The sequence below is a fragment of the Ailuropoda melanoleuca genome, chromosome 7 (genome assembly GCF_002007445.2).
Source record: "Ailuropoda melanoleuca isolate Jingjing chromosome 7, ASM200744v2, whole genome shotgun sequence".
Taxonomy (NCBI): Eukaryota; Metazoa; Chordata; class Mammalia; order Carnivora; family Ursidae; genus Ailuropoda; species Ailuropoda melanoleuca.
The window spans coordinates 7,085,068-7,190,210 of record NC_048224.1 but is presented as its reverse complement, the minus strand read 5'-3'; the positions used below and the strand labels follow the sequence as shown (position 1 = coordinate 7,190,210).

At 39.4% G+C, this 105,143-nt stretch overlaps 1 long non-coding RNA gene, 1 other non-coding gene and 1 pseudogene across 2 annotated transcripts; 2 read left to right on the top strand and 1 right to left on the bottom strand.

The window, feature by feature from the left end:
• Window positions 1–15,438: 15,438 nt before the first annotated feature.
• Window positions 15,439–15,545, top strand: LOC117803231. The gene has a single exon (XR_004626920.1). It is a non-coding gene; the product is annotated as a U6 spliceosomal RNA (small nuclear RNA).
• A 15,326-nt stretch (window positions 15,546–30,871) lies between these two features.
• Window positions 30,872–31,477, top strand: LOC109489092 (annotated as a pseudogene).
• Window positions 31,478–43,046: 11,569 nt separating this feature from the next.
• LOC117802966 lies at window positions 43,047–86,514 on the bottom strand. Its single transcript, XR_004626450.1, has 3 exons — window positions 86,392–86,514; window positions 46,010–46,078; window positions 43,047–43,301 (listed from the first exon to the last, which is right to left on the bottom strand). It is a non-coding gene; the product is annotated as an uncharacterized LOC117802966 (long non-coding RNA).
• Window positions 86,515–105,143: the final 18,629 nt, after the last annotated feature.

Genomic DNA, 105,143 nt, shown 5'->3' with positions numbered 1-105,143 from the left:
CACAACTGTGATAGAGGGACAGCAAACCCTGACAAGAGGAAACAGCAGGCAATCTGTGCTTGGTTGAAAATACACTGTGGGTTTTTGTTTTGTTTTGGTTTGGTTTGGTTTGGTTTGGTTTTTCCCCCCAATGGACATTACGGCAAATGGAGAAATATAAAGTATGTCAGTTTGTTTTTACAGACTTTAAAAAAAAAATAGAAATAGCAAGTTCATCTACAAGCCAGATGCCCTACCCGAACTAGAAAGAGCTCAATCTATTAAAACTGTGACGCTGCGACATTGGGGTCAGCAATTTTAATTACCGTTTAAGATGGACAAGTATCGTGATTGCTGGGGAATGGTAGCGAGAATTGGGTTTGTTACATGACCTTACACTCGGGGAGTTTATATTCAATCTCCGTTGCTTCTACCACCAAGTGCTACTGTCTCTTCCACTATAGGTTTGCTTATAATCAGCTTTTAAAATCAAGAAGGAAGTTTAACACCTTAAATCAGAAACATAAATGGGGTCATATGCCAAAGAGTCAGTATGAAAAGGAACTTAGTTCACAAAGCAAGTAGAGTCTGGACTCTAATCTGAATGAAATATTAAGTTGGGACAACAAGAGACTGCAAAGTTTCGAGAAGTCAGAGAGAAGTGAAATTCTCTAATAGGAAGAGAAAACAAAAAACAAAAAAAATTGGCTAAGCGTAGGAAGAGGCACTCCAAGAAAAGAAGCAGCGATAGCTAATAACATAAAACAAGTTTCAAGCTCAGGACTAAAAAAGCAGCATTTAAAAGAAAAAGCATGTTCAACTACAAAATGTGCAGATTAAAAAATATATATTCTCAGTATCCCTGAGGGTGTGAGAGGAATGAGCTCAAATCTTGAAGGGAAATTGAAAAATGTGTATCAAAACCTTTTTCACTCAACAGAAATTTATGTTGCTCAAATGTTGGGAGATGTAATATATTTATGTATAAAAGAGTTCATTGTGGCAATATTTAAATAGTTAAAAATAAAAATATGCTAATTACCAAATATAAGAGATTTACTAAGAAAATTATGGTATATACATATATTAGGTTTTCAAAAAATATTCTCTGACATGGGAAACTCCTTGCATATATTTTCTTAGAACAACAACAACAAAAAAAGAGGTTGTAAAATAGTATATATAGGATGATCGTAATTATGTATGAAGCAGCTATTCCAAAATGTTAACAGTAGTTATTCTGAATTTCAGGATCACAGGTGATTTGTTTTCTTAATTTTTCCCTATATTCCTCATGTTTTTCAAAAATTGCAAAGTGAAAGTTTACAAATTTTGTACTTTGTGTTGAAGAATATTCTATATATAGAAAAATGCACAAATAAGAACACAGCTTAATGAGTTGTGAGAAATGGGAGATATCCACATCACGAGCACTCTCATCAAGAAAACAACATTACTAGCCCCGGTTTTCTCCCACAAGAATAAACTCTACCCAACCTGTAACACTGTAGATGGGGTTTGCCTTTCGTATATTTTAAATAAAGGGAGCCTGTGGTATTTGATCATTTCTGTCCAGATTTTTTCATTCAAAACTGAAAAGATGCTGTTTTAGCCAAGAGGTGCTAATAGGAAGTTAAGACCATTCGTGCAGGGCAGTTTGCTGAATCAGAGCTTTTTTGGTGGACCCATTCCTACCCACCTCCCCAGTGTGTGCTCCGAATCTAGTACTGGGCTACACCTGTCAGATCTCTCAATTGCGGATGTTCTTTCCCTTCTCGAACTCTTCTACCATGTGTATATTTTATTAGGAAATTCATTAGGCCATATTATTTATTGTTGCACCAAACTTTTAATTATTTCCTCCATGTTTGCTTTGTCATGACTTGTTTATACTTAACCACCAGTCATTGGATGCCTACGACGTGCCAGATATGCTAGACCTATAAGATAATATCATCCCCATGATATAGAGAAAGTAAGTGATTTCCCCTAGGTCATAAAGCTAAAAGGTGACAAAAACCTGTCTGGACCCACGTCCTTGGTTGCTGTACCAAATGGTCTCTCTGCTGCACCCTATTCTCTCATCTGCTCATATTTTATCCCCTTACTGGATTAGAAGGTCCTGGAGAATAATAATAAATAATAATGATAATAATAATAATAATAATAATAAAACATGTATTTACCTTTCTTTGGATTTTTCCTCTTAGAGTAGTGCTTGGCATGTATTAAGCATAGTGTTTGGTTACTGAGTGTAATAAGTATGATGATTTTTTTATTTTATTTTTCTAGCACCATGGCACTTTTTATAAAAATATTTTTGTTTGATGAAACTGTCATAATGTTTTATAGTGTTAAGCACCAATATGGCCTGAGATTCTGATTCTAATCATTCCGTGGAGAAAATGGGCTTGAAAACTGGCATGGCCAATGAATTTAAGTAGAAAAGTAGACAAGGTGGGGCGCCTGGGTGGCTCAGTCAGTTAAGCGTCTGACTCTTGATTTCAACTCAAGTCATGATCTCAGGGTTGTGTGATCGAGCCCTGTGTCAGGCTCCGCACTAGGTGAGGAGTCTGCTTGGGAATTCTCTCTCTCCCTCAGTCTCTGCACCTTCCTATCCTCTAAAAAAATGAATATGTATGGTGGTTAACATATCATAATAAAAATAAATAAATAAATAAAAATAAAAAATGAATAAAAGAAGATAAAAGAAGAAAAGTGGACAAGGTGAAGCAGATGTAATGGTATAACTAGTATCTGACATGAAGAATGGTCAGAACATACTTGTAGGAAGAAAAAGAAAAAGAAAATAGATATTTTAATACAAAATAAAAAGTAATAGGGGCTCCTGGGTGGCTCAGTCATTAAGCTTCTGCCTTCAGCTCAGGGCGTGATCCCAGCATTCTGGGATGGAGCCCCACATCAGGCTCCTCTGCTGGGAGCCTGCTTCTTCCTCTCCCACTCCCCCTGCTTGTGTTCCCTCTCTCGCTGGCTGTCTCTCTCTCTCTGTCAAATAAATAAATAAAATTTAAAAAAAACAAAAATCAAAATAAAAAGTAATAATTTGAATCTCGTAACATTCACAAATGTTTTTTAAAAAATTATAAAAACTTATACATGAGTCTATTGTAGGAATGAATCATAATATTACAGCCTTTTCCTTAAACTTTAAATAGTGCTAATTCATCAATGACTTTGTCAAAATTCATTTTCACATCTTCATGTTCAATATACAGAATAGACAAACTTGTCCATCTATTTTTATGTGTAGTTAATCCAAGAATACATTTTATTAAATTTTAATTTCAAAAAGTCTCTTTCACATAAAGTAACATGAGGTAACACATCAAATTCCAGATATTACAATACTGTTCATGTCTTTGGTTTCAATTCTAGCAGCTTTCAAATATCTGAAGTCAAATAATTTTAAATACATGTTCTTATCCTTTGGTTTAAGAATTTTCCTAACCACTAGTTAGAAAGTAACTTAAGATTTATAACTTCATGTTCATGATCACTGGACTTTCATTCTTTATTTCACATCTGCTCTGTAAATGCCAGGAAATATGGTACCACAGGGGCTGGAGAAATGAACTTTGCAAAAACAAGTTCTAAGAATTTCAAACTACTACTAACTTGAGTCAGCCTGGACCATGGCCCAGTGTATAACTGGGACTCAAATACTTTCTGTGTAGAATACAACATTGATAAAGGAATAATTAAAGAGTAAGTGCTTATTTAAAGCTTATATACTGGGGCACCTGGGTAGCTCAGTCAGTTAAGTGTCCGACTTCTCGTTTCTGCTCAGGTCATGATCTCAAGGTCATGAGATCGAGCCCTGCGATGGGCTGTGTGCTTGGAGCGGGGAGTCTGCTCTAGATTCTCTCTCTTCCTTTGCCTCTGCCCCTCCTCCCTGTGCTTTCTCTCTCTTTAAAAAAATAAATAAATCCTAAAAAAAAGTTTATATACATTATTAAAACTCAACAGTTACCTCTAAAATCTGTATGTCGAAGTCCTAACCCTCATTACCTCAGAATATGACTGTAGTTGGGTCTTTAAAGAGATAATTAAATTACACTAAAATGAGGTTAGCAGTGTGAACCCTCATCCAATATGACTGAGGTCTTTATAAGAGGAGATAGACACAGATGGAAGACCATGAGAACACATGTATGTTTGAACATATGGGTGCAGGTCTAGGAAGACTGGAAAAATGCTCACCACTCTAATAGTAATCATTCGCAAGTGGAGAATAGTGATTTCCACTTTTTACATTCATATCCTTTCATATTGTTGTGATAATTTTTATGACAAGCATGAGTTACTTACATAATTTCAAAAGGTAATAAATAAAAGTGGGGTCAATAAGTGAGAGTTTTTATATAACATAATATGAGCTCATTTTTGAATCGCAGTTGGAAGATCTGAATATACAAGACATATGAGAGTCCTGTGTGGATTTACAAGTGAGATAGAAACAATGTGTGGCCATTGTATGGAGGCAAATTTTAGAAAAGTATAAGACAAGTTTTTTGCTACCCAATGATCAAATAGACCAACAACATTTTTTTTTTAAAAAGATTTTATTTATTTATTCGACAGAGATAGAGACAGCCAGCGAGAGAGGGAACACAGCAGGGGGAGTGGGAGAGGAAGAAGCAGGCTCATAGCAGAGGAGCCTGATGTGGGGCTCGATCCCATAATGCTGGGATCACGCCCTGAGCCGAAGGCAGACGCTTAACCGCTGTGCCACCCAGGCGCCCCAACAACAGTGTTTATATAGGAAACAGAAGGAGGAAGAAAGAAAGAAAGAAAGAAAGAAAGAAAGAAAGAAAGAAAGAAAGAAAGAAAGAAAGTTAGTTAGTTGAAATCAACCTAAGTGCCTTACAACAGAGAACTGAGTAAGTCAAGTGTGATCTATCAGTACAAATACAACTGTGATATGAGTGACCGAGAGCTGGCTTTACCCACAGTGCTAAGTCTAACAAATACATTGCTGAGCAATAAGAATAAGTTGCAAAAGTATATACATATGATACCATTTATGTGAAATTAAGAAGCACGGAACCCAATACTCTGCACTGTTTATGGGTATGTATTTATTTAACACAATTACCAAGCGATGTGTAGGAATGGGGAACACCAAATCTGGGATAGACGTCAGCTTTCAGAAAAAAGAAAAATTAGAGAAAGATACCCAGAGACTTGAATTTTATTATATTAGTTATGCTTTGTTTCTTATTCTAGATGGTGGGTAAATGTGTCACACGATTCTTTATGCCTTTACGAATGAAATATTTCCTAGTAAGAATCCTAATAATATCAATATTAATAGTCACTTAGCACTTACTCTGGGCAGCCAATATGCTAAAGATTTAGCGTGTGTTAACTTATTGCCTCCTCACAAAAGCCCCCTCAGATGGACACTGTTATTAACCTAATTTTACAAAGAAGTCAACCATCAAAGTCCAAGAAAGTTCGATGACAAGTCTGAGACCACATCTAGTAAAGTCAGGAGCAGAGCTGGGAGTTGAGGCCAAGCAGACGTCTATACGGTTGTTTCGTAACTACTTGCAGACATACATACGAAAAGGCTTTTCTTGTGAGGTAATGTCTTGTCTTGTCTTTTTTTTCCCTTTTTTAACTTAATGGGTTACCTGGTGAAGTAATGAGCTCCTCCGCTTTGCAAATGTAAACAGAGGACCAAGTGTAAGGTTGCTTGGGCGGCATTACACTGCGGTTTGTGGGGGGGTTGGGCTTTGTAAACTGAACTTCCCTTCTAGCGCCAAGTCTCTGACTTTTTAACGTCAGGAAGAGTTTCTTTGGAGGAAAACACAAGGAGCTCTACTTTAGGCATGTGGAGCTGGAGGTAAAAACGTGGCTAGCAAATAGAGATGATGGAATTCAGTTTGTGTTACAGCTAGGAATTTGTTAGCATAATAGTCCAAATATAGAGACGGATGGGATTATCCAAGAAATATGGAGAAAGGAAAAAATGAAAGGCCCACACCTGGAACAGGAGACTATTTCTATCTGTCTCCTTCTCTCTCTCTCTCCACATGCACACACACACCTCACATACCACACGCGCGCACACTCACACGCATTTTGTTTTTAAAGTTCATATCAACAGTTCTGTTTCTCCTTTTCATATGCGGGGACACAATTCTCAAATATGTATCAAGAAATGAAGAAATCACACCTTTAAGGTAGCTGCTGAACGCAGTTGCTTTCCAGTCCAGCATCCCTATCCACCCCCTCCATTGCATCTGAATTAAAATCTAAAGAATTTTTTTAAAAAGACATACACACACACACACACACACACATACATGCACACAAATTTTGACCACTTTTCTCATTTTTTGACAACTTTTCCTTATAATTACATTTGTACTCTTAAAGAAGTAACTAGACCCCAGTAGCAAATACTACCTATTTCAGCCTCTATGCTTGTCACTTAAGAGAGAGCATACCCAACACCATAGCAGTTTTTAGAACTAAAAGCCCCTTGGACAATTTATGAAAGTATGCTCTTTTTATTAAACTTAAGATGATTTCATTTTACACAGTGAAGCTCATTTTAAGGAAATAGAGCAGAGTGCCTTTACAATGCTCACTTTTGTATATTCACAGATTGGCCCACTAGATACAAAGAGGAATTTCTTTTCCTGAGCTGAAGCAGGTCAGATCAGCCCATGTGCAAATTGATTATTTCCCAACGAATGGATTGTAACAATTGTCCTAAAGTATGAATATCATCTTATGTGAGAGGAAGTGTTATCTTGATCCAATCCTAATGGGATTTTGCTATAGTTCCTCTTTTGTAAGGAAGCAGCTGTTCCATCCTCTCTGAGGTATTGCAGAAGTGGGGTGATTGAAAAGGAGAAGAGATACAGAAAGAAAGGGAGAGGGAGAAGGGAAGCTAATATTTATTGACGCTACCAGGTACTTTGCACCATATGAAGCTATATGTATTTAATACTTGCAATGATTTTTTTCCTATTATGATTATCCCAATTTTCAGATTGTTTAACTGAGTTTCAGAGACATTAAGTAAATTTCCTCCAAGTCCTACAGGATACAGACTCGGGTAGTCTTGGCTTCCAAGTCCATGCTCTCGTTTATAATCACTATGTACAAATAAAGAGTATTCGAGTGTTTATCCAGAAGTATCATCTGTGTTTCCACCCCTTACTTAGTATCTGCAATCAAATGGAAATTGTTCTCTAGTTATCAGTAGATTTTTTAATACCTGTTTCATACCTGTTCAGAAAAGAGAAATGTTTGGCCACAGTTTCTTCCGGTACTTTTTGCATATGTTTCTTTTTGTAATGCTTAACACACGACTTGGAGTCACTGTACTTTACATTTCCAAAATGTAAATTTATTTTATTCCTTGGTAAATATGATTCTAATTTGGTTTTACGTAAGTCATTTTCTATTTGTGCCAAATATATTGCATTCTATTTGACTTTCCCTGAATTATTGGTTTGTAAGAATCGTATGAAAAGTTTTATTTTTAGTGGTAAACTTCTTTAAATGAGGACTCAAAATCAACTGGAGGCTAGGTCTTATTTCGGGCTGTCCCTCTGCACCTCCAGCAGTGCCCAGCACAGAGTAGATAATCAATAAATTATCACTCCAGTCCGCCACCCCTCAGCACACCCTCATTCTTGTTTTTTCCACTAGTAACCAGTAATGAGAAAAGGCACACATGACATAACACAAGTTTGATAACACACAAAAGATAGAATCAATTTTGTTAGCTAGCATCTGCTGTATTGAGCCTCCTATGTGTATTATTATATTCAATTTCTGCAACATTTCTGTGAGGTTGATACTGTTATTATGATCATTTATAATTTTCACTTAACAACTGGAAAAAACAAGGCTTGAGAGAGTCAGCAAGAATTTTCATTATTTTTTTTGAGCAGTCTCCATGCTCAGCATGGAGCCTAATTTGGGGCTTGAACGCAAGACCCTGAGATCAAAACCTGAGCTGAGATTATGACCTGAGCTGAGGTCAAGAATAGGACGCTTAACTGACTGAACCACCCAGGGGCTCCGGCAAGAATTTTTTATTTGAATTCAGAATTCTGGGACTCAGGAGCCTGGCATATAACCATAGCAATAAAATGTTTCCCTTTAAGGAAATTACATAACTGGAACGTTAATGAAGCCATAGGTGTTGAGCAGGACAACTGAGTAAGTGCGGGTAATGAAACAATGGAAAGAAAAACAAAGAATTCCCTTGCAGATAAACCCCCATTAGAATAAATGCTGGAACTCTAGTTCTTTTAGCATCTTCTGTTCTCTGGTCTAATTTGGTGGAAGTTTGACAAGGGCAGAAGATCAGGTTGGGATGAGCCTGGAGGTACTCACAAACTTTCATCGCTCTATCCATTAACCTGGTTAACAACCAGTCTCTCCTCATCACAATAATACCTCTGTTGCTGCACTGTTGCCTTGGCAACCCCTCTAGCCTCGGCTGACTGTTGGTGCCACTCACATGATGTCTTTGGCTCCAAGCAGTAATGATGCCTTTTGCCATATTGTTGCTCATAGTTCTGCCAGCTTTTGGCCTGGCCTTTCAAATGTTGCCTCACCCATTGACGTTCATTCAATAAAGAGAATCAGTGTTAGGCGTTATACCATTAAAACTATCCCTGCTACTGTGTCTGATAGAGGTATGTACCTCCTTCACTAAATGGGGCAAGAGTGCTTTACAGCAAAATTATGGATTTCTGCCCTGGGATGGATTTTCCTTCAGTGTCGTGTGTCAGTTTGGACTGAGGACAATTCACCATTTCTCCTGTTTTCCAGGAGCACGGGAGTTCTATTCCCCAAGGTGCAGGGTCTATGTCTTCTCCCCACATGTCATGTCTCAGAGCTATTCCCCTTTTTGTGCTATGCTTCTCCCCCCCAACACCACCAAACTTGTAGTCCCTGAAAAACCCTGGCTTGCCCTGCTCACTGGGGATACTAAAGTTGAGTCAAGTACAGTGGTAGGTAGAGAAAGAAGAGGTTCTCATTCTCCTCCTCCTTTTCCCTCCTCTCTGGCCAGCCCACGTTTGAGAATTAGCTGTGGACCAGACACCACCTGGCCCTGGAGCAAAGGACAGAGTGAGGAGGAATGGCTGAGGCAGCCACAAGGTCTACAGAAGTGAATGCAACAGATGGTGTGCCTGGGTGGCTCGGTCAGTGAAGCGTCTGCCTTGGGCTCCGGTCACCCTCTCTTCTCCCTCTCCCTCTAACCACCCCCTTTCCAACTTGTGCTCTCTATCTTAAATAAATAAATCTTAAAAAAAAAAAATAAGCAAGTGCAAAAGAATCCGCAAACAATCATAAAAGGGACATCAAATAAAGAAAGGAAGGACCTGCCACTTGTGGTTTGACTTTTTCCCTTTGCACATAGTGTTTACACTCAGAATCAGAGTTGAATCACAAATTCCCACCAAGACTTTTATTTGGAACCATTCCATGGCTCTTCCAACTTCATGGTGCCTTGGATAGAACATCAGCCACCCTAAATACTAAGTAGCCCAATGACTAGTTTCCAGCAAAGCCTACCCAGTGTCCCTACAAAGCAAATCAAATGTCAAGGGTCTTGAAGAATTTAAAGTGAAGGAGATTGGCCTTACCCATCTGGGGTGTAAGTATCATGTATAGATAAAAATTACTGTTGAATTACCAACTTGCTTAATATTACTTAAGAAAAATACAATTCAGAGCAAGACTGGAAGAAATTCAAATACCTAGCTACACACTACATACACTTGCAAAAAAAAAAAAGCATTGCTATTTATTCTTGCTTAATCTACTCCACAAGGTGGGTTCACTTCTCAGAGCTAAAGAGAATCCGGTATGACCACCTTCCTCGCATCAAAGATTGTCTGGACTGTTCACATGGGTGGTACCTCAAGCTTGAGGACAGCAGAACCATTTCAGCCTGTTTTCTGCACTTAGGGACCAAGAAGCCTTTAATTAGCTACTTATTCTAATTACTCGAAATAGAAACTTATCTGTTTCTGTGACCTCCTAGACCAAAGGACTCCAAGTCCTCGTATCACACCCTTCGAGAGAGCCTTCTCTTTAAGGCTGTGTTGCTTCTGTGGCTGGAACAGAAAAATAAGGAAAATATAAAAAGCCACAAGTCTGGCTGATGCATCACCCCGTCATCAGTGCTCCATTTATACAGAAATAATTTGTTCAACAATCAAAACCAGACTCTGCTCTTTACAATTTGAATTGGGTCAACTTTCTTTTTTCTCTCTCTCTTTCTTTAAAGGGTCAAAAACACTTTTAAAAGCCAATTTGAACCAGGAGGGGAAGTTTTTTAAAACCATTGCACAATGCCTTTCTTCAGACTGGTGTATGCGGCATCGCATGTAAGAAAATTAGAAAAATTTCTAAGGAAGCTTGAAGAAAGTAGGGAGGAGTGGGGTGAAAAATAAACCAATAAACAAAAGGAGACAAGAGTCAGCTGCCTAGGGCAGATCTGTGTCCTCTTCCTCCTGGTTGTCATCTGTATGCCAAGTACAGCAGAGCGATGCCACCCCTTTGGGGACAAGCTGGTAGGAAATAATATGTCCTAGTACTCAGCACTTGAAAAAGATCTAAAATTAGGTATAGTTCATGCGATTTGGAGTACGATTTAAAACACATAAGCAACAAGAAGTCTAAAACATGAATAAGATTAACCTCTGAAAGACATGTAAAATGTACTATTAATAGTAATATGGCGTTCATGGGACGCCTGGGTGGCTCGGTCAGTTAAGTGTCTTCCGCTCAGCTCATATTCCCAAGGTCCTGGGGTCGAATCCCGCATCCTGCTCCTTGCTCAGTGGGGAGCCTGCTTCTCCCTCTGCCTACTGCTCCCCCGCTTGTGCTCTCTCTTTCTCTGATAAATAAATAAAATTAAAAAAATAATAATACACAATTCACGCATGTGCTATAAATTGAACTGATGAGCAAAAACAGTGATAGGTCAGCAAAAGTACGTTTTCAAACTCATTGGTTCAGGCGAGTCTTATGAAATGAAATTGTAGATGATGGGACTTAGATCATCAGTCTTTTAATTTTGTATGTTTTGAACATCATCCAAAAACCTGAATCTGCCATTGAAATTCTATGAAAGGGAGAGAGAAGAGAAACACTCCTCCTCTTGCCATCTCACACCCCAAAGCCCTCACAACCTGCCTCAAATGTAACAGGACTACATCATACCCCTTGTCAAGTGTGTCCCCCTCTTTTGTTTGGGTTTTGCTTTGAAATCCCTTTACAGAAGATGAATATTTAGCAAGAGCGTGTCATTTTTACAGTTCTTTTTCCACTTCAATCTCTGACTTTACACAGGCGATACCGAAATGAAGATGAACATAGAAAAAGTCAAGCATGTATTCAATTTGGAGCAACAAGATTTGGCTTTTTAAAAAATTCTCTTTTATGTGTTTGGGGTGATGTTGGTAAGTTACAGGAAGAATTTTGCCCGTTGAGGAGAAACAAGGAAAATAGATTAAAATTAATTATTCATGCAGTCGTATTTATCATCTGCCCTGTGCAGACTTTTAGAAAAAAGGGGGGTAATGGAACCACAGTCTTTTATATATGAAAGTGTGCCTACGTTTCCTAGTCCTTGGATTTTTAATTTCATGTCACCCTTGGCTAATTATTATAATTTCTATGGTAGATGGGCTCATTAAATCATCTTTCTCCATGTAATGCAGGTTCTTTCTTAAAAGCTAAACAAATCTCCAAACTTCCACATTCTTCTGCAAAGCAGTAAGAACCAGAAGCGTGGGTCTTCCCACAGGACAAAAAGCCTGGAAGCTTCTCCAGTGATGATCTGCCCATGGCCTCCACTGAGGTGGAAAGCATTTCTGTCCCCTATTTGTTGGGAAAGACAATCAGTTTCTTTTGTATCATTGCACATTCTGCAAATCGCAGCTAGTATTTGTATCAGCACACAATTTGTCCGCACTAGTTTTGATCACATATGATAATATTCAGTACTGCATTTTTACTCCACAAGCTCCTTTGACCATACCCTTTAAAGACCTATACCTTAGGGACGCCTGGGTGGCTCAGTTAAGCATCTGCCTTCAGCTCAGGGCGTGATCCCGGCGTTATGGGATCCAGTCCCACATCTGGCTCCTCCGCTGGGAGCCTGGTTCTTCCTCTCCCACTCCCCCTGCTTGTGTTCCCCCTCTCGCTGGCTGTCTCTCTCTCTGTCAAATAAATAAATAAAATCTTAAAAAAAAAAAAAACGCTATACCTTAATTTCTAATAGCAAAGCCTTTTAATTTCAGCAAAGGCTGAGTTTGTTAAAAGTTTTAAACTTTCTCTTGTCACTGGAGTTGATTTCTCAGACATAAAGACACCAAGCCTCTCTCCTGCCTGTAAGGCTTCCATTTAAAAATAAGTCTGGCTGGGCAGTGCCTGGGTGGGTCAGTGAAGTGCCCAACTCTTGATTTCAGCTCAGGTCACGGTCTCAGGGTTGTGAGATCAAGACCCACACCTGGCTCCACACTGGGTATGGAACTTGCTTAAGATTCTTTTTCTCCCTCTCCTTCTGCCCCACTCCTTCTCTCTCTACATCTCTCTCCCTCCCTCTCCCCGCGAATAAATAAATAAATAAATATTCTGAACTAGTTTTTAGTAACTATTCTTTTCTCTGTTCAAATTAATAGTTGATTATGTTACCATTAAAAAGGCTTCCTCCAAAGAATATCAGTTAAAAAAAAAAAAAGAAATATATTGGCTGTGGCATTGATTGAACTTTTAAATAGGTAAGCTGTAATTACATTAAAAAAACAACAACAACAAGGAAGAGTGTAGGTGTGGAAGGGGATATTGTATAAGAAACTAGAAAACCTGCTCAGAATATGAGAGAATACAAACAGGATGTGTAAATTGCGAAGCCAACACCAGAGTTCTCTGCTAGCCAAGAGACATAGAATTCAAATTCTCCTTTCATCTGGTAAGACACCAAAAGGAAATAAATAATGGTATTCAGAATTATTTTTTAATGCAAGAAGGAGCTGAAATCAAAGTCAGAAGGTTAGATAACTCTTTGCTAAACGTATACAACTGCCTTAGACTAGCTTGCCCACAAATACAGAAAATTTTTATTTACGTACCACGATTATAAACTAAATTTCTCTTGAACAGTGCCCTAAGGATGCTCCTCCAATTCCCAATAACTGTTAATGCGGTAAAACAGGATAGTGGATAAAAAGAACATGCCATAAATATTTGAAAATCACAGACGGTGCTCGATTATCCCTTTAGCTTCTATATACTTTCCTGTACTATCAACTGCCTGGCTCCTTCATTGTCAGAATCACAAATCATCCTTCAAGATTTCAATTCATCTAATTTCAGGCATGTCAGAAAGTAGAAATATCGTGCAATAGATAAAATACAATTGGAAACGTTTTTAAATGGAATATCCGTCTGAGTGCCCTGGGTCCCTGTTTCCTCATCTTTAAAAGGAGGAGGGAAAGAATATAACCTAAGGTCCTTTTCAGGTGAGAAATCCCATAATGCACACTTTTGCATGACTGTCCTTGATATTAGAGAAAATGTGAGGGTAGTAACACGTAGCTACTTTCAGAAATGTCTTTAAAATTGAGTCCCAGGGAGTTGAGTGTGGACAATAACCAAACCTTCAAGTCCTCTGCCTAAGCTTGTGGACTCGGTGAGAATTTAGTGGGAACGGTAAGTTCATCTGACCGTGGAATAATAAGACCGCGAGGGGATGACATTTATTAACTGCTTCCTATGAAGCCGGAGCCATGGGGCTCATATAGCACGGTGCAGGAGATAAAGGAGCGAACACAAATCTCCGTGCGGTTCTAATAAACACTCTGGCAAATGCTATGAGAGAGAGAAGAGCAGAGTGCAATGGAATTATATGGAGGGAAACCTGCAGGCTGAGAAGGATCCATGCAGTAGAATATGTACCAACAGAATCTTACTGTAGGTGACACCAGGGAGGAGCAATTCATCCTCTAAATGTAAATCTCCAAATTCATTGGAGAAAACTGCCCCTTCTCAATCTTTGAAGTTGTCTTGGATCCTTCTGGTCCTTTCGTTTTCCATATGAGTTTTAACATCAACATCAGTGTACTATGAAAGTGCTACCAGAATAAGGAAACTGAATTTATCTTTAACATGATGTCTTTCTATTCATAAAAACAGTGTATCTATTATTTTAGTTTTATTTTAGATCCTCCCACAAAATTTTAAATTTTCCATACAGAAGGACTTGTACATGTTTTACTCATTACTCTTTTGAATGGAATATTTAGTTAGAAATGATTTTTTAAAATTATTTAATTATTTAATTATGATTATTTTAATTATTAATGGTCTATTGAATGTTACTTATCTTTTATATAAATCTTTTCTTCCAGGAACTATGACGAATTTTTTATTGGGTCTAATAGTTTGTCAGTAGACTTGGATTTTCAATGAAAATAATCATACGAACTTTAGATAATGACACTTTGGCTTATTATTCCTTTTTAATTTTGTGAATATTTACTTGTTTTGATTTTTCTTCCACTGATTCACCCAGGACTTTTGAAACAATGCTAAATACAAATAATTGTGATGGGCATAATTGTCTGACTTACTTAAAAGAGAATGCCACAAGTTTTTAAAGGTTTATTTATTCATTTATTTGAGAGAGAGGGATAGAGAACATGAGCAGGGGGAGGGGCAGAGGGAGAAGCAGACTCCCCGCCGATCAGAGAGCCCGCTGCAGGGCTCAACCTCAGGACCCTGGGATCGTGACCTGAGCCAAAGGCAGACGCTTAACTGACTGAGACACCCAGGTTCCCCACCCCCCCACTGCCACAAATTTTTTTTCAAGTATGATATCTGAAGTAATTTTATTTTTGCTACACCATGAATGGGTGTCAGTGCTTGACCAGACTCTTTCCTTCCTAATTTTTTATTATAAAATATGCCGATGTACACAAATATGTAGTTTTTAAAAGAATAATTGAACAAAAACCCTTGTAAATACTACCCAGGTTAGATACTAGAACCATGACAGTATTTTTAAAGACCTTGAATCCTCTTCTACAATCACATTCTCTTCACTGTCCAAAAAATAAGCACTATGTACCATTGTGATAGTTACTGACTTGATTTTCTTTTTGTATGTATCATATGTATGTATCCTAAACAATAGAGTGTTTAGTTCTGCTTATTGCAAAGCTTCATACAAATGGAATCTCACAAACAGTATTCTTGGTAATTTTTTTTTTCTCAGTATTACGATTTTGAGATTCATAGCATGTTGCTATGCAGGACTATCGTTATTCACTTTCACTTTTGTATATTCTATTGTTTGTATGTACAATAATTCATTTATATTTGCTTACCTACTATTGATGGACATTCAAGTTGTTCCTAATTTTCTGCTGTTACAAGTAATACTTTTATGTGCTTGCTTAGGCAGCACATATACTAAAATTGGAACAATACAGAGAAGATTAGCATGGCCCCTGCTCAAGGATGACACGCAAATTCGTGAAGCGTTCCATATTTTTAGGATGGATACTTACCATTTACATCAGCGTGGATGAAAACAGGGGGTATTATGCTGAGCAAAATAAGTCAATCAGAGAAAGACAAGTTATCATATGGTTTCACTCATATGTGGAATATAAGAAACAGTGCAGAGTAGCATAGGGGAATAGAGGGAAAACTGAATGGGAAGTCATCAGAGAGCGAGACAAACCATAAGAGATTCTTAATTACAGGAAACAATCAGGATTGCTGGAGGGGAGGTGGGAGGGGAATGGGGTAACTGGGTGATGGGGCATTAAGGAGGGCACGTGATGTGAGGAGTACTGGGTGTTAAACGCAACTGATAAATTATTGAACACTATATCTGAAACTAAATATGTACTCTATGTTGGCTAACTGAATTTAAATAACACAAAAATAAAAGTAAAAAGACAAATAATACTTTTATAAATTATGTATTCTGACACACATTTACAAGAATTCTTTAAGGTATGTGAGTGGGACTAGAATGCTCAATCTCAATTTTACCAGAAAATGCCACACTATTTTCCAAAGTGACTGTGCCAGTGCTCACCAGTAAAGCATGAGAACTCAACACTGAGCCACATCTTCACCAATGATTAGCCACGCCAGCGTTTCTAAGTGTTGCCCTACTAGTGGGTATGTAAGGATGACACATTGTGGTTTTAATTACTCTTCCCTGAGGTTGAGCAACTTTTCCCAGGATTATTGGATATTCATAGTTTCTGTGAAATGCATGTATAAGTGGTTTGCCCATTATTCTCCTGAGAGTTGGTATTTATTTAAGGGTTCAGGACATGAGTATTTTGTTAGTTATATGTGCTGTAATATCTTATCCAAGTTTGTGTTTGTATTTTAAGTCTCCTTATATTTTCACTTGGCAAACAGTTCTTAATCTTGGTGTCATCAAAATTATCTATCGTTTTCTTTGGTTTATGCATTTTTTCCAACATGTTTAAGAAAAATTTCCCAGCCTCAAAGTTGTAAAGTTACTCTGCATAATAGCAGTTTAATATTTTGCATTTGCTTAAAATCTTTAATCAACCTGCAGCCAATTTTATATCTGGTGTGAAGAGGGGTCTGAATTCATTTTTATGTATAGTAGCCAATTGTCCTAACTTTTTTATGAAAAGTCCATCTTTTCCCCAATAATCTATAATGCCATCTGTCATATTAACTGTTAATGTTTGAGTCTATTTCTGGGAATTTCTATCTACTCTGTTCATTAGTCTATTTGTTTCTCCCTGTGTGAGTGATATAGCTTATTAATTGCCATACCCTTATAATAATTTTGATAAATGGAGGGCAAGTCCCTAACATTTTCTTCTTCCTCAGTTGTCTTGACTATTTTTGACCTTTTAATTTCATATAAAAATTTTAGAAACAATTTATCATACTTCAAAAAATGAAAGATCTTGAGGCCCCTGTGTGGCTCAGTCTGTTAAGCATCTGCCTTTGGCTCAGGTCATGATCACAGGGTTCTGGGATCAAGCCCCGTGTCGGGCTCCCTGTTGTGGGAAACCTCCTTCTCCCTCTCCTCCCCATTCATGTGCTCTCTCTCGCTATCTCTCTCTTTCTCAAATAAATAAATAAAATCTTTTTAAAAAAGCAAAAACGAAAGATGAAAAATCAGTAAAAGGCAAATGTTATTGGCATTTTACTAGCCATAAAACTAATGTGGAAAAAAATGACAATCTTTGCAGTATGAATTTTTTCAATTCATGAATCAGTTATAGGTCTCTATTTTACATCATATTTAATGTCACTCTACAGGATTTCAAGATTTATTATATAATTACAGAAATAAATACAGCGCTGTATTGAAAAAAGGTAGATAAAAAGATCGATAGAATCCACAATTAGCTATGGACAACTGATTTTGTCCAAATGGGCAAATGTAATTCAATAGAGAAAGTGAAGCCTTAAAAACAAAACAAGCAAAAAAAAAAAAAAAAACAAAAGTGTTGAAACCATTAGAATACTCAGATGCAAAATATATACACATATATATAAACCTTGGTCCATACCTCATATCTATGCAAAAAAATGAACTGAAAATAAATGATAGGTTTTTGTCTGATATCTGAAGCTGTAAAATGTCTAGAAAAAACAAGGAAATAATTTTTGCTATTTAGGGCTGACAACAATTTCTTAAACACAGCAACAAAAGCATGGTCTATAAAAAATGAATACATTTGATTAATACTTTAAGAGATGGAAAAATCTGAGCCTCACCCTGGAAAGAAATATTATAAATCACGTATCTGATTAAGAATTTGTATCTAGAGTACAGAAAGAACCCCAACACTTAATAACGAGAAGGAAAAAAACCTTAAGCAACAGGCAAAACATTTGAACAGACATATGACCAAAATGGAAAATAAGCACATGAAAAGATTAGGGAAGTTAGTCATTAGGAAAATGAAAATTAGAGCCACAGTGAAATACCACTACACACCTATTTGAATGGATAAAATGTTTTAAAATACTTACCCTGACAATTGTTGACATGGATGCAGGGAAACTGGAACTTTCACACATTGCTGGTGGGAAAGCAACATGGCCCAGACACTTTAGAAAACAATTTGGCAGTTTCTTATAAAGTTAAAAATACATTTATCATACAACCCTGCAATCCCACTCCTAGCTATTTACTCAAGTGAACTGAAACCTTATGTTCACACAAAAACTTATATGTGAATGTTTATAGTGACTTTATTTGTAATTGCACAAAACTGGAAACCATCCAAATGTTTGAACTAGGGACTGGTTAAACAAATTCTGGTACAGCTATATAACAAAATACTACCAGAAAAAGAAATGAACAAGTAATACACACAACAGTGTGGACAGATCTTAAATGCTTTCTGTTAAGTGAAAGAAGTCACTCTCAAAGTTTATGTCCTATATTGTTCTATTTATATTACATCATGGAAAAGGCAAAATTATATGGTCATAAAACAGATCAGTGATTTCCATGAGCTACTGGAAAAGAGATGATTGTAAAGGCGTAGGCCAGTGGCGTATTTAGGAAGGGAGGTGGGGATGGAACTGTTTGTTATCTTGATGATGGTGGTAATTAGAAACTATATGTATTTGTCGAAACCCACAGACTAGTACAGTAAAAAAAAAAAAGTGAACTTTAATATATGTGTTTTATAGCTTAATAAAATAAAAAGAAAAGTATCCTATTTCGTCTGATTTTAATATAATCACACCAACTTAATTTTGGTTAGTGCTGGTATGTCTTTTTCTGTCCATCTTTCTGTGACCCTAAATTTCAAAGAGCACTTAATTTAAATTAAATTAAATAGGACATAATTACTTTTCTATTTAAAACAGTCTTACACTCTTTTTTTTAAAGATTTTATTTATTTTTATTTGAGAGAGAGAGAATGTGGACATGAGCAGGGGGAGGGGCAGAGGGACAAGTAGACTGGGAGCCTGACGTGGAGCTTAATCCCAGGACCCTGAGATCATGACCTGAGCCAAAGGCAGACACTTGACTGACTGAGCCATCCAGGTGCCCCTTACAATCTTTATCTTTTAACTTAACTCCTTTATACTTAATGAAATTAGTGATCTAGTTTGGTTTGAATTTACCTTTTTGTTCATCGTTTTGCTTTTGGTCTATGCATTTATTTTTTATATCTTCTTTTTTATATTTCTTTGGATTAATTATCTTTTCCTTAAATTTTCTCCATTTTCCATCTTTACTCCTCTGTTCTGCTGCATCTCCTGCTCCTTTGTGTTACTTGACTATTAGGCCCATATCCATGTCCACTATCCCAGGCTTCAGGAAGTTAACAATTCTGACATCAAATTCTTCTTAGGTTCTGGGACCTGCAAATTTTGTCTTGGTTTTTTAAAGCCCAACATTTATTAAAAATGCTTTTAGTTATATTTTATCCAGTATTTGTATGTGTTTGTAGTGAAAGGGGCTCTTGTGAGCTCAGTTTTCCATTATGCAAAATCCAGAAGTGAAAAGGGCTTTAAAGCTAAGATTTGGAGAATATGAAGTACTTCTCTGTGGCCAGAACACAAAGTTCTTAGTGGAGGGAGAATGGTGGGAAATAGCCATTTGGGCAAGACTCAGATCATGAAGAGCCTCATATGTTGTGCTCAGGTTAGAGATGCTTTTGCAAAAGCAATGGAATACAATAGAGAGAGAGTTTACGCAGGAGAATGGCATGACCCGACTTGTATTTTAGATGGATGATGTTGGCTGCTCTAGGTGATTGAAGTAAATTATAATTGATTTTTGCGTGAAGCCTCATCCTCTGTTACTTCCCTTTAGGAAATTCTGATTTGGGAGCACCTGGGTGGCTCAGTCAGTTAAGCATGGACTCTTGATTTCAGCTCAGGGTCTTGAGATCAAGCCCTGCATCAGGCTCTGCACTGGGTATAGAGCCTGCTTAAGATTCTCTCTCTACCTCTCCCTCTGCCCCTTCCCCTCTCTAAAAAAGAAAAGAAAAGAAAGAAAGAAAGAAAGAAAGAAAGAAAGAAAGAAAGAAAGAAAGAAAGAAAAAGAAGAAGAAGAAGAAGAAGAAGAAGAAGAAGAAAAAGAAAGAAAGAAAGAAAGAAAGAAAGAAAGAAAGAAAGAAAGAAAGAAAGAAAGAAATTAATTTTGATTCATGGCGGAAATTTCCAAAGATTTTTACATGTTCCTCAGATGTTCTCTGTTGACTGATTTAATTACCATGAGCATGTGCCACTTATATCATCAGGGGGGAAAAAAAAAGAACTACTTTAGTTTGGGAGAAAAAAATAAATCCAAGATCTCTGGCTCCTAATTGAAGATCTATTTATATATTTAGTTGGGAAAAAAAAAACAAAAAAAAACAAAAACAAAATCAAGGAACCAAGTGTGAACTACATAACTAAAGCAGATGAAACTGAAGAAACAAAGGAATGCCTTTGCAGAGGTAACATTCACAAAAGCAATCCTTCTTGCTTTGTTGCCCTTTGCCAAGGGAACACAGAGACCACCAGTAGGGTTCACATCAGTCCTGCCCTGAATATGCGTGCCTCCTTTTAGATTTTTCAGTGAACTAATTCCTAACACCTTCCATCTCAGTGGGTACAGGGCAGCTGGTCACAAGGGGCTATGAGAGTAGATGGAGAGGCTGAATTCCATTAGACTCCCCCAGAGTTATATGACAATAATTCAGAATTGCACCTTCTAGATGAAGCCTTCCCTTTTGACTCCCACCCACACTGGTCTGCCCTTTTTCTGAACTCATATTGCACCATGTACCTTGGCATTTGTTTGCTCATTATTAAAACATAGTATTTCTAATGAATGTAATTTATTAGGTTTTTACGGTATACTGGGGATACCTTATGTCCCATGTACATAAGCATATTAATTTTTTGTGGTTAATTTTTAAAAACTCTATGAAGTTCAGCACTATTTTTCCCATTTTATAGATGAAGCAACACAAGTTTCTAAATAAATTGCCCAAGATAACCCAGCTTATTCATTCACCGCCAAATATTTGTCTGGTATCTCTATCCATACTCCAGGCTCTAAATTTAAGTGGATGGCATATATACTTTATTTAATCCTCATAACATCTCTGGAAATAGGTATTATGATCACTATTTTACGATGAGGAATCTGAGTGGCAGAGATAATTAAGTAACTTGCGTGCAGTCACCAGGCTGGTAAGCATGGGTTTATAATCCAGATCCAGCCGTCTCCAGAACCCACGCTCGAAACGATTTCTTCCTCATCTGACTTGTCCATCTGTTCCTAAATTACTCAATATCTGGACCTATGTTTCTACACCGCGGGCCCCCACACTGCCCAACATGTATTGAATATAAAGAGAAAACATGTTGATATAAGAGGAGTGCCAAAAATATCTTTATTAATAATTAACAGAGAAATTTAAGGAAAGATAATACAATGTATCTCATTATCTAACATCACCTGGGATTAAAAGTTTGATATGAATGGTCTTTTCAGATACCTCAAACGAAAGTATTTACACATAAAGTACTGTGGGTTTTTTTGTTGTTGTTGTTTAGTTTTTAAGATTTTAGTATTTGAGAGTGGGAGAGAGATCACAAACAGGGGGTGGGGGTGGGAGGGAAAAGCAGGCTCCCCACTGAGCCGGGAGAAGGAGGAGGGGCTCCATTCCAGAACCCCGGGATCCTGACCTGAGCCTAAGACAGACTTAAGGGAATGAGCCACCCAGGTGGCCACGTATAAACTATTGTTAATGGAAACCCTTCTAGCCGAACTATGTCTTGCCTTCTTACACAAGGTGGTCAATATAATTTAATCTACTCTTGAGAAGTCAAGATCATTGTCAGGAAATTTACTATAATCTAATGATGCTAATGTAATATGTTTATAATATCTCTGAATGAAAGATTGTCTTTAACTCTTACCAGCTTTAAGTTATTTATTCTGACAAGATGTGCCCCATTGGTAACATTTTAAAATTTGTTGCTTCTAATTCCTTTGGGTTGAGGGAGAAAAAAAAAAAAAGATTCCAGCCCCAAAGAATTATGTGTGCACTAAATATAGTGAGAGGCTAAAGTTACCAAATAGGCCTAGGGGATAAATGCATGGCATTATTTTTGCTACGCAAGGGCCTTTTAATCTGACTTTCAAGTGTTTTGTTTTTCTGGGTTTTTTGCAGGGGGAAAGTAGAACCGGGTTAGAACTATCAGAAGTCTGCTTCCTTACCTGAATTTATATTTATGATCTTGGTCTTAATGATAAAAACAGTGTTTCCCATCAGGCATTATCCTCCTCCTTTGTTCATCTCTAGGTCTTTCCTAACTCCTTAAACTTGAACTACTAATAGAATGGGGGTTACTGGGATGGGGTGGGCAACATGGAGTTAGTGTCAAGAAAAGCTAGATGTCGAAGTTAAATATCATTGGTTTTCATTTAGAAATAATTTCATATTTCAACTGAAGACATTGGAACTCCGAGGTCAAGAGATTCGATCAGTTTACATGGTTAATTGGAAGCAGGACACAGAACTGGATCTCAAAAAATCCATTCCCATGTTCCTTCACGGTTACTATTATCTGCGCAATGGAGTCATTGCAGATTTCATTTCCCCTTGGAATGGCAGTGCAGTAATGATCTATAATTTATTTCATTACTTTGTGTCTTTAGGTCAGCCTAATTTTTAGATGTCAAAAGGAAAAAAAGACAAAATCCTGAGTATTGTCGAGCAGAGATAACAATTATAGTGTGTACAAACTAGTCAGTTATAAAATATTTTGTGCTTGCCTCTTTTGTGTGTTAGGAACACACAAGGTTTATGAGCTGTGAAATGCAGGCTCAAAGTTGGTATTGGTCTCTTTAATGAATCATTCCCTCACTCAAGACATAGTTCTTGAACACTACTGTGCTTCTAAGCATTCTTTGACAGACAGAAGATCCACGAAGAACCAAGAGGCAAAAACCCCCTCTTTGTGGAGTGTGCGTTCTTGTAGGAGAAAACAATAAGAGACAATGAACCCAATATGTAGGCAATTTTTATAGTATGTTAGAAGTGTTATGGAGGAGGGTGGGGCGGGGCGGGGGGAGAAAAAGCTGAGTAGGGAAAGGTGAATGGGAGTTCTGAGGGGGAGGGACAGCGTGGGGGGGAGGTGCTTGCTAGGCAGGTTGTGTGGCCAGAGCTCGTTCTGTTCATCTCAATATTAAATTGACTCTAATTTTTCCATAGATGTAAGTAGTATCCTCTTAGCTATATGTTAAACTCCAATGGCTAACACTTCTTATAGTGTCCATATTATCACAGTGCTGACCTTATAGTAGGAATTCAATAAATACTTGATGATTTACCATATGCTTGTTCTATTTTCTAGATACCCTTCACGTAAAACTATTTTTTGGATTAAAATTGCACTTTGGAAGTGACATACTAAGTGAACTGTAAATGTTCATTTAAAAACTTAGATTTTCTTCTTAATTAGCTAAGACATTTAGGGAGCAAGGTGTACCAAAAAAAGTTTTTTTTAAAAGATTTTATTTATTTATTTGACAGAGATAGAGACAGCCAGCGAGAGAGGGAACAAGCAGGGGGAGTGGGAGAGGAAGAAGCAGGCTCATAGCGGAGGAGCCTGATGTGGGGCTCGATCCCAGAACCCCGGGATCATGCCCTGGGCCGAAGGCAGACGCTTAACGGCTGCGTCACCCAGGCACCCCTGTACCAAAAATTTTTTAAAAATCATATTATTTCCATTAAGCCACAGTCAGCCATTGGATAGGTTTCCCCACCCTTGACTTCGATATTGGCTCTAGTGCCAAGAGTTCTTCATCACATTAGCCAGGAGTCAGAGGAAATGGACAGCTAGTGGATAACTTAGAGTCCATAAGAGATGTGGGGCCCAAAGAACGATGACAATCTCTGTTTCTTGGAAGTCTATGGCTAAATCACCAATCCATGAAAGATATCCTGGGGGTTTGAGTCAACGGTAAAAAGGAGCACATGTTCTCCTGCATTGTGGGATTGTCAGGTTTGGGAGAATACTATTAGCTTACATGGCTAATTGGAGGCAGGACTAAAAACTAGGTCTCCAGAAATCCATTCCCCTGTTCCTTCAACATTACTATTATTTGCATAATGGAGTCATTGCAGATTTCATTTCCTTTGGAATTTAGCAAAACCTAAAAATGACTTTAGGCCACAACTGGAGTTCTATCTGGCAGTGAGCAGGAGAAACTCTAAGGCATCCTTGCTCGGTTTCAGATAAACACAATCTGATTACATCAGCGAAGACAGAAATCTGAAAAAGTCAAAGCACTCTGTATTTCACAACTTTTTAGTTTTATAATAACGACAGCAATAATCAAAGCTGACATTTATTGACTATTTATTATGTGTCAGGCTCTCTCCTGCATGCTCTATGTCCATTAATTCACTGAATCCTCCAAACATTCTGACAAGGCAAAACTCTATTTCCAATTTACAAATGAGAAAATATGGGGCAAAGAAAAGATAAGGAACTGGTTCCATGATCACACAGAAAGTGACAGAGCCACAAGATAAATCCATTCTGGATTCTGAGATTTGGAAAATACCTTAGAATCTTGAGACTCAAAGCGTTCTAATGGGCCAGCAGTATTGGCTTCACGGGAGAGCTTTGCTAGACATGGTAGAAACTCAAGTCACAACTACATATCCAGAGGCAGAATATGCATTTGAACAAGATCCGCACATGATACATATGCCCATTGAAGTTTGAGAAGCACTGTCTTACAACGTCCTAGATGATTATTCAAATAGCCTCTTGCTTCCAAGATGACAACTCACTAAACCACAGTCATTCCTACCTCTTCATAGAATGGCTTTTGTTGATTTTTTTTTCTTTTAAGAAAATATGTCCATATTTCAGTTTTCCTATTTTACCTTTTGGTCTTCAGGTTTTATTTTCAAACCATGTGTACGGTTAATCCCTTTTCTTATGCTATCTCTTTAAGCATTTGAGCATAGTTACCAGTTTGGATCTAACTTTACCATTTTCATCCCCCTGCCTGTGTCCTCAACCCTCACCTATACTGGGACCAAAGCTTATCCTTATCAGACAAAGCATCCATATTTTAAAATTGTTCACATAAGCTCTGCTTTCTCTCTTGGAGGCATTGGAATATATTCATTCCTTCTTGGTGTGAAGTGAATTCTAGGTGTGGCCAATCGCCCCTCCTATGTTGGGAACACTTCCATCCCCCACCTTCTTATTGGGGCTTTGCCTTTGTTTTTTATATTTGAGAAGTAATGTTATGATTTTTCATGTTACACTTAATTCTAAAATGTTTGCAGATATATACATCTTCCACACGCTCCTGCTGCTCATGGTAAAGAAGTAAAAAGTTGTGCTCTATATACTGTTGTCTTTTCTCCCTGACCTCTCCAGTGGAGAACTGACTCAAAAACTTTTCCTTGTTCACTTACTATGAAACTTACCAATGAAAAAATGAATAGTTAAAAAGCCCCAGATCCTCCTCAAAAGCCAGATATTTGGCTTTGAGAGTAGTTTAATTTTCTGCTGGGTTTTTAAGAATTTTACAGGCATAGCTTAAGACTTTATGTACTCAGCATTATTTTGACCACTTAAATAAAGAATTCAGAATCTAATATTGAAAATCATCTTCTCTGTAGATTTCCTTTCTACTGGTCTAGACGAAAATGCACATGTACGTAATTAGAAATATTCTTTTAAGAATCCAAGATTTAATGGTTAGTGGTTGTCAAACTTTGTAGTACAGCAGTATCACCAGAAAAACTGTTAAAAATGAAAATTCCTATACTCAGAGGTTCTAAATCACAGGGTCTTAGGTATGAGCTAGGTATTTTCATTTTTACCAAGAATCCTACAAGACAAGACTGCATTTGGAAGATCTAGATCTTTCACAGAATTACACAGTCTCTTTATCAATTTATCAGCATCTTCACCATGCAGAATGTTTAATTCTATTTGGCAGGAAGTGATCATCATTAAGCAATATTCATTCAATGCTTTCTGTGCACGAGTCCCCACACTAGATACCTAATCAAGTGTGAAAGCTTTCAAAAATGGGAATGTCATATTTATTGTCATTGCCACTCAGCTTTACCAAGAAACAGCTACAAGAAAAATGACATCAACAGTAGGGAAAGGTCACGGAGTTCTTAGTGTTCCAGGAACTGCTGAGGATATATGTCTCCTTGACACTTTACATGCATGTACAGTGTCATTGTCAGTAGCTGTGTTTTTTAATACAAATAAAGAGTTATAATGGTAAAATGGGAGGCTGAAAATCTTATGTACTATCTCCATGCCCATAATTTTCCATTTCCTTTCTAAGACATTTCCCCTGATAAGAAGCTTTATGAAAGAGCTTTACTGTATATATGAATAGTCCAAGTACATACACTGGACTCAAATTTATTACATATCTTTCCAGATTTAAACGGGTTGAGAAATGGGTCAACCAGTCATAAATACTGTTCTGTGTTTTACTATTACCTGTTTGTAGAGATTGTACGTAAGTAACCACTGCTTTACATCAAGTCAGTAACACTCTTGATTAAACTAAAATGAGAAACCTCTCACTGGTAAATTAGTTCCAAGAATCGGTATACTCTGGGGCTCTGAATTTATTCAGGTGTTATCCATTTATTTAATGTTGAGTGAGCACAACAAAATGCACATGTGAAAGTTATGGTTTAATTGAAAAGCATAGAGCATAACTTAACTAGACCCTGCTGCATCGTGCTAAAAGTAGCAGCATGTGGGGCTAAGTTTAAAAAAATCTAATTATAAAAAGAAAAATGGTAAAGTTCAGCCAATGCCTCCAAGCCAATATTTAGTCTTTTCAATAGGTTATGACTATATATTTGGTAATTTACAAAACCTGGCACTGTACGGCATTGATACACACAAGTGAAACACAAAACACGCACATACACACATCCAGAACCTCCTTGCAAATCAGCAGCCACTTGATTTACAAATTCTTCTGAGTACATATAATCTAGTTCATGTGTCTTTTGGCTCTCGTTCAGGATTTTTTACCCTCGGCCTAGGATAGATAAATAAGATTTTCACCTGGTAGAAATCACCCGCTATTCATCATTGGAAGTCTAGGTCAAAATGTAAACTCTCTGATATGGAGAGATGGGCTCAAGTGTTACAAGTCAGTAGACATAGGGAGTAAGAGACACCCATCCTAGTGAGCTGTAGTGACATATGCTGGTGGATTTCCATGATTGAATGGATGCTCCGTCCTGTTTCCTGTAGACCTGTAAGTTAGTGTTAGCTTAGCTAAACGTGGCAATTAGAATAAGGAGTCAACTTCCATGAGCCTTCCCAAATGGCCACTTCTCTTTGCTCAAGCTACACTAGACAGGGAATTGGACTAGCGTGTTAGAACACAAAACTGGGAAGTCTTATCTTGAGCTTGCTTTCTTGTTTTCTGGAAGGTTTACTGATCTTTACTTGGCCCAGAAAGGAGCTTCAAGAGGTACAAAGCAGATCAATTCCTTTAGAAACCAAGGGTTCCTCAAACCAGAGCATGGGCCTTTGTGGCCCCTGGAAGCTGAAGGGACACTTGATTTGTAAATCGAGTAACTGCTGATTTGTAAGGAGGTTCTCTTGAGGTGTGTGTGTGTGTGTGTGTGTGTGTGTGTTTAATTTGTTTGTATCAATGCTACACAGTGTCCCGTTTAACTTTGGTAGTCTTTAAGGTCATTCCCTTTACTTTGCATGGATGTTCCTTTCCTTTCATAATGAACTCTTTCATTTAGCAAATATGCTAAAGGTTTGTGTCAGTAAGAAATTTCTAAATTTTGATTGTGGAAATCCAGTCTTGCGACTGACAAGTCTAGCCCTTGGATTTTCAAAAGTATTTACTAAAGCTTCGCTTCTTGAATGAAAAATCTCCAAATTGAGCAAATTTTAGTTTGGTTGATATCTTTTCCATTTAGTTGTCAAGTATCTTTTGCTTCATACTGGGACCAAATCCAGCCCTAAATGGACTACTGGAGTTTTAGATTTAAATATAAAATATACATATCATCATGCAACACACCAGACAATCAGTCTTGCTACCATAGTTAAGGAAGATCATTCCTAAACTCGACATGACTGTGTTCAAATATGAAAGTTGAATTCAAACATACAGGGGTTGGGGAGTAGGATGTGAACCACACATTTTACTTCAATCATTTCCAATATACCTGGCTTGGGGGAAAAGATAGATTAACCAGTCAATTGCTAAAATCTCTCTTTTGTCTATGTATATTTCCTTACAGTATGTCAGATGAATCATGACTATTTGTAAACTAGCCCTCAGGGAAAGCTCCTGTTTAATATATTGAAGATGGTTTTAATAACAAATGAAGTCATTTATCATTTCTTAGAAATAAGACAACAAGAAAAATCTCTAACTAACAGGTCATGTTGATATAGCCAAAACAGTTATTCAAAACAATGCCTTGTATAAATGGGTTAAGAATTTCACCCAGATTGTGTTGCTATAGCTGTTCCTTTGGTGAGTCTTTGCAGAGTTTTTAGGAGTGTATTTAACTAATCATTATAATTAGATGAGGAAAAGAAATTAGAGAGAAGAAAAATGGGAAGGAGAAGGTAGAATTATCACTATTTGCAAGTAATATGAATATACATTCGAAAAGTTCAAGAGAACCAAATGGAAAACTATTCAACATCAGAAGGTTATCAATTCTCCTTAAGTTAATGGACAAATTTAGCACAATACCAACATTTTTCAATTAGACAATCTGATTTTATGAAAGATTTACCTTAAAAATGTTGAAAATAGCCAGAAAACCCCTGAAAGAGAACAATGAGGGGAAACCAGACCGATCAATTTTGAGGCAGAGAGTCAAAGTAACTAAATCATGGGGGCATATACATAGACAAACCAATGTAATGGAATAGAAAGGTCAAGAATACTGAGGGAATTTTACATGTGAACAAGGGAACACGTCCTGTCAATAGGGAAATGTTAGTCTCTTTGTAAATAATGCTGAGACAACTGTGATAACTATAGTTTCCCATAATATGAACCATAGTAAATTACAAATGGATCAAGTATTTAATTGCAAAAAGTTGTATAAGTGATAAAATGACAACAGGTAAAGGCTTTCATAGGTATGACCCCAAATCCAAAAGAAATGACAGAAAGTTTGATGTAGGGATGAGTGAATATAAAAAACTTTTCATGGCCCCAGGAGCCACCAACAGAGATTCTAAGGGAAGGAATACAGTGAAAGTATGTCTTCAGCCCCATCTTCCACTCATCTAGCTATCACACCCTCCCTTCCCCCTCAGGAAACCACTTGTATTACTTTCCTATGTGTCCTACCTGAGTCTTCCTTGATTGAAAATACAGGAAAATACAAAGATGGACTTTTATATATATATTCCCAATTTTATATAAAAATATATTCTATATTCACTATTTTGTACCTTGCTCTTTCGATTCCAGAGTATACCTTGGTAATCTGTCTGAATCAGTACATAGCATTTCCTCATTTGTTTTGTAAATACCTGACAGTCTATTACAGGGATATGCCATTATTAATTTAATAAGTACCTCCTTGTTGGAATTTCAGGTTGTTTTCAATAATTTTTCTCATAAATATATTAGAAATGCAACTGACTATTTAAAACAGTATCTTGACACAGCTCTTAGACATATAACATTCTCATTCAGAAATCAGGCTTTACAAGAGGTGTTATAAAAATCCTGAAGGCATATCATAATTAAGCCACTAAAGACATTGTTGATAAGATATAATAGTTTCTCCCCAAAAGAATCTTACAAGCAAATTTACTAAGATGTGACAGGCAGTGTTAAGAGACTATCTCATATAAAGTGAATATGAAATTATAATCATTATAATGATCAAATTACTGTAATTAGTACATAGAGCAGAGAATTTATCTGTGCCAATTCCACATACGAAAATAGTTTAGGCAATAGTTATCTTATCAGTCACAATCCTTCCCAGAGAAGAATAATGACAACTCTATAACATTCTATTTTCAACTTCAGGGCACAGAACTTGTTAAATGTTATTTTTATTTTAAAATGATGGTAGCAGAGATAGGATTGTGACATAATGTATTGTAATGGATTCATTTACTCATTTTGGCAAATCTACCTATTAATTATCTCAACCTCATTCTACCAATAGGGTTAACCTGATTACTCACCAGAAATAAGAATCAATATTTCATGTGTATATTTCCTTGATTTTTGTCCAAATATTCTCTAATATGTAAAAGGATTGCATAGTATGCTAAAAAAATAGATGAGCTTTTGGTCACCTCTGGCTCAGAAATCCAGCAGTTACAAGAAATGTTATCATTCTAAAGGATTCTTGACGGAAGATCATGGTGGTAATAATTAATTGTAATTTGTTCTGTCTCTGACTTTTGATTTTGAGGCTATAGAGAGATACCAGTCCTGAAAGGCATCTGGGAAATAGGAGAGCTGTCTGGTTGGTGTCTTGTTTTAACTTTTCACAGCTAATAAGAAAGCCATTGTCCTATATTTTCATATGCATCTCGCACAGGTGTATGCTGTTCTTTACAGTGATTACTCATCCTTTGGAAGTTTAATGCTCTGTCCCTGTGGATTTGCTTGCAGCATGAGATACCAGAGCCTATTTTGTATGTTTAATTGATTCAACATTAATGCTGCTATGACAATTTCACAATTCCTTGACATTGATAAATTAAATTATGAAAGGCTCTGTAACATCTAGATAATGTGTTTCCAAAAACATACTTGGTAATAATCAGACTTGAACAATGATGACAGTACATTTATGGTCAGAGAAGAATGGTTCATTGGCTCTCCAAAAAAAGTATTTCAGTAAGTGTTCGGCTGTCACGCTCATGCGTGGAATTGCTAGGAAGTTACATGGAGAACAACGCTTCCCAGGCCCGCGCTGATGCCCACATGTGTATTGTACAAGCATTGAAATATTTAAGTGTATTTCTTTTTGACCATCTTGTCCCTTTAAAACCAGTCAAATTTTTGGAGGGCAAACTTATTCATGATCTTTTAAACATTTTTGTGAGTGGTAAATGGCATCATATGTCAAGTTTTATCAGAATAATAAAGACTTCATTGATTCGCTTGGTCTATTACATGAAAAGAATATGGCAACAATGAGACTGCTTACTTTTATGGGAATGGCAGTGAAAAATAAAGAAATTTCTTTTGACGCAGTGCAGCAAGAACTTCAGATTGGAGCCAAAGGTGTTGATGCATGTGTTATTGGTGCAGGAAGAACTAAAACGGTCTTGTCGTCATAGTACAGAGCGGACATTTGGAAAACAGCAATGGCAACAACTGTATGACACACTTAATGCCTGGAAACAAAATTTGGAGAAAGTGAAAAACAGCCTTGTGAGTCTTTCTGAATTTTTATGTTATGTATAAAATTTTGTTCTTTTTGGAGAAAATCTAAATCATAGCAAAACATTATAAACTGAAAAAAAAAAAGAGAGCTGAGCAGGAAGATTCAGGGGGTCACAACTCAGTGGGAAGAAACTGAGCCTTGCTTTGGGCAAAATGAAAAAGCATATTCTTTATTTTAAATAATACGTATACATGCAGAACGGAGATGCCATCTTGAAACTGGTGAGTTGTTCAATATTCAGTGCTAAAATTATTTCAAAATGGTAACTAACATATAATATGGAATTGCACAGATAGTGGTGATCCAAATCCTGTGTAATTCCCCTAGAACAAGAAGGAATGAACTGAATGACAAAACACAAATAAACAAGAGATCAAGGTGGAAAGAACAAAGAGCTCAGCTAAAATCCTGGCGGTGGGACTCTGGACCAGTTACTTTCCACCTCCTATGGTTCCCCATCTGTAAAAGGAGGATACCAGCAACTCCTTCAGGGAAGTTGGTATGAGGACTAAGTGAGGGCATTGCCAAGCAAAAGACTGGCATTTAGTAGGCACTTCCCTTTTTTTGTTTCATCTTTCCTTTCCCTTTCTATCATTTTCCATAAACACAGAAAATCAGCAGCAGCATCCATTTGTTCCTGGCCTATATTGCTTATTTTGATATCTGATAATAAGCGACCCAATTAAATTTCTCCCTCTAACCTTACTGAGAGCCAAATCACTTCTAAATCATTCCTCATAATTTTATATGCGTTTTTTATTATCATGATACAAAAGATGTCTGGGAAAGCAAATTCCACAATAATTATCAGCTGGACCCAGTATTTTATTTCCTCCCATCATTAATATTTTCAATATTGTAATACAGAAATCCTTTTGCCTTCACTTAATCACATTTTTCCTCCTGTCATCAATATAGATGTTGGTCAATCGATCCTCAAACCACATAATCTTTCTCTATTTCTTCTGCAACAACGTTCAAATGGGAACGATACAGGTGACCTCATTCATTCATACAGAGGGCATGAGAGTAATTGTGGAAGATTTCAGGTACTTACTTGATAGGTATCCAGTTTAAGAAGTATGTGGACTCAATTCAACTTCGTTTCAATAAGAAATTAATCTGATATTCTAGCTATAGGAATAGTAGTTTTAGTATTTTTGTGAATTCAAATGTGTAAGACTATTTTCAACTATATGAAAACCATATATTTTCAACTCTATTAGCTACTGTGGAAAAGCATTGGAAACAGACAAAAAAAATCTGCTTGATTCAAAACTAGAAAAGTATACTGGGGTCAAGGAGCTCATGAAGATTCTTTAGCATGGGGGACAAATTACCAGGACCTTGTTCTCAGAAGATGATTCTGGAAAAGGGTCTAAAATTCCTTAGGTCAGGCCGAACCTGATGGATTGCAAACTGTAGCCAAAATATCAGAGATTAGAATCAATCTAAAATTAATTTTTTAAGATTTTATTTATGTATTTGTTTGTTTTAGAGAGAGAGAGAGCATACGAGCTGGGGGAGGGGCAGGGGCAGAGAGGAGAGAATCTGAAGCGGGCTCTGCACTGCAGAGCCCCACTTAGAACTGGATCTCAGCACCCTGAGATCATGACCTAAGCCAAAACCAAGAGTAGGACGCTTAACTGACTGAGCCACCCAGGCACCCCTAAAATTAATTTTTTAACGTTGAAATTGTAGTTTGATCAAAAAGTGGATTGATATATCCTAAAAAGGCAAAATTCTCATACGTGTGATGGAAGAAGTGTGGAAAGGAGTCCGTTCTTCTCTGGGTTCCTTCCCTGATAGTTTAGCTTCCTCTCTTCTCCTCTCTTCTCTTTGTCCCTCTCCTGACTTCCTCTCTTTCTCATAAAACTGTTTGTTTAAGATGTCATTTGAGGCACACCAGGATTGCTCAGTTGGTTAACCGTCCACCTTCTGCTCAGGTCATGATCCTGGAGTCTGGGATCAAGCCCAGCATGAGGCTCCCAGCTGAGCGGGACCCTGCTTCTCCCTCTCCTTCTGCCCCTCCCTACCCCCACTTGTGCTCTCTCACTCTCTCTCTCATTCTCTCAAATAAATAAAATCACTAAAAATTAATAAATAAAATGTCATTCCAATTGCTGTTGCAGAGATACAGAAAATTTGGAGAAATCAAATGTCATGGGCTGCTGTTTGATGGGTGCCTGTGATTGTTGGTCCAACTCCCAGGTCCACCAAACTTAGCAACAATCAGAGGCATTGCAGCCTCGCTAGGGGAGATAGTACTTTTGCGGGGGTGCTGGAATGCAGACAACAGCTGATGTCTGGGAAGGGAAAATAAACAGAGGTAAATGACCACGTTGATGTTGGCAGGACGTGCAAAAACACAGCCTAAATGCCCAGCCAATCTGATAGGGTTGAAAGTCCTACACACTTACACAGTAACCAAAAAGGAAGTAGGAACCTGACATGTAGGAAGCAGGAAAGCAAAGGAAGGGCAGGAGACCCAGCACAACATGTGATACTCAGCAGTGCCGAAACATTGCTGTATGGGTACGTGCAGGCCTCAGCTCGAATTAGTCACTGACAAAAAGCTCCAGTCAGAAAGCTAACCCTTTCACGTGACACTTTGGTGGTAGTTCTATCCTACTGAAAGAAGCCACAAACCATTCACAGGGTGGGTAGGCAAAATTTCATTTTCAACAATTATTGTTTTCAGAGACAAATGCTGAGCATCAGACTCAGGGAAGAACTCTGAAAGCTAATCAGTTCAATCCATTTTACAGATGAGAACATCAAAGCTCAGAGAAGGGAAATGATTTTCCCCACTCCTGCTTTGCTGGCTGGAGAGGAACGAGGCAGAGAATCCAGGAGCCCTGGTTCCTGAATTAGGATATAATCCCCTTCACACACCTTCTACTCATGCTCTACACACAGTCCCCTCTTGTCCCCTCTCAACCATTCTCCTCCTCACTTTGTCCTCCCCTCCCCTCACCTCTTTGCTGAAGCAGGAATTGAAGAGCGTTAGCCAGGAACCTCCAATTAGTAATTGTGGAAGTTGCTCGCCGTCCTCTATATTCTATCATTCCTGACAAGTGAAGCCAACTGAAGTGGAAGACACACAAATGGTGTTGACTCACACTTTGCAGTCATCTCCCATCTTGTGCTCCATTACCTGTGGTAAGGCGAAGCTGCACGGGAGTGGATTGCAACATTGTGTGCGTATGTGCTACTCCGGCTGCCCGGTTCACCCCTGCAATGGGAGAAAAATAGTATCACGATCACAGCAACAGATAATCTGCCTATGACTCTTCCTCAACTCACAGTTTTAAGACTCCGGTCCTTTTTTAAACATCTTTCCGGAGTCCAGGTATTTCTGGAATTCTCCAAAGAGCACATGTATGCTGATGTATAGAGCTGACATTTCCCACATTCCCTCACAGATCTCATGCTGGAGAAGTTGTCACTTAGCCATTCTGGGTCCATCTCAAAGCCTCCAACTTCTGCAGCTGGTCTGTAATGAAGCTTCTTGGGCTGCTGGATCAAACTGGCCGAGCTGCCCTATAGTCACCACACCCCCCCGCTGTGGCCTAGCTCTGAGACAGACACCATGCTGCCTTTGCATCCTCTCAGACTATTCTCCTCTGACGTGTTGCCCTTGGATTAAACTTGTCTGCTTCTAATTTCTCTTCCTTGAAGATGATTTTTTTACCAGAAAGGTTTTTGTGGGCCCTTATAAAACTAAGATTTCTGACAGACGTATCGCACAACTCCATTAAGATATCATGCTCCGTATCCATAAGATATGATAGAATTCAAAGCACACAAAGATGTATGGGTCAAAAATATAAATGTAGCCCACACTCCACTCGAAAACTGTGCAACCAGGACTATGTCTGGGAGAGAGTATCTTTTTCTCATTTACAGATGGGCTGTGGCCCTGCCTGAATCCTCATATTGAGGCTTCCAACAAGAACCCCTGCTATATGGAGAACAGAGACCATAACTCATACTTCTTCTGTGTAGACCTCATCAGATGGCCTGGCAGTGGGCATAGAAACTGTAAGCACTTGCTAGATAAGATCTGTGAGGTGCAGGTAGTTCATACCCAGGGAAAATCTCTGGCCTTGGCAGTCTTGAAAAAATAATATGAAGGCAAGAAATGTTAAAGACTTTCTAAGGGCCCAATGCTGGCTTTCTCTCAACTTCTAAAGTTAAACTCAGTTAAACCCCATGACATTTCTTTCCTGTTCATCTATTGAATCACCGAAATGGTGTTGGCTCAGGACCGTATTCTGGTCTCGGACAACCTTCCTACTCTAGGCATTGAATGTTCCTGGTCCAGTACCATACAATGCCATACTCTTCCTTTCTTGGCATGTAATAGTTTCACAAAATAAGGAATGTTTTACAGAATTTGATGTGTAACTTTAGTATCACTGCAATAGTTGCTATGAAGACTTTGAGATGTGAAGTGGTCTAATGACACCGCCGCCCCCCAGAGAAGGCCGGATTTCAGAACACTGAGTGGCCTGGCTTCTATTTCCCTTCCTCCCGTGGGGTTATGCTAGCTAACCAGAGAGGACTGCTAGAATTGTATCTTCAGTCGTTGTTTGATTACAAACAGTATCTTACTGTGTGTAGTCAGCTAAACTTCACTTTCATCTTCTTGCTGTTTGCAAATCTATACTTCCCCAAAAGTTTCTCAGTGTATCGTTAAAGTTCACCGATTCAGCACTTGCCCTTTACAAAAGTCTTGGAACCCACATACAAAGATTAAAACCTGCTGCATAAAAAGTCAGACAATCCAGCCAAGGAGCTGAAGTGGTTCCCACCCTTCACACTCGCCACACCCCGTCAGCCAACAATAAATCTCCTCCCGACATAAAAGTCCCTCTCCCCCACTCACCCGAGAGTAAATCCCCTATTGGCAGGAAGCCAGAATGAACAGATGTGTCTGCCACCACTTCCTGGGGTGGGGTCAGGCTGCATCAGCTTTGATCAACCAAAAGGAGGAATTTCCAGTGTCACGGGCCCTGTGCAGAGAATGCCCCAGGGCCTACTCCAAGAAGTAAAGGGACCAGGGATTAAAAAACAAGTAGGAGCATCCCAACTGGGCAGAGTAGAACAAAAGACTTGGGCATCCAGAGAAGTGAGGGCGTGGTCATTCCCATTTCTTGCACAGTAGTGCCAACTCAAGAAAATCCACCTTTCGTGGCTAGAAACTCTCTGAGGAAAGGAAAAGCCTCAGTGGTGTTGAGTTTAGTCTTCCCTATTATTCAATCATTCTTGCCAGTCAAATACACACATAAGGAAGAATCTTAACCCTTATGCAATTTAAAGATGTGTTACAGTAACGTTAACTAATGTTTCTTTGGACAGGACCTGAAGCGGCTCCATGCACCACCAGTCTGACTCCTAGAAGGCACCACCACTGTGTTCACTTGTGAATTCCCAGGAGAATCACGTATTGCAGTCTCCAGAAAAGCCATTGAAGTTGGACATATCTGAGAGCCTTGTTTGGAACTGCACTTATAAAATGAGAGCCTTAAAGAGTATTGCAACATCACTCACTGAAATTGAAGGAAATTTCCGTGGTGAAGTGAGAGAAAGTGTCTTGCTCAGTCAGCTGACACTTACTGTACAGTCACTCAGGAAAACTGTACATCAGTGAATATTGTTTGTGATCTGGTCTTAGTAGGAACCCATAGGACACTATGTTTGGAGGTTTTGTTAGTCAGAGGAGGCTACGCATCATCACTAATAATACTAAATCTCGACCACTAAGGTCCATTGCTCCCATACTTCCCAGTCCTGTGCAGGTTGGGAAGGGAGAGGATGGGTGGGGAGACAGAGGGCTCTGTTCCAAGTAGGAACAAGGTTCTTGCCCCCCAGTGGCTCTGCCACCAGTCTTTGGAGTTCTGTACTGCAGCTGTACATCTGGCCAGCATGTGAGGGAAGACAGAGAACAGGGCTCATGCACCAAGACTTTCATGATCTCATCTTGGAGGTAGTCTGTGTGCCTCCCTCTCCTCACCCATACGCCTTAGGAGCTGCAAGGCAGGCTGGGAAATGTAGTCAAGTTCTACGTTTGCTCAGCAAAGAACAAAAAATTGTATGTTAGCAGTCGCTACAGAGTTAAAGCATGTCTTCGGTCAAAGTGTTGGGGAAGAGTTTGTGCAATGAAAGAGGGGATGTTTTTGTTCTCAAGAAAAGGGTCTGCCTATTCCAGCTAAGAAAACACAATGTATAGCCTTTTCTGGATAAAATAGTTTCCTAACATTGATCTTTCCAAAGCTTTCAGATGGTGGAAGATGCAGATAGAACAAAGACAAAGTGATCGTGGACACACGCACACATGTCCTGTGACTTCGTCTCAAGTGTGAACAAGAAAGCTTGCATTTCACTTCATACACTTATGTCACCCTGGCAGCTGAAGAGCTTTGCAGGCAAAGGCAACTTTTTCTAGGGTCACATTATTTTTTATATGTATAATTTTTTAAACGAAGTCTGGTGGCACCTGGGTGGTTCAGTCAGTTAAGTGTCCAGCTCTTGATCTCAGCTCAGGTCTTGATCTTGGGGTGGTGAGTTCAAGCCCCATGATGGCTCCATGCTGGGTGTGGAGCTTACTTTAAAAAAGTGAAGTTTTGCTCTGTTGTTTATAACTGTTATATTTTATTTAAAATGCAAGAGATTCAGGGCATTGTGGAGGATGGGGATAGGTCCATAGAGGGATTAAGATCTTTTTATTTTAATTTTGAAAATTCCTGCTGTCTTGAATGATTAAAAGTTTGCATAATATGCAGGAAAATTCATATTAATGAACTCCAGTGTGCTCTGGGTCAGGTTGGGATGTCACTAGTACAGGGCAGGTACAGTGTGTGAGACAAGAAATGAGGAAAAGAGATTAAAAAGTGTTGCTCTCCCTTCCTCCTCCATTTTCCTTCCCCTTCCTTCTCTTTTCCAAGGCACAGGCCAGGAGGCCAGTCCGGAACAGACTGTGGCAGAGACGAGCAGAGATGGCAGCTAAAGAAAGGGCCATCAGGGCTGGAAGACTGGTTACGTGGAACAAATGAGCAAATTTAGGAAAGAGTTCAATATACTGAGGATAACAGGTACCAAATTTCTCACTTCCAGAGAAAATTTTACACACGGAGAAAGAAAGAATGGAAAGAAGCCCGAGGTGTTGGGCTGAAAGTGGAGGTAGCAGTGTCAACTCATGGTAAATGAGTATATGACGTGAGATCTACTTATTAAAACCAGCAAGGACATGAAAAATAAGGCAACCCAGGAGGTGTACCAGACTGAAGATATCAGAAAGTGTGTGATAATTAAATGCAAAAGTATTCTGGATAAGATCCCGGAACAGAAAGGAAAATGAGCTATTATGAGGTCAGCTGCTGAAATCTGAATGGGTCCATGGGCGGAAAGCAGTGCTGTATCAGTGTCGATTTCCTAATTTGGAGTGTCATATGCTGGGATTTAGAAGGGTGTTCTTGTTTGCAGAACACGTTCTAGAGCGTTTCAGGGCAACATCCTACAGTGTGCTTTCCCACAAAAGAACAAAGCTAATGATAATGGGCACGTAAGTGAGTGAGTGTGGAAATGTGATTGCAAGTTGGCATTTGGGGAATATGGGTGAAGAGATTACAGAAGTTTTCTGTACTATTCTTGCAAATTTTTGTAAGTCTGAAATCTTTTCAAAAAGAAATAACTAACAACAACAAAAAAAAGAACCTTCACTTAAAATAAAAGTGTCTCTGGATTTCATGTTGGATACACTTTATATTTTTTAGTAACTACAATTAAAATTTAAATTGCTTTTAATTATTTCTGTGGCCAAACCACGTTTTCTTATGAAATCTCATCTCAAGAGTGGAATTGGGGAGTCCAAAGTTTCATTCAGGTCATAATATCTAACTTTTATTAAGTGCAAACTAAGTTTTAATTTAGTGAAAATATCCAAATTTTATTAAGCACATAAAAATTCACGTGTGTTATTTCATTATATAACCTAACAATAACTCTAGGGTTTAGGTATTGCTATTGTCCTCCTTTCCTAGACAAATTATCAGGATTAGGTTTGGCTGCATATTATAGGAATGGTCAAAATGACAGTTACTTACACAAATTTGAAGTTTATTTGTTTCCTAGCTAGACGACATCTGAAGTGATGATGTCCAGGACTTTTCATAGGCTTCTTTCTTTCTGCTTTCTGTTTTCTGCTTTGCAATCTTCCATAAGTGACTTTTGTTCCAAAAATCTGCTTAAGTGGCTGCCCAAGCTTTGGCCTCACATTAGAATTTCCAGGCAGCTGGAAGGAAATAAAGCAGAAATCAAGGGCACTCACCTCTTTCCCTTCAGTTAGACTTGCCCCAAAGTCCCAAACATGATTTCTATCATGGCTCACATTGCCCAATGCCCACACTCAGCTGAATAGGAGGTTGGTGAATGCCGTGTTTTTGCTGGGCATATTGCTCTGAATTCTGCCAGTGAAAAGTTCTGTCAATAGTGGGAGGCAGCCAGTAAAGTCTACCAAACAGAATAAGTATTTATCCAAGGTCACCCAGCTAGTAAACTGAGGAGCCTTGGTTATCTAAGTCCAGACCTTGGGCAGTCAACATGATGAGACACCGTTCAGTGCTGCAGGAGCTAGCTCCCTTGGTGCCAGCAGCAGTGGTCTCTGCATGGTCACCAGTATTTGCTGACTTGACACTGGCACTCAGCATGGCCTCAAGGTCACCGAAGTCATCAAAACCAAACATCACGACAGGAGCCAAAATTAGGAAAAAATTACGAACACCATGCAGTAGTCGAGAAGACTACGTACCTGAGTACACATGGGATGTTCTCAGGAGTCATCAGTCAAGAGAGCCCCCAGTAGGAAGTGGGGAGCGGGATGGTGGGGCTGTTGTGGCCTCTGCTCTTCCCTTGTGTCCTGGGGAGTGATCTGCGATACACGGGAAATCTGTAGATGTAGTGGAAACCCTCAGAATATTTTCTCAAGGTCTGGGGCTGAAGGGGGCTCTAGACGAGGGTGGAAATGATTCAGACTCATTCTTCCTGTGCGTACCTACAAGCTTTTCCCATAGCTACAATATTCTCACTTCCCGTGGAATAAGTAAAAAACATCTGTACCTACTCCTGGCCTTCTCCAGGAAGTAAAGGTCTTTACATCTCTTTCAAAATCCTCCAGAAGTGTTTGAGGACATCTCTATGGGAGGCCACCAGATGCTAGCTGCCTACAACTCGTCACCAAGCCTCGTCCTAACAAATTGTCTGGAGGACAGTGAAGGGCCTGCTGCAGCTCCACTCTGCACATCTCCAGGCCTCCAAGGAGACAGGAGAGATCTGACAAGTTGCCAGTAATGGCAATGGATGGTTTTTACCACTCAAGCCTGCGGGGCAAGCAGTTTTGACACACGCTTTATTCACCGTCTGTATAAGTTCACTTTCGTAATGAAATCTTCTTAAGCCAGAAGAGGAAAAAATAAAGTCTCCCCAAATAGTCCAAAGTAAAATTGCTTTTGGCTATTTCCAAATCTACAAAGAATCAGCCAAACCCATTTCAATCAAATCTTTTTGAAAGCACAACAACAGCAACAACAACAAATTTCCCCTGAGTGTAGTGTTGCGAAGGTCAAGGTCTAACCTGATGTAAACAAAAATGTCTCAGTAGAGCAGAGTTAGAGGTTAAATAAATGTTTCTAACAACAGGGATTTAAAACGGAACCATTAAAAATAGATTTTGCTGCCTGTGTAAAAAGAAAAGAAGGTAATGACTATCTTTAATCTTTTTCTGAGTTCTGAGTGAGAAATATGGGCTCATGAACACCTTCTGGAAACAAAAGAACTAGATTTAGGCCTAGAAATATGCATGCAAACATCACGGTAACAAGGAAGGAAAATACTCCATCTAAAGTGCATTATAGCCGAGTAATTTTGATAGGGTAATAAAGTCTTTAAATTTTATTTTTAAAATATATTCATCTTTTTCCAAGTCCTATATGGCCCGTGACAAAAAACAGCATAACCAAAAAACAAAAATTACTGCTAAATCTCAATACCCATTAAAAGTTCATTGTTATTAATAGTTTGGAGTGTTTTTTCTTCTCTGTGTGTATTCACACCTATATTTGTAACTTCCTCCAATTAGCATCGCACTGTAGCAAGTCAAAGTCAGGATTATCCTGTATCACTAAATATTGTTCTAAAGCCTGGCTTTAAATTGTTTCAGACCGTCCCTCCTTGCGTACATACATCATTTCCTTCACAACTCCATTCCTTTCATCTGAACACTATTATTTTGAAATTTTCCCCATTATAATTAGGTCTGCAAGTTACATTTTCCTACCTGAATCTTTGTGTGAATCCCAGATTCTTTTCTCCCAGTAGTTTTTTGTTGTTATTGTTGTTCTTTGTTTTTTTGTTTGTTTGTTTGTTTGTTTGTTTTTTACAGTGAATTACTGGACCAAGTGGCAAGAACATATTTAGCAATTTGGGAACATTTTCAACTGGCATCCAGAAAAGTTGTACCCATATCATTCTCCCTGGTGGGGTGAGTGCCCTGTTTCTCCATCCTCACAGATATAAATGTGGATACATAAATTGATGTCTATTTAAATAAGTGAGATGTTTTTATTTCCCTAATTTCTGATAGAGTAAGACATTTGTCACATATTCAGTGTATTAGAGTTTCTTTTTTTGGTCCCCTGCCTCTTCATGTTCTTTGACTACATTCTCACAGCCCATTTGTATTTTTCTCATTAATTAATTAGAACTCATCTATTCAAAGTGGCAAATTTTTTGTCAGTTTTTCATTTGCCTTATTATTTTGTTGATGATTATACTGTTGTCACCACTGTCACACAGGAAGCTGAAGTGTTTATTCATCGAACCTATGAATTTGTTTGGCCATTTGTGAAGACCTACCCTCTTCCCGACTAAGTAAATGTCCAGTTTCGTTCAGTTGTGTCTCTTAAATTTAACTTACGTTAAAGCTGAAAGAATTATGACACAGACTGGCTTAGGGAGTTTTATGCGCTCGTACAGTGCACTCAGCGGGTTCATGGCCACGCAGAAGACCCAGCACGTTCCAGGCTTCTGTAAACAAAGGGGGTTTCTGACGCTATGACACAGGAACTAGAATGGAGGAAAAGATTTATGGACAGTGAGGGAAACTGTCCCTGTCAGCTGAAAGTCAGAGTGGTCTTTACGACTGTTAGCCTAGCCAGCCCATGAGATCTGAGAAACAAAGCATTTCACATAGCAAGCAACTGCTGTAAGCATTAGAAGAAAGTGAGCCTCGCGCGTATGTGCAAAGCCCAGTAAGACACAATTAGAACTGTGCAAAAAAGTTCTTGAGGCGACTGTATTTCAAAGCTGAGCTTTGATTAATTGCTTTTAAGCAGGCCGAGGATTGGCTTCTAGAAGTCTTGACGGAAGAACATGGCATTTGGATTGGAGTGATTGTCACACAACAAGATAAGCAGAAAACAAAGAAGGACACAGACACCAGAGGAAGATTTTTTTTTTTTAATGTAAGTCCAAAGAGAGAGAGTGCTTTTCAGCCACATTTTTGCTAACAATTTTACCAACTCCCTGTATATTATATTCATTTTGCCATTTCAGCCTGATTTGTGAAAATATTGCTCAAGTTCCGTAGCATGGGATCTCATTCAAGTGTTCAAGGCAGGATTGCAAGGTGCGTGGTCTCGTGTGGTCATTGGGATCTGGGAGCCCCGAGCGGAAGATCTTTCAGGGAGGTTCCAAGGCAAAGCTATCACCATCTGGGAGTGCCTCACCTGCTTAACAGCAGCTCAGGGAGTCGGCTGGGCTGTGTGCTAAGGCGAATCCCTTGTTCTGTGAAGAGAATACGGTCAGAGGAAGTTATCGAGATAGAGTGAAGTTATGCACCATACAGTGTTATTAAATGTGTAAACCTAGGTAGCAGAACGGGCTTCACCTAAAGCCCTTCCACCTTCCAGCTGCTAAAACCTATGCAAGCTATTTAATTTCTCTGAGCCTCCGATTCCCAAATGGTAAAATAAAGTTAATGTTCTCAACACCATCCAGTAGAAGTGAGGATTAAATGAGATAGTGTATATTAGGCACTGAATCTTCCAGCTACATAGCCACAATTATTTATTGGCTCAATAAATGGGGACTATTCCTGTCATTATAAATAACAAGTGAGGAAAATTAATCATGTGTTCCCAGAAGAGTCCCTACATAAAAATTCAAGTGAAATGATCATAACCTAATATCTGCCTATGAATATAATTGATTAGGACCCCATCAAATAGTATTGTTATTGAAATTCATGTAAAAGTTGAAGCTCTAATACAACATGGCATTACCAAATTAGGGAGAAAATGAAAATACAGTCAATATTGCAAGTCCTTAGCAACCTCCCTTAAAGTTGGGTTGTTCATAAGGTTGGTAACAACCTATCATGATACATCCAAACCAATTATAGAATCACTGTTCAATATTTTCGACTCCTTATCACATCCTGGGCAGCATGCTAACTGTTCTCACTTAAATGATCTCACTTAACCTTAATATAACCATGGGATGAGCACTAATAGTCAAATTTTATAGAAAAGAAAACCAAATCTACTAAGGATTTAAGAAAAGTATGTGAAATCAAATAGCAAGTAAATAGTTAAAGTGCAATTTTCACCCAGGTCTTCTCATTTCAAGCTTGATACTCTGTCCATACACCGTGGAACAAACAGAAATTAATCTGTTGTAAACTGTCCAAACTCACCGATGGCTTCCCTTGCAAATGTAACCAGAAAAAGGAAAACATATAACCATACCCATCCAATCAGAAACTAGGAAAGTAATGTCAAAGCTTTGGCTGAGGCTTTATACAGCCAGAGAAGGAGCCATTAAGAAGTGTTTGGGATTTTTAGTTTGTTGTTTTGTTTTGTGTTTGCAGGAGACTTGGAGAGTTGGGAGGAATCGAAAGAAAGGAATGAGTTATAGTAATATGGTGACGTGCAGGTTAGAGGACAAGTAAAAAAATTCTGAGGATTAAGACTGAAACATCTGAAAATTCCTGTTGGTCTTTGGGGAAAATGAGAGTTTGACCCAAAAGTTCCTGTTGGACACTTAGAAAAATAAAAGACAGATCGCGAACTTTCACTGTTGGAAAGCTACCTCAGAGACTTGGTCTTGGGGGTTGGGGCACAGCTACTTTGGCCTACTCCTTAGGACCTTGGGACGGCAAAGCCCACTGGGTGCCTAATGCAGATGCAGAAAAATGTGCCATGCAAGGAATGGGCCTGATGGCGGCCTAGACCTAGACTGTGTGTGGAGGTGGGAGCTTCCTTAAGCTAGATAAGGAAGTCAGAGACAGAAAGATTTTGATGCACCCAGGAGAAGATGCCAATAGACTGCAAAGGCTTTAACTGTATAAATTCTGGTTCTTGAACTATGATGATAATCATATGTCATGTATAGTTTTAAATACCATCACTCATGTTATACTGTCTAAAATAATTTTGTGGAGTTGTGAGAGAAAGCAGGGATGTGGCTGGAAGGGTGAAGAGATCTACCCACCCACATTGACACACTTTTCCTGAGGTGTCCTATAGCTAGCAGCAATGCTCCCCTGGAAGGCCTGTCCCAGTGCCCATCAACTGAGGCAGGACACAGGGAGACCATTGAATAGTCTACCAGAAACAAGGCAAACTCCTTTCCCCCGATATTTTTCCGAGACAGGTCACCATTTTGGGGGAAGCGTAAATTGAGAACTGATTTAAAACTGACTACGACTGACCACAAATAATTCTACCTCCTTCTAAACACGCAAAATGCCATCCACCAATCCAGCAGCCTTGCGTTTTTGAAGCAATTACTGTCAGTGAGAAATAAAGTTCAGTTTCCAAACTGCAAACCGAAAGGAGCAGTTTAAAGTTGAATTCTGGTTTTCCTGAACTGTAGTGTTTTTCTCCATCATAAAAGACAACAAATTTGACCTTCTGGTTACTCCCACTGAACCTAAAGGGCCATCTAAGGGCAAACAGGATGTGGCTAAGAACAAGGACACCTCTGCAAACCACAAACAGAGCCAGGAGATGAATAAAGCCCTGGTGTTTTTCAGAAAAGCCTGAAGAAAAGCATGGATTCAAAAGGAGAACAATGATTGTGAAAATACTATTGTTGATTTTGCCCGCAAACCAAAATTTCCACCTTCCTTCTCTTGCTAGTCTGTTGTTATGTGAAAATAATGCCTAGAAATGATCTGTGTATCCACTGGCCTCTTGAAGCCCACTATGTGGTTTTTAATGCCCATTGTCATTATTGAGATCTTTTAAATAACAAGTTTGCTCAATTATTCTCAACAGGAATCCCTAGTTGTATGAAACACAGAACATATATTTGATATATATATATATATATATATATATATATATATACACATATATATATTCTTTCAACTGAAGCATTTAAATTCCATAAGCTACGAAGAATACTTGGGAGGCAAAGGAATTATTGTCAGCTCTCCAAAAATCATTCATATTTGGTCTAAAACACTTTATAGCAAGACTGAAGATTACCTTTAAAACAGAGGTCTGTGCACAGGAGATATTTTGCAGTTTTTACAATTGCTGTCCCAATGGGAACACCTATGAAAATGAGCAAGAGAAAAGATCCACTCCAATCAATAAAGCAATAACAATGCATTAAGATATTACTCCCTATGACACTCAGCCCGTTCCTCCTGCTACATTTCCTTTCAATGTCCTTAATCTCGGTACAAAGATTTTTAGAATTTGAGGCCGTTGTAAAGGAAGACATAATCATTTCAACCTAACTAATTTAGAAGAACATTAGCTCAAGAGCAAAATATTAAGCACAATCTATTAAATTTACTATTTCTGCTGTTCATCAATGTAACTGATCGTTACAAATAAGTACGACATAAAGGCAATAGCCAAGGCACTTAAATTAAATGAAAGAGCAAAGTGAAACTATGTCATTTTTCAGGAGTTGATTTTAAAAATTCTTTTCCTTTCTCACCACCCCCCACCTTTGTATCACTTGTAAAAAATAATTAGAAACGGTAAAAGTCAATATAAAGGCCCAGATCCTTGTGTGTGAATAGGCTATTCATGAAGAAGTTGGCTTGCCCGTTTAAGGGTCACCCAGTGCAACTCAGACGCTCCAGTTCCATCTGTGAGGAAAATGGGGGCAGGACTAGTTCTGAGATCCTGCAGACAGGTAGCCTGGTGGTCCCATAGTTTCCTAATGACATAATCTACACCCTCGTCTGCATTTTGCACTTTGAAAAAGTTGTTTTCCTGTTTCTAATCACAAAGCTACTAAGTTATAAGCTCCTTGAGGGCAGGACCTAAGTTTAAATCATCTTGTTTTTCTCCCTCATGATTCACAAAGTGTTTGGCCCCAATCTTTTTAACAGCTTAATAGCTGACTGATGAAAGATACGACATTTGCTCAAAATCGTACTTTTAAAAATCTGATCCTTGGTTTTAAACTTGGCACCTTTTCCTTTATATTTCCAGCTTAACCAGCCTTCATTTAGGTAATAACAGGCAGTTTATTAAGCCAGAATGGCATCTCCCAATAAGTAGTCTGATTATTCACGAACACCCCTTATTTGAAATCTGTTTTGCTATTTACCTTATTTTATTTTATTTTTCCATCTTGGCACTTGAATACCCTGTCTGTATTTTGCTTGAATGATGTTGCTGACGTAGGTAGAAAACACTTGAAATTTATGTGTCCTGCAATTTCTTACATTTTGTTGCTGGAACACTTTGAAATCCTTCAATTTTGTACAGAAACTGTCAACATAAAGGACAAACTGGTGATTTACAGATAGAAATGTGAGTCTAAATTTCTGTGTTGCCAAGCTGCTCATTTTAAAAGCACAGTGAATTACAGGAGAAGTAAATCCACAAAACTGGAATGCTTTGCTTCATTTCTCAAAGTATGAGTGATAAGCAATGTTCCTCTTCAATGAACGATTTTTGTTTATCTCATTGATCATTTGCACTGATAAATGTCTCATCCAAGTTCCTAGTCATGTCTTTTTTTTTTTTTAAAAGAAATAATTACAGTAATCTTTTTTGGGCATTGAATATTAAATATCTGATCCTTTCTTTTGCATTTTATGGCAGCCTCTAAAATTATATGCCAATTGGTACTGCAGTTATGGTTTTGGAAACTAGTAGCTCAAAGAAAATATGAACTTGATCCAAATTGAAATTATTTCAAAAGCTACATTATATAATAATGCTAGTGATATAAATACCAAATACAGAAAGGAGAGTCATGCCTATGTTCTTTGCAAAAAAAAAAGAATAAGTAATAAAAAAAAATTAACTTTGGATAATGAACAAAGGATCTATACTTAGAGAGCTGCAGTGACAAGATAACATCCCACCCACCCAACAATAGACTAAAGTCAGTTTTCTGATCAGAAGGTAATTACATGGACCTCCAAAAAAGTAGAAACGGAAATTACTGTCTCCTTCTCAATATATCTTCTTATACTGCGGTTATCCCTGGCTCTCTGTGTTCACCTTCAAAAAATAACAACAAAATAATAAAATCCGCAGTAGCACACTCTCTCCGTTATCCACAGCTCAGATCCATTCTTCCCTCTTCTTCCCGTTCTTTCCTATCTGTCTTGACTTCCGTGACCTGGGCTATCACTTTTTCAGCTCCTCTCTGACACTTTAGCATGCAGCTTAGCAGTAAGTATTAGCTTACTTTGTTTATTCTAACCGAATTGTAAATTTTCTGATATCAACAGCTGACACCAAGTGCCTGTACTCTATCAGCCTCTAAGCCTGAGTGTTTCCTATGTGTCAACTCTCTTTATCCTCACACAGTTCTGTTACTGTCCCCATCTTAGAGATGAAAGCCAGGCTCAGAGGCCAGGTAACTTGTTCATACTCACGCTAGCAAGAAGTAGAACTAGGTTTTGGGTACGGAGTGTATGACTTTAATCAAAATGCTGTACTCTCTCCCAAACATCACTACTTAGAAGCAATTTATCTCTTCCCTGAAACCTATTTCAGTGCTCCATGGTACGAGGGAATGAACATAGCTGGATTCCAGGTATCTAGAGCCTGATAAAGAGGAAGTGATTCACTGGATTTAATCATAGACACTTAATAAATGTGTTCCTCTGACTTTGGAAGTGTAGTTTATTGGAAAATATGCTGTCACTCTCTGGGACCCTTTCGTTGACCCAAGACGAGCTTGGTCTGGCCAAATGGGGATGAGGGGTAGGGAGTAAGAAAGGCAAGGGGCTCTAGAGGGCAGACAAACCTAAGTACAGGCCAGTCATGTTGTTCATGCAGTCGGCTGCCAACACCTTGGGACCAGACAGTAGAGTATCTGAATTGAGACATACTTATGTCTTAAAATGGCGGTGATCCTGCCTATTACTACAAATGAGAAGTGAGCAGCCTGTCAAAATAGTCAATCCACAACCAGAAAAGGATTACCCTCACTAAATACAGTGTAAGGGGTAGGTCAGGGATAAAAATACAGTTTTATGTTGATCTAGTCTACGCAGCTAAACGTACTAGCTATTCTTTTTTAAGTAAATGTTTATGGCTTTATGTTATTGTGCTTACCCCTCTGAAGTTCCTCTGGAATTAATGCTTTATGGAACAGGTTTTGAAAAATGCTGTCAAATTTGTAAATAAGAGAGATCTTATGAGAATAAGATGAAATAGTATGCCAAGAATGAAAATCAGATTTACTGAGTGCCTGCCGAGAAGGTGCTTTGTTGGGTGAACTACATGACTTGTTCTGAGGTAAAACTCAAGGGAAAAAAGCCTATAAAATAGATATTATTCCCATGTTACAGATAAGGAAACCAAGGAGGACATTTCACTCTCAAAGATGACACAGTGCTCACCACTGTATATCCTTTAATTTTCTCTTCTCAATTACTTTGGTATTATCACCCCTGTTTTTATAGTTTATGAACTTGAAACTTCAAGAGGTTACATATCTGACTCAACATCACAGATCAACCAAAGAGTCAGGATTCAAACCTCGTTCTCATTTCGACATCTATATTCTTAACTGGATGATTTTAGCCCTTGAAATTAATTTAACATTAAGAACGTAAATCATTCAGTGAACATTCCTAGTGGAACAAAAGGTGTGATCGTGGCCCGGGGGCTATATAGAAAAGAATGAAAATTAGCTCTGTGGTAATACCTAACTGCCTACTTGACATCTCTATTTATGTCTAAATAATATGTCCAAAGCTGGATTTTTGATATTTCCCTTCAAACCCACTCCACCTACTGCTTTCTTCACCTTTTTGATGGCAAATCCATGCCCGGGGCTGGGGGGCCGGGGAGGAATACTGGGATCACACCAGTTCTGCTAACAGGGAATATTTAATATAAATAATTGTTAAGTGGATATAAAGTTGTTATCTGAGTAACTAAAAAGACAAAAAGTGGTATGATGGAGGTAGAAAAAGCAGGGGCAGCTACCATGTGGGAGGAATAGAGGAAAGAGGTTGAAAATGTGACCACTGAGTAACTCAGGCCTCTAAGGACAGGCGGTGACCAGCAGGTGCTGGTGTTTCTGAGACCCTGAGATGGGCCAGTTCTGTGGGTGCGGGTGCTGGAAGCTGCTGAGGGAGGGACGGTGCTACTGGGAACAGGAAGCGAATAGGAAGCAGGAAGTCCCTTCTTCTCCCTCCACTCTAGCAGCACCCCCCCCCCTTACTGCCCGCTGGCAAAATCTCACAGGGAGCCACCGACAAAGCAGGCACGTGGTTTGCAAAGCCTCAGCCCCAGCATCAAGAGGCCACGTCTGCGAGGGATGAGTTTGGAATTGAGAGACAATAGCTTTATTACTGGCGCACCTACTTAACAAGTTGACCAGATCATGCCTTCTGCCACTGGAAATCCACCCAGGGCTCACCGTGTTCCTCGAGGGAAAGGTAGAGTGCTCACACTGACCCACAGGGCCCAACCTGAACTGGATCCCAGATCTCTGACCTCACCTCCAATTCCACCTCTCTTCTCTCTGCTCCCTGGCCTCCTTGCTCTTCCTCAGACACGCTTGGCATGCTACTATCTGACAGCCTTGCTCAAGCTGTTCCCTCTACACCCCTGGAATGTTCCTCCCCCAGATATCTGGCTACCTCTCCCACCTTCCTCCAGCCTTTGATCACATGTTACCTTTTCAAGAAGACTTGTCCTGACAAGCCTATTGAATACAGCATTCTGCCCCCCTACCCCCCCGCCCCGCACTCCCTATTCTCTGACCCTGCTCTGTGTTTTCTTTTTTCAACAGCACTCATCACTTCTATCATACTGTATAAGGAATTTATATATTATGTTTATTATTATAGCCTCTTTCTTGACTGCTATCATGTAAGCCCCATAAGAGCAAGGATCTTTGTTTCTTTGCTCCCCTTGCTCAGTTATCTAGAACAATGCGTAGCACAGTGGGTACACAGTAAATATCTGTTGAGAAGATTTCACTTTAATCAGCTCTCTGGAGTTATTCATGGGAACAGATAACTCCGAATGTTCCAAAAGTTATTCACATGGAATATCTTGTAGACTCACTGGGACATTTTGCAATTGTTTCACTTTAAAAGTACAAAGAATTGTATTTTCCCCCACCCTACAATGCAGCTCATTTGGCTTTTCCTGGGTGAAGTCTTGCAGAAGAAGGAGAAAGTCCTGAAATACAGCAGTTCAATAATGGAAGGTAACCCAGAAGAAAACTTTTGTCCCAGGTAACCTTGACGAGGTTGATGCACAAGCAAGTGATTGAGTTGATTGCTCAGCAGAATATATGACCAGAAAATAACAATTGCACCACTGAGATATTAAAGACCAAATCAATATTTTCACTTACATATTCCTAATTATTTACCCTAAGTCAAAAGGGATCAAGTCTTAAAACACTCCTTTTCAGCCTGAAAATAGTCGCATTTTAAATAATAAAGTGGTAGGTATGTAGCTGTTTGCTTTCCGATATTTCGTTAACCTGAACCAATATGCTTTATGTACTTTTTCTAAGTGCCTATTGTATTTCACAATAGAGGAGTGAAAAAAAAAATGTTTTTAAAATCCTGTACTGCAAGACTTGCGTCAATACAGAGAGACAGAAAACAAACTGAGGGAAACCCATAACACTATTGTACTTTGAGACAACCTGATAAATTTACTTTAAAATTGCCAGTCCCCTCGCCCTTCCACCTCTGCAAGCTCCTGCTGTGAGGTTTTGCTCAGCCCCGGGGAGGGTGAGCCAGGGAACGCTGGGAAGTCCCAGGCAGGAGGTACAGGGCTGTGTGGGCAGGCAGGCAGCAAGGAGACAAAGGCTCCGCAGTGTCCTCTCTCAGACAGGACAGGATCAAACTCCCTCTGAGTGATTAGCCTCTGGGGTACCCAACAATAACAGACTCATGCCGGTTCTTAAAACAAAGTAACAGCTTTCACTAAGCCAATAACTTCTGGCCTGTGTGAGCCCTTGGGAACCCATTCCTCCCCGTCAGAGGCCTCTGAAAACCCGCTTCCCCACAACCGAAAGGAAAGTTAGAAAGTCTTCCTGGAGCCTGCGGAATAAGCAACAGATGATTCCAGAGGGCAGACGGGATGCTCTGGGACACCCCTGGATGTGTCTGTGAAAGCAAGGGGGGAGGAGGAGAGAATGGGAGAGAAGAGAGCCGATAACTTGTGACAAAGCAGTGGCAAAGCACCAACAGGAAGAGGGCCGTCCTGTTCAGCCTGAAGGCAAAATAAACTGGCTGACAGTGGGGGCCTGGAAGACAGGAGGGAGAGAAGTCAGACTAGGCACACCAGCAGCTGTCTCAGCAGGCCCACGCCCAGGAAAACCCAGCCTTGCCACAAATTCACAGGAGATAAAGACCCTCCGTTTCTCTAGTCAATGGGAGAAATTAATGAGAATCATAAAAGTGGCGCACATAATCCTATCTGGGTCACCACCTATCCTAACAGAGCCTGTAAATATCGCAGGAGGATGTCAGCCTTGGAAAACCAAAAAAGGAAAATTCTACGGAGCATTCTCTTCCTCCATCATGGGAACTCTGTGGTTTTCTGAAGCATTCTTCTATACTTATGTTGATCATTTCCTCTGTATCTCCCTAGAATCTGGGAACCCCTCATGCCATCTTTCTTTGCCCCATATCCAGGACACGTCAGGAAGAGGCCACAGAGAACAAATGACCCCAGGAGGTGAAATTATACAGAAAAGCTGGTCTTCACTGCCCTCCCTAACCTCCTTCTTTCTTTCCTGCCCTGTCCTTCTCAACTGCAGTCACACACACACACACACACACACACACACACACACGCACGCACCCTCCTCTCTCTAGCTCCATTTGTCCTCCTTGCTTGCAAGGAAAAGTGACTTCCTTGGAAATTAGGAAGGAAGGAAAGGTTTATCTAAGCTTTTTTTTTTTTTTTTTTTTTTGAGACTTTAAAGGCAGTAGAGATAAGTGCAGATCTGTTCCGTTTCAAGTTGGAAAACCATGTTTGGAAGAAAAATCTGCTGAGAGAATGAGTAGGCCAGTAGCTTCTTCCTCTCTAATGGGCTCCAGCCATACCTTCCCAATGGTAAATATATACAGCAAACTTGACAGCTTTCAGCGATGAGTTTTTTCCCCACAGAAATGTTCTCTGGCAGCAGAGAGAGTGGTCCTGGGAGCAACTGCATCTGTGATTTTGGTTCCAAAACTGCTTCAGGCTCTGCCTCAAGAGCTAATGGGCTGTAAACCATCAGCGTATCCATTATCCTCAAAATACACTGCACAACATCCATCTTGGATACTTTTGTTTTTGAAATATCTCCTGCCCAGAATGCTGACTTCTCAAATCTTGATTTAAGTTATACTCTTTTCTTCAAATTTAAATCCAAAATTGATCTCTGTATGAAGGTACCTAGAGCTGAAATAAGGCATGAAGACCCTGAAAGATGGAGTAATGACATTTATGACTCTTGGGAGACCTGGAACTGATTCCGTTTCTTGTATTCACTCAGCTCCAGTTCATAGTGGAACAAACTATACTTTAATTCCTCTGTTTGGAAGCTCGCCTTATCATACACACCCCTTCTAATGTGGTACAGAACCAAAAGCTTTCTGTTTCTTAAAGTCAAACTAGGTTAGATTTAAGATACCAATAATAGGTGATCTGTCTTTCAACTTATTACAGCAACAGATCTGAAATCCACTGTCCTTTGAATAATTTTGGAATTTTGTACATGCATAGATTTTGTATATGTTGTGTATAGATATGTATAGCTCTTGTATAGACTTTAGTTATGTATAGATTTTGTCCAAAAATATTATAATTTGAAGTATTAGATTTTTAAATGATGTGACATATTTAATGAATGATAGCTTTGTTGGATGGTATTTATTTTCCCTTCTTGCTGATGTCCTTCAAACATTTAGCATACTTAAGGCAGATAATGTGGTATTAGATGTTTGTGAACTTGAACTGCACATTCATTGTATGTATGATAGCATTCCTGAATGAGAGAAAAAAGATTATGACCGACTTTTTCAGCATTTAATATATGGAGACAAATGATAATTTCACTGATTTGCCATGCTCACACTAAAAGTGTGGATCAATAATGAAAACTAATCATTCATCATAATTTTTAAAAAATACTCTAGAGGGGCACATAGGTGGCTCAGTTGGTTAAGCACCTGCCTTTGGCTCAAGTCATGATCCTGGGGTCCTGGAATAGAGTCCTGCATTGGGCTCCCTGCACAGCTGGGAGCCTGCTTCTCCCTCTGCCTTTCCCCTGGCTTGTGTACGCTCTCTCTCTCCCTCTCAAATAAATAAATAAAATTTTCAAAAAAAAAATATTCTAGAAAGAAAGCTAGAGAAATATTTGGGGATTTTTCAGAAAATTGAATATATAATCAGTGGAAAAGCCAAAATTTAAATTCAGCTATCCTTACAATATATCTAATAAAGTTTCCAACGGGACACGATCTTGATTTTAAACCAGGGCAAACTTGGTCCAAAGACGTTGTCTGATCTACTTTATAATACGGTATCTGTAATAGCCACTTACAAACTATTCTTCTAACAGACAGGTATCCAGTATCAAATGTCAAGAGGCCAAGGGTTGAGCTACAGATATCAAAGCAATGTCACCATAGATATTTCACTAGGCTCCTGACCTGGGAAGAAAAGTCACCAAGCCAGTCGTCAACATTTAGAGCAAATAGGGCACAATTCACCTTCCCCCCTTAACTTGTGTCCTTTTTCCTTTTCTTTGAGCTCTCTTCTGAGGATAATATGCTTTGTGTGTAATTCTAACTGACTAGAAAGGCAGTTGCTTTCTTTATATATTTTTATATGTCTGTCTTACCTCCGTCACCGGATGCCCCACACCCTGGCCACACACACACTTCTTTTTTAATCCCTTATTCCCTTCTAAATGTTTCAATATCCATACTGTGTAGTAACTGTTTCCCTCTGTAATCTACTAAAATATAAAAATTAATAAGCAATTTTCTGAACAAATACTTATTTTGGGGAAACAAAAGGTTTGGTATTTGACTGAGGGTTACTTCATCAGGACGCAATGGTTAAACCAGGATGCAGGATAGTGTGCCTACATTCAAATCCTGACTACCACTTATTCTCTATGACATTGGGTGGGTTACCAACTTTAAGCCCCAGTTGCCCTGTCTGTGAAATGGGGGTCACAATGGTACCTGCCTCATAGGGTTATCGTGAAGATTAAATAAATGTGTAAGTGAAAATAATGCAGAATAATGTTTGGCAAATAGTAGGGATACACATAATGTTTCGCTCTCATTATGCTGCTAGATAGAACTTAATTGAAAGTCTTCGAAAATTGAAACAAACAAACAAAAAGAGATACAAATTTAATACTCTAAGTTTGGCTCCCCTGTCTTTAACTCTTACCCTAGTAGTTTGATTTGACTTTTGGATGAGCTAAGTGAATAGCTTCCTGATATTGAGAAGCAACATGAGTGGAATGCATCCCTATGCTGAGGGCATGCTATGCCCTTACTACGTGTAGCCTTACTAGACAAAATCGGTTCTGCTATTTAATTATTAGCAGAAAGAATAACTTAAAATTAAGTATACTAAAACCAAAATTACCAGCTTTAAAGATATTCTCTGGCATTTAATTGGCTTTTATACAAAAATTTTATATGGGGTCAAATCATTCAATTACCCAAAGGTATGGTTTTCAATTAGTTAATCATTGAGGCCTCACAAATATCGAAATTGATTAAAATTTGACAGGTGCATATGTGTCACAGATTTTCTTTTCCATTAGTGGTAGCTGGTAATTATACCCATTTTGAATTTTTTGCATCTAAAATGTATTGCGATAAAATGATATGGTGTATAACCAGTCTCAACTGCTACCTTTCATTAAAATGTTGGGCCTTCCTATAGTTATTCCTTTGCTGTGGAGTGATAATCCACTCTGGCCTGTTTTGGGGGTAAGCTCGTTATTTTCCTTATCTGTGTCCCTCCCCAAATGACTGTCAAATCATGTTTCTCCTCTCAGTTGTCACCATAGAACATTCTGGCCAGAGATGACAGCCCTGTATTTTCTGCAGGTCCATTTGAAAAAAAATAATATTACTCTAAGTGTTCTAAATGTTATTCTTAGATCTAGCCAGATTATCAGAACTGCTTTTTCACTATAATGCCAGCAGACTACACTGAGGAAGGGAGGTTTTGAATTACACTCTTTGGAAGCAATAATGCTATTTACGTATCGATGAGGATCTTGTCTATTATATCCATTACATCCGTGAAACGACAAAGAGAAAAAAACAGCAGCAGCACCATTTCTGGTTGTAATGTAATTATGTCCTCTCTGTCCCCCATAAGGTCACGATTCCTTGTAGACAAGTTAATCATTTAGCGGCAGTCAAAATTCAGGATTTGGGGCTGCAGGTAAGGACACAAGTAAAAATGCTTCCCTGTAAAAATTATGTTTTTTCTGTCAATCCCAATTTAATTTATCTAAAACATTTCTTAATACTCAGCTGTCTTACAAGCACCATCTAATGGCTTTCTCTGTTTGGTTTCTTTGGCTTATCACAAGTACTGATAACTTCTTGTGTACATTAACTAATAGGCCTCTTTCAAAGTATGCTGACATTTAGCTCAGTGTTAAATGGTTTTTAATGAGCTCTCCACCATCCCCCACCACCCTCCTTTTCTGCAAACGAAGCCCATTTTCTCTATAATATGGAGAACTAATAGTTCTGTGCATTCCAGTGAATGTGAACCAAATCTGGATCTTAACTGGGTAAACTTCAAACCAAATTAGTGTCATGAAGACAAAACATTCTCATGGTTGACTACATTATTTTTACTTTTAGCCAAACATTTAGCAGCCCATGGACATAGCCTCTGTGTCAAAGTATTTAGCCCAAATGCTGTAAAGAGTTTAACCACTATTTGAGAAATTTGATCTTTGGGACAACTCAATCATAAATTCTGTTTAGTTGGAGTGTTGTGTAAATTTTATTAAAGATTTGGAAATGGTGATGGTGTTTGATGTTTATCATCCTACATTTTCTCAACAAATGCCTCAATTTTCCCGTTCACGTTTTCATCTTCATCTCAGGGAAAATGTCTCTGGACCTAAGTGAGTGAGGTAAGAGTACAGGAGCCACTGGGTCAAGTTGGAGAGTCAAAGGCCTAAACGATACTCAACACCTAGGCAATCAAACTAGATGATTTATTCACGTTTTGTTATGTCGTGTGTGTGTGTGTGTGTGTGTGTGTGTGTGTGTGTGTACATGTCATCTTTTCTTTCTTCAAAATTTGGCTGGGTCTTTCTTTCTTTCTTGATTTTATTTAATTATTTGAGCAAGAAAGAGCATGAAAGAGAGAGAGAGAGATTATGAGCAGGGGGAGGGCTAGAGGGAGAAACAGACTCCCTGCCAAGCAGGGAGCCCAATGAGGGGTCGATCCCAGGACCCCAGGATCATGACCTGAGCTGAAGGTAGATGCTTAACCGACTGAGCCACCCAGGCACCCTATTCAGCTCCTCACGCAGAACCAAAGCACTTGATACCTGGTTGTCCTCTGTTCCCCTTGGTCACTTGGTTTCTCAGCCAACAAAGGCCTGCAGCCTACAGTCAGGGGACAGCCAGACCATCAAAACCAAAGATGCCATCTTTTCTCCATGTTCTATTGTGTCTCCTTCTCTACTGCCACTTTTTTCTGGATTTCAAAAAATGTCCTAGTTCACTGCATGCCTATTTCTAGGAAAGGGAACAAAGTGAATAAAACTAATTCACCCTATATAGGATCTTTAGAGAAAATCACATAAATATTTTATAGACCGTACGGTAAATAATGTATATGTTTAGAAAGGCAATGTAAATATTTTATAGACTGCAGAGTAACCGTGAAGGTCGAAATGAAATCACTGTGTTTGGAGAAATACAGTATGCCCTAAATTGTGCCACACTATTACACTGTAGCCTAGTACACGCACCTCATAAATCACTGCATTCTGTGCATTACCTGGGAGTTCAAGAATCCCAGCTGCCTAAGGGGCTCCTCCCGTCTTTCCCCAATGCTTTGAAAGACCCCACTCCCATCTCACCACTCAAGGCCCTGCTTTGAACTATGGCAGTGATCAATACACGCTCCTTGCGAAATGGAACCAGGGCATGCAAATGAACTCACCCAGATCACCTAATTTTCACGGGGAGGGTGGTGAGAAAGCTGATCAGGAAAGGACGGACAAAACACCGAATGAATTCCAGATGTAACCCGAGCCTCCGCGTATTTTTTCAGGTGGCTGAGGACACATCATCTTGGTTTCCTGAAACTCATTCCTTGTGAGGCTTGATTGGCCAGTCCAGGGTTCAGTTATGCATCAATGCCCCCGTGATGCTTAAATATTATAATATTTACCAGATTGTGTGAAAAAGACACAGGTGTGTTCTGAAAGACGGGTAATATAAATATCAAAATATTCAGAGGAAGGGCAAAACAGTGTCAGGCAGCTCCTCTCGCAGCTAATTGAAACAAAACTGAAGTCAAGAATAATGTGGTAATCTAAGTACGTATAATATAAATGTTTCTATAATTAGTTACCTGAAGAGCAGAAGAGGAGGCTTGCCCCCTTTATGTTTTTTAAATGGCTTCAGTGATAATGTCTTTGAGAGAGAAACACTCCAAATAGCTAACAGAAACAAAAACAAATAAACCAAAAAGAAACTGTAGGCTTAAGAATTATAGTTAGAGTGCTTTGATTAGTCAGTCAAGCAACAAGAAACAAAGGAGACCTGAAATGACAGAACACAGAGAAGAACCCAGGACACGAGGGAGGGAGGAGACATACAATAGAAACCACAACACATTAAAGCTGTTCAACAGTATGAAAAGGGTTGTATTGAAAAGCCATTATGGGGAGAAGCTAAAAGCAAAAGACAGCACAATGTCCCTAAAGGTAGTAATTCAAGCATAAGATCACCTAAGAGTTTGGTTTAAATGCAGATTACTGAGCCTTTCTCCCCAGAATTCTAATTCATGAGGTTTAGGGAGCCAGGGAATGAGCATTTTGGGCAAGCATTTCGGGTGATTTTGATGGAAGTAGATTGTGAACCACACTGTGAGGAGCCCTCGATAATCATAGCAGAGTGTGAGGGCAAAGAGTGATGGATGGAGAGGGAGGAAGCATGTGTGACTCAGAGCGGGACAGGCTAAACATTCTGTCCCACCCTGCATGTCAACTATGGCAAATATGTGGCGCCAAAAATCACTACTGTTGTCTGTAATTAACACCATTCATTTTTAAAATTTTTTTTATTTATTCATTTGAGAGAGAGAGAGAGAGCCCAAGCAGGGGAACAGCAGAGAGAGAGAGGGAGAAGCAGACTCCCCACTGAGCAGGGAGCTAGACCTACCAGCTGGGGCTCAATCCCAGGACCCCAGGATCATGACATGAGCCGAAGGCAGATGCCTAACCGACTGAAGCTTAACCTGCCCAGGTGCCCCTGAACACCGTGTAACTTTAAGAAGGTTAAATTAACTCAATATTAGCAACGGCAAAAGAGCGAGGTGGAAGCAATTACACTTAAGAAAATGCTCCTCTAAAACAGGGTACTTCTTCTAAATTTCATCTTCCTTTAGAAGCAAGTTCCTTGCTTTGTAACACTTTATCTTACCAACACATGATGGTCTTATTGTCAGTTAAGTTTCTCTTTGACTCTTTGAATATAAGAGCACTTTGGGAACAAAGAAAAGGCACTTGTTTTCTCTCGTGGAATGGGGGCATTGCAACAAGGTTCGCTGACACCCTAGGGGAACACAAAGCACAGAAGAAGTATGCCAGGAGGATTTGCGTGTCACAAACTACCAGAACCTCAATGACTTAAAACTACAACCATTTAATAACATTTGAGGATTGTGTGGGTCAGGAATTTGGGTTGGGCTCAGTAGATGATTCTTTTGTGCCCCATGGAATCAGTAGTTCCTTCGTGGTGTTCAGCTGGAGGATAGGCTGGTCTAGTGAGTCCAAGATGGCTTTCTTCGCAAATCTGGTTCTGCAGAGGAGAGGATTAGAAGGCTGGACCCAGGAGTGTCAATAGGAGCATCTAACCATAGCCCCTCCAGTATGGCAGGCTGAGGGTATTTGAACTTCCCCATGGCAGCTCAGGGTTCCAGAGAGTGTTTCTAGAAACAGAAAGAAGAAACTGCCTATTCCTTAAGGCCTGGGACTGGAAACTGACACAGTGTCTCTTCTGTCCTGTTCTAGTGCTCAAAGCAGTCACAAAGTCTGACAGATTCAAGTGGAGAGGGCAGACCCTACTTCTCAAGGAGAGGAGTGTCGAGGAATTTGCACCTAGACTTCTTAAATCTACCACAGAGAATGTTTCAGAAATGCATGTAAATATTTCTTTCTTTGCTAGCACACCAAGGGTGGCTGAACATGTTATCATTAATTCCTTTACTCCTACTCCCCAAGGTGAAAAAGTCTTCAAAGGATAAACTAACAGAATCAGGATGCATACGATTCACTCTCTGGCCTTGCTGATATGGTATGGAGTTCTCTAAAGCAAGGATATGAAATTTTGCTTGGCATAGCGACCAACCGCTATACATTAATTTGTTTTGTAGCATATCACAGAGTGCTATGTTGCTAATAGTAACTAAAAGTGACTTTTCAAATAATTTGCTGATTTTTAAAAATAGAATTGAGTTCAATGTCACTCTCACTCACATGTGGACTTACACGTAGTTCCTAGAAATCTCCCTCAGTACGGGTAAGCCTGTGAGAATGTTCCAAGCAGGTAGAAATCACTAGGCATTACTGGTGATAAGGAAAAAATTCCTTGAAGATGTAACTTTGCTCCTGAGACCCGACAGGTGAGTGGGAGTTAACTGTGCTAAGAGTGGGAAGAGGGAACATGTGTAAAGGTCTTGCGCCTGAGACAGGGTTGTCTTAATCATGGAAGAAGATCAAGACCAAGGAGATCTAGGGGCACCTCACTGGCTCAAGCAGTGGAGCATATGACTCTTGATCTCAAGGTTGTGAGTTCATGCCCCACGTTGGGTGTGAAGTCTACTTAAAAAAAAAAAAAAAAAAAGACCAAGGAGAGGGAAATCAAGTTAAGCAGTGACTGAGAGCCACTTGGAATCACTGGGGTGGGACTGAATATTCAAAACCAAAACATAACAAAAACACAAGAAATTGACTTAGGTAATTACTAATGACAATCCTCTCCCATGAAGTCTAATCATATTTGCAAACAATGGGCAGAACTGGCTAGATTTAGTCTAATTTTCCTTCATGTCCCCTGTGTACCTTTTAAAGACCTACATGATCACGGAGAAACAGCTAACACCCCAGGGAGTGGATCAAGGGAAGACAAGATCTTGAGACCATTAACAAAAAGAGAAGCTGGTTTTCAGTTCCTTTTAATTCCTAATGAGTTTTATCATAGAGTTGTAAAGCTTTTCTTCCAGAATATCTCATTTGATTAAACGTCTCCTTATTTCATAGAAGGTCAAACTGAGAACCCCAGAGAAGTTAAGTGATTGTGTCCGATGGCCAGTTAAGAAGCAGGGGCTGGAAGAGTCTCATCATTGCCCGATATTTCTAGACCACCACAACCCACCACAGATCACTGGACAAGTGGATGAAATTCCTGAAGTACAACTTTGAATTTCAGACAGATGAAAACAGAAATCAACTTATGCTGCAAAACATTGCAGATTGGGTTCTTCAGGAAGCAGAGTCTGGGACAGAAATTAGCATTTATTAGGGAGTGCTTTTAGGATCAATGCTGAATGGGGAACGGGAGAAAAGCAGATCCACGGAGAGAGAAGCTGCTGGGCAGTCACGAGGCCTTAGCCAAACTTGCAGTGAGCTGTAAGACTGGAATGGCCTTTCCGAGTTGTCCTGCATTGTGTTCTGAGAGCCAGGCCTTTATACCCCTGCATCAACCTATCATTGGTTTGGGCTGCCCCAAAAAAGGAGCAAGTGGCTTTCTTCAGAAGATACAATTCCCAAAGATGGCTGACAGCTGAGTGCTGGCAACCAAACTTCCCTGCAGCGAGGGGTACAAATCCTTTCCCCGGGGCGGGGGGCGGGGGAGGCAGGTGTATCTGAGGTAACATCACACGGCCCAGGGCAGAAGTAGCACCACTTCTCACCACCTCCACTGCCATCACCTCCACCAAGTCAACATGGATTGGGTCATTCCTTGACTATTGCAGTCACCCCCTGCGGGGTCTCCCTGTTCCAAGCTTTGTCCTGCTACAGCACATTGGCCATATCTCAGACAGAGTCTGCCTCTAAAAACAGGACTGAGATCATATGCCACTCCGTTGCTAGAAAATCTTCAATGAATGTGCTTCTCAGATACAGTGAAATCCAAATCCTTTGCTACAGTCTGCGAGGTCCTACTTGACTTGGCCCCTCATACTTAATTGTTTTCTCTTTTAAAAACACAATTTACAGATTTAGAAATCTCACGAAGACAGAAAATTTTTCGCCACTGCAGGAACTCTCTTGCATACTTTTGCAGGCGCCTGTCACCCACCTACCACGCCTATGGCAGAGGTGACCCCCGTGTTCTTATTTTAAAAGTCTTGCAGCAGTTTAAAACAACAATAAATAGAATCGATGAAGGATGTCTAATTTTTCTAGTAACAAATTGGATGATTGACCTCTCCAAGAAGGGAGGGAGGGAGGGCAAGTCACCAATATTCCGAACCACTTCACAAAGAACCCGTGTTAAACCTTGGTCACCCCCAAGCCTGTATTTCGCATAAGGTGGCATAAGAGTCATAATTAGCATTTTGCGATGGTTACAAGAGATTCAGGTTTCATTTCCTGGTGTGAGCATGTATGCTTACATTTGTGCCTAATAAGCATCTTCTGGTTTGAGTTTGCTTTGCTCGTAGGAATGTAAATGTAAAAGAATTGAATGTATTCCTTTAATGAGAATCATGCCGCTGCCAGTAAACAAAATGGATGCCACTGCCCTTAATTTTGAGCAAAAAGAATAACTTTGGAGTGAATTACAGTCGTGCCAATACCAAAAATAATGGTTTTAAATAGGTGCAGATGCTTAAGGGGCTTGTCGTTGTAGTCCTTGTTGGTGATTCCTCAGCATGCACTAAATGTATTCTTTCATAAGACTCATTTTGGCAAAGGTATTTCCCTTTAGGTTTTGAGACTTTTTTTTGTTTTGTTTTATGGGATAGGTTACAACTTAAGCTAAGAGATTTCAAATGCTTCAACCTCTGGATGTTTTTCTATATAGAAAATCTTAAAATAACTTTGACTGCAACCAAGGGTATGCATTAGCCAAGCTTAGTGGCACTCATTCAAAGATTCCCAAAGGAGCTTGGACAGGCTGGGGAGAAGAACCAAGAAGGGGAGGATGATGGCCACTGGTGGTGATGTTGAATTCTTGGTGCCCCAGCACTGCACTGGGGAAGTCACTGAGCTTGCAGTAGAGGACGGGTTGAGGTGCTATCTATCTATGAAATGGAGGACCGTAGGTGGCTCTTCCTGGCAGACGATTTCTGAACCTACTTCTTCCTTCATCTCTTTCCGATGACTGCTCTTTCCGTGGGGACTTCTGGGACATTAAATAGCATCTTATTATTGATAGGCAAAGTTGTACCAAATCCACAGAGGAAACAAATCATGTTTACCTATTTCAAATGCAAACTCCTGTGAAAAATTAAATTTGTTGTATTTGAATATTCAAACAGTTCCCACCAATACGCAGTTCAAACCCGCACTTGATAGAAACATGTTTGCAATGATCAAAGCTGCTAATGAACTCCTGAAGCCATCACTCAGGAAGAATTACATACTCAGTTTCTTCTTGGGAGCTTAATGGGACTTGGCATATTTCTCAGTATTGTCCGATGGTATGGTCCTGAAAACAAAAATGCCTAATGTAATGAATATGCTAATATTTAAATGTAGTTACTGTACAAGTTGAGAGCACAGCCATTAACCTAGTGACACTGAGGTCTTGTGTCAGATTTGTATTCAACTAGAGAATGTTCAGATAGAGTTTGGGTATGAGTGTCTGGAGGACGATACAGAAACAAACCCTCCAGTTGTAAGATGATTGAGCTTTACATTGTTTTTACTTTTATGTTGTAAGGTTCATGACACAGTATTTAAAATTTTCAGCATTAGGAAGTTTCAGAATTTCCACACAAAATATAAAAGAAAAAATCGTACAATATTATTTGGATATATACTTCATGCTAAATAGCAGAGCCATCCCAAGACTTAGTGGCTTGGCCGTTTTATTAGTTGGCAGGTCTACCAGGTGGGTCCTTTTCAGATTCAGGCCAGGCTCTTGATCTCATCCGCATTCACTCTTGTGTCTGTGGTCATTTGGCAGGTTGTCTGGGGCTGGCTGGTGTCAGATGACCTTGCTCACAGGTCAGGTAGTTGTGTTCCAACATGTCAGCTGGAAGAATGGAAGCATCTTGGCTATCTGATTCTGTTCACACGATAAGCTAGGGCAGGCCTATTCATATGGTGACACTGGCTAGGGCTGCAAAACGCAGTATGAAAATAAACTTTAAGTCCCATTGTCAGGTTCCATCGGCCAAAATATTTGTGCTGAAGCTCAAAGTAATTGTGGGTGGGGCCATACAAGGTTATGGATATAGGAACAAGTGAAGGGGCACCTGGGTGGCCCAGTTGGTTAAGAGTCCAGCTCTTGGTTTCGGCTCAGGTCCTGATCTCAAGGTCGTGGGATCCAGCCCTTCATGGGCTTTTCGCTTGGCGTAGAGTCTGGTTAGGATTCTCTCTCCCCTCTCCTCACCTCCCTCCTCTAAAATAAATAAATAAATCTTAAAAAAAAAAAGAACAGGTGAAAAATTGAGGACCATTATCTTATTAATCTACCACACATAAGAAGTATGAATTCAATGTTGATAAAATATCGGGAAACATAGAATTGAAAAACTGAAGAATTAATTAGATGAGCTGATGCCTTTGAATGATGGGGCTGCCTCTAAGGGGGCACGTTCTTTGAATAAGGCCATAGTATTTTCTCATATCCTCCGGTATCTTTAGGAGTTTAATCCTCCCCTATTCCAAGATGTTTCTTCCCCTGTGGAAAGAACTCCACTAGGATAACACTCTTGGCCTCTCTACAGACCCTCACTTACTGCTCCTCACAGAAGGTGGAACAAATTGTCTTTGGTGTGTTCAAGAGAAATATACTGGGTAGCTCTTCTCTCTCACCAGGGAGATGAAATTGGTTGAAGACAGCACCTGTTCTTTGCCATGAGGTAAAAGCAGAGACTTGTTCAGTGTGACTGGGTAGGTGAATCTGTTTGATTTTGTAACTTAATATCATGAAAATCGCCTACCCACAGGCATAAGATACACCTTCCAGTATCAGCTTTATTACATGTGTAATTATATGATATTGTTATTTCCCATTTGCCTTAGTCTTTGATCTTATGTCTCATTTGGATCAGAACTTGGGCCCTTTCAAATCTTAACACTGGTTGGGGGATGGATATATGAAATTAACCTTTTCCAGCTCAGAAAATCAGTAATATATGCAAAACAACCTGAAAACTTACTTACTAACTTTCAGTTTCTTGAATGCCTTCTCTGCTGTGCCTACCACATTAGAACCTTCCAGGGCACTTGTTAAAAATTCTTATTTCTGGGCCTACTCCAGACCAACTGAATTTCTGATGGTAAAGGTCAAAGAATGGGCCATCTTCAACAAACACACAAGATGGGTATTTATTTTAAATTGCTGTTAAATTATATAAAGACTAAACATATATTATTTCTAAAGTACTGCTTCTCCCTTCTTCTCTCCATATAACCACATATCACATTTTCCACCTTGTCTGCTAACCAAGGCAACCACCATTATTGCTTGAATCCTTGCAGACCTTTTCTTTGACATTACATACCATATGTGTATAACCTAGATAGTATTTGCCAGATTATTCTGCTGTAAAGTTCTATCATTCCCTTCTTTCCATATTCTATTCTTTTGAAGCAAGTCACTAAGTCCAAGCCATTTGGAGGCTGGGGGAGGGAAAGAAGCTAAGCTCCGCCTCCCAGGGGAGGGGAACTATTTACATCAAGTGGAATTCTTCTGCAAGGAAGGTTTGTCTCTTCTCTCCTATTTATTTATTGATTCAATCATTTATATCAGCATGGACTCCTGTATGTTTATTTTACGCTTTGGGTTATAATCCAGTAACATGCTATTTTATTGTTTATAACATACTGTTAAAACATGTTTATTTTATTGCTCAAATTGTTCCAGCTTTGCCACTGGAAGCTCTTTTATGTTGGTTCCTCTGGCCCTTGACAACGCCATCATCATTTGTTTTCTGAACACTTCCTCATTTTGAGACACCATCTGATGTTCCGGACTCATTTTGTGTTTTCCCTCTCCAGCTTTTATATTTGATAAATTTCTTTATATATTTCAGATGATTTTTCATTATATATTTTAGATGGGTGTTGTGTAAACATTCACAAGTGTTTTTTTCCAGTGTCTTGCTTGTCATATAATTTTGATATTGGGATAATTATGCATAGCTTTCTTTTAGGCTTTTCGTGTGTTTTAAGATGTCCTTTACTCTTTCATAAAAACACGCTCCTATTTTCTTCTAGTAAATTTGCAGTCATGTTTTTACTTTTGCATTTTTAATCCATTCGGAATTTATCTCTGCATACAATATGGGGAAAAAATGAGGCTTTATTTTTTCCCACGTAGATACTCACCCTCTCATTTTGCCTTGTGTGGGATTGTTGCTTCTACACATTCACAAAAAGTGAATCTGTTTTGGGGTTCCCTTTTTTGTTCCATTGATCTATTTGTGTATTCTTTCACCAATACTAAGCAGTTTCCATCGCCAGAGCTTTAAGATATGTCTTAATTTGTCTGGACATGGACTTTCTTATGGATGCCAGTTTTGAGAAACCCAGTAATCTAATGCAGGGTTTCTCAACCTCAGCACTAGTGATGTTTTAGACCAGTTAATTCTTCGTTGTGGGGGCTCTCCTGTGCCTTGTAAGGTGTTTAGCAGCATTCCTAGCCTCTAACCACTAGATGACAGGATCACCCTCTGTGTGTTGTGACAACCAAAACTGTCTCCAGATGTTGCCAACTGTTTTCTAGGGGACAAATTTGCCCTGGTTGAGAGCCATTGGCCTACGTGATGAACAGGACTTTGGGGAATCTTGATGTAGATTATTACATTCCTGGGTATGGTAATGCTGAATACATGGGCATTTACACTTCCCTGTCGCCTTGAAATTAGGCTTAGTTATATGCCTTACTCAGACAATGACAAAGAACCAGACATTTTATGTGTCCCCACTAAGTGAAAGCATTTAAAAGTCAGCGTTGACATTTCCATATTCCCCTTTCTCCTGTCATGGAGAGGTAGAAAGCATGTGTTAAATGTTAATGTATCTTCCAGTGACTTTGTTGAGCAGGACCCCTACTAAGCCATGTTAAATATATAGTGTAAGCTAGAGATAAAATTAACATTTTAAGCCAATGGGGTTTTTGAATTTTTGTTATCATAGCATAAGTCAGACTATTCTGACTGATACACTGAAATCTGCGGAATAAAAGAAATAGTGGTGTTGCCTCTGTACTGTGACTTAATTAGAAAATTATTGATCTCCTCTCTTTGCCTTCTGTGTCTCAATGCGGGGGCGGGGGGGAAATCTGAGCAAACGAGCTATCTAGCAAGTGAGGTTGGCAGAAACTTTTGTTCCTCTTTATTAGTGCTTCCAGATACCGATTAAAGAACAGGGAACTAAACACTGGTGACGTGAAGAGAGGGTTCTATTCTAATCCCCATCAGAAGCAAGAGCATGGGTTTTCCTGCATCTGTTTGATGGTTTCACTTCTGCAAAGATGCTTCATATTATTGGATATTCTTTTAAATACCATATCCCTAGGAAAATCCCCAAAACAACAAAATGGGGTCAAAGAAAAATAGATAAATGCTTTCATAATCTTGGGGGAAAAAATCAACACAGAACAGCATTTAAACTTGAAATTCAGTCTAATCTTCGGCTTGCTTGTACCTGTACTTGCTTTTATCAGTACTTCTAAAAACATTTCGTGATTCAGTCATTAGATGCATCGACTTTGAGGCCTTGCTTAGTGACCATTATTCTCCAAGTCTAGGAAATAAATCACATTCAACAAAACGATGCAATGACCTCTTCAGGTCATTTATGGTAGAAGCTCACAGTATTTTACCATGTTCTCTGCAGAGCACTTCTTTCATACAGTCATCAAAGGCTTGTATAATACAGTGTCTATATTTAAATGCTCTGTGCTCTCTGCAAATCACTCCCAATGCCAGTGAAACAAATTCTAAGGAGTTGCTCTGTGGAGAGTTTGGATTATTTAAAGAGCCTCCAGCCCTCCACACACCCTTTGGAGCCATTTCCCTGGAACGGAAACTCTCTCTCTCTAATTTTCTAAATTGGTAGGTGTGCACCATTACTCACCAAGCAAATTTATTGCCTAAGAAAGTGGAAACAAATGTCATTGGCTCATGCCAGGTAAAACTCCAACAGGTGTACAGCTGTCCTGCCCAGCTATACCAACCCATTTCCCTTCTCTTTGGCACCCATTTGCCAGAGCCTACTTATTTATGTTACAATTGTTTGCAACCAGGTTCCAGGGGATCCTGCCAAGCAATGTCATTCTCACTTTAAGTGACTTTTGTAAACAAGTGAAGTCAGTTCTCTAATGGGAGGGTTAATGGTACTGAGATTCAATTGCTTGAATGTCAACATTGGCACTTTTGATCATTAACACTGAATGGTTCCTTCATGGATCAAAACTTTGGGAGCATTTATACTCAGGAGCAAGATTGTTCTTTGAAGTTGTTCTGTGAACAATATGAGAACAAAAATGATTTTAAAAATGGGAAAAAGTCTTTCCAGACTCCCCCAATGCAAGAGTGTTGGGCGCCTCCTTGGCTCTCAGTAACAGTGAAAGCACCCAGAGTGCACCATCATCTTTGATTGCCAAAACAAAGACTTGATGGTTTTACAAAAAGTATCTGCACTGAGAAAGCTAGTGGTCAAATTTCTAAACTATGCTTGTCTGGAGAGTGTCATACTATTGTTTAAAATAGCCCTTCTGTTGCTCTTCTAGGTGACAGCGTGGAATATCTTCAATAGGAAGTGTGGAAATGCGACTCTGCATACTTTTATTACAGTAATTATGATGATAATAGCAAATGTATGGTGTGTTTACTACGTGCCAAGCACTGTATGCTAACTGCTCTGCTGGATTGATCGCTATAGGCTCCATGAAACCAAGATACCAGCACTCTATCCCCGATAGCTAGAGGCACATACAGTGCCTGGTATGGGTCCTGTTTCCTAAGCCCTTATTGAATGAATGAATGAATGAATGAATGATTACAGGATCCCATTCAATCTTCATTATGATCACAAATTTGCCAATGAGGAAATGGAGCTCAAAGGCCAGCCCTTTCCAATAGATGAGGAGTAGGATTTGAACCCAGGTTATCCATCCATAAAGCTTATGATCATGACCTCTATGGTGTCCGTTTACTCTTTCAGTTTTAACCTGCACAAGAACAGCAGATTCAAGGAAAGCAGTTTCACAAGGATTCACTGTTTCCTAGTCTCCCCCGACTTATTACAGTAATTACAGAGGGGCCAGTACAAGTCTAGATTCCCTGCCCATTCTGGAAAGAAGTGTTAAGTGCAAGGTAACTAAAGGGTGTCATGTCTGAGGAACTAGGACGTGAGGGATTAGAAAATTATAGACATCTTGTGCAACTTTGATGCGATTTTACTGGTAGTATCACACCAATTATACAGGTCTTTCTATTCACATAAAGAGCTCATGTAATCACTGACACCTACAACTGACCTCTTCTTGGAAGATGACAAAGAATTCATTGTGCCGGGCTTTATAAGACAATTACAACAGGTGAAAACTTCTGCATTCCTTTTTCATTATGCCTTGGGCACTTCTGGGAACAGGAAAAGCACTGGGTTGCTTACATACCTGACCGGGGCCGTGCAATTCTGAGCCGGCCAGGGTAGCTGCTCTTGGGTGAAGCAGTAGAGAATAATGCCTTCATTGTCAAGTGAGCAGGAAAGCCTGCAGCTGCCCTGCTGAAAGGTAAATAGGAGGGGAGATTCTCTTCACATAAAAGCCAATTCTAATGCACCCTACATTCCTTGGACCATCACATCAAACCACACGTGGCATGAAAAAGTGCAGATTTCAATTTAGGGAATGTACACACCGTTAAAGGTTAGCAGAGGACCATGACCAGGCCAATTCATCTTCAGTAGATTAATGTCTGGGTTAGGCAGGTATGTCATAAAACATGGCCAATGCAGGGAGACGCTCAGGGCTTGCCTCCTTTTTCTCTAATGCACTGCAATGCTTGCCTGTAAGAGAGCTTTGGTACTAGTAGGGCTATTGCTTTTAAATGTTGCCTCTGACCCAGATAATGTCAAAATGTCTGAATGCATGTGATCCACTTTTTCCAAAAGCGCATCTCTAATGTAATGCAAATGCACATTGTAGGGGAAATTCCAGCTGAGAAAATGAGGCCTTATATTTCTAAAACCATATACATGTCAATAGCCCATTATTCTCCTGTTTTAAATGTAATTGCAGCCCGGCTTTGAATGAATTCCTGAAATAATAAAATACATTGAGTAGCAGTCACTGACTCTTGCAGTTATTTTATGCCTGCTCTTCCTCCCCTCGGTCCCTCCCGGGCCTCAAAAAGCAAGAAGAGGTGGTGGGGAAGGAAGGGGAGAAGAGAGAAAAGCCCAAGTCAGATTCCTTGTCTTGAACACGTTATCTGAACACGTTGTGCAGAGAAACTATGCGGCATTACAACATCGGTGCCTCCGAGCCATATATGTAAATGTATCGTGCATGGTCCGATTTTGCATGACAAATTATTTCCAGGCAATTAAAAATACTTATAATTGTTTTCTTGGATAGGAACTTCCCTCAATTTCCAGTTTTCATTTAAAGCTAATGTTTCCTGTAAAGCCTCGACAGCCATCATTTTGAAAGAACACTTCAAAATGGCTTGCTTTCTTAGTCTTGGGAGCGTCCTGCCTCTTTTTGATGAATTTAACAGGTGTGTAGTACAAACTTTATTGCCAGAACCAGTGAATTTAAAGGGACTAGTAGTTCATTCGAACACCTTCTGATCTCCTCTCCGATCTTCCCACCCTCTCCTTTTCTCACAGATTGACTAAGAAATACTTCTGTGGTTAAAAGTAACATGAATTAATTTTACATCTGGGAGACTCGCAGTGATTTTGCTCCTGTTTTTCTCTCTTCAGAAGGTAATTGAGACCATGTTTCATTTTAATAAGTAAAATTCAGATGTCTCAACTTCCTGGAATACAGGTGTGAAACTTACCAATGATATTTCCAAAAATAGTAAGCGAGACCATTTTCGAAAGCTAAATAGAATGTTAATGCAGTACATCCTACACGTTTGCGGGAATTCTGACTTCTCAGTTACTTTTCCCCTCCAAAATGTCAGAGTGCAATATGATTCTCTTATTTGAAAAAGTTCTTGAACTCAACTGTTCCTTTACCTGTGAGTTGGGTTAATTTTTATAAGGGGAAGGTTGCACCGGTTCAAATTCTTCTCATAATTGCCTGTAGGGAAACACCTTGCGGTGATTGCTGTGATTCTTTGGCCCTAGGCTCTCAAATCTGTTTTCTGATCTTTGATTTCTGAGTTATGTGATGAAGCGTGGTGTCTCCTGATGGAAGAGAGTCTATTGAGTTTATCATCTAGAATGCTTTTTGCCGAATGCACAAAATACTCAACCGAAAGCTGCTTAAAATTGAAAACATCTCTTTTTCCCAGAATAAGAAGGCCAAAGGAAGTGATCAAGGGTTGCATTTGGATCTTACTGATCGCTGAGGGCCTCTCCCTGTCTAAGCTTCTGCTCTGTGTATCCTCAGTCCTGTGAGGCCGTGTCCCCTGATGATTTCAGAATGGCTGCTGATGTACCAATCATCACAACTTTTTGGAACCACGTCCTAAACAGAAGATGGATAAGGAATGATGGCAGCAAAAAAGTCTTCTTCCTACTTGTTATATCATCCCATTGACAAGAGCTGGCTCTTATACCCCCCCCCCAAAAAAACCAACAACTAGCAGGGAGGAAAGGGTTATCTATGACTCACTTATTACAGCAGGAGACCCCTCCTGGGACTGAACACATGACTCCCCAGCAAAACTGGGGTTTTCTTAAATAAGGAAGAAAGGCGGAATGGTGGACAAACACCTCATAACATTTGTCCCATTAAGGTATAAAACAAGTAAAGTGCTGTCTTCTTCCAACTGGCCATTCGATTCCTACCGTTAAATCTACTACCCTCTCAGGTAAATGTAATGACTCTTAATCAGATTGAGAAAACTTGACAATGCAGTCTGGTTAACAGGTATTTCAGTCTTCAGTCAGAATCAACTTTCCAGTCCAGTGAAAAAAATTGTATCATATACTTGCATCAAGTAAGACAATAGTTTGGTTCCTCCAGACAAGATTGGCATTGCAAAACACAGATGGCTTTGGAAAGCTAGTTTTTAAGTTGGCTGTATAGCACTGTGATTATAAGTTTCAATAGAAATTATCAAAAATTGTGGTTAGCCACAATTAGCCAGCCCTCCAAACCTGATACCTCCCAGGAGCTCCCTAGAGTATACTGCTGACCTGTACCCTTCACTTACATCTTAATTTTTTCCTGAACAATAGTTACAAGGTAAGCAGCTGTAAGTCTTGGGTCACCTGTATAAGTACTTGGAATTTGCCCCCAAACTCTGGTGTTATGCCAAACAATTTGTGTCCTAAAGCAATCAAATCAATCCTTTGCAAGAGCTACAACTTATTTCTTTGATGTCTCAATGAGATCATCCTTAAATATTTGAAAGAGATGCAGTGCCCTTCCTGCAATTGTCACTTGGCTTGGAGCCATATGGATTTGCTGCTTCTGATCGTGTAATCTGCATAATCAAAAGTTTTTCCACCTCAAGAGTCAGCCCTTCCATCTTATTATTCTGTGCTGATTGCATCAGCCTAGGAACAATCGATGCCATGTGGCACCCCTTGCTTCTGTAGCAGCCTTTCTGTGGTCAAAATAGGAATTTTACATCTTTGGGGGCCTTACGTATTTTAAATAGTTTTAAGGATAAGGGTTAAAAGTTTTAAGAGTATTTACAAGGTCCTTTCTATCATTAAAAAATCTTGATTTTATAATGGGATGCCTTGATAATCAGTTAGAAAGGTTTGCTTGATAATCAGTTAGAAGGGTTTGGCTACCAGTAATAAGCACCTGAAAACCAGTGGCCCCAATGTCTTGTTCTCTGTCATCAATGAGGTCTGACAAAAGAGTCCAAGACCAATATCACAGGCATCCAGTGCACGTGATTTTCTTCTCTTTCCTGCTGTTACTTCAGTATCACCAATTCTGTCCTCTGGTGCACGGTTAGAGGTGGGACATGATGACAGTGGAGGATGAAGAGGTGCCAGAAAAAGGGATAGGGGTCTGAGAAGAGAAAGATCCTCCTGGGGACAGCAGGAAGGAATGGGGAGACATCAGCTCCTAGAGGTAGCTAGAGGATGTAAAAATAGATTAACAAGTACGGTGGGAACTGCCTATAGTGGAATCCCCAAACGTTATTTACCAAGGTGTTACCAAGAACCTCAGAGCTTTCATCTTTCTTTAATTTATGTCACAGATTGGATTCATATAAATTCCACCTCTTATCTGTTTCTCATCAAACTGAATTTCTATCAATGTTTGTAACCCTGAGGATAGACAAAACTAAAATTAGCTCCACTTCAGTCTGAAGGGGAAATTTTTTGCAGATAAAAACAGTCTCTTTAGGTCTTTAAGTCTATAGTAGTTGATTAGTCCCTGGAGTAGGGAAAATTAAATTTTGTGGTTGAGACCCAGCGTGCTTAGATGGTTTAATAATATGGCCATCATCCAATGGCTAACAACCAAGAACTAAGGTACACTCTGTACTTTACTCCCTCATGCAACACCTGAAAATCCTGGGGCGAATCAAACAGCAAATTAAAGCTCAGACAACCCTCACCTGCAAACCATGCATGGTATAAGTAACTCATTTTAATGTTTTTTGGCTGAAGTCATAGAGGATAAGGATACAAAAGAATGGCCATGAAGGAATCCTGGTAAGGTCTTAAAGCACCTTATTTTGTGATGTTTTTCCCCTTTCCAGTTTCTCGTTACTTTATGTTTAAAAGTTAGTGATTTTTTTTTTTGACCCAAATTCCAGGAAGTACGAGGGCCAAGTTGAACACAGGATAGGAAAAAAAAAAAAAAAAAAGGTAAGTCTTCTGAAAAGCTGTGTATGCTAAGTGTTGGGACCATTTGGAAAGAGCAGCATTTGAAATTTAACTTTGTGGATCCCCTCTGCTCCTAAGCTGAAACTCCTTGCTATGGACAATTCAGGGACTCCCTTGACTCCAAATAGTATCAAGTTGATGAGAAAAACCAATCAGGCAAAACTATCACTTGCAAATGGATCTTGGATTTTTTTTAAAGATCAAATCTGAACCTCTTTACAGGTACAAAAATGTTTAGTTTGATGATATGTATTTATATTCTCGAAGAAATCCTAGGAGAAAAATTTGGGTATTGAAATACATTTTAAATGAGTGTGGGTAGTAGGTTAGGTACAGAGATTGAAAATAAGCTAAAAACAACTGTGATGGAGGACATGTACTAGTTTCCTATCATTGATCTAACAAATTACAGCAAACTGTGTGACTTATAACAATACAAATGTATTATCTGACAGTTCCGAAGGTCAGAAGTCCTAAGATCAAGGTGTTGGCCAGGCTGCATTTCTATTGGAGATTCTAGGACGAATCGTGTCCTTCTTCAGCTTCCAGAAGCTACATTCCTTGACTGGTGTCCCCTTCCTCCATCTTCAAATCACTTTACTCCAATTTCTGCTGCATACATCTCTTCTCTTTGATTTTGACACCCCTGCCTTTTTCTTACAGACACTTGTGGTTACACTGGGCCCACCTGGATTATCTAGGACACTACTCCCATCTCAAGAACTTTAACCGCGCCTGCAAAATCCTCTTTTTCCACATGAGGTAGCATATTCACAACTTTGGGGGACTAAAATGTGAACATCATGGAGACGGGCATTATTCAAGACTCCCACAGAATATTTCAAGTCAAGCTCCAATTCAGTTGTTGATTCTGGGATGTGTGCTCTAAATTCCTTCACAACAGGGGAGGGAGAGTGTGTGGTCTCTATACCACTGTGAGAATTCTTTTCTGAGACTCCATTCTGAGAGGAGAAAGATGAGAGTGCTTTTGCTTCCAGTTCAAAAAACTTTAAGAGCTTCCCATGATGTAAAATAAAATGTAAATACATGCTTAGCAAATCATCCATCCAGTTTTTCCCATATGGTCCCAACTCACTTTTCACTATTATTTCCTCTTAAACTCACTCACCCTATGGTGCATTTTCTTTCCGTAAAACTTTGCTTAAGCTACTCCCTCAGCCAATTCTTATCATATGTGATCAACGCCCAATCCATTCTCTAACAGCTATTTCATATCCCACTACCTCCATAAAGGGTTTCCAGCTTAGTTAAATTTGGAATTATCATTATTGAAGTAACTAACAAATGCAAAGGATGTTAGAGCTCAAAGAGATTTCATATATATGATGTCATTTGTTTCAAAACTCTATTAGTATTAAGTGGCTTCCTTCATTTCTAGATGAAGAAATTTAGTCCCAAAGAAGTTAGGTGACTTGTGAAACCCAGAATCTCTGAATCCAGATCCAAGTTCTTTTTTACTATTTTATATACCCTCTCTAGACCACCTCTGCTGTCTCTCTTTGATCTTTCCTTTCCAAATTTGTTTCTCTTTTATGGTATTTGTCACAGACTTTTGTATCAGAGCTACTTGTATTTACCTGCTCATATCTGCCATTCTGTAGGCTCTGAGAGCAGGAACCCTGTCCTGCAATTATGTACTCCTTCTAGACCTCAAGAAAAAGAACTAGCATTTATCAAGTGCCTATTGTCTACAAGAACTTTCCATTTTTTTATATTGTTTGTACTTCACAATTTGTGAGAAAAGTGTTATTATTTTTATTTAATAAAGGAGGGCATTGGGATTTAGAGAAATTACACACATTTTTCCTGAATACACAGCAGGTTAGCACGATTCTCAAGCCATATTCTTTCCATACGCCCTGCTATGTACACACTCAATAAATTTTTGTTGAAGTGAAACAAATACCACTGTAGTATAACTATTGTGAAATGGGTTTTCCTAGGGGAAGCAGTAAGGTAAGTGTGGAATTTGCCTTGAGGTGAAGCTCCAGGATTACATTCTGAATGCCAAAAACCATGGGAAGAAGGAAAAGGGAGAGAGAGCTTGTGAGTCCACCTTACATTTTGAGGCCATCGAAATTACCCTCCCCTATCAGAAAACTGACACTTGAAACCAAAGCTTGTTTGAAAGGCATGATTTCACCCTTCAGTAAATAAAAAGTACCTTACACCCAGTTAGCCAGCAGAAGTGATTTAAGTTTTATTTCTGGATAATAATTGAGTAACACTTTGGTATGTGATTCACTGCCAAGTGGACGCCGTTGGTTTCACACAGCTGTAGTTAGGGATGACAAGAGCTATTTACTGGGAAAATGATAATGCAATTGGATGTTGTACTGAACCCAAGGGCAAGATAATTTCTGTTATGCTGTATCACAGCCCTGCAGTTAGAGTCTGTTTGGTCAGCCTATTGGTAGAGCGTATGTGGTTGATGCTAATTCATAGGATTCAGTTATAGAAAAAGAGAGCTTACCTTTATTTCAAATTAAATCAAATGGGGCAAAGATTCAGACCCAGCCAATTGGTATTTTCCAGATTCATAGTTTACTTTTCAAGCATATAGAATGTGTTTTTCCCTTTGGACTTGTTTAACTAAAATGTTTACACTTTTGACTCAGTAATCTCACTCTTGGGAATGTACACTAAGGAAATGATTTAAAATAAGAAAAGAAGCAATAGGCATATTTTTGCAACATTATTTGTAATCATGAAACATTGGAAAAAACCTAAATGTCCAGCAATCAATGAGTGCCTCACAAATTATGGCACATTCTCTTAAGGGAAACATTATGCTGCAATCAAATCGTAATTATGAAGGCCATTCACTAAACAAACATACAAAACCATGTTGCAATATGGGAAATGTTTATGATGTACAAGAAAGTGAAAAAGTGGAATGCAAGCCTAGTTAAGGTATCCCATTGTATGGTTTGGGATGCAATTCATATAACCTGGTCAGGTCCCTCCGGCCAGTAGTGTTATAAAGTCCAGGCTAGTCCACAGAGTCCTCAATTATAGGACCCCATTATAGGACCAGAGATTCCCAAAAGCTTTCCAGTGACTGAGCGATGGGAGAAGTCTGGTCTATTTCAGTCATCTCTCCATGTGCTGTCTGTGGCTGAAGGTTGTTGGCTGCAGAATATAATATCTTTCCTGGCCATGTCCAAAAGAAAGTATCTAAGGGAAAGTCTCCTGCTCCGGTTGGTGTCAGAGGGGCCAATGTGATGTTTGTTCCCCAGTAACACTTGAAAATGGGGATTCCCCAGAAAAATGGAGAGAGTCCTTGGTCTCCATGTTCTGTTTATTACCCACCTATCCCTAAGGGACATAAAGATGCCCATTGTTGGCATTGTAAAAGTTTATAGTCTCAATTCCCTCATGAGCCAATGTTGGTGAAGAAAAGGGCTATAGTGGAATTATAGCAATGCCTATTGGAAACTATGTAACCAAATTGTCCCCAGTGGAAAATTCAGGCTATAGGAACCAGTGCTACTTCTGAGCAGAGATGATCGGAAATTGCCAAATACCAAGGAAACTGAAGGAGGATCTAGGAGGAAGGGAGGTGAGCATTGTTCTCAGGATATAGCTGCATTTCCTCTGCTCTGTTCCTGACCACGGAGGTCACATTCACAGCCCTGTTCTAATCACAGCAAGTTCAAGGGAAGACAAATACCTGATGTCATGCTTATTTGAGAGACCGCATTCATTAGTAGCCTGAACCCCAAGTATACAAGTCCATGGTACACTTAGTTCTTTGTTCACCCAGACACACAGTTCTCTCCTATGGAACAAGACTGGACAGAACTAGCTCCTTGCTGATATAGAACCAATGTGCCCTCTTCTGTCTCCACCTTTGCTTAGGCCAGGCATTGTCATTGGTTTCAACTCTCCGACACTTTCATCTGTTTTTCCCCTCACAGAAATGGGATTTTAGGAATTTACAGCCTTTAGGCTCTGACTGTGGCCAGCTTAACCCACCTAATACAGCTTCTTTCTTCCAAATCTCAGGAGACCTTTGTTAATTTATCTGTTTCTCCTATCCCCACCTCCAAATCCCTGATCATCATAAGCAGATTTGTACATGAGAAAGGATAAATTTTCATTAGTTGAAAAGTTCCTCTTATTCCCTCTGTTGAAGAAGAAAGGAACCTCAAAAGACGGACAAACCTTGGTTGCTTCAAAATAACCCCTTGTCTGCATGGTGTGCTGTCAACTGAGTCTTGAGTGAAGGGGGAGGAAGAGAAAAAGAAGGATGGAAAAAAAGAAGGGGAGGAAAAAAAGAAAGAAGAGGAAGGAATGGGAGATGAGAAGAAAAAGAAGGAAATGGCTGAAAGAGGAGGAGGAGGTCTCTTTTGCAAAAATTATAACTATAAAAAATGTACTATGTGTATGAAAGAGGATACGGAGAGGATATAGAAAAAGGAAGATAGTAGTTGTGTTCAACCTTTGGAATAGGTCTTATTTTTCCTTTCACTATTTCTTTTACTTTGGTACTATTTGCCTGATGGGGTGGGAAAGCAATGCTTGGTGAAATAAGTTTAAATTCATTTGGTGAAATAAATTTAAAGTGCACATAAAATGGAACGCTGGAAAATTTTGACTGAGAGAATGAGGACCCTGTATTCTAGCCCAGCCCTGCCATTTAATTATGTGACAGACAAGTCATTTAATCTCTCTGTGTCTGAACTCATTACAAAATTTGATTATCTCTAAGAGAAATTGTTAGAACATTTTCATCAGGAACTGCTATGATATTCATGATGTCTATTTATGATTCGAAGTGGAAAGAATAGGCAGCAAACTTGGTTAGCATCTCATTAGGTTTGTTGACATGAAGTTGTAACCAAAACCAAAAATTTAGTTATTCCGAAATACTGAATGAGTAAGGGGTTTCCAGAGAGATGGAAAGTAGGGGTTTCCTATATAGAGAATAAAGGACCAAGAAGGGATAATAAATGGTACACAATCAAAGCCTGGAGAAACAAAGACCTCACCATCCAATCTTTCAATGGCTTCTGTAGGACCCTTATCATATAGTTATTTCGAACAGTGATTTATAAATACTCAACTAGCTTCAGAAGCCACTGTAAGGGAACAAAAGTAGAGGAGAAAAAGAAGAAATAGGAGACAAGGTAAAAGGGTTCCCTGCTACCCAAATTATGAACTACCCAAAGGAAGGAAAAAGGAAATCCACCAACCAGAGGAATTCCATGTAGAGCCTTATTAGATATAGGAATTCTACCCTTCCCCTGACCAAAACCCCAAAAAAGTCTGGAAAAAAAGAGAGTTCCATTACTTTAAAGTAGTTTTGAAAACCCCTGGTCTGTATTATGCTTATGTATCTTCAGTACTTAGTTTATGCTTCATATTAAATTATGACATCACAAAACAGAACAGACGACTCCAATGTGACCCATTAGAGGACAATAGAGGCCCTATAGATAACACCCTTCAATGTTTCACTCAGAGTGAACGTTTGGGTTTTTTTCTTCTTGTGAGTTTGCTTGTTTGTTTGGTAGCCACCTACCCCTATACAAACCAGGTATTGAATTAACCTGCACCTTGGAAAGAGATGTAAACTGGGGGGAAGCAGTTCCTTTCAGCCTAGGGCAAGCCTGAGAAGAGCCTCAGCTTTGACCCTTCAGCAGGAACACTCCTAGTGGCTTGAGAATGGGAATCCTACTCCTGAAAGGGGCTATGCCACACAGCATGGACTACAGCCTACCCCTTGCATCACATAGGTCCCTTTATTTCCTAGAATAAATTCACTTCATTGGATTAGCTCTTCCAGGATTCTAGTTGATCTCTTCTCCTGGGGAAACTGATAAGAAAAAAGACAGTGAACTAACTGGGCCTAATCCTCAGCTTTTTTTTGTCCTCCAGCTACAGGAGGTGAGAGCCTCTTTATATGTTGCCAAAGCCCCCTGGTTTTCACGTTTATTTATTTATTTATTAAAGATTTTATTTATTTATTTTACAGAGAGAGAGACAGCCAGCGAGAGAGGGAACACAAGCAGGGGGAGTGGGAGAGGAAGAAGCAGGCTCCCAGTGGAGGAGCCTGATGCGGGGCTCGATCCCAGAAGGACAGGACCACACCCTGAGCTGAAGGCAGAGGCTTAACCACTGAGCCACTCAGGCACCCCTGGTTTTCACATTTAGCCTTAGATTGGTGATTAACCACTCCCAGGCATTTCTCATACTTTCCCCAATGGATTGATTGTCCCAAGAAAGAGCCATCTAATTTCTTAGTTCTTGTAAGAACTACTTCTCTCCATCTCATCCCCACATACCTAGGTTAAATGTCAGTAATATTGCACCAGCCCTGCATTTCCCTCCACAGTATCCCTCCCGGTTCAGCACTGGTGAAAGGTTTTAAAATTCTACTGTACCATATCCCAGAGGCTATTAAGACCGCCCCTATCATCAGTGATGTTGTCCCCATTGCCAGCCAGAGAAGCACAAATCCAGCTCCAAAATCTCAATCAGAATATGCTTGAAAAACCAGGCCTGGTACCAACTGTGAGAGAATGGGAGCCCTAGGGGACAGACTCTATGATGGAGTTCCGCATATAAGAATTTTATTGAGAGGGGCACCTGGGTGGATCTGGTGGTTAAGTGGCTGCCTTCAGCTCAGGTCATGATGTCGGGGTTCTGGGATAGCCTGGAGTCAGCCTTCCTGCTCAGCGGGGAGTCTGTTTCTCCCTCTCCCTCTGCCCCCCGCACTTGTGCACTCCCTCTCTCTCAAATAAATAAATAAAATCATTTTAAAAATGATTTCTTCAATAAAGAGGAAACAGTGCTCTTAGAAACAACTGTAAGGAAGTCAGGGAAGCAGGACTGGGCACAGGGACAAGGTGAACCATAATGTAGTTTCAACTAAGATTTTAGCCAATTCCACAGGGAATGCTGAAGTGGGAAGTGGGGTTGGCCCTTTGGGGAGGTCCCAAATTGAGACAATCGTAGCCCCACATGAGCAGGCACTGGATGCAGACTGCCCCGCACGAGAGAGCATAACTTTTAGCAGCCCCCTTCAGCACAGAGCAAAGCTTAGGGAACTGCCCAGCTCTGAGACATTCACCATTATTCCCCTAAGCTGGGGGAGCCAGTGGCTCCATTCTTATGGGGGAAATCCAGGTAGAATAGGACAGCAGCTACTACAGTGCTCCTGTCATACTTAACATGTTTCTCCAAGGGTATCACGAGTGACCTAAGTCATTGGGAATCTCCTCCAGTTGAAAATTCAGAGCTGTAAACTTTTCTGATCACATGCAACCTGATTTCCACCTCCAGTAAATGTTTAGTAAATGCCTGTTGGTATTCTGCAAAATACATTCTCATCTTAAAATATCCTTTTTCTCCCCTCTTTAGTAGGGCTTCAAACTTCTTTGTTTTCTATTTCCATTTTTGCTGCTAGAAATACCCTCTCTAATATCTCTACTAATGAAAATAATTAAAATAATCACATTAATATAGTATAAAATTCAAGAATTTCCTGTGGTTACCTTTAAGTAGAGAGGAAATTTAAATTTCTCCTCCAATTTAATGAAACACATGTGCGTGTGCAAACACATGCATGCAAAGATTTTCCCCCCAGTGTTCTTAATGATATGCTGTAATTATTGAAATAAATCAACTGTCTCGAAACAGAGAACCAGTCGTGAACTGAAATTCTCAGAAAAGAATTGCAAAATTTTAATTTCAATAATTGTCACTGCATGAAGGCTAATTTACTAAATTAGGTGTAGGAAATCATTGGCAAGTTGAAAATTAAAATACTAAAATTTCAGGAAACAACCAATATCTTTGTCGAATACCTTTTTTTTTTTTCTGGTTCTCTGTATAAAGGAAATACTAAAGACAAATAAAAATTCAGTAAGATGCTTGGTAAGTAGAAGTAAAGTTTTAAAGTAGAAAGACCATAAAACCAAAATATAATAGACATCTATTTTGACTGACTGCCCAAAAGTCCTTGGTGGGATCATTTGCCTCCTTTCTCAGTCCACGTAGGTTTTCTGGTGGAGTTGAAGCTGTCTTGTGGCTCTAGAAGTGGCCCTAAGCACCAGGCTGGGTCGAAGTAGTTACTCATCCTAATCATACTGACAGGTTCAAGAATGGACACTTGACTGCATCCAGACCATTGAAACCCTCAGTCTAGAACAAATTCCTGACTTTCCTGGGACATCTGAGCCTAGTTAGGCCTGAAGTCAGGCTAATGATAAGTCAGTGAGTGAGGGTCCTCCTGACGACTATTCTACAATTGCTTTGTAAACTCTCACATCATAGATTTTGCTTCTTTTGACTTCTAGTTGTCGAATTGACAGAATAATAATTTCTACACTTTACTTTGCATGCATTTCTCAAATTCTCAGCCACATCTGGAGGCTCCTTCACAAAGGTAGTTTGCATATTGGTTGGAATGATGTCTATTACGTGACTCCAACTTAAAAATTGCTTGTTCTGAATAAAGAATCTTCTCAGCCTCTTAAGAATTTATCCAGAGTATGGGGCGCCTGGGTGGCACAGCGGTTGAGCGTCTGCCTTCGGCTCAGGGCGTGATCCCGGCGTTATGGGATCGAGCCCCACATCAGGCTCCTCCGCTATGAGCCTGCTTCTTCCTCTCCCACTCCCCCTGCTTGTGTTCCCTCTCTCACTGGCTGTCTCTATCTCTGTCGAATAAATAAATAAAATCTTTAAAAAAAAAAAAAGAATTTATCCAGAGTAATTAGATACACCCTGATTCATCCAAATGTTATCCAAAGGCTAAATATCTGTGGCTTGAATTGTAAAAGCTCATTAACTTTAAATACAGCTAAAGTTATTGAGGGGGGAAAAAATCTCAGTAGAAATACTCTAATAGATTGTCTAGTAAGACTAAAAAGGAAAGGTTTGTATATCCTAAGCCAATTAATCTTGATGTTGTCTACATCATTCCACTTACTTTGGAACTGAATCTAAGTACTTCAGAAAGAAAACATGTGCAGGCATGCTGGTGGAATTCTACTCTCTTGCAAGATATTCAACAGACTTTAATATTTTCAATCATCTCTCTGAGTAACCAAATAGTAGATGAGGGGAAATTTCTCTTTATAGAATTTTTCCAGCTAATAAATGAAGAAGAAATGATACAGTAAGAGTATTACCATTTTGCAGCCCCAAATGAATTCGTGATTCTGGATGTTGATTATCTATAGATCCTTGCATCACTAACAACCAGAAGGAAGCACTCAATAAAAGAAAAAAGAAAAGAAAAGAAAAGAAGAAAAGAAAAGAAAAGAAAAGAAAAGAAAAGAAAAGAAAAGAAAAAAGAAAAGAAAAGAAATGGAAGGAAACCCCATAGATTTAAAAGTGATTTAAGAGATAGATCAACTAATTGGAATGTGGGACCTTATTTGGATTTGACTGAAACAGTAAAACCATACAGTGAAACAGAAAAAACAAATAATTTGAACACTTACTATTTTTAAGAATTATTGTTAATATTTAGGTATACAGATGCTACAGCTCTGTTTTTTAAAGAGTTCTTAGCTTTTAGAGAAACATATAGAAATAGCCAAGGATGGAAGAAGATGATGTCTATTATTTGCTTCAAATAATACACTAGTGGGGTAAAGTGGAGTATGGGAGCGTCAGTGATACAAATTGGCCATTAACAGATAGTTTAAAAACCTGGGTGGTAAACACTTACAGATCTTTATACAACTCTGCTTATATTTGTACAAATATAAAAAAACTCTGTAATAAAAGATAAAGTGAAATATTTCTGGGAAAGATGATTTCTTTGGAGAATGGACAATACAGAACATTATAAGAACAAGAAAATACATATACACATAATATTCAAAGACTTCGGGGGGGAACACCTTTAGAAATTTTTTTAAATCTTTAAGACCAAGTTTTTTGGGGTTTTTGGGGGGGAGGTAATTAGGTGTTTTTGTTTTTGTTTTGTTTTTGAGAATGCCCTCCTTGTAATGACCCCTCTTGTGGTCAAAAATACCAAAGATTATATACTAGTTTAACCAGATATGCATTAGGATCAAATGCATTTTCACGTCCTCACAATGAGGTTGTGCTAAGACCACAGTCTAATGAATTCAGCTAAAAAATGTTTGCTAATCAACTTTCCATTTCTCCTGCCCAAATTCACAAAATAACTTGTAAGTTTTCTTATGTTCTACTCTTTATCAATTCATATGCTGGCCACAGCAGTAAATCAGCATCAGCTGAATCGCTGCCTTAAGCTCTTAGTGGCTCTTTTTGCCCGCAGACTCTTCCCTCACCAGTTCATCATGCACACAGTTATCTTTATAAAGCACAGACATGATTATATCACCTCTTTACCTAAGTACCCCAATGTCTTCCAAATTCATTCACTGTACTTCTTAAATTCTCAGCCTGGCAGTCGCAGCTCTTGATGAGCTAGATGTTGGATATTTCTCATCATTACTCACTATATTAAGTCTGACTACCTCACAGCACATTCACGCATGAACTCCAGGCGCCAAGGGTCCCCTTTCCTTGAATCCGCTCTGCAATTTCTTCTCTACTTACATTTCTTCATTCATACCTACATTGCACATCTCTTCCACTTTTATCTTTTTTTTTTTAAAGATTTTATTTATTTATTCGACAGAGATAGAGACAGCCAGCGAGAGAGGGAACACAAGCAGGGGGAGTGGGAGAGGAAGAAGCAGGCTCATAGCAGAGGAGCCTGATGTGGGACTCGATCCCACAACGCTGGGATCACCCCCTGAGCCGAAGGCAGACGCTTAACCGCTGTGCCACCCAGGTGCCCCCCACTTTTATCTTTTGTATTCATACACATATCGCTATGCTTGACCAATCACCATCTACTCTATAAATCATTACCCTTTTTGACCAGTTGAGATTAGTCACTCTCCCACCTTCCCATTCCTCTGTATTTGTTCTACTACTAGCCAGTGTTTTGGTCATTTTGAATTAAAGTATACCTGTCCGGGGGCACCCAGGTGGCTCAGTCAGGTAAACGTCTGACTGCTGATTTCAGCAGGTCATAATCTCGGGGTTGCAAGATCGAGACCCGTGTTGGGCTCCATGCTCAGTGGGGAGGTGGCTTGAGATTCTCTCTCTCTCTGTCTCTCTCCCTTTCCCCATATGCTCTCTCTCTCTCTAAAATAAATAAATAAATAAATAAATAAATAAATCTTTAAAAAATAAAGTATATCAGTCCAGTTTTACCACTGCACTGGAGTTTCCAGCAAGACAGAAACCATATTTTATCTAACTTTTATGGCCGTAACACCTAGTTGCATACAAGTTGCACAAAATGTTTACTGAATTAAGTATGGTGATTTTTTTGATTCCATAAAATCACTAAATCGATCACCCAAAGTAGAAATGCATGCAAAAAGATCACATACTTCACAACTGTCACTTTGAAATAAATAGAGCAGAAATCCCTGTAAAATGATCAATCACCAGAGGAGAGAGAAAGCATTCATGATAAGTTAGAAGTTCAGGGTGAGGTTTGGTTCCTAAATCCTGCCATTCTCACCTCGAAGAAAACTCACCAACAAACAACTAGAACCAAACTGCCACTAGAATGTTCCCTTATCAATAGCTGAATAAGCACTGACAATCTTCATCTTAGCCCATTTTCTCTAGAAAACAGAAGTTGAAACAAGACCTAAGAATTAATGCTTTATTGACAGTTAAAATATTTGGAGCAGGGGAGGAAGTGAGGGAAAAAAAAGTGAGGTGGAGAAGCATGAGAGGTAAATACAAGGTAAAGGTGCCCCCTAAGATTCCCAGCTGGTCACTTGGCTGGAAATCTCTGGATAGCCTATTGAGCTTCAGAACAGTACATGGAATGAGATGGAAATGGAATATTTCTGCCTTTCCTTCCCATATGCTGTTCCCACTGATCAAACTGTGCTCCAAGTTATGTTACCTGGCTCCTTCTGCAGCTTCTGGGAAAGCCGTATTCAATTGAAAATAATAACAATAATAATATACATACCTTATGGAGTTGTGGCTCTTCATTTGTGTCTTGAAGTGGTAAGATGAGCTAATGTTTAAAATATTATGATTCTGTCTGTAACACATGTCTCTGTTATATCCTCAGACTGACCAATACAATGAGCAATTCCTCCTACACTTCTCTGAGGATAGCTGAGAGGTCTAAGTGTAGGGAAATTGTGTGTGGGGGGGAGGGGCTGTCCTTGATTCTAATAGCTAGAAATTCCCTGAACTTTCTAGCAGTAGTGAGAACAGCAATCTCTCTGCTGAATCAGTCAAAACTGAATTGGGAATCTGCAATTTATAACCAACTTCAGCAAATTCCCCAAACCCTTCTCCCAGACCGAGGTAGCCATTAATCTACCTTCTGTTTATCTAGGGCTTGCCTATTCTGGACATTTCATATAAATGGAATTACACAATGTGTGGTCTTAGGTGAGTGGTATATTTTATTGAGCATAATGTTTTCAAGGTTCATCCATGTTGTGCCACATGTTAGTACTTTATTTCCCTTAACTGTTGAGTAATATTCCATTATATCAATATACCACATTTTATTTATCCATCAGTTTGTTGGTATTGGGTGGTTTCCACTTTTGACTATTTTGAATAGTGCTGCTATGAACATTCACGTACAATTTTTTGTGTGAACATATGTTTGCATATGTATATACTAAGTAGTGGAATTCCTTGGTCATATGGTAACAAACAGCCAGGCTGTTTTTCAAAGCTGCTGCACCATCTCACATCTCATCACCTATGTGTAAGATTCCAATTTCTTGCGATTATCTGTCTTTTTATTATAGACAGTCTAGTGAATTTCATAAAGTGAAATCTCATTGTGGTTTTTATTTACATTTCCATAATTACTAAAGATGTTAAACATCTTTTCATGTGCATATTGGCTATTTGTGTATTTTCTTTGGAGAAATATCTATTCAGATTCTCTACCCATTTTTTTAATTTGGTGAGAGTTCTTCATATATTCTAGATTCATGTCTCTTAGCAAATATATGATTTTCAAATATTTTCTCCCATTGTGTGAAATTGGGAAATGTGAGTCATCCAACTTCACTTTTTTTTCAATATTGTTTGGCCATTCTAGTTCCTTTCCATGTCAACATGAATTTTAGAATCAGTTTGTTAGCTTCTGCAAGAAAGACAGCAAGGATATGGATAGAGATTTCATTAAATTTGCAGACCAATTTGGGGAATATTTTCATCTTAACAATTTAAGTCTTTCAATCCATGAACATGGGATTCCTTTCCATTTATTTTGGTCTTCTTAAAATTTTAAAGAAGATTTTATAATTTTCAGAGTATAAATTTATTTCTAATTCTCTCATTATTTCTAATTCCAAACTGTTTTTTATTAAAACCAAACCCCCAAACATCCACTTTCTAGTTTCTTTTTGTTTTTGATTTTTCCTTACAATCTCCGCATATTGGTGTAGCAATATGTAAAGCAATTGAACCAGTAGTAACATATGTAATCCTTCCCAAAACCCATGAAAGCTATAGTGGGGAACTGGTGGTAGAAAAAGCCTGAGCTTTCAAGTTCAATTTCCTATTTTTTCCCCATTCTTAACTGTATCACCTGGGTTAGTTATTCAATTTCTGGGACTTGGTTTTCTTATCAGCAAAATAATAATAACATTTATAATGTCTTTCTTTTTTTTTTTTTAAGATTTTATTTATTTATTTATTTGACAGAGATAGAGACAGCCAGCAAGAGAGGGAACACAAGCAGGGGGAGGGGGAGAGGGAAGAAGCACTCATAGCGGAGGAGTCTGATGTGGGGCTCAATCCCATAACGCCGGGATCACGCCCTGAGCCAAAGGCAGATGCTTAACCGCTGTGCCACCCAGGGGCCCCTATAATGTCTTTCTTATATTTTATGCACTCTTCTGAGCGTCTTTCACATAGTAACTAATTTAATTTTTCACATCTCAGTGCAGTGGCACTAAAATTTATCTGCATTTCATAGTTGAAGACACTGACATTCCAATTGGCTAAGTGATTTGTGCAGTCACATGGTAGATCAGCAAAACCAATGTCAGATTAAGACAGTTTGACCTCTGAGGAGATGCTCTTAACCACAATAGTAGATTAATGCCTTCCTCATAGGTAGCAAAGGAAATTAAATGAGAAAAAAAATGCTTCATATCTCTGACACATGGTAGACATTGTACAAAAATTATTCTTTATTCGATAACATTTTCCTCAATTAATCATGGAACCCCATTGATCTTTTCATTGGATAAAAATGATTTACAGGAGTAAATTGCCTTTATTTCTATTAAAATAGTCAATACAAAGGTGGATTATTAATTAAACCAACAAAATATAGGCTTCAGTTTCCCCCATTTGCACCAGCCCCTTCCAAGTCCCTGTATCTGATTTGTAAGTTTCCTCAAACTGTAGAAGCTTTAGATCTCACAAAACCTATATCTGCTCCTGAATATATGTTATCAAGAAAATTAAAGAATAACCCAGAGATTTCTAGTTTGGCAAAGTAGAGGTGGAGTGTCGCCTATAACTAAGATGACAAAGAAGAAAGGAGGAGGAGAAGGTGGGGATGAAGACAAGAGGGAGATTTGGGGAAAGAAGAAAGTTCAGTTTTAGATAGGTTCGATTGTATGTGTGAAAGGAACAGTCAGATGGAGATGTCCTATTGGAGGAGTGGTGAGACAAAAATACAGATATGGGAACCATCAGCAAGGATGACAGTTAAAGCCAGTGTTATGAATTCTATCACCTCAGGAAGGTATGTAGCATTAGGCCAGTGGTTCTCAACTAGAGGCAACTTTGCCCCCCAGATACCTGGGGATGCTACTGGCATCTAGTGGGCAGAAGCCAGAGATGTTGTTAAGCATCCTGCAATGAACAGAACCGTCCTCCACTACAAAGCATTACCTGTTCCAAAATGTCACTAATGCCGATGTTGAAAAACATCTGTATTAGATGAAGACCAAGGAGGAGAATGAAGAAAACTCGTTGAAAAAAGGATGAGAAGAACTAGAGTTTCTGAGACAGAGGGGTGTCAAAATGCATTCTGAAGAAACTACACGGACATGCAAGAAATACAAAATGCCTCTTACTATTCCCTCTTTCTCCGCCACCACAAAAAGGCCATCATACTGTTGTCAGTGGTACCCACCACCTTCCCTATGTAACTGCCTTGTCAGGGTGATGATTCTCTGATGAAGTAATGCAACTTAATTATGTCCAGGATAATAAGGGTGTGAATAGCATGCAGATGCTCAACATCTGCTAATCTCAGATTGAGTAACTCTTCAAGTTAATGCCTTTTCATGGGCCCTGGAAGAGTTGCTGACATATAGAGTCCCAAATGTCTACTCTGCAACTTCAGTTTTGCAGCTAGTGCTAGGGTGTGTCTGGATTGGTATCATTCCATGATACTTATGGTTTATATTAGCTGTTTAGCTAAGGAAAAACTGAAAATAAATGATCACTGTGCTAATATGCATAGATAATAGCAGTGACTATTCATATGACTTTTGTGAATGAGTAATTTCTGGGGAAAGATACATATGCTTACAAAAATATAAATCATATATCACTTTTTGTCTATCCCTTAATAGCTCCTTTAAGCCTCCAGTGGTCTGCACTAAGCACTGTCCAAGAATTCATGTGTGGAGTAGAAGAGGGGTAGGGGCAGGAAGGTGGGCAGAGAATCGTGACACATTCTCTCTGTACATTATCTTAGTCATGATCATATCTTACAGTCCTTTCAACTCTCCTCTTAATCTATAATTTCTCAAATTAGCTTGTTAATATCTTGTCCTCCATATTTGACTCATGCTATTATCTTTCTTCCAACTGTGATCTTGGGTATTCTCAACCACATTTCTGATTCCCCACTGTACAGGGATATCTAGTTGTCTTTGTTTTGTTTTGTTTATTTTGTTTTTGTTTTTGTTTTTGTTTGATTGGTTGTTTGGTTAGTTGTTTGGATTTGTTTTTTGCCCATCATTCATTACCCTTTATTCTGTTAACACCACCTTGATTTTCTTTTGGGGAATCACCTTTTCAATCCAGGTGATTTAGGTAGGACAGCCCACACTTTACACTCCAGAAGTGGACCTTGGACCTAGCCTAGCTAGTTTGTGTATTTTATTTCTCTGGTCACAGTGACTCCTCTGGTTATGGCTGAGCTTGTGACACAGGATAGACCAGAAAGATTCAATTTCAGGGCATTTTCTGAACATCTGAGGAAGTGCTTTCTTTCTTCTAGATTTGTTCAACTATAAGAATTTCAGTCTGCAGGATTTCAGCAGCTATTTTTCCGGGAAAAGTCTGGTTGGAAATGAAGCTGCCAAAGGAGAGCAGATCCATAGGATGGTGGGAAGGTGAGGGGGAAGAGTGAGGGGAAGTAACAGAGAAAAAGACAAAGACAAAATGATAGAGAGTGAGAGTGATATGGAATTCTTATAACATAATTTGAGCTCCAAGATCTTGACGCACCCGACAATCCATCTCCAGATTTTATTACTACACAAGTGGTTGAGTTTCTACTAATTGCATATAAAACCAATTGAACTTAAAGCTTTACTTATTTAATTAATAATTCTTAAAGGCATTGGGAATAGAGACTAAGAAGGAGGGTAGTGGTCCTCATAGAGCTTATAGTCTGGTTAGGAAGGCAAATTTTAAACAACAGGGCACAAGTATAGTAGGTGCTAAGGAAGGTGTACAGGGTGCCCTGGGTGCATAAAGCATGAGGACTTAGTCTGGTCAAAAAGATAAGAGAAAGTGTCTCTCAGCTAAAACCCTAATACCACTGATTTACACCATCGTCTTGGATTGTGTACTACTTATCTACCACTGTATAAAAAATTATTCTAAAACTTAGCAGCTGAAAAGTATAGATTATTTTTGATCTCACAGTTGACCTTGTGTGGGTCAGGAATCCACAAGCATCTTAGCTGCATGGTCCCTGGAATCAAAGTTTATTTGGGTGGTGTGTGTTCATCTCAAGGTTCAACTGAGGAAGGGTCTGCTTGTAAGCAGCTTCACAAGATTTGCTTCGAAATTCACTCACCTAAACTTCTCCACAGAGCTGCCTCCCAGCATTGCAGTCGGTTTCCCCTAGTGTAAGCAATCCAAAAAAGAATGAAAGAGAGCTCCCCAGAAAAAACCCATAGTCTTTTTATAACCTAAGCTCAGGAGTCACATATCTTTACTTCTACCATATTCTATTCATTAGAAGCAAACTACTAAGTCCCATTTATGCTCAAGGGGGAAGGGTTACACAAGAACATGAGTACCAGGAAACAAGGATCATTGGGCCATCTTAGAGGTTGCCTACCACAGTTGGGTTCTTCTAAAAGCAAATCCTAAGACAAGGATTTAGGTGTAAGAAGTTTATTAGAAAATTGATCCCAAAAAATACTATGAAGAAGCATAGAAATTAGACAGGAAAAGGAAGACAACCAGTAAATGGCTGCCATTGACTGAATCATTTTGTCTCCCCAAAATTCATATGTTGGAATCTAATCTCTAGTGTGATGATATTTGGAGGTAGGGCCCTTGGGAGCTGATTAGGTCATGAGGGCTCTTTTGTCATGAACAGGATTAGTGTTCTTATAAAAGAGGTATAAGAAAGACCCCTTGTCCCTTCTGCCATTTGAGGAAGCAGTGATAAGAAGGCTGTCTGTGAAACAGGAAGTGGGTCATCACCAGACACTAAATCTGCCTAACCCTTGATCTTGGACTTCCCAGGCTCTGGAACTTTGAAAAATAATTATTTATTGTTTGTATGTCCCCCACTCTATTGGATTTTCCTATAGTAGCCCAACTGGACTAAGATAATGATCTTTAATGAGTGTGTGCACTGGGCTCCATACCACTAGGATACCTCTGAGAGACTGTGTGGGACACTGCCCAGAACTATCCCACTAAAAGTAAGAAAGCTGGGGTATTTATTCACCATCTGTCTCACCTTGCTTCAAGGTAACCCAGAGTTTTCTGCAAGGATATAGGCAAGCATCAGCAGCACCTGCTACAGCACCTTAGTGACTACCCTTGTCTATTTGACCTGGCTCCTGGGACTTTCTCTCCTTGGTGCTTTCACCCCATGAGCATGAGGTTGGTTGAGATCCAGTCAGTTTTGACATACGAAGAATTTTATTCAATTCATAAATATCCACAATGCAACACCTACATGTATTTGGTCCATTCGAAATTACAAAATGGATCAAAATACAACCCACCTCTTAACACATGTCTACTTTACTGGAGGAGATAAGGTAGGTACAAAATAGCCATTACATAACAAAGTTTATGGGTGCCTCAGTGGCTCAGTTGGTTAAACATCTACCTTCAGCTCAGGTCATGATCCCGGGGTTCTGGGATTAAGCATGGCATCTGTCTCCCTGCTCAGCGGGGAGCCTGCTTCTCGCTCTCCCTCTGCCCCTGCCCCCTACTCATTCACTCTCTCCCTCCCTCCCACCCTCAAATAAATAAATAAAATCTTAAAAGAAGAGAAAGCTTAATACTAGTGGTATACATTAAATATCATGGGAGAGAAATGGGAAGTCTTTATGCATGAAGATTTTGTCTGGATTTTGAACAGCAAAAAGTTGGTAACACTTAGATGCCAGAAACAGCCAGAAATATGGTTTGACAAGAGGCATGGTGTGCCAGAGATGTTAATGGGAGAAGGGGTTGGAAGTTGGTCCAGATACTGGAGAGTTCTGAATACCATGTTATGAATTAGATTTCATTGGCAGTGGAAGATTGATTAAGGTGTTTGAGATAGACATGACATGACCATATATTATAAAATAAGATCTCATCCCAACAAGCATTCACATCTCACATTTACAATGAACAGGATGGAAAATAGGATTTTTAAGGTTTAAAAAAGTTATGGTAAAGGTGACTTGCTATTGCAATTATTATTGTATATTGCGTACTATTACTGGTAAGCTCTTTCTTAAGTACACCATGTGCTCTAGATCAGAGGTCAACAAACTGATTCTGTAAAGGGTCAGATAGTGTGTATTTTAGGCTTTGTAGGCCATATGGTCTCTGCTGTAATTACTCATCTCTTCTGCTGAAGCATGAAAGCAGCCACAGACAATGTATAAATAAATAGATGTGACTTTGTTCCAATTAAACCTTATTTACAAAAACAGGCAAGATTTGGCCTTCTGGTCATAATTGCAACTAAAAATATTGTTTCTATATTTGACTCTTAGTATATCTTCTCCAACTTACTCCCAAAAATTTATACCTCCTATAGAGTGAAGATAGATTAAGCCTGTATACCCCAAACTTGCCCAGTTCTGGGAGTCACTTGGGATACTTGCTATCTGTACAGATTCTCAGACCCCTTTCCCTGGGAGATCCTAATTCATCTAGGAGTCTGGGATGGGGCTCCAGAGTCGGTGCTTTAAAAGCCCCAGATGATTTTATCATCAAGCAAGTTAGGGAAGCCCTGGGTTGACCATCACAGAGTTGTTCCCCACATCCCACAGGTTTTCATCACTCTCAGGAAGGGCTAAGAGTACTGAGATCCTGCCATGAATATGGTACGGTGGGAAGCAACAGAAGGAGGGATAAGATGCTGTCTCTGGCCTGAAGGATCTTTGATCCAAGAATCAGGACTACAGGCAGTATTTGCCCTTAGAAGATTCAAAGGACCAAATCCTTAAAGCATGTATTATTTATGGAAACATAGTCACTCAACCTCCTCCCCAGTGAATGTTGCTTTACTTTCTTCTTCAATTAAAGCCGGCCTAGAAAGAATTGGGAGTGATATTTACACTTCCCTTAGGAAAATGGGGGTAAATACGCCTACTACTTTCGCCTTAAGGAAAACACTTAACTATTAGAGCCAGGAATTACGGTACACCCTTGGTACTTGGGGCAAGAGACTCGGTGACCCATGTCCAGAAAAAAAACTTTTTTTAGAAAATGCTTCCTTCAGACAAAGAAGTACTTTTTCTGACAAGTCAAAAATTAATAGGAAAAAAATTCATGGGTTTTCTTTAAGAGAGATTTTTGTTAGGGCCTTAAAGAAAAAGAAGTGAATTTATTTAAATTATTGGAAAAGAAAAAATAATTTAGAAAAATCTATCGGTGGTATTTTTCAAACCCACTATTGGCTCAAAGAAAACCTAGGAAAAGAAGCACTATTGCTGGCATGGTTCTAAGCTTTTTCATCTATAATGTTCTCAATTCCTTGGGAAAGGGGGTCCTCTGTTTTTTGCTTGTGATGCCCCTTTAAGGGTCTCTGGTCACTACAGCTCCACCTAGTAATTGCTTGTTTACCTACTCAAAAGGACAGCTCAAAAGTCCACGACTGCCCTCGGAAGATTTTCCCTGAATTTCAGTTCACGTGGTTCCCGTCCACACAATCATCCAGTGACTCGCTGTCATCCACCTGATAAAATCTAAACTCAGTAGAATGGAGCACAACCCCCTTCATGATCTCACCCTCCCCAGCTTTTCCAGCCTCATCCATTGCTAACCTCCCTGCCCAGACCACCACCAGTCCTTAACTACAGAGCAATACCAACTTCTTTGATGATTCCTCAGCATTTGCAGGTCTCCCTGCTTGGAAAACCTGCTCCTATGCCACTCCTCCTGTACTTCCCTCCGTCTGCAAACTCTGACTATGCTTCCAAATCAGCTCAAGATGACCTTCTCCGTGACGCCATCTCTGACTTAGAAGCATGGTACTCTACCGTTTCACTGAGCCTCATACCTACTTTCATCAGAGCATTATCATATCATGTCATTTCTGTTCATTATTTGCTTTAAATCTATTTCCAAACAAAACTAAACACTCCTTGAGAACAAGGACTATGCCAATTCATCTTTTTAGCTCTAGTTTTGCTTCAAAATAGAGTACTCAAGGCAGAACAAATGCTCAATGCATGTCTGAAAATGCCCACGACAGTGAAAGAATGAATGAATCAACAGGGTGAAGATATTTACAGAGAAAGAGCTGTCAGAGCTGACCCTAGCTAATTGGATGATGAACATGTAAGCAATTAGCCTATAGTTCCTATAATACCCCTACTTAGGAACAAGATCTTGTTTCCAGGCTTTTAATCCATTAAATCTATCCTTGTACCAAGCAGCTGGCATCACATAAAAACAGGTTTCCAATACCCTCTGATCAGTCACAATCTTAGTCCTGAGCCACTTGTCCTAACCTACTTCATACACTAAACCCCATGTGTTTCTGATCCTTTTGGCTTATGACCTCATTACACAATCTCCTGTTTACAACCTTATTACATTCTTTAGTACTGAACTTGGTTTTGGTTTTCTGGCTATGGCCTGAGCTCTTCTCTTGGACTAGAACTTAAATTCTGCCTTTGTATTCATGGTTCCCTATGAGTAGGTATCTTTTGGTATCCAGCCTGTCCTGAGAAATTCTTTGGTTAGAGCTCTTGCTGGACTCACTGCAGCCTTCTGAGTGGAACATAAATACAAGGAGTGACCTCGAACCACTAGTTGAGGGAAACTGACCCCTACTGCAAATTATTAGGAAGAAAGGGGACAAGGTGGAGTCACAACCAATCTATACGTTATGTCAACTGGCACATATTATTCCACTGCAGAGTTGTTTGAATTCATCTCATCAAAGATTTAACCTCTGATAGTCAAGTCTTTAAAAAAATGTATTGAAATGAGAAAAGATAAAAATATCTTAGAAGATTGTAAAGACAGGTGATAAAGGGGTAAAGGAAAATGGTGAAAGAAAACCAATTTGGGATAATTACCTATGGTGGGGATTTAAGGTAAAACTGTTTTACACCTGATGCTGAACCTGCCTAGAATCTCAGGTACACTGGCAAGAGTGAAGGAGTTAGGTTTGACGAGTCATTATGCTAGAAATGGGAAGGAGAGAAGGAGATACTGGTGGTTAAGAGTAGAAATAAGTTGAGTCAGGAAGACCCGGGTTTGAATCTGACATCTGCCCTTTTTAGGCAGCGAGACCTTGGAAAAGTTGCTTAGCTATGCCCCTTGCCAATTTCATCATCTATAAAATGAAAATAAATACATTTAACACAAGTTATTTTAGGGATTAAATATAATAATTAATGGAGATTAGCTGATGCAATATTATTTGAGAATTTGTCTACTGTGCTGATGTCTGCTATGCCCTAGGAAAAGATGGAGGCTTAATTTCTATCATTCTGGACAGTGTCCATGTATAGTTTATAGACTAAGAAAAATATCAGACTCTCCAATGGCCATAGCTATTAGATTTTTACTGATGAACCAGAATATGATTTAACTTGTTTGTAGTTTCCTTTACTTCAACTCAGCTTCCCTCCACTTCGCTCAGGTATGCTCTCTTGGATGCTTTTATATTTTCATTCCAATTATTTACACAAAGAACTTGGAGATGTCCTCAATTCCTCTTTTTTACTCCATATCCAATCCAAGGGTCAGTTCTGCCATTTTATCACCTTCACTGATACCACCATAGTCCAAGTTGCCTGAATTATGCCAAAGGTCTCCTAACTGGTCTTGCTGTTGATTCTACTATACTCTTTTCTGGAAAAAGGAGCCAAAGTGAACCTTTCAAGACATCTTTCAGATCCATGTACTTCCTCTGCTCAAAATCCCTCATTGGCTTCCGTTTTCTCTCTGAACGAAAGCCAAAATTCTTTTGATGGCCTACAAGACCCCACGTGATCAGGCATCCTGCTCTCCCTCACACCCTATCTCCTTGCACTCCCCCCTTCCCCCGTGCTCACTACACACAAGCCACATAGGCTTCATTTTGAACTTAGAACATACCAAACACATTCTTGCCTCACAGAATTTGCTCTTATCTGAAACACTCTTCATCAAGATATCTGTGTGACTTCCCTCCTCATGTCTCTGACACCTCTACTGAAATACCACCTTATCATAGAGGTCCACCATCATAGCCTGGGATTCCCCAAAAGCAGAGCCTGAGACGAAGGTTTGAATGTAGGTAGTTTGGGGGAAAAATTGATCCCAAGTAATGGAGTCAGGGAGGAAGGAGAGAAAGCTCAACCCAGGGTGCATTAGTAACCTGGTAATGTTGAAGGCAACCAGAGCTCAGTCTGGCTAGGTCCCTCTGGGGATCATGAAGAATGCTCCACAGAATTGTCTGTTAAGAAGAGAAAGAAGCAAGTATTTATCTACCAGATGTCTTTCTAATTGGTCAAAAGTTGCTGAATGGAATTTACTTTCCTTGAGCAAGTGAGCTCATGCACATCCCAGAATGATGAAAGGTGATAAATGCAGTGGGGCAGAGAAGCCCCTGAACAGAGAGTAGAGATACAAGGTACAAGTAAGTCAAGGTGCTGTTAAATGATGCCTGTGTGAATCTGGCTATTGCAACAAAGAGTGAAATAAGAAAGATGATTGAGAAGACACGAGACAGGGCTCAGGACTTATCTATACTTCCTTAACCCGCTCATCCAAAATAGCACCCGATCCCTACCCTGTCACTCCCTATCCCCTTTTTCCCACTTCATGCATTCACTTGCTTATTGGCTTGGAGTTCTCCTTACTATACTATAAACAGCATGTGATCAGGGACTTAGTTTATTTTGCCTACCACAGTACTCTCAATTTCTGGGATGGTGTCTGATATGTAGAAACAAATATTGTTAAATGAATAAATGGTTTAGAATCTATCAGCCGATATGTGCATAGCTAAGAGAGAGAGAGATGTGTCTAAATATCAAGCTGTTCATATATAGTTAAGATATGCTGGTGCTTTTTTGCTGTTGCCTTATCTGCCCACCAAACTCTTCTTGAAATCCAGGATTCGGTATTCCCCCTAAGTGAAGTTAAATCAGGCTTAAGCCCATGAGTGTCAACAGAAAGATTACTGATGCATTAGACCAGTGGTTCTCAGTGCTAGCTTGCATCAGAATCAACAGAAGGGCTTATTAAAACTGGGTGCTGAGCCCCGTGTCAGGGCTGTCTGGGACCTAAGAATGTGCATTTCTAACAAGTGCTGCTGCTACTGCTGGTCCAGGACCACATTTTGGGAACCACCGCATTAGACTTTTCTTACAGCCCCTTAAAGTGGGCATCTTGCCCATTACATAGCCTGGTCCACGATTGGTGAGACCCAAGGGAAGAAGCAGGTTTGTTTCATTTAAGCTGCTACAAAGCCCAATACAACCCCGCTTTTTGGAGACTTTACAAGGTCACCATTCAACATGGGATTTACTTACTACATTCAGCTAATCCTGATGAAGAGTTCAGGCCTGTTTAAGAGCTCTCTTTACAGTCAGCACTAGGACCATATTTTTTAAATAAACCATATCTTTCTTTAATTGGCATGCCTAAGTGGAAGCAGCAAAACAGGATATGAAGACCAGAGTAACAACAGTGAAAATCTCAGAAATCATGGGGAAAATGCAAAAGCGCAGTCCTGATTTGGGGGCAGAGTTCTTCTATGCTTGATAACTTTGGAGGAATCAAACTGACTTCCTTTGAAGAGGGGAAGAAATCTCAAGACAAGTAATTAGCTCTCCATTCTACAGGAAAAGGTAGTTCACTGTTGGTAATGGCCGGCTGCTACTATTGCTTTTAATGTCATAGTTCGCAATCAAAACCAGCTGTCAGCTGCACTAATTTCAATGAGTGACTTGGGGATCAAATCAGATGACAGAGACAGAGAGACAGTGTGCCAATAGTCGGTCTTTGCCTTTGCTTTCTATGGTGGCCATTTAGAAGGTGGTGGGAGACACAGGATCCTTTTCCAGAAAATTAAACCTCCTGTGATTTGCCCCACCCTCCCACCACCTTAAACAAATTTGGCCAGATTATAATATAGAGTCTATTTCTGGGTTAGATTCCACTGGAGCGAGAATTTTTTCAACAAATGCCATTTGTGATTCCATGAATAGAAAGTCTCTTGTGGCACAAGATTAACAAAGCTAATTATTAGAGAATATAAAATTAATTTACTAGCTGAATTTAACAGACTCGCTAATCTAGAGAGTTGAATCTCTCTCTAGCTGAGGACATTTTTATTCCTATTGGTTATGATAAATTTGGGAAATTTCTTCAAAGCTTATCCTAATTCCAAAAAGTCTTCTGAGACTTTTGCATTCTGAAATTCTGGTGAGATTATACATCATTTTGTTTACTAAGGATTTGAAATTGTGGTTCTTTACTAAGCCTTTTTAAGTATCAAGGTGGGGACCCCTGGGTGGCTCAGTCAGTTAAGCATCTGCCTTTGGCTCAGGTCATGATCCCAGGGTGCTGGGATTGAGTCCCTACATCGGGCTCCCTGCTCAGCAGGGAGACTGCTTCTCCCTCTGCCTGCTGCTCCCCCTACTGTGTTCTCTCTCTTTCTGACAAATAAATAAGAAAAATCTTTTAAAACACAGTATAAAAGTACTAATAGTATAAGATACATATATACAGATATATATAAGATGTAGATATAGATACTATACAAAAATGCTTATAGTATAAAGATGAAATTCTCAACCAATGGCCTTTGAGACAAATTCGAACCATTACGAACAGTCCTTACAAGTCACATCTGAAATTTCTGCAAATTCTTGAAACCATTATCTCATTCTCAAAATTTTGCAAATATCATTTTATCTTTACATATGTGGGAAGAGCAAATAAAATTGTGTAATGGCCCTTTTAAAATAATATCGAGAATTCTTTCTTAGCCCTTATCATAAGGCAAAATTTCAGAAAATGCAACCTAGACTTCTACAAAGCTTATAAAGATATTAAATTTGTCCCTCTCCATTTATATTTCCTGCCAAAAAAATTCTCTTGGGAAACCTAACAATATCACTTTCTTTCAAGCGATCAGAGGCTTGCCTTCATAGGATTTGCATATGTGGGTTCTGACCCCTCAGTTCTGGTCGCAGATGTGCCATCAGATGCTCGCACTGCACACCTGACATTGTGCTGCTCCTGTCCTTCTAAGCAGGGAATGATGGAACACAAATTTCCCTAGTTAACCACTCAATAATGACTATCTCCTGTTTAAAGTGCATTTTTTAAAAATTGGAGACAGGCTGCAAACTTTGAAACCAGGTGTGAATCATCAAGGTGGCATCCCTAGCGATACTTCCGAAATTCTGTGATGTGATCGTGTCCCTGGGCAGCCCCTTGTAGATGATCCAGGGTCAAAGGTGTGGCTCGACGAGCTTCAGAATCCCATTTGGACTGTAAAGCAGATAAAAATATGGACTGTGAACACTAGCGCAATCCTTTGGTTAAACCCACACAAGATCTTTTTCAGTATAAAGCAAAATGCATGGACGTTGAGCCTACTTCACTGTAAACTCCCACATCTCAGCAGCATTAACAGTGAAGTGGTGTCTAAGGGCCAATTCAAAGCAACTCCAGAAAATGCTTCTTGTGCAAAAAGGCAACTCTCAGAGCAGGATACCAGGGCTTTCCCATTTCATTGCTGCTGGTGTTGTGCTCATTTTGCAACAAATAAGAAGCAAATGGCCAATTGAAGACTTCTACTAAGACTCATTTTTTTCTATGTGCTTGAAGAACCTATCTAGTTTACAACAAATAAAAATTCAAGTGTGTGTACGTGTGTGCACACGTGTGTGTAATTACTTATTAGATGTAGAAATGGTTGATGGATTTTTGCTGCACATTTCGAAGCCAAATGGTAACACTAGGCCACTCCACACTGTAACACGTCATGTGACCCCCATGTTGTGGAGCACTACAGAGCCCTTAAACTATATCTGATTCTACAAGTGTGGGTCTGCGGCCAGAGGGCTCAAGAGCAGCTAGCTTCCTTCTGTGGCCCCAGGGGGAAAGGACCCTCTGGGGGGCTGACTGTCATCTAAACAAAGGTCTCCAGAGGAGCAGTTGTAGTGAATAAAAGGCTGAAATTCAGAAGTCTCTTTTGTCCAGATGCCACAAAACCTTTGTGGAGCCAATCAAAATCTTGACAACTACCCTGGAAATTTGCCTTTCTTTGGGGGTTCCCCTTCTTCTTAGAGAATTTTCAGGCTGAAAACAAGATTTTTGTAGTGTTTGTAGATTGGAGACTTTCAACCATGGACAAAAAGTAAAATTCCTGGAAACCAAAGAGAATTGGGTGGCATCAAGGAGTTTGGAAGCAGAAACCAGATGGAAGTTAAGTTTGGAGGTTTGACCAAAAACAATGATCTGCATAGCAGAACACAACCAAACCTTATTTTTATTTAAGAACATATTATTGGCCTTAATGAGTCAATGGGGCAGAAAGGGGGCACAAAACCATGGGAATCATGGCTTGGATGTCAGACTCTAGTTTCTAGAGATAACAAAGGATAAATTTTCTAGGTCCTGAGTTTCTCATCTACAATAAGAAAGGTTGGCTGGAAATCTCCAAGTTTCCTTCTAGCTCTGAGATTTGGTCGTTACAACTCAAATAATATATAATTCTGTTGCTACCATTTCAAGCCACCTGCCCTGATTTCTATGAGAGTCATAGTAAAGGGAATAGAAACTATGTGCTGTATCCCATTTTTCCTTACTCTTTAATATTATGGTAGGGCCAAGGCTCTAAGAATATATACAGGAACTGCTGTTTCCGTTCCTGGCTCATAAGCCAAGATAAGTCATCCATTTTGTTTCTGTGGCTGTGTGGAGACCCTTGTAGCTATGAAAGATGATGGTAGAATCATGTCATAACACAAAATGCAGTAACGCGAGGCAAAGTTTCTTTGCCTCTCACTCAGGCCGGGTATTTATTATAAAAATAAACATATAAGGTTTAAGGTACCTCAGCCATCGAGGCTGTTGGTACGTAATCTCCCAGACGGACTCCCTCATTCAACAATCCTACACTTCGTCTAGTCATTAGGCGCCCGGTCTCTGAATTCGAATATGAGCTATCTAAAGAGCATTAGTAATGAGCAAAGGAAGTCAGATTTACGGGGCTCATTAGTCACTTATGCTGATCAACTCTGGGCTCTACTATGTGATTTTTATCGTCCTCCTGCTGATTGAAAGTTGGTGGGGGAAATAAACGACATTATTTTTGAGCAGTGCAATTGTTACACACTGAAATGTGCATATACATTGAAATGTACCCCCTTAACAGAGGATACGTGTTAACCGAATAATTGTTAAATGCTTACGACATCCGAAGAATAACTGAGTCTCTTAGAAGGTTACATTTTTCTTCACCTTCCATGAGCCCAAAGCCCAGATGGATTTAGGGAGAAAAGAAATGTCGTTTAATATTATTTAATCAGCCAGCCACGGCTCTATGTTAATTCTAAGCAAAGACCTTCTGACAAACTGCTGTTTCACTGTTCTCCCGGTACACATAAAGTGGGCTTTTCCCATGAAGCATACCTAAGCCTCCTGGGCCCATGGTATAACTGGTGTTTAAGAGACCAGATGCTATTATTCCGAAACATGAACACACGATATTGCAGACTGCTGGTACACACACACACACACACACACACACATGCTTAGGAGTCAGCCCCTCACCCTGAACATTTTTACATTATTGGCATTTTGCAGAACATGTTCTGCTTCTCCACGTTTTAATTCTTAGCTGCATCTAATCGAAGCACATGCTTTATCCTTGGCAGCCGCACAACCCAGATGTGCAGCCCCTGGAAGGAATCACTCCAACGGTGTCACCTGGCTATCACCTTCCCTTGCCTGGTTTCTCCAGCAGATCCCAAAGTGGTGATGCTGTGAATCCTGCCAGCTTCATCTACTTTCACACTATGCTTTTGTAAATGGGAGAATTTGGTTCACGTTAGATGCTCTGAAATGAAGAGGGAACACATCGCAGAGATGATGAATTTGCACTTTGAAATAATTGAGAAAATGCACAAGACTTTTCCATGCCTTCACATGTAGTAGAATGTTCTGTTCATAAATAAGGGGCTGGGCTTGGAGACAATAGACAGATGCATGATCTGCTCTGGAACAGAGCTGAATTCTTAATCATTCTGCTATACATTGAAATCACACATGTTGGCATATAAAAACCCAACCATGGGCTCTCCTTAGACAAAGAACCATTGTTCGTGGTTTGGGCGCCAGTCTCCTGGGCTTCTGTGGTTCTAGGCACAAATGGTAATTCAATCAGTTCAACTACGCACAAAATAGGAACTGATTCTGGCAGATTGCTCAGTTTCCAACATATTCAACCCTGATTTGAAGCAATTTTGCCTGATTTTCATGGAGGCTCCATGTTAATAGCTTGCATCACTTGGATATAAAGACAAAGCACTGATTTTCTCTAGTAGTTTTGGTATAAGGAGGAAGCAATTTCTTCCCACTTTTACCAAATCAATTGTCCTACATCCTCATGGTTGTATAGCTAATGGGCACAATTTACTCCAAACATCTTTGAAAGTTCTTTGAAATAAGAAAATGAAAGAAGGGTGAAACAGCAATGTTTTAGAACAGATTGGTGTGGTAACTGAATCTCACGTTCTTGAAGGAACATCAGTATTATCCTCATGTAATTCCTCCTATACTTTCTCATGTTGTCAGTGGTGTAAAGTCGTTGCCCAAAACAGTGCGGTGTTGCTGAAGACAGTTATCTCCCCTTGTTTTCCAAAATTCTTCACCATTCAAATGGATGGTAATATTTATTCAACACTGAAGATGTCTGGTGTGGTGGATGGATTCTGTCATGTGCAGTGCCTCATCTCTTCTATTTCTATGTGGTTTGGGAAAGATACTGACTCTCCTACCAGTGGAAATGGCACAGATGTCATTAGGTGATTTGAGTTCTCATTTTGACCCTGTGGAGTCCCAAGCAAGGCACTTAATTTCTCTGGCCCTCAGTATCCCTGTCTGTAAAAGAGATTAGCAATTTTCCAAGTTCTTGAGTGCCAAAATTAATTTATTAGACAAAAACTGCGATATATATAACAGATGAAAGTCATTCAGATATTAGCATTCATTTTTCTAAGTTCAAAATCATACGATGTTGACTGGCCCTCCAGTAACCTCTGAGACCAGATAGATGAGAGAACCTCACTCTGGGTATAATGGAAACTTCAAAGGATGTTTATTCTCTGAAGATTTTATGCAACTGCTTTACCAGCCCTGAATGTCCAACCTCTGGGATTTTTATAAAAGAATAAAACCTTTAATGTTTAAGCCATAGTTAACTTAGATTTCCTTTCCATGCAGCTGAATCTAATTCTAACTAAGCAAGTTGTGTCCCCTTGCCTACCCGCCTTTCTTCCCCCCAAAAAGTTGAATTACTCTTGCATTGAAAGTACTGGCACCAGAGGAAGTAGGTGATTTTCTGGGCAACCTTATCTTCCCCACACTTCCCTTGACCAACCCCATCACTGAAGTTCTTACCATCTTCGCCTCTCGTACTCCCTTGTCTAGGGCTTGCAAAAGAGAGGGGAAGATAGAATAGGACAAAGAAAAGGAAGAGGGTGAATGCTTACGAAGGAAACAGACCATACATTATCTAAGTCGGGGCAGGATTTGGGATTATACATCTTATCTAACGCCCAAGTTCTTGTACAGCTTTTGCCCCATAGGATTTGATGAAGCACTGACATATAGTCTGTTGTGTTACTCATGTCAAGATGGTTAAGACGTTACCCACGCTCAAAATGAATGCATAAGCTAATGGGGTAGCCAAGCACAGAAACAAATAAGGGCTAATGCTTTGCATTCTCCACCACCCCCTGCAATTGGTTATCCAGTTTCTACTCAAACATTTTCCCAGACAGGTTCTCATTAACCCCCACCTCCCACCTCTTCCCTTCCACACGCAGACAGGAC